The 140,886-nt window shown below is 45.4% G+C and overlaps 3 protein-coding genes across 11 annotated transcripts in view; 1 reads left to right on the forward strand and 2 right to left on the reverse strand.

The window, feature by feature from the left end:
- Window positions 1–8,793: 8,793 nt before the first annotated feature.
- Arhgef11 (Rho guanine nucleotide exchange factor 11) lies at window positions 8,794–105,330 on the forward strand. Of its 5 annotated transcripts, XM_090340698.1 has the most exons (41): window positions 8,794–10,396; window positions 56,791–56,882; window positions 59,997–60,095; window positions 63,782–63,831; window positions 64,973–65,030; window positions 65,859–66,037; window positions 67,260–67,331; window positions 70,971–71,090; window positions 73,124–73,169; window positions 73,760–73,836; window positions 74,936–75,073; window positions 76,781–76,855; window positions 77,079–77,180; window positions 78,433–78,531; window positions 80,828–80,870; window positions 81,936–82,032; window positions 82,173–82,295; window positions 85,729–85,752; window positions 87,075–87,219; window positions 87,520–87,619; window positions 88,322–88,351; window positions 90,689–90,815; window positions 93,381–93,560; window positions 93,646–93,693; window positions 93,891–94,078; window positions 94,316–94,462; window positions 94,736–94,815; window positions 94,973–95,098; window positions 95,515–95,632; window positions 96,322–96,500; window positions 97,039–97,114; window positions 97,445–97,612; window positions 98,327–98,417; window positions 99,024–99,149; window positions 99,391–99,452; window positions 100,414–100,620; window positions 101,101–101,463; window positions 102,588–102,683; window positions 103,372–103,619; window positions 103,812–104,001; window positions 104,547–105,330. In XM_090340698.1, the coding sequence occupies exons 1-41, from the start codon at window positions 10,365–10,367 to the stop codon at window positions 104,603–104,605; spliced, it is 4,680 nt and encodes a 1,559-aa protein (XP_090196824.1). In that variant the 5' UTR covers window positions 8,794–10,364; the 3' UTR covers window positions 104,606–105,330. The 5 variants fall into 5 exon arrangements, with proteins under 5 accessions (XP_090196824.1, XP_090196823.1, XP_090196820.1 ...); XM_090340697.1 differs by lacking the exons at window positions 8,794–10,396; window positions 56,791–56,882; window positions 59,997–60,095; ... (3 more) ...; window positions 67,260–67,331; window positions 70,971–71,090 and having other exon boundaries at window positions 73,134–73,169; window positions 73,775–73,836; XM_090340694.1 differs by lacking the exons at window positions 8,794–10,396; window positions 56,791–56,882; window positions 59,997–60,095; ... (4 more) ...; window positions 70,971–71,090; window positions 73,124–73,169 and having other exon boundaries at window positions 73,764–73,836; window positions 87,523–87,619.
- Window positions 105,331–108,103: 2,773 nt separating this feature from the next.
- On the reverse strand, window positions 108,104–118,969 carry Lrrc71 (leucine rich repeat containing 71). Of its 5 annotated transcripts, none has more exons than XM_090340700.1 (15): window positions 118,622–118,969; window positions 116,208–116,357; window positions 115,867–115,992; window positions 115,705–115,780; window positions 115,442–115,519; window positions 113,531–113,599; window positions 113,186–113,345; window positions 112,970–113,053; window positions 112,739–112,878; window positions 111,722–111,848; window positions 111,453–111,546; window positions 110,926–111,014; window positions 109,818–109,929; window positions 109,395–109,516; window positions 108,104–108,377 (listed from the first exon to the last, which is right to left on the reverse strand). In XM_090340700.1, exons 1-15 carry the CDS (start codon window positions 118,779–118,781, stop codon window positions 108,261–108,263), a joined length of 1,704 nt encoding a protein of 567 aa, XP_090196826.1. In that variant the 5' UTR covers window positions 118,782–118,969; the 3' UTR covers window positions 108,104–108,260. The 5 variants fall into 5 exon arrangements, with proteins under 5 accessions (XP_090196826.1, XP_090196828.1, XP_090196825.1 ...); XM_090340702.1 differs by having other exon boundaries at window positions 111,722–111,862; window positions 112,789–112,878; window positions 118,622–118,968; XM_090340699.1 differs by having other exon boundaries at window positions 109,818–109,932; window positions 118,622–118,967.
- Window positions 118,970–120,490: 1,521 nt separating this feature from the next.
- Window positions 120,491–140,886, reverse strand: part of Pear1 (platelet endothelial aggregation receptor 1) — a 20,729-nt gene continuing 333 nt past the window's right edge. Inside the window, exons 2-23 of the mRNA XM_090340705.1 lie at window positions 130,929–131,109; window positions 130,320–130,424; window positions 129,885–129,985; window positions 128,943–129,035; window positions 128,522–128,765; window positions 128,109–128,229; window positions 127,783–127,919; window positions 127,469–127,681; window positions 127,138–127,312; window positions 126,920–127,040; window positions 125,813–125,976; window positions 125,619–125,721; window positions 125,351–125,497; window positions 125,027–125,152; window positions 124,077–124,205; window positions 123,839–123,967; window positions 123,495–123,707; window positions 122,969–123,057; window positions 122,746–122,881; window positions 122,578–122,646; window positions 122,278–122,502; window positions 120,491–121,855 (exon numbers count right to left, since the gene is read on the reverse strand). Of these exons, the coding sequence (XP_090196831.1) occupies window positions 121,704–121,855; window positions 122,278–122,502; window positions 122,578–122,646; window positions 122,746–122,881; window positions 122,969–123,057; window positions 123,495–123,707; window positions 123,839–123,967; window positions 124,077–124,205; window positions 125,027–125,152; window positions 125,351–125,497; window positions 125,619–125,721; window positions 125,813–125,976; window positions 126,920–127,040; window positions 127,138–127,312; window positions 127,469–127,681; window positions 127,783–127,919; window positions 128,109–128,229; window positions 128,522–128,765; window positions 128,943–129,035; window positions 129,885–129,985; window positions 130,320–130,424; window positions 130,929–131,032 (3,096 nt within the window). The 5' untranslated portion in view covers window positions 131,033–131,109 and the 3' untranslated portion in view covers window positions 120,491–121,703. The remainder of the gene's footprint in view (window positions 121,856–122,277; window positions 122,503–122,577; window positions 122,647–122,745; window positions 122,882–122,968; window positions 123,058–123,494; window positions 123,708–123,838; window positions 123,968–124,076; window positions 124,206–125,026; window positions 125,153–125,350; window positions 125,498–125,618; window positions 125,722–125,812; window positions 125,977–126,919; window positions 127,041–127,137; window positions 127,313–127,468; window positions 127,682–127,782; window positions 127,920–128,108; window positions 128,230–128,521; window positions 128,766–128,942; window positions 129,036–129,884; window positions 129,986–130,319; window positions 130,425–130,928; window positions 131,110–140,886) is intronic.

The following is a 140,886-nucleotide window of genomic DNA, read 5'->3' on the forward strand; positions in this document are numbered from 1 at the left end:
TAATTTTACCTGTTTGGGCCTCTTCCCACCTGAAAATGAGTGTGACAACTAACTGTACATAGTTCTGAAGCTTATTGTGAGGATCAAATGGTTAATACTTGTTATTTGCCTGGAATAGTATTTTTTTTTTGCATTATACATGGGGTTTTTTTTTGTTTGTTTGTTTTTTTCTAGTTATGGGTTTTGAACTCTGAGCCTAGGCCCTGTCCCTGAGTTCTTCAGCTCAAAGCTAGCACTCTATCCCTTGAGCCACAGCACCACTTTCATTTTTTTTTCTAGTGGTTAATTGAAGATAAGAATCTCACAGACTTTAGTGCCCAGGCTGGCTTTGAACCACAATCCTCAGATCTCAGCCTCCTGAGTAGGTAGGATTATAGATGTGAGCCACTGCGTCCAGCGGCATTTTCTGATCCAAGTTCTGGGACTTGAGCTCAAGGCCTGAGCACTGTGCGTGGGCTTTCTCAAGGCTAGAGCTCTATCACCTGAGCCACAGCACCATTTCTGGCTTTTTTAAAAATGTTTGTGGTACCAAGGAATTGAACCCAGATCTTCATGCATGCTAGGCAGGTGGTACTCTACCACTAGGCCTAACTCCTGGGCCTATATCTGTTTTGACTATTAATACTTAGCATTAAAATTTTATTGTGACTCAATCAACAAATTAAATGAACATAATATTCTGAGTGGTAATAAAAGGGTATCTGTAACAGGCTTTTTTTTTCTTCTTTTTTGTAAGGGACTTTTTTTTTTGGTGGGTCTTGGGGCTTCAACATAGCCTAGGTGCTGTCCCTGAGCTCTTCAGCTCAAGGCCACCACCCTAGCCTTGAGGTTAATTGGAATTAAGAGTCTCAGGTTCTTTTGTGCCCAGGCTGGCTTTGAACCTTGATCCTCAGATCTCAGCCTCCTGAGTAGCTAGATTACAGGTGTGAGCCACTGTGCTCGACTTGTAATGGACTTTTAAAAAGAGATACTTGATATTAACTCAGAGCTTTGAGTTTGCTAGGCAGGTGATCTATCACTGGAACCAGGTTCCCTGGCTCTTGGCCACTGTTTTTTTTTTTTTTTTTTTTTTGCCAGTCCTGGGCTTGAGCCCAGGGCCTGAGCACTGTCCTTGGACTTTCTCAAGGCTAGAGCTCTACCACTTGAGCCTCAGTACCACTTCTGGCTTTTTTCTATGCATGTGGTACTGAGGAATTGAACCCGGGTTTTCATGCAAACTAGGCAAGCACTCTACCACTAGGCCAAACTCCCAGCCCCGCACTTTACTTTTTTAAGCCAGCTCTACTTCTCGTTTTCTGGTGGTTAATTGGAGACACAAGACTTGTGGATTTTCCTGCCCAGGCTGGCTTTGAACCATGATCGTTAGATAGATCTCAGCCTCCTGAATGGCTAGGATTACAGGTGTGAGCTACAAGCACCAGCCCTTTTTTTATTTTTCAAGTTGGGTTTTGAGTTTATGACTGTGCTCTGAGCCTCCCATTTATATTTCACTTATATTTACTTCCTGCCTATATAGCTGGGAATGATAGGTATATGTTGCCCTGCTCAGCTTTTCATTGCCCAAGGTAAGGCGGCAGCCTTGAGCTGAAGAGCTCAGGGACAGAGTCCAGGCTGAGTTCAAGTCTCATGACTCACAAAAATAAAAATAAAAATATAAAAATAAGTAAACAAATAAACCAAAGCCAGACATCATGGCTCATAACTACAATCTTAGCTACTCAGGAGGCTGGGATCTGAGGATTGCAGTTCAAAGCCAGCCCAGGCACTAAAGACTGTGAGATTCTTTTTTTTTTTTTTAATTTATTTTTTTTTATGACTGTGAGATTCTTATCTCCAATTAAGCATTAGAAAACCAGAAGTGAAGCCCCACGACCCACAAAAAATTTAAAAAATTAAAAATTGCAAGAAAGAAAAACCAAAAACAATAGGGCCAGGAGTTTGACCTAGTGGTCAAGTAGGAAAATGCATGCAAAAAGACCTGGGTTCAATTCTTTCGTACCACACACATAGTAAAAGCTGGAAGAAGTGCTGTGGGTCAAGTGGTAGAGCTCTAGCCTTGAGAAAGCCCAAGGACAGTGCTCAGGCCCTGAGTTCAAGCCCCAGGATTGGAAAAAAACTAAAAAAAACCAATAACATTTTCTCAGTCTTAGAGTACTTTAGCTAGGTACTGATGGCTCACACCTATAATCATAATTACATAGGAGTCTGAAATTAAAGTGAAAGAAAAGACTTGTAGCAAATAGTGGCATGTTCTTTCCAGTGGTGATTTTATTTTGCCAAGCTTTTTCCTTTACAGCCCCCCTGAAGGGCATTAATTGCAACTCAGTATCCAGTTGTTGTTCCTTTTTTTTTTTTTTTTTAATAAACACTCAATTTGCTCTGGGGATATTTGCCCAAAAATGAGAGGTTGTTTCTCTAGAATTTATACTGTGATCCCTTCAAAGTTCTACATCACTCCTCTCTTTTGTCTATTCAATTAAATATTAAGCTTCTACAATCCCAGCAAATAAAAGCTAACCATACTGCCTTTTCATGTTCTTCTCACAGGGATGAATTCTAACTTCAGTCTATCAACCAATAGGATTTGATGCAAATTATCTAAAATCTCTCTCTGCCATAGTTTCCTTAACTGTAAATGAAAATAAACAGGTAATAGGTGAGCACAGTGGCTTACAACTGTAATACTAGCTACTCAGGAGGCTGAGATTTGAGGATCGAGGTTTAAACCAGCCCAATGCAGGAAAATCCCTAAGGCTCTTTTCTCCCATTAACCACCAAGTGGTACTGTGGTTCAGGGGTAGCAGTATCCTTGAGCTGAAGAGCTCAGGGACAAGGTCCAGGCCCAGGGCTCAAGTCCCACAATGGAAAAAAAAAAAAAAAAGAAAGAAAGAAAGAAAAAAAAAAGGAAAGAAAAGAAACAGGTAATGCCCTATCACATGAGATAGAGAGAAAGAATTCATCTCTTAATAGAGTTGTGTAGGAAAGGCTCAAAAGAACCACTTGAATTCAAATGATCACTTCCCAACATTAATCCTGCTTTTCCTGCCCCACATTTTAAAGGTATTTTTTGTTTGTTTGTTTGGTCATGGGGCTTAAACTCTGGGCCTGGGTGCTGTCCCTGAGCTCTTCAGTTCAAGACTACCACCCTACCCCTTGAGCCACAGCACCACTTAAGGTTTTCTAGTGGTTAACTGAAGATAAGAGTCTCACTGACTTTAATGACTTTAGTGTCCAGGCTGGCTTTGAACCTCTATCCTCAGATCTCAGCCTCCTGAGTAAGATTACAAGCGTGAGCCACCATGCCTGGCTTGTTTGTTTTTGTTTTGTTTTGTTTTGCCAGTCCTGGGGCTTGAACTCAGGGCCTGGGCATTGTCCCTGAGCTTTTTGCGCAAGGCTGCCATTCTATCTCTTGAGACATAGCGCCATTTCCAGCATTTTTCTGTTTCTGTCTTATTGAAGAATTGAACCTAGGACTTCATGCATGCTTGGCAAGCACTCTACCACTAAGCCACATTCCCAGCCCCATACTTGATTTTATTAAATCCTCACAACTTAAAGATCTCAAGTCATGCCAATCCCTCATGGCTCACACCTGTAATCCTAGCTACTTAGAAGGCTGAGATCTGAGACTCAGAGTTCAAAGCCAGCCTGGGCACTAAAGTCTGTGAGACTCTTGTCTTCAATTAATCACTAGAAATTGGAAGTGATGTTGTGATTCAAAGTGGTAGACTGCTAGCCTTGAGCTGAAGAGCCCAGGGACAACACCCAGGCCCAGAGTTCAAGCCCTACCACCGACCAAAAAAAAAAAAATTAATGAAAGATGGCAAATCACAAAACTAGAAAGGGATTCAGTCCAGAACAGAATCAGTTCTTTGGATTCTTAATGCAATATTCTTTCTAATAATCAACAACTGCCTCCAGATTCTTACAAGCTAGTTTTGTTTTGGATACAATCTCTATTTTGGCTTTAAAACTAAGATTTGCAGTTCATTTAAATGGCCAAATAATGTCAATGATCTCTGTCCTTTAAAAGTCACTTTGTACTCCGCAAAGTGTAGTGTGTATGGAGATGCACTGTAAGCATACAGAAAATATTAAAAATGTACCTAGAAGAGTATTTAGCTATAGAAAAAGTAATTATGTAAACTTTCCTAATAATAGTGACCTAGTATATTCACTCAGTCACTGTGTCAGAAGTCATCTGTCACATGCAATAGTAAGGAGTTTCCAAGAACCAAAGGTAACATTATAATTGGCATTTATTTTCTTCAGTATTATGTTATCCACCGGACAAAAGCAAGACTGTTAATTGCCACAAAGTTTATCTTTTTTTTTCTTGGTTACAGGAAGAATGACCATGAAAATCTTTGCTGTGTAGCCTGGTAGTCTCCTGGGAAAGGCCTGAGATATTGAACAACAAAAAAGGATACACACTTTGTTTCACAGTGTTCTCTGAGAATGTCTTTTCAGAGTATTTACCTAGCTTTTATTTTCAAAACAAAATCAAAGCACCCCATAATCAGTCCCTTCAAGGTGAGGATAACAAGTCTATGAGAAAGTCATTGCTTTTGTAACAAAACTCATTTTGTACATGAACTACTAAAATATTTCCATTTTTTTGACTTTTTATGAAGAAAGCCAGTGGTTCACTTATAAAAACTTTTGTCTGCATACTTGACAAAATCCAGGAAACTGAACATTTAAACGTGCTTTTTAAGTCTAAATGGAGCTTCTTAGTAAGTTTAACACCTTTATTAAAACAAGTAACATCTTTCAATCATTCAAGAACTGATTGACTTCAGATACAAATTTACTAGTGAATTTGAATTCAGAGCTTTGTATCATTGGTGAATAGGATTGGAAAATGAGCATTGTGATTTACTGAGTGCAATTAAGGATATAATACTTTTTGGGGGGGAGGGGAGGCATTATGGGGCTTGAACTCTGTGCCTGGGCGCTGTCCCTGAGCACTTCAGCTCAAGGCAACTGCCCTATCCCTTGAGTCACAGCCCCACTTCCGGTTTTCTGGTGGTTAATTGGAGATAAGAGTTTTGGGGTCTTTAGTGCCCAGGATGGCTTTCAACCTTGATCTTCAGATCTCAGCCTCCTGAGTGGCTAGGATTACAGGTGTGAGCCACCACATGGGGCTAGATATAGTTTTTTGTAGTTAAGGCAGACTTTCACTAAAAAGAAAAGAAAGAAAGAGAGGGGGAGGGAGGGAAAAAGGAGATTTTGAAAGTATTTATTGATGGTATTGGAGTACTGAACCTTACCTCTAGCCCTTTCTTGGTGTCATTTTGAGACAGGGTCTTGGTTTCTACCAATGTACTCACCAGTACTGCCAACTGTTTTTTTGTTTGTTTGTTTTGTTTTTTTTTTTTTGCCAGTCCTGGGCTTGGGCTCAGGGCTTGAGCACTGTCCTTGGACTTTCTCAAGGCTAGCATTCTACCACTTGAGCCTCAGCACCACTTCCGGCTTTTTGCTATGTATGTGGGGTACCGAGGAATCGAACCTACGTCTTCGTGCATGCTAGGCAAGCACTCTACCACTAGGCCAAACTCCCGGCCCCTACTGCCAACTGTTTATTTAAGCCTTCTAGTCATAGTTAGAATAACAGGCTACTGAACTGGCTCCTGCTTGAGAAGAGTTCTCATGGGGGCTGGGAATGGGGCTCAGAGGCGGAGTGCTTGCCTAGCATGCCTGAGGCCCTGGTTCAAATACTCAGTACCACATAAACAGAAAAAGTTGGAAGTGGTGCTGTGGTTCCAGTGGTAGAGTGCTAGCCTTGAGCAAAAGAAACTCAGGGACAGTGCCCAGACCCTGAGTTCAGTCCCCAGGACTGGCAAGAAAAAAAAAAAAGTTCTCATGGACCTTTCTATTCAATCTGTATCATCAACCAGATTTCAGCCTCTCCGAGGTTGTCAGGATTATAGGTTTAGACCATCAGTAGTTGGTTTAAAAATATTTTTTTTTATTGTCGAGCCAAGAGTTTGGCCTAGTGGTAGAGTGCTTGCCTAGCATGCATGAAGACCCGGGTTCGATTCCTTGGTACCAAATACATAGAAAAAAGCCAGAAGTGGTGCTGAGGCTCAAGTGGTAGAGTTCTAGCCTTGAGAAAGTCCAAGGACAGTGCTCAGGCCCTGAGCTCAAGCCTAGGACTGGCAAAAAAAAAAAAAAAAAAAAAGTTAAAAATGTTTTTTTATTGTCCAGGTAATGTATAGAGGGGTTACAATTACATTCATCAGGTAGTGGGTGTATTACTTCTTGCACATTGATACTCCTCATGTTTTTGTCTCCATTTCCCTCCTCCCACCCCTCCTTAAAACTATTTTTAACCTTTTAAAATGTCTACATTAGGGGTGTAGGAGTATGGCTTAGTGATAGTGATGGCCTAGCATGCATGAAGTCCTGGGTTTGATTCCTCAGTACCACATATCCAGAAAAGGCCAGGAGTGGAGCTATGGCTCAAGTGGCAGAGTGCTACTCTTGAGAAAAAAAAGTGTCCAAGAAAAGTACCCAGGCCCTGAGGTAAAGTCCTAGGACTGGCAAGAAAAGAAAAAGAATTCTACACTAGGTAGAAATGTTTTATAGGGTATATAATGTTTTATAAAACATGTAGTAAAAATACATATACATAATTGCTTAAAAATATTACATAGAGGGCCAGGAGGGCTAGCTTAGCATGCATGAAGACCCGGGTTTGATTCCTTGGTACCACATACATAGAAAAAGCTGAAAATGGTGCTGTTGCTCACGTGGTAGAGCACTGGGACTTGAGAAAGCCTAAGGACAATGCTCAGGCCCTGTGCACTAGAAAAAAAATATATATTACATATACTAATGCCAGGCTCCAGTGGCTCACACCTATAATCCTAACTACTCAGGAGGCTGAGATCTGAGGATCACCATTCAAAGCCAACCTGAGCAAGAAAGTCTATGCGACTCTTTATCCCCAATTAATTACAAAAACAAACAAAACAAAAACAAAAAACAAACAAACAACAGCAACAAAACCCTGAAATTGAGCTATGGCTCAAGTGGTAGACTGCTAGTCTGGAGCAAAAAAGCTCAGGGACAACACCCAGGTTCTGAGTTCAAGTTCCCAGGACCAGCATACACACAAAAATACTTCATATACTAGGAAAACATTATTTAAAAATAATTGGTGACCAATAATCTAATACCACAGAAGTGCCAACATTTCGGTACATTCTCTGCATACAGGTGGTATAGGAAGGGAGGACAATTAAACCAGAAGCAATTTGGCCTGTAGTGATTCAGGTGTGGCACAGAATGTGTTTTGGGAGTTCTAACCTAGGGATTGGTGGAGAGGCAGCAGGTTAGTGTTAAGTTTTTGTCACTGTAATACATACCCCTGAGATAATCACCTTATGAAAGACCAAAGACTTGCTTTAGCTCAGTTTGGAAGGTTTTTTTTTTTTTTTTTCTTTTTTAGGTCTTGGGGCTTGAACTCTGGGCCTGGGTGCTGTCCCTGAGCTCTTCACTTCAAGGTTAGTGCTCCACCACGTTGAGCCACAGAGCTACTTCCAGTTTTAAGGTTTCTATACACGATTAACTGGCCCTGTTCCTCTGAGTCTGTAGCTAGGCAGCACATTACACTGAAAATGCATGGAAAAGCAAAACCACTCACTTTACTACTAGGGAGCAAAAGAGGAAAAGACTGGGGTTTTCAACTCTCAGGACATGGGCTCTAATAACTTAAAGATCCCTCACTAAAAACCCTTCTTTTCCGTCCCCCAGCCCCCTTTTATAGCTTTCACCACTTTCACCATTCCCAAACTAGACACCAAGCCACTAACACATTGGCCTTTGGTGAACATTTATGTATCTGAACAATAGCAAAGTCCTATTCGCCAAGCTGTACAGGATAGAATTTATGGAAAGCTCTGGGTTCTAGGAAGTCCTCAGTTGGTGCTTCACTTTTCTTTGCTAGGTACAAATGAGGGCGCTCAACGCTTGGGAATATGCACGAGTAAATTTGCACGCAGATACCTTTCCCCGAAAGCACAGGGGAAATGTGGAAGGCAGCATCTATACAATCTCACCGTGCCGGTCGTGCCTCCAGTTCAAAGGACAAAGTTCACTCTCCAGTGACCTTCGGAGGAGTTCCCTTCCGATCTTATTTTCCATCACAACCCTTGAGACCTGACTAAAGTCAGCTAGACACACTGCAATTCTAGGGGAGGAGGTTATCAAATAGAATCGCGGTGGAAAGCCTCGTCCATCCAATTAACCAATGGCTAACCGAGGACGCATCCTGGCGGGGAGCAGCCACAGATTCCAGGAAAAGACTAGGGAGGGCGAGCCACACGGCAGTCACCCCCGCCCCTCAGCACGGCGGGCGCCGAGGCAAGGTGGCTGGGAATCCGTAAGAAACAAAGGTGGGGTCCAGGGCTGAAATCGGGGAAAGGGCCCAAGGCTGCGGCGCGCAAGGCCGCGCGGGGTGGGGCGAGGGTCGCCCGCAGGCCGCGCCGGGACCAGCTAGGCCGCACGGAGGAGCAGGACGAGGCGATGACGGGGCCGCGGAGGGGACCAGGCGAGGGGCGGCGACGAGGGTCGCAAAAGGCTGAGCGAGAGGCGAGGCCTGAGTCGCGCCAGCCGGACCGAGGGGGAAGGGCGGGGCAGCAGGCTCCGCCCCTCGCCCCTCCCCCTCGTCCGGCCGCGGCGGCGTGAGGGGAAAGGCCGGCGGGCGGGGGCCGGCGCGGCGCGGCGCGGCGCGGCGGAGGGGGAGGAGCCTGCGGCCACGCCCCCTCCGGAGCGAGGGAAGGAGAAAGCCTCTCGGGGAAGGAGCAGGGCGCCGAGCGGGGCGGGAGAGGGCGCCGGCCGGGCCTGCGCCCGTGCAAGCGGCGAGCCAAGGAGGCGGTGGGGGAGAAGAGGCCCGGAAGGAGGCGAGCGGGGCCAGGACGCCGGGAGCTGGACGCCGCCGCCACCGCTTCTCCACCAGCGCCCGAACCCGAGTCCCGAGCGACTGCGGAGGCCGGAGTGCGGCGGGCGGTCGGGCGGACGAGCCGGGCCGGCAGCCCAGGCCCGGCCGGCGGTCCCGCGCCGGGCGCTGTGGGCTTCTGCCTGAGCTTGGGAAGGGGCGAGAGGGAGGAGGAGAGAGAGAGGCCGAGGCGTCCGGATTTTCTAGGAGCTGATGCGGAGGAAGAATCCAGCCGAACTCAAATCCACAATAATTGTCCAAAAGGGATAATAAGGCAGCAGCAGCAGCAGCAGCAGATTTTGTTTTTCTTTTCTTTTGAGAGAGAGAGAGAGGGAGAAAGAGAAAGCGGGGAACGGGGTGGGGAAGCGAAATCTCCGTTTCATGGAGGCGGAGGCGAGAGAAAATTTCGGAGCCTGGATGTGGAGCTGCAAAACAGCAGAAGTAACTCAGGAAATTGTCTTTCAGAAAAAGGCCGAAGGGAGGCTGGGTCTGAGGATCAGGCTGAGCTAGTGCAGGAACCTGCAAGTGTAAAGGGAAAAGAAAAAAGGAAGGAGTATTTTCAAGCGATTCTTTCTGGTTTGTGGGGCAGTGCTACCATTTTTTAAAAAAGGTAAAAAAAGCCTTTCAGGTGTTCTGTGATTTTTTTTTTTCTGGTTGTTGTTTGTATGTGATTGGCTCATCTCAGAATTTAAGAGTCTTTCATGTAAACGCTTCCTTTTCTATTTTTATTATTTTTTTTTAAGAGACCATGCACCGATTTTTATTCCCAGGATTGGGAATGGTTGCACTGGACTAGTAAGGAGTGTTGCAGTGTACATACTATTGTATGGTTTTATTTATTTTCTTCTTGTACAAATCATCTGGAAATTGTTTTTTTTTTTTTCCAAGTGTCATTTTGGACTTATTCTTTTCCCCCCTTTTCCTGCCCTCGAATAATCTTGCTGTTGTCATTTTAAACATTGGAGATCAGAATATTTTTTTTCCACCTTTTGGAGCTTGAGGCTTCTTGCCAACCGAAGGACAGCTGGGAAAACTGGATTAAAAGGATGATTTTTATCTGTGTTTTGCAGTTAAGACTGATATTTTGAAGGCACATCCTCTATGTGATTTTTTTTTTCTTAGTCCACAGTGTTAAACTTGAAGAGATTTGTGGTTGGGATTTTGGTTTTTAAGGTCATAGTTTTTCCTCCTTTTTTTTTTTAAGGGGGGAGGGGAAAGGGGCCAAGAAAGGAGACCATGTTAACTGGTAGAAGTAGAATGGAGTTGCAGTCACCAGGGTCCTGAGAGCTGGAAAAAAACAAACAATTCAATCTTCAAGTTGGGCGGCCCTCTCACCTTTCTTAAAAATTGCAACGAGATTTGCTCCTGATCAAGACATTGAAACTTCAAGATTCTGGAACCCTGGAGACACCGAGAAACCATGAGTGTAAGGTTACCTCAGAGTATAGACAGGTAAGAATTTGCTAAGAATTTGTTTTTTCAGCACTAACTAAAGGAAAGGCTGGAAGTTGATGGCTTGCATCCTGATATAAAGGGTGGGGGGAAAAGAATCTGTGTGTTGTGGAAATTGGTGGGGTAAAGCATTGATCTCTTGGGACTACTGTTGGCATGTAATGTTTATGTTCTGTCTGTGTGTGTCTCCTGCTGAAAACATACTTCCTGATTCAGAGTCTTTAAGCACTAGCAGTAAAGCCAGGAGAAGGGAAGGAGAGGACAGTGCTTCCAGTGGCTGTTGACTTTGTCTAGACTATAGTCTGCATTTGGGTTCCCAACTTGCCAGCCCTATGGATGGGCAGCCAAGGAGCAGGCCTGGTCATGCAAAACCCATGGATGGCTGGGAATAGGTGCTGGAGTTGTTGGGGGAAGGGCCCTGGAAGGGGCGGAGGCCTCCACCATGCTGCTTGTTGTGGAACAGTGATAGGGTGGATTCTATTTCTAGAACGGGGAAGATGTTCTTGACCCAAGTGATGAGACCATACAGGCCTGAATTTTTACCAATGATTGGGAGAGCCCCCAATACTTAGGTGCCACTGGAATATCCTCCCCTCTAAGCTTAGAGTTGAAGCAGAGACCTGTCAACTGACTGATGCTCTACTCCATCTTGCAAGTGATTGTTAATAAGTCTGACTTTGCAAAATAGACCTTCCCTCTTAGAGCTAGAAGGAGTTGTTTTAGGTCCTTAGGTTTGATGGGCAGAGACTCTGGGGATGGGAGTACCTGAGTAGATGACACCTCTTTCCCCTAAAAATCTGCCCAGCCTCCTCTGTCACTGGTAACATTATAAGGTGGTTTAACTTCTTTCCTTGAAAGGATGAGTACAACTTTGTAAGGTTTCTCCCTTTTCCCTTCCTCTGTTCTCGTCCCCTCTCTCCCCCCCCCCCCCACGACTCTTGAAGGAGGTGTGTTTTTTGAGTGCTCCACATTGACTGAATTGCTGAAAGGTTGGGGGGCTTAATAAGCAAATGAAGGGACCGAGCCTATGAACAAATAATTGATAAGGAAGACTATTTTCTTTCTTTCTTTTTTTTTTTTTTTTTTTTTTGCCAGTTCTGGGCCTGAACTCAGGGTCTGAGCACTGTCCTTCGGCTTTCCTCAAGGCTATTGTTCTACTCTGAGCTTTTTCTATGTATGTGATACCAAGGAATGGAACCCGGATCTTCGTGCCTGCTAGGCACCAGCCTGGGCCAAACTTGGTTCCCCCCTTTTTTTCTTTTCTTTCTTTCTTTTTTTTTTTTTTTGGTGCCAGCTCTGTGGCTTGAACTCAGGGACTATGTTTTTGCACAAGGCTAAAACTCTACTACTTGAGCCACCACTTTACTTCTGGGTTTTTTTTTTTTTCCGGTAGTTTACTGGAGATAAGATTCTTATGGACTTTCCAGAGGCTGGCTTCAAACCAGAATCCTTACATCTCAGCCTCCTGAATAGCTAGAATTACAAGCATGAGCCCTGTACCAAGCAGGAAGTAGTTGTCCATGTTGTCTCCATTAACCTGTGATTATCCATGCTAATAATTTCATTTTTACAGTGGAACTTGGCACCTAAAATGCATATCATTTATCTCCTAAACACTAATCTGTATTGCCACAGAGTTCCATTTATCCTATATGTTCAGCGGTCCTTAGATGAAGAACTTTATTGAGGAAAAGCAACTACCCACAAAGGATATATTGGCAGTACCAATTCCTTTCTGCTTCCTATTGGCCTCTCTGTATTTTGACCCTGGATGGTGGTAAGTGAGGCATGTCAGGGCAGAGATGAAATGCTGTATGCACCTATCCTTTCCTTTTCATCTTTTGGAGGTTAGGAATTAGTGCTCCTGACTTCTTAAGGTTTAGCAAACTGTTTTTGGGAATTGAGGTGTGTGAGAAGAAGAAAACCAAGATGTTGAAGAATACAAGGAGGAAAAAATAGTAAAGGTTTGGGGTTTGGGTATATTCAGGGCTGTTCGTCTGAGAGTTTGAACATCTTCACAGAGACTGTCAGGATGTATATAATATGTAAGGTTTTTCTAAGTGCTTTCACACAGTATGTCTTTTTTTCCCAGTCCTGGACTTGAACTCAGGCTTGATACTGTCCCTGAGCTGCTTTTGCTCAAGGCACTCTACCACTTGAGCCATAGCACCACTTCCTGCTTTTTCAGCTTTTGTGGTACTGAAGAATTGAACCCAGGGCTTCATGCCTGCAAGGCAAGCACTCTACCACTATAAAGTTAAAGTGCCATGTTCTCCTATAGGATATTACAGATTTGAGGGTGGGGACTTTGTCTTTCCCAGACTAATTCCCTCATAAGAGGGTCATTTCTGGAACTCAGGACCCCTTCTACCTATCTCTAACTAGCTGCATTGTTGGGCCTTTTTTTTTTTTTTTTTTTTTTACACATTCCAGGTCCTATACCATATGAATTTTAAATAATTTGCTGACTTATATCATAATGGAGGGATCAATTGGAAATGCTGCAGACATGAAGTTAAAGAATCCATTTTCTTGCAGTCTTATCAGTTTGCTGTAGTAGAGAGGCTTGCATAGATGCTATGAGTGTTTTAGAAAATAAAAGTATATAGTCCTTATTCACAAAGAACATGCAGTCTATCTGGGTAACTGGGAAACAAAACAATCGGCCTCGCCAGACATGATGGTACAGTCCTATAATCTCAAGTACTCAAGAGGCTAAGGCAGGAGGATCAAGAATTTGAAGCCAGTCTGAGCTACATAGGGAATTCCAGGTCAATTTGTGCTACATAAAAGACTCTCAAAAGCAAAACAAAACAACGGATGGAAATAAAGACTGTATTTGGTTGACCTGTTTTAAATCCTGTGTGCCAGCTTAGTGTTTTTTTGTGTGGTAAGTGCTCCAGAAATGTTTGACAAATGTTGGAATGAATGAACATATCAGGAACTGCAAATTCTTCCATTTTAGGTGGTTTCAGCATGCATATGTTAGTTTCAAACATAATCAAAATAGACCAATTAGAGAAGGTTCCCTAGGTGATGTGTATTTTCTAGAAGATAAGGGATGTGGTGGATGACCATATGTTTGAAAACAGATTGTGGCTTAAAGTAAAGATAGCTGTGGAAGTATCTTTGTGGCAATCTTTCATTTTTGGTCCATTGTGGGGCTTGAACTCTGGGTCTGTCCCTGAGCTCTTCAGCTCAAGGCTAGTGCTCTACCACTTTGAGCCATAGCGCCACTTCCTATTTTCTCAGTGGGCTAGTTATTCTTGTGTCCATAGAATGCAGGAAGTAACTCCCAGGTGATCTTCGTCTTTTAGTGTTCATCCCTTGTTACTGAAAATGAGATAGTATAGCTGTTTATGTCCCTTTCAGTTTTTGTCTACAGACAGGTTATTGCTTCTTTATATTCTCTTCAAGACTTCATAAAAATGTTTGCTATTGTGAGCCTGGATTATGATATTTAATATTTTATAGTAATGATAATGTTTTGCTAAGCCAGCTAACCATGGCAACAGCCTTTTTTGCACGAAGTTAGTTCACATGAGGACCAAATCAGAGAAGTATTGTATTTAAGCGTAGAATTCTTGGTTTGAGCCCTGGTTTTCCCCTTTACTATGTGATCTTGGGCAAGTCACATGGGTCTTCTGTCTTCCTCATATGTAAAACAATTGTATTTCATTCTGTAAAGTACTTTCCAGTTCATACTTGTGTGCTGTGTGCTATTTGAAGATTATGTTTATTGCATATCTCTAACAGGAATGTTGAAAGGAAGAAATCAAATGAAATAATATATTTCAAATTGTTTTCTAAACTCTAAAACTATATTAGCCTTAGACAGTCTTAGATGGTAAGCTCATGAAGTTGATTTGGCCTAATGCATTACTTACTAAGCTAAGTAGACCAAAACAAAACAAGGATTTTTTTTTTGCTAATCCTGAGGCTTGAACTCAGGACCTAGACACTGTCCCTTAGCTTTTACACTAAGGCTAGTGCTAGAGTATTTGAGCCACAACTCTACTTGCAGCTTTTTGTGATTGATTAGAGAAAAGAGTCACAGACTCAGAGTTCAAGCCCCATGACTGACAAAAGAAAAAAGAAAAGAATTATTTTTGCAGAAGAGCACGAGGTTACAAAGAAGGATTTTTTTTATTTTTTTAAATGGTGGTCATGGTTTTGTAATGATACTAGAAGACTGAGGAGAGTTTCTTCCAAGGTATTTTGATGAATGTGAGAGACTTTATCTATCTTAACTCACTTTAATCTTCATTAGTAGTGATAAAAAAAAAAAGGTATTTTGTTTGTGTCCTTTCCCACCTCTCTTATTTGCTTTCATTCCTTCTTTTTGTTTCTTTTCTAGTGCTAGAGATAGAACCTAGGGCCTCTTGAATACTAGACAAGTACTTCATGACTAAACTGCACCCTAACCTCAGAAAGGATTTATTCTGTTTATCTCTGGCCATTCCTTGTTGTAGAAGCATATGGCTTTCCTAATTCAATAAATCCAGAACCAGTCAGATGCAAGTGACTTCACATCTGTAGTCCTAGCTACATAGGAGACTGAGACCTGGAAGACTGAAGTTCAAAGCCAGTCCAGACAGACCCTGCCCCTGAGACTCCATCTCTAATTAACCAGCAAAAAGCTGAGCTGGAGGCATAGCTCAGGTTGGTGTAGCACCAGGCAAGCAAATGAGCAAATGGCTACTGAATTTAAGCTCCCAATACCAGCATATCAATCTAGATCCCTGTAAAGAATCTCCGGGGCTTGAACTCCAGGAGTTTCTGGTCTTTATGGAGCTCTGGGACCAAGAAATCCCCAGGCATTTATCTGAGCTTCTGCTTCATTGAGAAGGTTGGCCTTCTAGAACCATGATAAAGATCTACAGCTACAAATAATAAGCTCTGAGTCTTTTCCAAAATACAACATTTGTTTACATCTAGGGATATAAGATTAGAGATGGCACTGGATTTACAGAAGAAATATTTGGTGATTAATCACCATTATGAGCAATAGCAGGCTAAGCTTAATTTTAGATATTCAGAAGCAATACTGTAGAGCACTGTTTAATTAATATATTTGTTAAAGCTTTTTTATATAGTACTGCCAGACAGAGCCACTGTCCTTCCACTTAGGAGCAAAATAAAGCCAGCCCTGGGCAGAAAAGTCCTTGATTAACTGCCAAAAAGCCAGAAGTAGAGCCCAGAGCAAAAAAGCTGAGGGACAGCACTCAGGTCCTGAGTTTAAGTCCCAAGACAAGCACCAATAGCTCATAACTGTAGTCCTAGCAATTTAGGAGTTTGAGATTGAGAAGATCATGGTTGAGAGCCCATTCAGGTAGAAAAGTTCATGAAAGTTCATCTTAAGGAATTGCTAGACAAGTGGTGTTCATTCACCTGTGCTTGTGTGGGAAGCCTAACATAGGTGGTTCATACCTGAGCAGGAAGTGAGTCCCTATCTCAAAAACAGCAAGCAAAAATCATTGCTGAAAGTGGGTTTAGTGGTTAAGAGCACCTGCCTAACCAAATATACACATCTGAATTCTAATGTCAGTACTGCTGAGAAAAAAACATAAAATATTTTGTGAAGGTTCAAAGGAAATCAAATCCATAAGTCAGTATAAAGATAAGGAATGGGGCCAGAAGTTTGGCCTAGTGGTAGAGTGCTTGCCTAACATGCATGAAGACCTGGGTTCGAGTCCTTGGTACTAACAAACTTAGAAAATGCCAGAAGTGATGCTGTGGCTCAAGAAGTAGAGCACTAGCCTTGAGAAAGCCCAAGAACAGTGCTCCAGCCCTGAGTTCAAGCACTGGACTGGAAAAAAAAAAAGATACTGCAGTTCTAGAAGGTTGTAATCTCTGTGGAAGAGTTTGGTAACTGGAGTTTGGATAGGTTCTTGTAGAGATCCAGGATTCTGATACAGGTGAAAGCATTTGTTAACTGTGAAATTCTGTAAAGTATATGATGAATAATTCTAATCTATATGGACTGAATCTGCCTTTATAGTTTCATAGTGGCATTGCTGCTAAAGTCTATGTATTGGTTTATTGTTTTAAAATTTAATTGAAAGCTTTATCATGCAGTTTGGAAACTTCTCCTTGTGGACTCTATGTTCTTCCATCTTTTTCTTCATTACCATATTGGGAAAAGGCTCAGGCACAGTGGCATCTGCAAGTGGCATCTGCAAGTGGCATCTGAGGTCACTCCCTAACTCTGTTGGACAAATAGAACAAAAGAAGCTGCTGATCTGTTGTCCAAAAATAAATAAATAAATAAATAAAATTAAAATAAAGCCAGGTTTGATGTGTGAAAAGTGATTTTGAGTTTGAGGGAAGAAACCAGCATCCTACTTAGTAGATCTGGGTGTTAAGGCCATCTTTGCTTTTAACTAGGTCACTTACCTGCCTTGGACCTCAGTTTGCCAGTCATGGGGCTTAGACTACAGGGCTTGTACTGTTCTGTAGCATTTTTTGCTTAAGGCTAGCACTCTTCCATTAAGCCTTCCATTGGGCTTTTGGATGGTTAATTGGAGATTGAAAAGTCTCAGATTTGTCTGCCTGGACTGGATTTAAACTGGGATCCTTAGGTCTCAGCCTCCTGTATAGCTAGGATTATAAGCATGAGCCCAACCAATACCTAACTAGACTTTACTTTTTCTTAGTTGGAAAAAATGAGTGAATTAGGAAAGCCAGCCTCTAAGATTTGATTCCATCTATTACAATACTTTTTTTTTTTTTTGCCAGTCCTGGGGCTTGAACTCAGGGCCTAGGCACTGTTCCTGAGCAAGAAGTTCAAAACTAGTTCTCTGCCACTTGAGCCATAGCACCACTTCCGGCTTTTATCTGTATGTGGGTCTAAGGAATCTAACCCAGGGCTTTGTGTATGTTAGGCAAGAACTCTACCACCAGACCACACTCCCAGCCTACAATACTTTTTGAGTCTCTGAAAACAGAATGTCTTGTATCAAGAATCATTTCTGGATTTCTGGAAAACCAGTGGAAATGAAAGGAAATATCTGTTTGATGAAAATGGAAAGAAAAATGGCAGGGATGTGGAAATGTTAGGGAGGAACTGAGTCTGTGGCTCCTAATAGTATTGCAGTAGGATTTGGAAAGTACTTTTATGGTCTGAAAGAACACCCAGATTTGAAGACATTCAGATAGATTTGAGGGGAAAATTACAGGAATCCAATGGGATCTTAAGGAATCAACCTTACTCTTTCTTCTTGACTTCAGATAGATAGTAAAGACAGGTTAGAGTTTGTCCTATTTTCAGTGATCTCTGTGGGAGGTGATTCCATGAATTCAACAGTTGTAAAGCATTTTACTGTCATAATTCTGACTTTAGTGTGAGCCTTAAGGTCACTGGCATTCCTCCATCTTTATTGAGTTCATTAAGATTTTCTTCCTCATCTTAAACATTAGCCAGTTAATACAAGGTTGTATGATGAGAAAGGGGCTTTGCAAAGTTGCAGTGGAGTTATTTCATCATCTTTATTCAGCCCTTGCTTCTTTCTCTTTAGTATTTAAGAAACAGCTACTAGTAAGTGCTATGATGAGATGTATACTCGCTTGTCATGACCTACCCTCAAATCACAAAGCCTTCCAAGTGGTAACCTACAACAGTTAGAAGTCAGTTGATTGGATTGCAAATATTTATCAAATAGATCCATGCTCAGCTTGGTTCTAAGTGTTCTGTTAGATAACATAGAAGAATGTGGAGCTTAACATTCTTGTTGGGAATGTGGATGAAACAACACAAAACAGTATAAAAATTGTGCATAATTGCTAAATCTTTTAGTGTACCAAACGTATATTTAGATCTGGGAAGCTGAGAGGCAAAAAGATAGGATCATGAATTTGAGGCCGGCTTGAGCTACCTGGTGAGACCCTAACCAAAAAAATTAAATAAATAAAAGTGTATTGACGGCATAGAGGTCCATGCCTGTAATCCTAGCTACTCAGGAGGCTGAGATCTGAGGATCACGGTTCAAAGCTAGCCTGTGCACAAATGGACCTGAGACTCTTATCTCCAGAAAAACTGGAAGTGGGGCTTGGCTCCAGGGTATGGTGGTAGCCTTGAGCTGAAGAGCTCAGGGACAGCGGCCAGGTCAAGCTCAGGCCTCATGACCCACCAAAAAAAAAAAAAAAAAAGTGTATTTACAGATGACTGGAAAGTTGATGCTAGTGAGAATAGCCAAAGGAGGGATAGTTAAGATTATTTAGGTGGATGGGAAAGGACTAGAAAAACAACTAAACACAGTGTGGCTTGGAATGGTAAAATTGTTGGTGTTTGTAGAGTCAGAGAGGTGGTTGACATGGTGAGTGGGGGGAGAAAGGTATTCACACTTCATAAGGTAGGGAAAAGGGAACCAGTGCAAGTGTATGTATTTGTATGGTGATAGAAAATTCAGATAATGGTATGTAGATTGCAAGGAGCTTGAGGTAAGGAAGACCAGCTACAAGGTTTTGTCTTTTTTTTGTTTTTGTTTTTTAGCAGTCTTGGCAAAAGATGATTGGTTTCTGGATCACAGTGGTAATAGTAGGAACAGAGGACTTGGAAGATTCAGAAGACATTTTAGAACTGGGTGCTGGTGGCTCACACCTGTAATCCTACCTATTCTGGAGGCTGAGATCCTAAGGATTGTGGTTTGAGGAGTCCATTAGACTCTTATAGAAAACTGGAATTGGCACTGTGGCTCAAAGTGGTAGAATGTTAGCCTTAAGCAAGAAAAGCTCAGAGACAACACCAAGTTCTGAGTTCAAGCCCCATGGCTAGAAAAGAGGAGGAGGAGGAGGAGGAGGAGGAGGAGAAGGAAGACGACAATTTAGAAGAACAATCATCAGTGAGATATGTTAGAGCTAAATCAAATGTGATTCCCAAGTCTTGACACTAGCTGACTAGAATGACTAGAAAGGCAATGCTGGAGTCAGGAGTTTGGCCTAGTGGTAGAGTGCTTGCCTAGCACGCTCAAAGGCTGGGGTTTGATACCTCAGTACTACATACATAGAAAAAAGCCAGAAGTGGTGCTATGGCTCAAGTGGTAGAGCTCTAGCCTTGAGAAAATCTGAGGATAGTGCTCAGGCCCTAAGCCCAAGCCCAGGACTGGAGGGAAAAAAAAAAAAAAGAAAGAAAAAGAAAAAGGCAGTGCTATTGCCAAAGTAAGACTTCATCACTGGTACCCAGTAATTAACTGAATATAGCATATTGCTAAGACTCTGGATAGGCCACTTCTTTTCCTTTTTCTTTTCTTTTATTAGTTGGTCATCGGGCTTGAACTCACTGCCTGGGTGCTGCTCCTGAGCTACTTCATTCAAGACTGGCACTCTACTATTTTTTTTTTTTTTTTTGTGGATCAAGGGGCTTGAATTCTGGGCCTGGGCATGTTGGCACCTGAGCTCTTCAGCTCAAGGCTACTGCCCTACCCCTGAGCCTCAACCCAACTTCTCATTTTTCCAGTGATTAATTGGAGATAAGAGTCTCATGTTGTTATTGCTGGACTGGCTTTGAATGTGATCTTCATATCTCAGCCTCCTGAGTAGCTAGGATTATAGGCGTGAGTCACCAGGCTGGCTTGGCACTCTACTATTTTGAACCATAGTTCTACTTCTGGTTTTCTGGTGATTATTTGGAGATAAAGAGTCTCACAGAATTTCCTGCCCCAGCTGGCTTTGAACCGTAATCCTCAGATCTCAGCCTCCTGAGTAGCTAGGATTACAGGCGAGCACTACCAGCAACCAGTAGATTAGACCATTTCTATGGGATTGTGTAAGTTTTTCAGTGCACCCTTTTAAAGACAGGACAGGGGTGACACAGTTCATTCTAGGAGATCTCTTAGGAAATTTGAGGATATTAAGTTATATTTAATGGATGCATACCCCATTCCCAATTTTCATGTCATTCTTCAGGGATGTAAAAACTGTCCTAGTATAATAATACAGAGACTATTGTGTGAGCCCCTATTCAGTCACTAACTAGCTATGTGATCAAGATGATCTGTGTAAATGCATTTTGCAAATTCTATAGAGCCAAACATATGGTGAGTGTTGTTAAGGCATTTGGTTTGGCAGGAACCCCAGATTGGTCTGAACTTTCCTCAGTTGCCACTGGAAGACCAGTGCTTGGATTACCCACAGTCCCATGCTGATTCTCAAATGAAGACTGACTGAACAAACACAGGACAGTATAAAAATCTAGTGCCTGAGGCCGGGAGTTTGGCCTAGTGGTAGAGTGCTTGCCTAGCATGCACGATGACCGAGGTTCGATTCCTCAGTACCACATACATAGAAAAAAGCCGGAAGTGGTGTTGAGGCTCAAGTGGTAGAGCTCTAGCCTTGAGAAAGTCCAAGGACAGTGTTCAGACCCTGAGCTCCAAGCCCAGGACTGGCAAAAAAAAAATAAAATAAAAAATAAAAATCTAGTGCCTGGATCTCAACCCAGTGTCAATTCTACTTTGCTTAAAACACATGTCTTTCCCTTCTAAAATCCAGTCCCCTAGTCTATGATTCTTGAGTTCTTCCTTCAGTCCAGCCTACATGTCAATAATTGTGTATCTTATTACTGATTCCTACCACCCTGCTTTATAGATAGATTAACATTTTTTTTGTGCATTTGTATACCAGTCCTGGGGCTTGAACACAGAGTCTAGGCACTTTCCTTGAGAACACTAGCTAGCTAGCTTGCTTGCTCTCTGTCTCTGTCTCTCCCTCCACCTACCCTCCTCCCCCTTTTTCTTTTTCTTTTTTCTTTTGGTGGATTATGGGGCTTGAACTTGGCCTGGGCCCTGGTCCTGGGTGTTGTCCCTGTGCTCCTCAGCTCAAGGTTACCACCCTACCCTTGAGCCAAGCCCCACTTCTGGTTTTCTGGGGGTTAGTTGGAGATAAGAGTCTCAGGTTCTTTTGTGCCCAAGCTGGCTTTGAACCTTGATCCTCAGGTCTCAGCCTCCTGAGTACCTGGGATTACAGGTGTGAGCCACCACCCAGCCACAAGCTCTTTTTTTTTGGTGGTTAATTGGAGAAAGGAGTCTCATAGACTTTCGTGGTTGATCTGGCTTCGAACCTTGAGTCTCAGATCTTAGCCTCCTAAGTAGCTAGGATTACAGCCATGAGCTACCCGAGTGGCTTTATTAACCTGTTTTTTAATCCTCCTCATTCTTTCCACCTCTTTGTATCAGTATTCCTTTTTTCCCCCCATCTCAGCTCCATTAGTCTTACTTCCTTCCAGAAAAACTTTGTTTTTTTTTTTTTTCCTTTTGCCAGTCCTAGTCTTGAGCTCAGGGCCTGAGCACTGTCCTTGGACTTTCTCAAGGCTAGAGCTCTACCGCTTGAGCCTCAGCACCACTTCCGGCTTTTTTCTATGTACGTGGTACCGAGGAATCGAACCTGGGTCTTCGTGCATGCTAGGCAAGTACTCTACCACTAGGCCAAACTCCCAACCCTAATATATTTTTTTAACTGTATTTTTTTTTTTGTCTTTTCTTTTTTTTTTTTTGCCAGTCCTGGGCTTGAGCTCAGGGCCTGAGCCCTGTCCTTGGACTTTTCTCAAGGCTAGAGCCCTACCACTTGAGCCTCATCACCATTTCTGGCTTTTTTCTATGTATGTGGTACCGAGGAATCGAACCCGGGTCTTCGTGCATGCTAGGCAAGCACTTTAACCACTAGGCCAAACTCCTGGCCCCTTTTGTCTTTTCTTTTTTGGCACTGGGGATCGAACCCAGGACGTTGCACTTGCTAGGCAAGCGCTTTGCCACTGAGCTACATCCCCAGAAAAACTTTCTGATTAAGCTCTGCCCCCTTTCTCTCCCCCCCCCCCCATCTTGCCCCATTACTTAGCGCTCAAGGGTGGTATCTTCATTTTTCTGAGTTGTCTTCTGGTGCTCAGTTTAGATCTATTTATGAAAGATTTTTTTGGGGGGGGGAGGTGTGGGTTCAGGAACTTGAACTCAGAGCCTCAGAGTCTCATTTGCCTTTTTTGCCCAAGGATGACGCTCAGTTATACTTATGCTAATTAGAAATGAGAGTGTCACCAGGTGCCGTGGCTCATGCCTGTAATCCTAGCTTCTCAGGAGGCTAAGATATGAGGATTGTGGTTTAAAGCCAGCCCAGGCACTAAAGCCAGAGAGAGACTCTTATCTCCAATTTACCACTGGAAAACCAGAAGTGGCTCTGTTGCTCCAGAAGTAGGGCAGTAGCCTTGAGCTGAAGAGCTCTGGGACAGCGTCCAGGCCCAGAGTTCAAGCCCCACAAGTGACTGAAAAGAAAGAGTCTCAAGGACTTTCCTGCCTAGGTTAACTTCAAACTGTGAAGGTCTTTTCTTTTCTGCTTTTTTTTTTTTTTTGGCCAGTCCTGGGAATTGAACTCAGGGCCTTGGAACTGTCCTTGAGCTTTCTCAAGGCTAGAGGTCTACAACTTGAGCCACAGCACCACTTCTAGCTTTTTCTGTGTATGTGGTACTGGGGATTGAACCCAGGGTTTTGTGCATGTTAGGCTAGCACTCTATGAAAGGTGTTTTCTTTTCTTTTTGGTGGGTCATGAGTCTTGGCATTGTCCCTGAGCCCTTTCTTCAGCTCAAGACTACCACCCTACTCATGGGCCTGGGTTTTCTAGAGGTTAATTGGAGATAAGAATCTCAGGTCCTTTTGTGCCCTAACAGGCTTTGAACCCTGATCCCCAAATCTCAGCCCCCTGAGTAGCTAGGATTATAGGCATGAGCCATTGTGACCGGCTGAAAGGTGTTTTCTTTATTCAAGACATGTTGTTTCTGGACTTGAACTGCAGCGTTTGTGCGCGCACACGCGCTCTCCCCCTCTCCCTCTCCCTCTCCTTCTTCCTCTCCCCCTCTCCCTCTCCCCCTCTCCCCCTCTCCCCCTCCCCTCCCCTTTTCCCCCTCCCCTCCCCCTTTCCCTCTCCCTCCCCTTCTTCCTCTTCCTCCCCCTCTCCCTCCCCCTTTCCCTCTCTCTCTCCCCTCTCCCTCCCCCTTTCCCTCTCCCTCTCTCCCTCCCTCCCTCCCTCTCTCTCTCCCTCCCTCCCTCTCTCTCCCTCCCTCTCTCTCCCTCCCTCTCTCTCTCCCTCTCTTTCTCTCTCTCCCTCCCTCCCTCTCTCTCTTTCTCTCTCTCCCTCCCTCCCTCTCTCTCCCTATCTCTCTCCCTCTTTCTCTTTCTCCTCCCCTCCCCAGTAGTTCAGGTATTTGAACTCAGGGCCTCAGAACTCTTATCACTTGAGCTATGCTCCTAACCCTTGTAGTTAACTCCTAACAAAATTGCTGATTTCCTCCATGCCTAGCCAAAGGATTATCACTAAAACAGATCTAAACTCTCCTGCCAGGAACTGAGACCAGAAAATGCCTATTCTTACTGGGTGCTAGTCTTGGGTGCTTGGAATATCTTCCAGGGACAAAGAAGCCCTATTGGGGTTGATTGCAGCTCTTGAGAGTCCTAGGGATTTCCCATTGGCAGATTGGTTTCCGGCTGCCTTTTCCAGCAGAGGTCTGAGGGCACAGAGCCCACCCTGCTATTGTCTTGGCTGCCCTAAGCTGGATCCCATTAATTTTTCAGAGCAAGGCCCTTAGAAACTTTTCTCCAAGAGACTCCTACTGAAGAGAAAGGCCACTGTTGTTCTGGGGAGGTACTGGAGAGAGTACAGTGAATAGCTGTGTGAATGGGACCTTGTGTGAGACTAGAACTGTAGACCCTCATCTCAGAGCCCTGGGGACAGAGGGAAACACCACTGGGGTTTCAATGTTTTCCCTGTGTCTTTTCAGAATTAGGAGCATTCATGCTATTCTTCCAAATAAGAAGGTTGATGTAATAGATCTTCACATTCTGTGGTGCTAGATACTCAGGATCCAGCATAAATGCATTGCATGCCATCCACTCAAGTTGGTCATGATTTTGTTTAGGGAGACAGAAGAAATAAGCCAGAATTGTGTAACAACCAAAGTTACTCACATTTTGTAGCATCAATCTGAGCACATGGGAGGAACATAGTAAAAGGTTTTCCTCGAGAAAGAGAACTTCACTTGAGGTTATAAAATGAACCAGGCAGGAGAAAAGGAAAGTCCAGTCCAGGTAGATATAACAGCTTGCAGAGAGAGAAGCATGAAGGCAAGAAAGAGGATGGTGCTGTGGGAAATGAAGTAGCCACAATCTTACTGTGAGATCATAAAACAATTAAATGAAATTGGAGGGTCTGAAGGCAGTTCTCCATTAAGGGTTTTGGACTTGATCCTAAGGACAATGGAAGACCTCTGTGAGATTTTAAATCGGAGGTAACAGATCTGATACGCTTTTACAAAAACAAGATAACCTTGGCTACAGTATAAACATTGGATTAAAAGAATAAAGGAGTAAAGCTAAAGGAAGTTAGGGTAGATGAGGTGACTCGCCCTACTGTGGATTTACAGAGAAGGATATTGGAAATATTGTGGTTCAAGGCCAGTCCAGGCAAAAAATGGCCAAACTCCATCTCACTCGAGACTGGCACAGTGGGGGTACATCTTAGATAGGCAGGAGGCCCTAGGTGAGAGGATCATTACTTGAGGCCTGCTCCTGACAAAAACTAGAGACTGTGCATGGAAAATAAGGCAAAAAGGAGCTGAGCATTGATGGATTATGTCCACAATGCTAGTTCCTCAGGGGCCTGAGATTTAAGGATCTCAATTGAAAGCCAGCACAAGCAGGAAAGTCCAAGAGCCTTTTTTCTCCAGTGAACCACCAAAAAAGCTGGGAAGTGGAGCTGGGGCTTAAGTGGTAGGCTACTGGCCCTGAGCGTAGAAGCTCAGGCACAGTGCCCAGACCCTGAGTTCAATCCCCAAGACTGACATGGTGGTGGTGGTGGTGATGATGATAATGATAATAATAATGATAATGATATAAAAAGGCTGGAGGCGTGGCTCAAGTGGTAGAGTATCTGCCTAGCAAGCACAAAGCCCTGAGTTTAAACCCAAAACAAACAAAAAAAGTGTGAAGAGAATGAAAATGGATTGGGAGACCATTGTAACATGATATGGCTTCTACAGAAATATCCTTGGAGATAGAGAAAAATGAGAAATTAATGATTTAATAGGGTTTCTTTTTGTGGGGAGAGAAGGAATGAGGGAATATGAAGCAAGGATGAAGGATTTGGCTGCTGGGTAGAACTATTTATTGAAAAAGGATTAGAGACAAGAACATGATTGATAAAGGAGACTGGTCAGTGTCCCTTTTGGACATTCTGAAGTGCTTGTGAGAGACCTAAGCAACTAGATACAGGCCTGGAAGTCAGAACAATGATCTGGGATAGAGATTGCATTGTGGTTCATCAGTACTTGGACAGGCAAGGGGACTTGGTTCAAGTTGCAGAGCAATTGCCCACTATTTATTAAGTTTATATTAAATATTGGGCAGTGTTGTAGGTTTAAGGACTACACTGGGACTTACTCTTTTTTTTGTTGGATCAAGATAAGAAAAAAGTAATTATAAAGCATTAGTAGTAGTAGCAATAGTTATGATCTGGAACATAAAATCTGTATTCATAGCTGTTACAGAAAAGTAAAATGATAGAGACTAGGGGCAAAGTCGGTTTTTTGTTTGTTTTGTTTTCCTTCAATTATGGGACCTGAACTTAGGGCCTGAATACCGGCCAATGTTCTACCATGTTGAGCCACAGCACCACTTCCAGTGTTTTGTTTTGTTTTGTTTTTGCTGGTCCTGGGGCTTATACTCAGGGTCTGGGCACTGTCCTTGGGCTTTCTCAAGGCTAGCTAGTGCTCTACCACTTGAGCCCTAGCACCACTTCCAGCTTTTTCTGTGTATGTATCGAGGAATCGAACCCAGGCCTTCATGCATGCTAGGCAAGCACTCTACCACTAGGCCATGTTCTTGGCCCCCACTTCCAGTTTTTGAATGGTTAATTGAAGGTAAGAGTCTCATGGGGACTTTTTTTCTGCCCAGGCCAGCACTGAACTATGATCCTCAGGTCTGAGCCTCCTGAGTAGCTAGGGTTACAGGCATGCTTCACCAGCGCCCAGCTGCAGTCAGTTTTTAAGTAAGGGAAGTTACTGATGGGAAAAGGAGGGAGGCTTTAGGAGAGAGACACAAGTGCAGTGGTAACCTGGCTTCTCTGTATTCCTGTAGTGCGGTAAAGTATTTTTGGCATTATCTTTTTTTTTTTTAATATTGAGTGATTTATTTATTTATTTATTTTCATATATTTTTATTGTAATTAATAGATTTGCCGTTTAGAAGGTGCATTACTTCACATACATTGATACCCTTTCTCATGTCTTGGTCCCTATTTCCCTCCCCCCCCACCCTGCCATTATCTTATAGATATAGTCTGGGTAAAGATTTTTCAGTCCTGTTTTGTGGATAGAGAAGCTCAGGAATGTTGTTGTGGCTTCCCGAAGGTCTATAATGAAGTGATAGAATTTGGGATCTTAATTTTTTTTATTGTAATTAGTAAAAGGGTTACATGATATTTGCTAGATAGAAGGTGCATTAATTCACATACATTGATACCCTTTCACATGTCTTGGTACCCATTACCCTCCCCCTCACCCATTACCCTCCCCCCATCTTAATTTTTTTTATGCCTATCAAGCTGTAGCCTAATGCTATTTCTGTTTTCTTATACTCCAAGGTTAAAAAAAAAAAAAAGTAAATCTTATGGGGTGGGGGGGGGAATGTGCTAGGTAGTTAAGTTGCCAGAAATAGTAATAAAAGAGAACTCTAGGAAAAAACAGGTAAACCAGGAATCAAGTCTAGCCTCTCTTCCCAATAAAATCTTCATGTCTATGGCCTTCTTAAGACCTGAGGTTGCATTTGTCATCCAAGAATGTAACTCTCTTTTTGCCTCCTAGTTGGTTAATGACGGAGAGAGAGTGCATTCTGGGTAAGCTTCAATGAGGGTAGAAAAAATAAAATCTCAGCAACAACTCAGTGTTCCACCCCAGCAATATGGCATCTTTAAGCTGTTCAGGGACCTTATCTTTCTTTAAGCTGTTCAGGGACCTTATCTTGTTTTTGTTTTTGTTTTTTGCCAGTCTTGGGCCTTGAACCCAGGGCCTGAGCACTGTCCTTGGGCTTTCTCAAGCTCTGCCTCTAGAGCCACAGCACCATTTCTGGAATTGAACCTGAGTCTTCATGTAAGCTAGGCAAACACTCTACCACTAGGCCAAACTCTTGGACCAGGAGCGCCTTATCTTTATATACACTGTAGTACCTAGTGTTGTTCAGTGAGTCAGTTATACCCAGCTTTCATTTGTTGCTCTTCAATCACCCACAACATAGGGCTTTCTCTCCCCCCCCCCCCCCACACTATTGTGAGACTTGACATCTGGGCCTGAGCGTTGTTCCTGAGCTCTTCAGCTCAGGGCTTACCACCCCTACCCCTTGAGCCATAACATCACTTCCTGTTTTCTAGTGGTTAATTGGCAATAAGAGCCTCATGGTCTTTTTTGGCCAGGCTGGCTTTGAACTGTGAGCCTCAGATCTCAGCCTCCTGAATAGCTGGGGCGAGCCACTGTGCCTGGCTAACATAGGGCTTTGAGGGTCCTGTGAGCTTGGTTACTTTGGAAAAGTCCAGTCCCAATAAGAAATTTGTATGTGTTCCAGAAGAGTCTTGAAATAGTGTTTAATAGGTAGGGAGTACAGAATGAGCACAAGGATAGGAAGGTGCCTAGAGAAAAGAATCACCAAAGTGTTCATTTATTAAAGTTGTCTTTTCTTCTGTAGAAAAGTTGATGATCTGCCATTACCTCCAGATCAATACTTAAGTCATCAGGGACTCTTCATGGGAATCTGATTCATTTCTTTTCTTAGTGAGCAAAGCCTTGGTGGGTTCTATTAGGGTACTGTTGCAAGAACTAGGGTATATATCAGACAAACAGTAAAACCCACTCAGTATAATAATCAATGTAGTACTGGACATTATACATGTATACTTCATATTGTTGTATAGTATCCTGATCATATACTGTGAGGAAGAGCCTGGGAATGACGAGGAAGGCATCTCTCTCCAGGTAACTTAGCTTTCATTTTCTTATGCTTCCTAAGATACATTGTTTTGACAGTGCTTTCCAGCCTCTGGAATTATCCCCCTTCTGATACAATTTAGCTCTTCCATCTTCCCTCCACAGAATGAAGTCCCTTTCCTCTCTGGTAATAATTAACTGGGGAATCTGCTCATTTGTGTAGTAACCCAATCTGTCATCATCCATCTTATGGAGAGCTTTTTATATGAAAGCTACAAGATTAAGGAATAAATTGGCTAGGGTAGAAATATTACCACTGCCAGGAACTCTGTGTTTAAGGGAGATGTTTGGGGGAGGGCTGATGAGTGAAAGGTGAGAGAGATGGCAGCATGAATCTTACTGGAATCTGGGGTCCTTTAGCTGTAAGCTGAATTTATACACTCTCCTTTTAACACTGATCATCATCTTAAGCATTTGTGTCTGCCTTATATTATGGGGTCCTTGCTTTAGTACTTGCGTTGCAGAGGATATTGGATATTCTCTACCTTTAAAGTATCTAAGGCCAATTGGTAAGGAGAACTCAGAACCTACTAGCAACAGAATGTTTTACTGAAAGGGGCTTTCAGCCCACAAGTAGAGCTTTCTCTACCAGGTGGTTAGGTAGAAATGAGGAATCTTTCTGATTTTGCTTTCAAGTCTTACCTGACAATTAGTTGACTTTAACAAGAAATGTTTATTGATCCCAATTGATGATGCAAGAAGTGTACATAGTAGGTTTGGCATCTTCTCTCAGGGTTTGGAGGATTAATGAATTGGCCAGTTTAATTGCTACTTCATCATCTTTATGACATGACATTCCACAGCCATTTATTTATTTTATTTTTTTGTGGGTCATGAGGCTTGAACTCTGCCTGGGCCCTGTCCCTGAGCTCAAGGCTACCACCCTGCTCTTGAGCCAAGCCCCACTTCCTGTTTTCTAGAGGTTAATTGGAGATAAGAGTATCAGGTACTTTTATGCCCAGGCTGGCTTTGAACCTTGATCCTCAGATCTCAGCCTCCTGAGTAGCTAGGATTACAGGCATGAGCTGTGTTGGCCACAGCCATTTATTTTGAATCATAATAATCCCTTGTGTTTGTGCAGCATTTCAGTTTCAGAGTTGGAGTGTTTTCACATATTTTGTTTTTGTTTTTAGTAAATAGCTTTCTTGAGATTTAATTTACATGCTGCAAAGAGTTTGATCTGATAGAGTGCTTGCCTAGCATGCATGAAGCCCTGGGTTCAATTCCTGGTCCCACATACATAGAAAAAGCCAGAGGGGGTACTGTGGCTCAAATGGCGGAGTGCTAACCTTGAGCAAAATAAAGTCCAAGGACAGTGTCTAGGCCCTGAGTTCAAGCCTCAGAACTGGCAAAAAAAAAAAAAAAGTTGTAAAGTCATCATTCTTATCTAGTTTTCAAACATGTTAATCACCTTCAAAAATAATGTTGGGCCCTTAGAAATCACTTCCAATTTTCTCTTCACAACCCCAGGCAGCTCTTTATTTACTTTCTATTTTGGACGTGTAATGTAAATAGAATTGTGTGGCCTTTGTGTCTGGCTTCTTTAATGATATTTTGGAGATTCATTGTGTTATAGCATACCTCATTCTTCTCTATTGCCAATTAATATCCTGTTGTATAGCCAATGCACCTTTTGTTTACCCAGTAATTGGTTGATGTATTTTATGTTTGTTTTTTTAAATTTGGAGGCTGTTATAATACTTGGGAATACTTGTGTACACATTCTGTGCTTATTTCTGCTTTTATTTTTGTTTCTGTTAGGTATATAACTTAGAGGTATATAACTTAGACCTTCTGGTAGCTCTGTGTTGAGCATTTTGGGGAACTACCTAAAACGTTTTCCAAAGTAATCATATCAGTTTCTATTCCTATCAATAACCTAATTTCTCTACAGTTATTATGTCATTTAATTAGTCATCTGAATGGATATATACAGATATTTATTATTTGTTGTTACTGTGTGTGTGTGTGTGTGTGTGTTAATATTGGGACTTGACTCCAATAGCTTTTTGCTCAAGATTGTTGTTCTACCACTTGAGCCTTATCAACACTTCCAGTTTGTTTTTGTTTTTGTTTTTTTTGGCTGGTTCTTTTTGGGCTTGAAACCATATCCTCAAATCTCAGCTTCCTGAGTATCCAGAATAACAGGGGTGAGCATTAGATTTACATACTATGTGTGTGTGTGTTTGCGTTTGCGTTTGCATCTGCGTTTGCATACCATTCACATGTACGCACACCAATCCTGCGGCTTAAACTCAAAGGCCTGGGCTTTGTCCCTGAACTTTTTTGTTCAAGGCCAGCACTCCACCACTTGAGCCACAACTCCTCTTCTGGTTTTCTAGTGGTTAATTGGAAATAAGAGCCTCATAGACTTTACTGCCTGATCTGACTTTGAACTTCAATCTTAAAAATCTCAGCCTCTTATACCCAATGCTATGGACATGGTAATGAGAATATAATCATAACTATATAGATATAAAAACCTATGACTCTATAGACTTAATGTTTTATTTCATAAGTTAATGTTTCTATGACATACAAACCCTTAGCCTAATTTGGATTAAGTTCTAAAAACTAAGTCCCAGTGATTGTATATAGAGATTCTCTTGTTGAACACTTGTTTGTTAAACTTGTTATTTGAAATATGATGTAAAAATCAATGTTAATAAATTCTTTAATAAAAAAAATCTCAGTCTTTTGAGTAGCTAGAATTATAGGCATGGGCCACTCGTGCTGAGCTCTTTTGTTGGTTAATTGGAGGTAAGAGACTTAGGGACTTTCTTGCCAAGGCTGGCTTTGAACCTCAGTCCTCATATCTCAGCCTCCTGAGCTTTTTTGCCCAAAGCTTCTTTGGGCAAAGAGAGTGCTCTACCACTTGAGACACACGGTGCCATTTCTGGCTTTTTCTTTGCCTGTTAAAGAAAAGTCATGGATTTTCCTGTCAGGGTAGCTTACAGCTGTGATCCTCAGATCTCTGCATCCTTTGTAGCTAGGATTACAGGCATGAGTATGTTAAGTTTTAATTTTTAATATACATTGTTTTTAAGATATATGGTTTTTGTTTTGTTGCTGAACACAGCAACAAATTATTAAAACTTACCAGGTCTAAGAAAACATTGTCTAACTCAAAGTCAAAAGGTTTACTCCAGTGTTTTTCTAGAAGTTTTATGGCTTTACTTCACACAGTCTTATCTTTTTTGGAGTTGGTTTTTGTATGTAGTGTAAGTTGTTATTTCATACTTTTTGCATCTGGATACGTGACTCTTCTAGCACTGTTAGAAAGACAATTCAATGGAGAATGGTTGTCTTTCCATTCTCCATTGAATTGTCTTAACACTCTTGTTGAGAATCAACAATATGTTTTCATTGACTTATTTATCATCTAGCCATTACCACATAGTAGCTTTGTAGGTTTTGAAACTGGGGAATACAAATTCTTTACCTTTGTGTGTTTTATTTTCAAGATTGTCTTAGTTATTTACTTTTATTTCTGTTTCTAAAGAGTCAGTTCAGCTGTCTACTTTGCTCCTTTTGTCCGATGGAAATAATTCTGGCAAAGCATTAAATACAGTGAAAGTGGTAGAAAGTTTACTAAGAAAAGAACATGGTAGAAAAAGGGTATTTATTATGTGGCACTTCAGCTTCAGCCCTTTGAGGGATACAGACCTTAGGTTTAAATAGAGGAAGGGTTTGAACTTGGGGCCTGGATTGCTGAGTTCATTTTCCCAAGGCTACTTTTTCTGGTAGTTAGTTGGAGATAAGAGACTCACAGACTTTCTTTCTTCGGCTGGCTTCTGTATGTGGGATCCTCTTCTCAGCTTCCTCAGTGGCTAGGATTATAGGTGGGAGCCACCCACTCTGAGTCTTATCTTAGTTCTTGTTCTCTTGTGTCCTAGAGTTGTTATCACTGTCTTGAGGAGAACTACCTGGCTCCCTTGTGGGGGATCCTCTTGTCCCAAGGCACAGCCTTAAGCGGTAGACATAATTATCCTCTTTTGGAGGTAGTTTGTCCTTTAAGGCTCTTCTGTTTCTATGATAGTTTAAGATGTTATTAAGATATTATGATCAGTCCTGTCTTTTCTGGGACCCAATCTACTTGCAAAGTGATTTTTTTTTTCAGTCATGGGACTTGAACTCTGGGTCTGTACATGTCACTGAGCTTTTCAGCTGAAGGCTACTTCCCTACCTCTTGAGCCACAACACCACTTCTGGTTTTCTGGTGATTAATTGGAGATAAGTCTCATGTACTTTAATACCTGGGCTGGCTTTGAACCGAGATCTTCAGATCTCAGCCTCCTGAGTAGCTAGGATTACAGATGTGAGCCACCTTGCCCAGCTGCAAAGTGATTTTAAAGAGAACAACTTAGGGGCCGGGAGTTTGGCCTAGTGGTTAAAGTGCTTGCCTAGCATGCATGAAGACCGGGTTCGATTCCTCGGTACCCCATACATAGAAAAAAGCCGGAAGTGGTGCTGAGGCTCAAGTAGTAGAGCTCTAGCCTTGAGAAAGTCCAAGGACAGTGCTCAGGCCCTGAGCTCAAGCCCAGGACTGGCAAAAAAAAAAAAAAAAAAAAAAAAGAGAACAACTTAGAGCAAAGACAAAATGAGAGAGGCCAAATTTTTCTTCTGCTTTTAGTTAATTTGTGGCAGCAAAAACAGTTTAAGTACACATTACAAATACTAAAACTGAGCCTTCTTTAGAGTAAGAACAGTAGCCTTAGCCTTTGGGGTTTTATTGTTAAAATTGCCCCCAAGAAATTGCTGTCTGCTGGGCTGAGATCACCTGTGAGTAGAGAAGTTTTAATAACAATACAGTGTTTTCCCTTCAGAGAAAGTGATCTCATCTTCCATTTTAAGTTTTGTGTGTGTGTGTATGTATGTGTATGTGTATGTATCTGAGAGAGAGATCACTTGAGGCTGTAAGGTCCATGGAAGAAGTCCCTATGCAGAAGTCCCTATGCAGACCCCTCCCCTTCAGGCCCCTTGTGCAGAAACTTCCTCCTGCTTAAAAGCCTCCACCCATATCTGTGTTACCTAGGCAACTGGCACACCTGGAGGTCGGCACCCTCCCTTTTTTGAAGTGACATCCCAGACCACCCAAGTCACACCTCCTACCTCCTAACCCCATACTTAAACTTGGACCCCTGCCAGGGGTCACCCTTTTCTCTATGAACCTTTAGAACAGCATTCACCCATGTTCAACTGCTGTTCACATGGAACCCTTCTGCACATTCCTCGGCATTTATTAGAGAACAAACTGCTGCCCCTGGACCACATATTTACTTTTGGTGAAACCTTACAATGACTAGCTATTAATCAATTCCATGTGAATATTGGGATCAGCTTGCCAACTTCAAGGAAATGATAGGGATTGCATTGAATCTGTAGATCAGTTTTTAGAGTAATCCTCAGGAAGCTGAGATCTGAAGATCAAGGTTCAAAGCTAACCTGGTCAGACAAATCTGAGAGATTTTATTTCCAGTTAACCAGCAAAAAGCCAGAAATGAAGGTATGGCTTACGTAGAGTGCTCTAGCTATGAGTAAAAACACCAGAGTGAGAACATGAGCCCTGGATTTCAAGCCTCGGTACTGTTTTTAAAAACAAAAGGGGGGCTGGGAGTTTGGCCTATTGGGTAAAGTGCTTGCCTAGCATGCACGAAGACCCGGGTTCGATTCCTTAGTACCACATACATAGACAAAAGCCGGAAATGGTGCCGAGGCTCAAGTGGTAGAGTGCTAGCCTTGAGAAAATCCAAGGACAGGGCTCAGGCCCTGAGCTCAAGCCCAGGACTGGCAAAAAAAAAAAAAGGGGTGGGGGCTGGGAGTTTGGCCTGGTGGTAGTGTGCTTGCTTAGCATGCGCAAAGACCCCGGTTCGATTCCTTGGTACCACATACATAGAAAAAAACTGGAAATGGTGCCTTGAGAAAGTCCAAGGACAGTGCTCAGGCCCTGAGCTCAAGCCCAGGACTGGCAAAAAATAAATAAATAAATAAAAACAAAAGGGAAGAAAGGTAGTTTTAAAGCCAGTAATATTATAAGAAGGTACTTTTTCTTTTTCCTTTTCTTTTTTTTCCCCCTGCCACTTCTGGGGCTTGAACTCAGACCTAGGTACAGTCACTGAGTTTTTTTGGTTTGTTTTTATTATTTTGGTGGTCATGGGACTTGAACTCTAGGCCTGGGCGTTGGTTGTCTCTGAGCTCTTCAGCTTAATGCTACCACCCTACCCCTTGAGCCACAGTACCACTTCTGGTTTTCTGGTGGTTAATTGTAGATGGACTTGCTCAGGCTGGCTTTGAACCATGATCCTCAGATCTCAGCCTCCTGAGTAGCTAGGATTACAGGCATGAACCACTGCGCCCAGCTAAAATCTGTTTTCTTTTCTCTTTTCTTTTCTTCTCTTTCTTTTTTTTTCTTTTTCTTTTTTCTTTTAGAGGGGGGCGGGCTTGAACTCTGGGCCTGAGGCACTGTCCCTGCTGTCTCTTAGCTTTCGTGCTCACCTAGCACTCTACCATTTGAGCCACAGTTCCACCTATGTTTTGTTTTTTTTTACTTTCCTGCCTGTGCTTTCTAGAACCTTGATTCTCAGATCTTAGCTCTTGACTAGCTTTGATTATAGGTGTGAGCCGCCAGCACCTGGATAAAATAGGTATTTTTTGTTGATTGTTTACCATGTGTCAGACCTGAAATGGGTATTGGGAAATACTTGCTCCTACTGGTGGGTGGCTGTGTGTTTATGGCTCCTGGCCAAACATATTTACTACATTTTGTTGTTTCAGAACAAATATATTCTATTAAATGTATTCTATTCTAAGACCTCACCAGTCATGAATTCACTTTTCTTCGAACCTATTATGAAATGTCTCTTCTTCAGGTGAGAATTACCAGAGGGCAGGGACAAATAGTAAGGTAGTACCTGTCACATGAGCAGAATTTAGTATTTTTTGACTGAATAAATAAGAATTGAGTTCCCCTTATGAAACAGCCCTATTAAAAACATGATAAGGAGTATCAATGTGTGAGAAGTAATGTACCTACTACCTGGCAAATGTAACTGTAACTCCTCTATATATTATCCCAATAATAAAAAACCAAAAATAATAATAAAGAAATGGCCCTATTGAACCATGGCAGAAAGAGCCCATGGTTGATTTTCCATTCCCATGTTTACTCCTCTTGTACTGTAAGAGGCACTGACTTGTTTGTGCTCTTGCTCCAGGCATTAAAGCCCCCCAGGGCCAAATCAACCCACTTATGCTCTGTTTAGTACCTAGAACCTAGAATGCAAGCATAGCAATAGATCTTCAGGCTATAAAGATGAACAAGGCAATCCCTGCCCCTGGGAGCTCATAGAACTGCCTGTTTTCCAAAGTGGCATTCTGATTTTCTCCAAATCCAAACTTGAGGTCTAGGCATAGCAGATGGATAGAGGGACTGGCCCTGGCAGGCCTGCCTGACTTATATTTTTGTCTTGGCTATCTTAATGGATGTTAAATGGTATCTCACTGTCATTTTGATTTGCATTTTCTGATGATTAATGGTGTCTTTACAGATGCTTACAATTTGTATGTTTTGTTTTGAGAAATGTGTATTCAAGTCTTTGGCCATGTTTTAGTTGTGTTTGTGGGAATTCTTTTAGATCTGTGATTCATTTTGAGTTAATTTGGGGGCATGATGTGGTTATTCTTTTGCATGTAGATAACTTGCCCTGGCACCATTTATTGAAATGACTAATTTTTCTTTATCAAATTGTCAAAGCATCCTTGTCAAAATCAATTGATCATATATGTGAGAATATATTTTGGGATACTCTGATTTATCCCTATGTCTCCCCTTATGCCAGTACCATTGACTGTTACTTTTTTGTTTTGGTTGGGTTACCGCCCTACCTCATGAGCCACAGTGCCACTTCCAGTTTTCTAGTGGTTAATTGGAAATAAGAGGCTCAGTCTTTAGTGCCTGGGCTGGCTTTGAACTGCAATCCTCACATCCCAGCCTCCTTAGTAACTAGGATTACAGGTGAGAGCCCACTGTGTCCTGCTTTGTGTGTGTGTGTGTGTGAGTCCTGGGGCTTGAACTCTGGGCCAGAGCACTATCCTTGGGTTTTTTCCTCAAGGCTTGTGCTCTGTCACTTGAGCCATAGCACTACTTCCAGCTTTTCTATGTATGTGGTACCGAGGAATCACACCCAGGTCTTTGTGCATGCTAGGTAAGCTTTTGACCACTCGGCCAAACTCCTGGCCCTACTGTTGATTGTGTAACAGATTTTGAAATCAGGAATTATGAGTCCTCCTACTTTGTTCTCTATTTTCATATTTTAGGGTCAAATTGTTCATCTCTGCCATAAATAAATGAACAAAAATCTCTTGGACTCCTGATAGGGATTTAATTGAATATATAGACCCATTTGTAGAACAATGCCATTGTAACAATCTTAAGTCTTCTACCCTACAAACATGAGTCTCTTTCTGGTTGATTTATTTCAATGATACTTTGTAATTTTCAATGTACAGGTCTTAAGCTTATTTTTATAATTTATCCCCACTTTTCTTTTGTTCTCTTTTCTCTTGTTGTAGTAAGGTTTGAATTTGGAGCCTTGATATAGCTAAATAGGTGCTCCACCAAATCACACCTCCAACCTCCTACGTATTTTGTGTGTGTGTGTGTGTGTGTGTGTGTGTGTGTGTGTGTGTGTGTGTGTGTGTGCCAGTGCCAGTCCTGAGGCTTGAATTCCAGGCCTGGACACTGTCCCTGATCCTCTTTGTGTTCAAGACTAGTTCTCTATTTTTGAGCCACAATGCCACTTCAGCTTTTTCTGGGTAGTTTACTGGAGATAAATCCCAGGGACTTTTCTGCTCAAGCTGACTTTGAACCACAATCCTCAGATCTCAGCTTCCTTAGTAGCTAGGATTACAGGCATGAGCCACCAGTACCTGGCACCTCCTATGTATTTTATCCTTCCTTCCTTCCTTCCTTCCTTCCTTCCTTCCTTCCTTCCTTCCTTCCTTCCTTCCTTCCTTCCTTCCTTCCTTCCTTCCTTCCTTTTTCTCTTTCTGTCTGTCCCTCTTTCTTCCCTCACTCCCCCCCCCTTCACTCTTTCTTTTTTTCTTTTCTTTTTTTTGCCGGTCCTAGGGGTTGAACTCAGGGCCTGGGCACTGTCATTAAGCTTTCTCAAGGTTAGTGCTCTACCACTTGAGCCACAGTATCACTTCTGGTTTTTTGATTGTCAATTAAAGATAAATCTCAGGGGCTTTCCTGCCCAGATTGGCTTTGAACTTTGATCCTCAGATCTTACCCTTCTGAGTAGTACTGAGCGTGAGCCACCTGCACCCAGCTTTTATTTTATTCTTTTTTGTTGCTATTAAAACAAGACTTTTTTCTTATTATTATTTCTTCTCCTCCTCCTTCTCCTCCTCCTCCTCCTCCTCCTCCTCCTCCTCCTCCTCCTCCTTCTTCTTCTTCTTCTTCTTCTTCTTCTTCTTCTTCTTCTTCTTCTTCTTTTTTGGTAGTTCTGAGGATGGAACTTAGCTCATTTTACCTCCCTAGCCAAACTGCCACTGAACCAAGACTTTTTTCCCCAGTCCAGAACTGTTTTCTTATTTTTTTTCTTTTTTGGTCATGGGGCTTGAACTCTGGGCCTGGCGCTGTCCCTGAGCTCTTCAGCTCAAGGCTACTGCCCTATTTCTTAATTTCATTTTTATGGTATTCATTGCTAGTACATAAAAATATTTTTTATCTGACAATTTTGTATTCTGTTAATAGTATTTTAATCATTTAATATGAATTCCTTAAATCCTTCATGTCATTGGTAAAGTTGTAGTTCTTCCTTTTCAATTGGATATTTTTCCTTACTTGTTTTTTGTTGTTGTTTTATTTGTTTGTTTTTGCCAGTCCTGGGCTTGGACTCTGGGCCTAGTATTGTCCTTGGGTTCTTTTTTTTCTTCTCAAGGCTAGAGCTCTACCACTTGAGCCTTAGCGCCATTTCTGGCTTTTTTCTATGTATGTGTTATCAAGGAATCGAACCCTGGTCTTCATGCATGCATGCTAGGCAAGCACTCTTACCACTAGGGCAAACTCCTGGCCCCTTACTTAATTGTTTTGATGAGAGCATTCCCTTCACTCAGTTCAGTATTAATTAGAAATGACAAGAGTGAACATTCTAATCTTTTTGCTTATGTTAGAGGCAAGACAGTTGGTCTTTCCCCATTAAGTAAGTTAGATGTGGATTTTCCTTTGTTGAGGGAAGGATGTGATTTAACTTGATAGGTACTCAAAGCAATAAGTTCATGTTGAAAGAAGGCAAGTTCCAGTTGAAATTCAGTCAGTGCTTTGAATGTTAGGTAGGGCCTTACAGTTGAATGGCTGAGAGCTAGTCACAAGTCCTGAAAGTTTAATGTCTTCAGACTTTTAAGGCCAGGTTAGCTAGGCACTGGTTTCTCATGCCTATAATCCTAACTACTCAGAAGGATAACATTTGAAAATCATGGTTCAAAGCCAGCAAGCAGACAAAATTCAGGAGACTCATTTCCAGTTAACCAGCAAAAAGCCAGAAGTAGATGTGTGATCACTGAAGAGTAGAGTGCCAACCATGAGTGAGGCAAAAAGCCTAACCGAGAGTATGAGGCCCAGAGTTCAAGCAGCAGTACCATACCTGCAAAGTCAGATCAGCCTCAGCCTGAGACATGTTAGCCAGTCTGCAGTAGCTAGCTGATGTGCAAACACACACACACACACACACACACACAGGTTAGCCAATTAGCTAGCTTAGTTGTGTTCATCAATATGTATATATTGATAAAGAGTCCTATATTTAGATCAATTTTTTATTAAAGAATTTATTAATGTTGATTTTTACATCATATGTTAAATGACAAGTTTAACAAACAAGTGTTCAAGGCGGGAATCTCTATTTACAATCACTGGGACTTAGTATTTAGAACTTAATCAAAATTAGGCTAAGGGTTTGTATGTCATAGAAACATTAATTTATGAAATAAAACATTATGTCTATAGAGTCATAGGTTTTTGTCTATACAGTAGATCAAATTTTTATTTTTTTATTTTATTTTATTTTTTTAATTTTTTTGATTGTAATTAGTAAAAGGGTTACATGATATTTGCCAGATAGAAGGTGCATTAATTCACATACATTGATACCCTTTCACATGTCTTGGTACCCATTTCCCCCCCCCCACACACCCCACCCTCAAATTTTTATTTAGAACCTAAGAATAAAAGATAAGGCTGTTTATTCTAGGGATACCTTTTTTATTTTTATTTTTTGCTGGTACTGGGCTTAAATTCAGGGCTTGGGCACTGTCCTTAGCTTTTTTCACTGAGCCACCGCTCCACTTTTGCCTTTTTAGGGGTTCATTGGATATAAAAGTCTTGACAGGTAGGCAAGGTGGCTCTCGCCTGTAATCCTGATTACTCAGGAGGCTGAGATCTGAGGATCATGGTTCAAAGCCAGCCTGGACACTAAAGACTGTGAGACTGTTATCTCCAATTAATCACTAGAAAAGTGGGAGTGGTGCTGTGGTTGGGTGTGGTTCAAGGGGTAGGGCTGTAGCCTTAAGCTGAAGAGCTCAGGGACAACACCAGGGTCAAGGGGCAGGGCATGAGCTACTGTGCCCAGCTATTCTGGATAGCTTTTTTTTTTTTTTTGTGGTGGGACTTGAACTTTGGGCCTGGGTGCTGTCCCTGAGCTCTTCACTCAAGGTTAGTGTTCTGCCACTTGAGCCACAGCACTACTTCCAGTTTTCTAGTGGTTAACTGGAGATAAGAGTCTTGTAGACTTTAGTGCCCGGGCTGGCTTTGAACTGCATTCATCAGATCTCAGCCTCCTGAGTAGCTAGGATTACAGGCATGAGCCAACCAGCCTGGTAGATAACCTTTTTTTTCTTCCAGTTTCGTTAAAAGTACATTTTAATTGTTCCAAGGGGCTTCATCATGATACTTCACACATGCATATACCATGCTTTAATCAGATTGAGCCCTCAATTATTTTTTTTTCCTGGTATTGGGACTTGAACTGGGCCTGGGCGTTGTCCCTGAGCTATTCAGCCCAAGGCTACCACCCTACCCTTGAGTCAAGCCCCACTTCCCATTTTCTAGAGGTTAATTGGAAATAAGAGCCTCAGGTCCTTTAGTGCTGGGGCTGGCTTTGAACCTTGATCCTCAGATCTCTGCCGCCTGAGTAGCTAGGCTTACAGGAGTGAGCCACTGCACCCAGCTCAGACACAGATTTTAAAAAATTCTTATCATAAAGATGATGTACAGGAGGGTTACATTAGTTAAATAATAAGTATATTTCTTTTTGGACAGTGTTGCCCCTTTTCGCTCTTTCCTAATTTTTCCCTCCCATGTCCACCTACAAGTTGTATAGTTTATTTTTAACATAGTGTCTACTTATTACCAGTGCTTCATTTGTTCATCCTTTATCCTTCCATTTCTGTGCTCCCCCTTACCCTCCCAAAGACAGATAAAGGAATAAACAACACAAAGAAAAAGAAACAGAAATAACAAAACAAACCTTGTTTCCATTTCATGGACTGCATTTGGATAGATATTATTTTATATGATCAGAGGTACACAAGCATTGAGCTTTTGTTAGACAGTTTTTAAAAGATGTATAGGAATGTTAGTACTAAAATGCCCCTAGGATTAAATTTATTCTTAATCATCTATAGGTAATATACCTGGGAATTTGATCTTTCACTTCCTGTGGACTTCATCACCATCTCTATCTCTTGGGTGCAATTTATGGCTTAACAATAGCTGGGAGGAAAAGTCTTTCAAAGCAAAGCCTAGCCTTGTGATTTGTTTCTCTCCCCACCCTATTTAGGAATGAAACTGGGCTTAGGGGAGCAGATCCCTTCGGATCCCTCTTAAAGATGAGGCAATTGACTCCCAGAAGAAATAAAATTCTCTTAGAAATTGAATAGGAAGCTGGTTGCCAGTGGCTCATGTCTATAATCCTACTCAGGAAGCTAAGATCTGAGTGTTCAAAGCCAGCCTGGGCAGGAAAGTCCCCAAGAATCTCATTACCATACATAGAAAAAGCTGAAAGTGGCATTGTGGCTCAAGTGGTAGAGTACTAGCTTAAGCACAAAGAGGCTCAGGGATAGCACCCAGGCTCTTGGGTTCAAGCCCCATAACCAAGAACAAAATAAGAAATTGAATAGAAAGAGGTGATGCTCAACCCAGCATCTAGTAGAATCTGGATGTTCCAATATACAAACATGTCCAAGGCTTTGGTTTAGCCTTAAGACTGAGCCCTGGAATCTAATTATTACTCTGTCAGTCACTCCTAGGGGACCTGCAAGGCTAACCTAGTTGGCTTGGAAGGCAGCGGCGACCGCCTCCGCCGCCGCCGCCTCCTCCTCCTCCTCCTCCTCCTCCTCCTCCTCCTCCTCCTCCTCCTCCTCCTACTCCTCTTCCTCCTCCTCCTCGTGGTCGTCGTCTTCTTTTTTTGCCAGGCATGGGGCTTGAACTCAGGGCCTATGCTTTGTCCTTGGGCTTTCTCAAGGCTAACACTCTGCCACTTGAGCCACAGCACCACTTCCAGCTTTTTCTATGTATGTGGTACCAAGGAATTGAACCTGGGTCTTCATGCATGTTAGTTAAACACTCTATTGCTAGGCCAAACTCCCAGCCCTCAGCTTGGGCTTTTATAGAAATATTATAGACTGAGCTAAAACAAGACATTTATTTCTCAGGTTTTAGAAGCTGGAGATCTTAAGATGAGTGTGCAACACGGTTAAATTTTGACAAGGCTCTTTCCTTGACCTGCAGATGGTTGCCTTCTTACCGAGTGTTCACATTTCTAGCATCTCTAGCATCTCTTCTTCTAAGGGCACTAATTACATCATGTGGGTCCCCCTCTCGTGACCTCACCTAACTATAATTAATCTCTAGGAAGCCCCATCTTCAAACACTGTCATTTGAGGGTTAGGGCTTCCACATACTATGAAAGGCTTTGTTCTTCCCTTTCCTTGTTTGTGGAATGAAGATATTAAGATACTCTAGCTCTTAACATTTGCAGTTCTGTGCAAAGTAGATTTGCATTATTTCCTAGTTTGAGTAATGTAATTTTTTTCTTTTTTCTTGCTTTAGTTGGTCATAGAGATTGAACTAAATACAAGGGCATAGTCTTGAACTTTTTCACTCAAGGGTAGGACTCCACTCTGAGCCACAGCTTTACTTTTTTTTTTTTTTTTTTGTGGGTCATGGGGCTTGAACTCCCTGACCTGGTATTGGGACGCAGTCCCTGAGCTCTTCAGCTGAAGGCTATCACCCTACCTTTGAGCTAAGCCCCACTTCCCATTTTCTAGAGGTTAGTTGGAGTTAGAGTCTCAGGCCCTGTGTGGATTGCAATTTTAGTTGATCAAAGAAAATATCATTTCAAGTAGTATTTGAGTGAAGGAGGAGAAATTGTGTTAAATTCTGCTTGCCAGATTAGAAATGGTAAAAGGGAAAACACCTTAATCCAAAATCTTACATGCACTTAGTTCTTGCTCCTAGATGCTGACTACCCACTTCCTCCTGCAGTAACTCCCCTCCTCACCAGTCCATTATCCTGTGTTGTGCCAGACACTCTGCACTAATTAATGATTTCACAGCCCTTATATAAATCTTAACCTAAGAACTGTAATAAGAAGTTCCATTTAATACCCCTGGTGCCAGAGTCTGAGCGTCTGACTGGCTTAAGAGTTATATCAACTCCTAAGTTAGTATTCTTAAATTGTTTTGCAGCACCCTTCTCTGCCTTTTTTGATGTTTATTCTCTTTTGCCTAGTTCTTGTTTCATCACATCTTTCCATGTAGTCTTGTAACCAAATTGTTATTCTCATTCTCTTGCCATTAGTCATCTCTTTCTTTTGTAAATTCCATATTTCTCCCCTTCTTCACTGTGTGTTTTCAGCTCTCATCCTTAACTCATCCCTTCTCCCTATATTTTTCCTCCATTCTATGCTATTTTTATCTACATTGTAACATGTACAGAACAAGGGTAGCACAGGCAAGATCTCTGTTCATTTATCCATAGAATAAGTCATGTGTTGGCATCTCTGCTATTTTTCCTGATTCTTAGTTGCCTGTTGATACAAAACATCTAGGAAAGAAATTCTGACCCAAGTCAGGATTTAAAGGACTGCTAATCTTGGCCAACCTGGCCCCTGTAAGAGCCTTATCTTCATTCAGTCTATGGTACAGATCCCTTGGCATACATATATTGAATGGATAATGGGAGTCACATTACATATCAGTCAAATAATTAAAGGAGCTGCTAGGACATGATAAAACTTTTCATCAGTCACTGCAGCCATCTCCCTGCCTTTCTGAAGTAGGCTCTGTCCCAGAGTCCAGAACTTCAGAATCTCCTGACTTTGCCTATGGTTACCAAGAAAGCAAAGTGTTAAATCTGCATCCAGAGCATTCTTCTTTGTCAGGAAGTACAAAGACTGGAAAGGATTCAATTTTTTACCCTCAGAACCTGTTTTTCCTAATCCCTAAAGAGACAGAAAAAAAGATGCTTCTCATTTCTACCTGGTGATTATAGTGCTTTTGATAGAATGTTTCCTGGCTTCTTTCTTCCTTCAGCTTTCAGATCAGAAATTTCAAGCTTGAAATGACTCTTGCAATCATCTAATTGACTTTCTTGCTCCGTTTCTTAACTCATTGTGTATTCCATCTTGAATATCTCCAGTTTCTCTTTAGCTATGTGGTGCCAGAGCCATTTGTCATCTTGTTTGCCAAACAGCAGGTTAAATAAAGATTGTGTGTGTGTGTGTGTGTGTGTGTGTGTGTATGTGTGTGTGTGTGTGTGTGTGTATTTAAAATTGTGGAACTTGAATTCTGGGTGTGGTTCCTTAGCCTTTATGGTCAAGGTTAGTGCTCTACCACTTGAACCACAGCACCACTTCTGGCTTTTTGGTGGTTAACTGAAGATAAAGAGTTTCAGGAGCTTTCATGCCCAGATGGCTTTGAACCATAATCCTCAGATGTCAGCCTTCCAAGTAGCTAGGATTGCTGGTGGGAGCAACTTCCACATGATAAAAGTCCTATATTTTATGTGGCTGTTGTGTATGGTGTGAGTGTGTGTGTGTGTGTGTGTGTGTGTGTACATGTGTGTGTACAAGAACATACTTACTTCATCTAGCTAGCCAGCAGAGGAGGAGAGAATACAAAAGGTACTTCAAAAGTAGAATATGTAGTCTTTTACAGATGTAGTCTGTTCCTTTTAGGAGTTTATAGCCTGGTTAGATTATATTGATTTAATATGTTAAAAAAAAAGTGTCAAAACAAGTCTGTCTGCCTGCCTGCCTGCCTGCCTGCCTGCCTGCCTGTCTTCCTTCCTTCCTTCCTTCCTTCCTTCCTTCCTTCCTTCCTTCCTTCCTTCCTTCCTTCCTCCTCCCCCCTATCTCTTTCTCTCTTTCTTTCTTTCTTTCTTCATGGGGATTAAACTCTGGGCCTGGGCACTATCCCTGAGCCCTTCAGCTCAAGTCTTCTTCCTTACCCCTTGAGCCACAGTGCCACTTCCCCTTTTCTAGTGGTTAATTAGAGATTAGTCTCATGGACTTTAGTACCCAGGCTGGCTTTGGCTTTGGCTTTGAACCCTGATTCTTAGATCTCAGCCTCCTGAGTAGCTAGGATTACAGGAGTGAGCCACTGTGCCCAGCTTAAAACAAGTCTTTTTTATTTTATTTTTATTTATTTATTTTTTTGGTGGGTCATGGGGCTTGAACTCAGCCTGGGCAATGTCCCTGAGCCCTTCAGCTCAAGGCCTCTGCCCTACCCTTGAACCAAGCCCCACTTCTTGTTTTCTAGAGGTTAATTGGAGATAAGAGTCTCAGGTACTTTAGGGCCTGGGCTGGCTTTGAACCTTGATCCTCAGATCTCAGCCCCCCGAGTAGCTAGAATTACAGGTGTGAGCCACCGGCGCCTGGCAAACAAGTCTTTTTTAAACATACAAATAAATAGGACTTTTGAGATGAATTCTAGGCAACTTTATATTTTTGGTCATGCTAGATATAACTTGAAATCAAGGGTTTGAATAGGCATGTATTATCTGTTTTTCTACCTTGATTATGTTGTAAGAAACTAAGCAGTAGTGCAGAGTACATTTATGAGGACCAAGGTTTTGCTACTGTAGGGGAGAGGTCCGTCTGGAGAGGCTAAATTAAGGAAGGCTTTGTGTTGTTAATGTGTTCAAATAAAGATTTGATGAAATTGGGTCAGTATCAGCTTTGGAGCTTTTCTCTTGTTTTGTAAACCACAATTCAGGGCATGTAGGGAAGCTCTGGAATGGCTTTAAGAAACTATACTGAGAGCCTTCAGCTCTGGCTTCTGAACCATCACTGTTTAACAAAGATATCCAATTTCTATTTGGGATGCTACTCCATCTTTACCTTTTTTTTTCCCTCCCCAGTCCTGGGACTTAAACTCAGGGCCTGGGCACTGTCCCTGACCTTCTTTTACTCAAGACCACCAGAGCCACAACACCACTTCCAGCTTTTTCTGTGTACTAAGAAATCAAACCCAGGGCTTCGTGCATGCTAGGCAAGCATTCTACCACTGGGCCACACTACTGGCCCTTCATCCTTATCTTCTGACTATTCAAGGACATTAACATAATTAAGCTAGGATAGGTAGAAATAGTACACATCCTAGAATGCTGAAAGCAATAAGTAGCAGCTTTATCTTTTTTTTTGCCAGTCCTGGAGTTTGAACTCTGGGCCTGGGCACTGTTCCTGGGCTTTTATGCTCACGAATAGCACTCTGCTACTTGAGTCACAGTTCTACTTTTGGTATTTGTTGTTGTTGTTGTTGTTGTTAATTAGAGATAAAGAGTCTCAAGGACTTTCCTACCCAGGCTGTTTTCCAACCATGATCTTCAGATCTTTGCTTCTTGAGTGGATGGTATTATAGACATGAGCCACCATCTCCTGGCAGCACTCTCTTTTTCTCTCTCTTTCTCTCTCTCTCTGTTGGTGGGTCTTTTTTTTTTTTTCCTGGTTGTGGGACTTGAACTTTGGGCCTGGGCATGGTTTCTGAGCTCTTCAGCTCAAGGCTACCACCCTACCCCTTGAGCCACAAGCACCACTTCTGGTTTTCTGGAGATAAGAGTCTCACGGACTTTAGCGCCCAAGCTGCCTTTGAACCACCATCCTCAGATCTTAGTCTCCTGAGTAGCTAGGATTATAGGTGTGAACCACCACGTCCAGTCTGGTTGTGGGTTTTGAACTTGGGCCTAGGCACTGTCCCTGAGCTTTTCTGCTCAAGGCTAGTGCTCTAGCACTTTTGAGTTATAGCACTACCAGTTTTCTGGTAGTTAATTGGAGCTAATTGTCTCATGGACAATGAGCTCGCTTTGAACTGTGATCCTCAGATCTCAGCCTCCTGAGTAGCTAGGATTATAGGTGTGAGCTACCAGTGCCTGGCTAGCTTTCTCTTTTTTTAATGATTACTTGAGGCAATTGTCATGCTACACTGAAAAAGTCCACTTGACCCAAGAAATGAGCAGAAACATTGAAAGAAGAGCAAAAGTACTATGTGAAGTATCAGTGTTCTAAAGTTTGAAATAATAGAGACATCCATCTCATCAATAGAAGAGCAATATATTTGGAAATGAAGGCAAGGCCTAGTGTTCCTTCCTATGAGCCAAGTGAAGAGCCTGAGTTTGGGAAAGGCAGATTTCTTCCAGGACTCTCTTATAGATAAAATTTCTTTGTTCTTCTAAACGTAATTTTTTCTATATCCTAGTTTTATTCAAGATCATTTGCTTTCTAGTAAGATTGAGATTGCTGTTTTTTTATTATTCACAAGATCTTTTTATTTCACATTTGGGATTCACACCACAGAACTCCTTCCCATGTCATTTTTGGGCAGTGTAAGTAAGGGACAGCATAGAGAAGCAGCTGGACAAGAACTCCCCACTCACACTCTTCCCCGCCCCTGCAAGAACTTCTCTTTCTGTGAAAATATTTCAGTTCTTGCTGCCATTCAACATTGGTTGTATCCATGAGATAGCTTCTTTCCTCACCACACCCTTTTTCAGTTTCCTGGACATGAAGCTGTAAGACAGAAAGGATGGAAATTCCCATTGCATGTTGCTACTGTGCAGTAGTTGTGATGCGGTTTGTGTTGGGGGATGGGAACAGTAGAGAGATGGAGTCAGCCCTGGAGGGACAGGCTAAGAGACTGCTGAGCTGATGGTATGGGCCTAATTACTCCTCTGCCTTGAGCTTGCCTGTAATTGTGGTTTCTGGGAGCCAGCACGTCCTGGAAATCTGCTGGAACAGCAGAGATTTGGGGTTTCCGCCTGGGATGGAGTTGAATTTTCCATTTGGAGTAGCTTGCCCAGCTCTCGTTTTGGTAGGGGGCAGGGTAAATCTCGAAAGCTCAAAAGGGGCAATTAAGAGCCTTAGGACTAAAGGCTTTCTTTCCTTCGGAACTGAATGAGAGGTTGTATACTCTGAAATTCTAGACAATTTTGAAAAATTCAGAGAGGCAGAAATAGCAGGATTAGTTGAACTGTATGCTAAAAAGTTAGGAGATAGCTCCATCCCTACCCCTGGGCAAGGGACTTAGTCTCTTTCTCCATCAATCTGTCTTACAGGGATGTTTCTAAATAATAGGTAGGAAAATGTTAGACTAATTTAAGGGGAAAAACTTAAATGCACATCTCCTGGTGATACTAGTAAACATTCTGAGCATTTACTATGTGATAAACTTTAATAAATTCTACCGTTTATTCATTTCAGTGAAAAGTTACCTTTGCTTCATATGAAGTTGAAAGCAACTAAGCGTCAACATTAAAAATTTTTATGCCAAGACCAGGCACTAAAGTCCATGAGACTCTTATCTCCAGTTAACCACCAGAAAACTGGAAGTAGTGCTGTAGCTTAAAGGGTAGGGTGGTATCCTTGAGCTGAAGAGCTCAGGAACAATGCCCAGACCCAGAGTTGAAGTCTCATGACTGACCAAAAAAAAAAAAAATTACGCCAAAACCTGTTCATCTATTTGTCCAGCACATGTATAATTTACTGTGTACTGTGTTTTACCTTGTGCCAGGAAGCAATCAGAGCCATGAGGATTGGCTACTCATTGGATTTGGAGTCAGGGTATCTGAGTCAGTCTTAGTTATAGATCCCATCAACTTTTGGATCTCAGTCAGGCAAGTACTTTATAGTCTCTGAACCTAAGTTTCCTAATTCATTTATTTATTTATTTATTTTGCCAGTCCTGGGCTTGAGCTCAGGGCCTGAGCACTGTCCTTGGACTTTCTCAAGGCTAGAGCTCTACCACTTGAGCCTCAGCACCACTTCTGGCTTTTTTCTATGTATGTGGTACCGAGGAATCGAACCCGGGTCTTCACACATGCTAGGCAAGCACTTTAACCACTGGGCCAAACTCCTGGCCCCAACTAAGTTTCCTAATTCATAAAGTAGGTTTTTTCAGAGGCTCACACTATCCTCAGTCTATCACTTGTCTCCCAGCAGATACCCAGTAAATATTAGCAGAATCCGAATTGGTAGTAGAGGATATTTGCAGAAGACTGAGCCCAAGGCTTTGTGCTTGCCTTGTGCATACCACTGAGTATCTGTAGCTCTTTTATTTGTTTTTAGACAAATTTTTACTACGTAGCTCAGACTGGCCTCTGCAGGATTACAGGTATCTACCACTTTACCAGGCCAGAATCTAAATTAACACAGATAAATAAAATACCTGCCCTTTTTTGGGGGGAGGGGAGGCCTGGGCACTGTCCCTGAGCTCTTTAGCTCAAGGCTAGTAGTCTACTACTTTGAGCCATGGTGTCACTTCTAGTTTTCTGGTGGTGAATTGGAGATAAGAGTCTCACAAACTTTCGTCCCCAGGTTGGCTTTGGGCTGCGATCCTCAGATTTACCTCCCGAGTAGCTAGGATTACAGAGATGAGCCATCGGTGCCAGCTAATATTGCCTTCTGAATACTGAATCTGAGGTCTGAGGTTTCCAAACACTGAAGTCAGCTGAAGACAGATATGTCGTAAATAAAATGGATAGCGAAGGTTTTCTCTACCTCTGCAAGCGTTAGTGGAACTGCATCAGTTTACATACCACCGCCTCCATCTTATTGGATGCATGAAATCAAGCAAGTCACTCAGTCTTTCACATAGCCCAGTTTCCTCATCTATAAAATGGCAACATAAATAGCTATGGAGTTGTTAGAAGAGTTAGCTAGATAAAAATGGCTAAAATGTGTTGAGCTATTATTATCAGCCCCTGACCAGAGCATGTTCTTTTGCTTTAAATACCTCAGTTCTATAATCCCCAAAGTGGCTACTGTTATTGCCCCCATTTGTGAATGAGGAAGCTGAGGCAAGATGTTAAATATTCTGCCTGAGATTATATAATTAATAAATAGCTGGGATATTTGCACCTGGGAGGAGAACTCAGGAGCCTGTGCTCATAATCATACTGATTTATTCCTCTTTTTTTTTTTACATTAAAACTCTTCACTTTATTGCTTAGAACCTTTAAGATTATAACTATTGCATAGCCTTAAAAATAATAGAATTCAGTAATAAAAATAAATGAAGTATAATTTAGTGGGTTTTTGTTTTTTTGTTTTTTGTTTTTTTGGCCAGTTGTGGGGCTTGAGCACTGTCATTGGACTTTTCTCAAGGCTAGAGCGCTACCCTTGAGCCACAGCACCACTTCCACCTTTTTTTTTCTGTGTATGTGGTGCTGAGGAATTGGACCCGGATCTCTGTGCATGCTAGGCAAGCACTCTACCACTAGGCCAAACTCCTGGCCCTGATTTATTCCTCTTTAAAGACATTCTAGCTGGGCACTGTTGGCTCACATCTGTAATCCTATCTACTCAGGAGGCTGAGATCTGAGGATCACAGTTCAAAGCCATCGTGGGCAGGAAAGTCTATGAGATTCTTATCTCCAATTAACTTCTAGAAAACCAGCAGTGCTGCTGTGGCTCAAAATGGTAGGTTACTAGCCCTGAGTGAAAAAGTTCAGAGACAATGCCCAGGCCGAGTACAAGCCTCATAACTGCTCCCTCTCCTCCCAAAAAAGATATTCTAGCTCTTACCATTATTACCATCATTGATGATTTGTGAGTCAGTCTCCAATATTTATTAAATTTGTATTCAACACTGTGTAGTTATTGTGAGCTTTATCAACAAACTATGTGATATAATTTCTGTTTTTAAGGAGTTAAGTAGTTGGGAGACATGATCACTATGGATAAAATAATTTGAAAATAAGAGCTGAGTGGTTCAGTATGGACTCAAACACAGTAGGAATACATTTAGTTACTGAAAAGGTCATTGAGGAAGTTAAACAGGTTAGAAAAGTTTATTGGCAAAGGTAATAATTGAATTTAACTTAAAAAAAAAACTGGACTGAAAGGCAAAGTGAGCTATTTGGAGCCCTCAGGTTTGGGAGTAGTTCACCTTTCAAGGTTGGTCATCATTCAACAAACTTTCATTGAGTATACAGTCATGTACCTCATAACAATTCACTAATCCATGGACTACATACACAGTGTGGTTCCAAAGATTTTATCATCTAGTGATGTCATAACCAATTGTGTAAGTACTTTGTGTATATGTGTTTGAACAACATTGAAATTGCTCAGTAACACATTTCTCAAAATGTGTCTTTGTAGTAAGTGACACATGTATATTTGCTGTGTGTTTCATCTGTTGGAGACTTAAGATCTACATTGATTTGTTCAGTTGCCATTTATCTCTCTCCTAGTCAGTCCAGGTTTGTCTACTAGAGGTGAAGTTTCACTGATTGGCATTTTCCAAATTCAGGGTAGTTCCTTGTGAACATAATTAAAACTTCATTAGAAAGTGATTTGTGCGTCAGAAAATCAGTACTGTATATCCACATCGCTATATTACAGTGACCGTCCGGTTGATATATCTCTTATTCTATCCATTAGTTCCTAGCATACATACAATGCAACCATATTTTAGAACCAAGATTATACTTCAAACCCCTAGTACAGCTTATTTTTTGTTACCTGATAACAAAATAAAGTTAAATTACATACTATAGAACAAATGTTTGTCATTCTTTCTAACTTTCAGGGTGGTTATAAACACATCCTCTAGCACCAATAATTTTTGTTTTCTCAATACTCATTTCACTGTTCCTTTCAATATCAAAAATAGCATTCAGTAAGAAAGGCTATATGTAGAAACAGCAGCATTTGCCAGAAGTGGAAGAAACCACTTCTCTAAACCCCTTGCATTACTTCAAAATGCCCTAGATCTCCCCCAGCAGCTGGTTTCCTCTTTATGTGTATAATCTATATCTGCAGACTTGAAGTGCCTGCATAGGGCCAGTTGATCATTCTTTTGGTTTGTGGCCTGCCATGTCACACCTTCTATCAGGCAGGCACATGTCTGAATTTGTTGCTTGGTATTGTCAAGCTAGGCATATATTCTACTAACAGTGGCTTGTTCCTGTCAAATCTAAGGGATGGAGCAAGGATCAGAAAAGTAACAGATTCCTTGCTGATGAAAACTGATCTGGCTACTAAAGAGATTGTATACTTCAACCATATCAACAACCCCGTGTTGAATGCCAAAGAAACACAAAATAGAAGAGCTCTCCTTGAGGGTAGGCATTTGTATTAGAACACACAGAATGCATGAGTTCCCTTTAAAAGTAATGTAGAAGCAAGGGTATGTGATTTTAGCACAAGTCCTAGTCTTACCCTAGAATGTATAGATTAGGAGTGATAGCATTAGAGTTCATTGAGGATGGCTTTCTACAGGAGGGGATGTTATTGGCAATCTTTAGAATAATTTATAGGGAGACCTCTTACCTGCTGGGGAAGAACCTCTTCTACCACATTCTACTTCTGGCAGGACACCTTGAAGTCTCCAAGTGAAAATGGAGAGGGTAGCTTGGGGTAGCCTCCCTCCCCCCACATCACCATTGGTGGCTCATTCTGCAGTGACTTTGTTTATATCTACTTGCATTCAAGTAACTCAATAAAATAAAGACTACAGGCAAAATGAGGAATGCAGAGAAAAGCAGTCATTTTACTGTAATCTCATACCGATTCTGCAAGTTACTCATATGGTTTACCCTCAGCAGTTAAAATGACAAACTAATTTTCTAACTCTAACTCAGTACTTTTCTACCAGTTTTAGTGTGAATTTAGGAAAGGGGAAAAGGTAAATCTTAGCCAGATGGCCAGGCTTTTTAGAGTGAAATGATGACATCATGGATTGGTCATTACTCTGAGTTGTCTGTGTTACGGCCTATCCTTTATTCATGCTATAACAAAAAATTGAGTCGCACTAATTCCATTTATATTAGGCATAAAGCAATGTACATCTTAATTTGAGGAAATCTGGGCTTTGAAAGGTTAGTATTTAGGATATTTAGGATGTTATTCCCTCTAGAACAATATCCTTCAGGAAAATGTTTTCTTTTTAGTAAAATACTAGATGAAAACAGTATACCGTTAAAATAATTTTAGGATCATTTAGGATTTACTTCAGTGCAAAGTTTGTTCTCCCACCTTGTCCTTGTGAAAGCTGAGACTTAGAAAAGTCCAACAGCACAGCCAGCATCACACAGTGGTCATGATGTGGCAAAGACCCAGAGTTACCTGTACCGTTTAAACCCTTTTCCAGGACTGGGAACATGGTAGATTGTTCAGTGGCCCACACATAATCTCAGTACCATCACAAAAGAAAAGAAATCTCAGGCCATAGGTTGAGACCCCTTATATCCAACCCTCCTATGTTTTTGACGCTGGGATATTCATTCTTTATGGTTTTTTTTTGTTGTTTTGTTTGTTTTTTGGTGTCAGTCTTGGGGTTTGAAGTTTGGGCCTGGCCACTGTCTTTGAGCATTTGTGCTTAACACTAGTGTTCTGCCTCTTGAGTCACAGCTCCACTTTGGCTTTTTTGGTGCTTAAATTAGAAATAAGAGTTTCATAGGCTTTTTTGCTTGGGCTGGCTTTGAACTGTGATAATCACATTTCAACCTCTTAAGTAGTTAGGATTACAGGTATAAACAACCACTGCCCAGCAATGCTGGGTTTCCTAACTCCATCTATTTAACCTTATATAGATTTGGAGACTGTTGACTGAAGACTTGATGCGATCACATTCTTACAAGCATTGTCAGAGGGCCAGTCTGAACCCAACTGAGCCCCTTTAAATGTACTCTCACTGTCCCTCTCCTGAGGCTCCCGCTCTCTGCACTCAGTTCTTTCTATCATCACTCCAGTACCCTCTGCCTGTGTGCTGCTGTTCCCATAGGAAAAAAGCAGCTATGTTTTATTCTGTAAGGAGAATCTTTTCAGGTCAAATTTAGTTTTACCTGGTTACTTCCTGAATGCAAACAAAGATGACACACTGAAGAACATTGATGAGGAAGAAAAAATCATGCATGTTAGAATAAGAAAGGATAGCATGTAGAAATGAAAAAATGCCATGGAAGAAGAGAAGATGTTATTGTAAGCACATTTGAGGTCATATCCTGATTCTGCTCTTTAATATCTGTGTGACCTTAGGCAATTTATTTCACTTCCCTCAATCTCATTTCCCTCATCTGCGGAAGAAAATAGCAATGTTACCTCACCAGGTTGTTGTGAAGATTAAATGAATGCCTGTAACATTAAATGCTTATTATGTATAATTTTCTTTTTTTTTTTCAAAAGTATACAAAAAGGCAGAGTTGGTCAAGAACTCAGATGTCTAGACTACATTCCTACTCTTGCTGTCATGGCTTACTCCCTTCCCTCCTGATGGGGCAGCCTTGGCAATCCCCAAACACAGGACTTTGCCCACCTCCGCCATCCCTAATCAGATCTTGGATCTTCTTGGAACTTGCTTTGATTATATTTTCTACTTTCCCAGCTATTAAATGACAGCACTAATATCCACGTCTCCTGATCTCCGCATACTTTTTTCCCCCTTTCTTTCTGTAGTAAGATTTAAACTCAGCTTCACACTTGTTAGGCAAGTGCTCTACCACTTAAGTCATACTCCCAGCACGCCCACGTCTCACTTTTGCCTGGGATTAGCCTCTAAACAAGATCCTTCTGAGTACATGGGCTTATAGGCAGTGTGTACCACACCCAGCCTCTCCTTCCACATCTCATCTACACTTCTGTCTTGAAATACTAATTTTTTTGAAGGTTTGATGGAGGATGTGTTGATAAAAATAATATGAACTAAATGTGATAGTCAACAATGGATCTTTCTGGAGAGCTATAAACTGGGACATCTTTAGTAGATAACTCAAAAGTTATGCATTTTATATTGCAAAACAGATTCTTGTTTTTGCAGTTACTTACCAATTGTTTTAATCTTAGGTCCTTATTATAACTCTGTATGTGTGTGTTTGTGCACATGAGCATGTGTGCGTGCACACGGCACGTATGCTAGGACTTGAAATTAGAGTCTGGCTTCTGATAGATAGACATTCTCCCTCTTAAGCCATATTCCCAGCTCCATTCCTATCCCATTAATTGTTACGATAGATGGCTGGTAAGATTCACAAAATATAAATAATTTGCCCTTATCATCATAAGGATGCATCATAAGGATGCAAACTCATACTAACTCACGTGATGCTCCTTAATATTAAAATTAATTTCTAGGCACATACACATATAATTTCCAGTGCCTTGCCATTACACATGGTGATTCCATGAATAATCTATTTAAATAATTTTCTATGGCTAGAAATAGAATAGGAGGGTCAGGAGTTTGGCTTAGTGGTAGAAACACTAGCATGCATGAAGCCCTGGTTTCGATTCCTTCGTACCACATACACAGTAAAAGCTACAAGTGGTGCTGTGGCTCAAGTGGTAGAATGGTAGCCTTGAGCTGAAGAACTCAGGAACAGCAACTAGGCCCAGAGTTCAAGCCCCACTACTGGAAGAAAAGAAGGAGGAGGAGGAAGAAGAAATAGGATAGGAATTGCTTCCTGTTGAGAGACAACAGCCACAATTCAGGAACTGGCAACTTGTATAATTTTCTAAAAAGGAGAGCTACAGCAGTGATTTAAGGGCCCTCTCTCTCTCTCTCTCTCTCTCTCTCTCTCTCTCTCTCTCTCTCTCTCGGTGGATCTTTTTTGATTTTGATGATCTGTGATACATTGAAGTTTTGGGGTCTTAACTACTCTTTTTTTTTTTTTTTTTGGTGGGTCATGAAGGTTGAACTTCACCTGGGCACTTGTCCCTGAGCTCTTCAGCTCAAGGCTACCACCCTACCCTTGAGCAAAGCCCCACTTCCCCTTTTCTAAAGGTTAATTGGCGATAAGAGGCTCAGGCTGGCTTTGAACCTTGATCCTCAGATCTCAGCCTCCTGAGTTGCTAGGATTACAGACGTGAGCTACTGAGAGCCAGCTTTTGCTACTTTATAAGCAAGATAGCTCAGGCTAACTATGAGAGCTGGGCTGATTATAGGGTTAGTATATAGTACCACTAAATAGAGAAGATGCCTGTTCTCTCATGGTACTCAGAAGACTAATAAAATATTCAGAGGCTTGGGCTATTTAAAAGCAGCAGAAGAAAGAAAAAGTGTACAGGTCACTAGTTACACTATATGTTAGTATTAAATACCCAGTTGCTATCCTGGAGACTGCTATTTTTGAAAGGCAGAATTTTGAGGGACAAAAAATAAAACTGAAATGAAGAGTTTGAGGCGGGCACCAGTGGCTCACACTTATTATCTTAGCTTCTCAGGAGGCTGAGATCTGAAGGCTGAGATTTAAAGCTATCCTGGGCAGACAAATCCATTAATGCTCAAGTGGTAGCATGCAGCTATGAGAATAAAAGCTAAGCAGGCGCCCAAGACCCCAAGTTCAAGCCCCAGTACCAGCAGTCTACCATTCAGTCAATAAGTAAATGTTTCTGCTACAGCCATTATAGTGTTTTGCTGTGCTCATGGAAGCTTCTGTATGTCTGACCCACTGTGTCCTTCCTTCCCTCCTTTTGCATATCATCACCTAACACCAACTCACTTTGTAGTTGCTTGTTTTTTCCCTCACTTTATCTTGCATTCATTTTCTCTGCTGCTCCATTCTGTTCCATTAGCCCCATTGCAACCTGGTAAGACCCAGCAGATGTATGTGCATATCTCCTTGCAGTTGTGTCTTTGTCCTCAGATTCTGAGGACTATTTGCCTTCATACCCTGCTGAGTATTCAAGAAATCATACTTTCTTTGCCATGCTAGGATTCCATATAAGTGGTAGTGCCAGCAGCATAGACTTAGCTAAGTACTTACATAGTTCAGGCAGACTGCAAGGTGGGCGGGTCAGTGTCTCATTGTCCAAGACTCTGGACCCTTTTCAGTAGATCCTAATACTGATTCCTCCTTGCCCACCTCACTGATGTGCTTTTCTTACTCTACAGGTTAAGTAGCCTGTCTTCTCTGGGAGATTCTACATCTGAACGCAAGTCTCCTTCCCACCATCGCCAGCCCTCTGACATCTCTGAGACAACAGGTAAACTACCTTCTTGGGCATCAGCGTAAATATAGAGGTGTGCAATCAGATTCATTGTCCCAAAAGTAAAACACCTTAGCTTTACATTGAGCACATAATGTGTGTTAGACATTGTGTTATGAGTCCCATATCAACTGCCTCCTTACACCAAATTTGAAAGTGGGTTTTATTATCCTTATTTTACTGATGAAGAAGCTGAGGCACAGAAAAGTTAGGAAACTTGCCTACCTCCCAGCACTTGTTGACAGAGTCAAGACTTAGAAATAATCCTTTATTTATTTATTTTTTTTTTGTGGGTCATAGGGCTTGAACTCTGGCCTGGGTGTTGTCCCTGAGCTCTCCAGCTCAAGACTACCACCCTACCCCTGAGCCACAACTCTACTTCCAGTTTTCCAGTGATTAATTGGAGATAAGAGTCTCATGTTTTTTGTTCTTTAGTACCTGGGCTGGCTTTGAACCGCAGTCCTCAAATCTCAGCCTCCTGAGTAGCTGGGATCACAGGACTGAGCCACCATGCCCGGCTAGAGTCCATGCTTTGAGTCATTACAGTATACAGTTGCTTGTGTACAGTGGGTGACAAACGTCCACAGGGCTGGAAACAGTTGGTAGATAAAACCTTGGTTGTTTTTTTTCCTTAAATTTTATATATGAGCAAAAAAAAATTACACTGATTGGTTGGGAGTTTGGCCTAGTGATAGTGCTTGCCTAGTATGCAGGAAGACCTAGGTTTAATTCCTTGGTACCATATACACAGAATAGGCTGGAAGTGGTGCTATGCCTGAAGTGATAGAGCTCTAACCTTGAGGAAAAATAAAAAAACTGAAAAAAAATTATATTAGAATTCCATCTCAGCCAGAATAGCAGTCACCAATACAATAAAAAAACAACAAATGTTGACAAGATGCAGGAGCACAACATCTGGTCATAGGCTCACCCCTATAGTACTCGGGAAGCTGAATTCTGAGAACCAAAGCCAGTCAGTTCAAAGCCAGACTGGGCAGGAAAGTCCATGAGACTCCTATCTCCAGTTAACCATCAGAAAATCAGAAGTGGTGTTATGGCTCAAAGTGATGGAGTACTAGCCTTGCACTGAAGAGCTCAGGGACAGTGCCCAGGCCCAAAATTCAAGCCCCATGACCATCAAAAATAGGGGTGGGGGGGAGATGCAGGAGGAGAAAGGAATCTTTATATACTGTTGTGGAAATGTAAGTTAGTGCTGCCACTATGGAAATCACTATAGAGGTTTAAAAAGAAAAAAATTTTGACACTGCTATTATACCATTCCTAATTCAGCATATAGTAGAATCATATAACCATACTCGTATCTATAGTAAGCTATTCACAAAGCCAAACTATAGAATTAGCCTTAGGTATTCATAAACTGATGAGTGAATGAAGAAAATGTGGCATATAAGGCTGAGAGTTTGGCCTAGTGGTAGAGTGCTTGCCTAGCATGCACGAAGACCTGAGTTCAATTCCTTGGTACCACATACAAGAAAAAAGCCAGAAGTGGTGCTGAGGCTCAAGTCTTGAGAAAGTCCAAGGACAGTGCTCAGACCCTGCGTTCAAGCCCAGAACTGGCCAAAAAAAAAAAAAAAGTGGCACATAGAATATTAGTCCTGAAGAATTAAGTTAGGTAAGCCAGGCGCAGTGTGTCATGTCTGTACTCCTAGCTATTCAGGAGGCTAAGATCTCAGGATGGTTGTTTAGCAGTTCAGAGCCAGCCAGGGCACTAAAGTCCTTGAGACTCTTATCTCCAACTAACTGCCAGAAAATAGGAAGTGGCACTGTGACTCAAAGGGTAGAGCCATAGCCTTGAGCTGAAAAACTCAGGGACAACACCCAGGTCTAGAGTTCAAGTCCCACGACTGATAAAAAAAAAAAAAAGAATTTTTAGGAAAATTGATGGAACTGAAAATCATCGTGTTAAGTGAAAAAGTGATTTTGCTTATATACAGAATCTGGACCTTAAAACAAAATGTTGAGGGCTGGGAGTTTGGTCTACTGGTAAGAGTGCTAGCTTAGCATGCACAAAGACCCAGGTTCGATTCCTCGGTACGACATATATAGAAAAAAGCTGGAAATAGTGCCGTGGCTCAAGTGGTAGGGCTCTAGCCTTGAGAATGCGCAAGGACAGTGCTCAGGCCCGGAGTTTAAGGCCCAGGACTGACAAAACCAAACAAATAAACACCCAAAAACATTGATATGGGTGTTTAAAAACAGAGGGACTAGTTTGGGATAGGAACCAGTGGGAGGAGTAAAAGCAGATGGTGAAGTGGAAAGAGGTGAATATGATTGAAACATCTCCATACATGTATGGAAATAGAATAAAGGAAAGATGTTAAAACTGTTTAAAAAAAAAAGAAAGGGAAGGTAAGAAAGTAATAGAGGGCGTATTTGATTGGAGTATACATATATGCAGATATCATAGTAAAACTACTTTGTTTTGTTTGTTTTAACTTTTTTTTTTTGGTCTTTTCTTTTTTTGGTACTGGGGATTGAACCCAGGATGTTGCACTTGCTAAGCAAGAGCTTTGCCACTGAGCTATATCCCAGCCCTACTTTGTACAGTTTTTAAAAAGAAAGTTTACATATGAGTATTTATGTGGATGAAAGGGGCTGCTCCCATTTATCCTTCCCTAAATTTGGCAAGGGACCAACCCTGAGTTGCATGAGTTCCCCAGCTTTGCACAGTCAGCAAGCATTTGTGTCCCACCTGCTTCATCCATTGGGTGGTGTAATAATATAAAATGTCCATTTAGTCCAGTTGAGCTGTTTATCTGTAATATTAGTCTTCCCGAGGGTAACTAGATTTGGCCTTGTTCCTACCTCAATCAATATAAACCAGATAAACCGAGGGGAGTGATTTCAGCGACTCAGAAGGATCATTTCTCCTATGGAATACAAAGTAGATTGTAGGTTTGTAACAGTCACTGAGGTTATAGCAGGTGATTGAAATCATGCGATTGGAAAAGATGAGTCTGGGGAATTGGATTAGTCTGGGATGGCTTCTTGAGGAAGAAACACAATAGAACTTTCCTGGGTTGGCCATGGCTTGTATGTACTAACCTTCCAGTGAGGCTGCCGGCCCAATCCTCCTCTTCTTCTCACCAGGTCTTGTTCAGCGCTGTGTCATCATCCAAAAAGACCAGCATGGCTTTGGCTTCACAGTCAGTGGGGATCGCATTGTTCTGGTACAGTCTGTACGACCTGGTGAGTGCTACATTCCTCCTGTCTGCAGGTTCTTTGAAGGCACATTGATTGTTGAAACTGCTAGACCTGGAGAGTGTGTGCTTTGGGGAGCCCCAAAGAGCAGGAAGGAACTGCTCTAGGGCTAGTCCCCACAGATGTTTGGAGAAATTATGAAATGCTGAGCCATTTCATAGCTGCCTCCTCAGTTGGAAAGTGGACAATGCATTGAACATCCCTAGGTCATCAGGCAGATGCCTAATTGCCATCAAAGAGAATGCCTTGTACTAGGTTTATGTTGTCATGGAGGAATCATAGGCTCTCTTCTTTCCTACTTTCCCTTACATTACCTGACTAAGGGTTCAGGGTACACATGGTCACTTTCTTATAGGTTTACATTTGACCTAGGCACACGGGTCTAAATAGTCTTACAATATATTTGCAATCAGTTGATTCAAGGAATATATTACCGAAGTATATATTAAGTTTTTTGGACATTATGTCAGATGAAATATCTGGAAATTTATTTGGGTAGTTTGGAATTGGGGGCATAGTCATTTCCCTTCTTATCACATTAGATGATTTCAGGGATAGTCTGAAATACGAAAATGAAACACAGATCAGCAGAGTAGGAATTTGGTGAGAAAAGTGTCAAGAGTGGGAATGCACTTTCATGGATAAATCCATTATGTGATGGGCTATGTACAGCAGAGCTGTGAACAGTAGTCATATGCCAAGTTATACAATCATTGTTAGTGATCTCACAAAGATGACAATTGGGAGGGAAAACAGTTGCAGGAGAGTTTAAAGCAGATATTCCTAAAAGGGATGAGTTACAGTGTAGTAAATGAGATAAGGCCAGAGACATGCATCATCATAGGCTTGCCATGTAGAATATGGGAAAGGACAGGGCTCAGGCTGGCATTTTACTCTAGGAATAAGAGGAGAAAGGAAAATATACTTGAAGTATATTTTATGGGAAAAGACAGGATATGTTTATAGGAAAACTAAAGAGAATTTCAAATATATGACCAAACAAAAGGTATGGGTCATATAAGAATGCAAATAGTTATGACTTCCTATATTTGGATACTAATTTTTATCCGTGAGACATTTGTTTTTCATATCCTAGGGTAAAGCTTGAAATTATAGTTTTATTCTTTGCTTTCCTTGTTTTTCAGGATTCCTGGACTAGGATGAGACAGAGCTAGTGAGACTGCCAATAACTTGTACTTTGCCTCTGTGGTCTATTAGATACAGAAAGTCTGGGATCCCCTCCAATGAAGTGTGGATTCAGCTCCCCTTAACTTTTTCCCCTCTACTTAGGCTGAGTAGAGTTAGACCCAGAGAGAAATGAAAAGGGGAAAAAAAAAACAAAAAACAAAAAACTTGCAATAAAATGTAGGCTTTAGAGCTTTAGAGTTCTTATGCATGTGTTTGTGTTTGGGGAAGGAAAGTGGAAGAGACTTCATTTGATTGGCATTGAAATCACCCAAGTAATAAAGTAGTTCATACTCCCTCCTCCCCGCCCCCACCCTCCACCCCCAGTTGTGGGGCTTGTACTCTAGGCCTGGGTGCTGTCCCTGATCTCTTCAGCTCAAGGCCGCCGCCTTACCCTTGAGCCACAGCACCACTTCTGGTTTTCTAGTGGTTAATTGAGGATAAGAGTCTTACGGACTTTAGTGCCAGAGATGGCTTTTAACCTCCATCTCCAGATCTCAGCCTCCTGATTAGGTAGGATTACAGGCCTGAGCTACCCTGCTCGGCAGTTCATACTATTTTATCCACATACTAGATTACTCACAATTTTTCCAAGTATAGTCTGTGTTCTATGTGTATAATTACTGAGGCCATAGGATGATTGAAATCCTTGCTCCTGGGCCCAACCCCAAAGTATTGAATCATTTACTGCAAGAGGGCCAAGGATATACTTTTTAAAGTCACTTAAGCTATTGGAAGTACCTTGTATTTCATGTTATAGCAAGATAGCTCTACTCTGACTTATGTTTCTAAATGACTGTGTATTTCAAGCTATTTGCAAATACTCTTCCATAACTATCTTTTTTTAGATGACGAGAATCTTGAGTCCTATATTGAAAAGCCAAATTGGAATGTAGTTGTTGCTTCATTTTTTTCCTTAATATACTTGAAACAGCTAGATATGCTTTGCAGGAATTTTATTTTGATCAGATGAATGCAACTTACCAGATTTAATTGATCATCGTGGGGAAATTTTACAAAATATTTTTTATGCTTTTCACAAATCATTCCAGCTGTAGATTTTTCTTGTGCTTCCTGAATATAAATTAAGAATATAAGCCATTTAGAACTGCATAGTGGTCAAAACTACTGAAAAAAAATCAAGTACCTGAAAAGATTTAAAAAATATGATCTTTGAGCATCTCTTTATCATCAGAAACCCTGAATCTGGTCCATTCCTAAAGGAGAAACCTTACATAGTTTACAATTCTTTTTTAAAAGACAGGCTATCAATATTTTTAAAATCCAATTTTATTGTTATTATTAGGGTGTTGTACAGATGGGTTACTACTATCTTTAATGCTATGAAACTTTAGAATAGTTTATGAGCATCTTGAAGATTCAGTCTCTTCTCCTTTTCCTCCTTCTCTTCCTTCTTTTTCTTCTTGTCTTAGGACTTGAACTCAGATCCTGAATGCTGTTCCTGAGCTTATATGCTTAAGTCTAGCACTCTCCCACTCAGCAACTGCTACACTTCTAGCTTTTTGCAAACCAATTGCAGATAGAGCCTTATGGGCTTTCCTGCCCAGGCTGGCTTTGAACTACTAACCTCATCTTAGCCACCTGAGTAACTAGGATTACAAGCATGAGTTACCAGCACTTGGCCTCCAAATTCTTCTTAATTACTGCTTTACTAATTGTATATAATCCAGTAATCTTATTTTTCCCCACTGGATAATAAGTTACTATTATCAAAATTTGGAACATGGTTAGACCTATTCAAATAAAGCATAAATATTTTTCTCAGCCCTGCTTGCCTCCCATCTTGGCTGTTGCATATCTGGCCTCTGACCTAGATGGAAGGAATAGCAGCAGGTGTGACCTTATATAGTCTTTTCTAGCTTAAAAGCCATTACGTTTCTGGAGCCAGTGATGGGACATCTAGCATTAAAGCTGCTTTACACAGAGAAATAAGATAAAATTTCAAAGGAGGTCCAGGAGTTTGGTCCAGTGGTAGAGTGCTTGCCTAGCATTCATGAAGACCTGAGTTTGATTCCTTGGTACCACATACATAGAAAAAAGCCAAAAGTGGTGCTGAGGCTCAAGTGGTAGAGCTCTGGCTTTGAGAAAGACCAAGGACAGTACTCAGGCCCTGAGCTCAAGCCCAGGACTGCCAAAAAAAAAAAAAAAAAAACCAACAAGCTTAGGGCCAGGAGTTTGGCCTAGTGGTAGAGTGCTTGCCTAGCATGCATGAAGACCCATGTTTGATTCCTCGGTACCACATACATAGAAAAAATCTGGGAGTGGTTCTGTGGCTCAAGTGGTAGAGCTCTAGCCCTGAGAAAAGTCCAAGGACACATCTCAGGCTCTGAGTAAGCTCCCTGACTGGCAAAAAAAAAAAAAAATTTTTTTTTTTTTTGAAGGCGATGGTCTTCACAGGGATCCTAATGTAGCTTCAGTAGCCTTTGGGAGAGTTACAGGGTTCTACTGACCAGGTTTTCTTCTTATAGGAGGTGCAGCAATGAAAGCTGGAGTGAAAGAAGGAGACCGGATTATCAAAGTAAGTAATTCCAACACCACTTGACAAAAGAGGAGGCAGATATGCAGGAGCATTTCTGCCCTTGAGCTGTCCTGCAAACAGCTTTCATCAAATCAGCTCTTGGTACCAAGGCAGCATCATATGAGAAGATAAACTTAGGTCTTGTGTTTTAGAGGCTCATATTCAGAGTCCATTTGCTGTAGAATAGTTTTGGGGTTTTTTTTGTTGGTCATAAGGCTTGAACTCTGGGCCTGGGTGCTGTTCTGAGCTCTTCAGCTCAAGACTAGTGCTCTACCACTTGAGCCACAGAGCCACTTCCGGTTTTCTGGTAGTTAATTGGAGATAAGTTTCACAGTCTTTAGTGCCTTGGCTGGCTTTGAACCCCAGTCCTCAGATCTCAGCCTCATGAGTAACTAGGATTACAGGCGTGAGCCACCACACCCAGCTAGAATACATTTTATTTATCCCCGTTTTACAGATGCAAAAAATTAAGGCTGAGAGTGAGATTCTCAGCTTGATAGACTTTCATACAGTGCTGACCCAGGGTTTTTTTTCCTGTTTAAAACTACTAGGGTTTGGCCTGCCCATTCAGGTCTGTCTTTGTACTTAGAAGCACTAAGAAAATCCTATAGGCAGAGATTCCTAGTCCTCTATAAAGAAAAAAGCATACAGACCAATTGACAGACCGGTTGACATACATGTGTGTGAGATAAACAGTTGGGAAAGCATACACCAAAATAAAGAAAATGACAAAAGAAATGAACAATTGGGGCCAGGAGTTTGGCCTAGTGGTAGAATGCTTGCCTAGCCTTCATGAAGACTGGGTTTGATTCCTTAGTACTACATACATAGAAAAAGCTGGAAGTGGTGCTATGGCTGTAATAGAGCTGTGGCCTTGAGAAAGCCCAAGGACAGTGCTCAGGCCCTGAATTCAAGCCTCAGGACTGTCCAGAAAAGAAAAGAAAGGAACAGTTGATAACACAAGTCTTATCCCTGAAAACTCAGAGGGATAATGGTAGAGACAGAGCACATGGCACATATGAACAGGAAAAAACTCACAGTGTGAATTTGAGCAAACATGTGACCATGGGAAACGGCTGTCATAAGAGTGACATTGCCCCCTTCCAGCAACATTTCTCAATATTACTTGTCCCTCCAACAGGTCAACGGCACCATGGTGACCAACAGTTCACACCTGGAGGTGGTGAAGCTTATCAAATGTGAGTTTTAGAAGAGTGACAAAATAAGTGACAGGTGGACTGAGGGAAGACAAGAGTGGGTCTGCTGACCATGGAGACTTCAAGAGGAGATGCTACTAGTCTTTCACCAGATATCTTTACTTTTAACTTGTTCACCTTTGCCACTCCTATTTACTATTCTACTAATAACACGTCTCACTTAAATATTCCATTTCCTTTCATAGCCATTTCTCTTCAGTTGGTGTCTGTTTTATGGGGAGAGGAACAAAAATACTCATAGCCAAGGAGACCCCAAAGTTGGGTATGCACAGATAATCAGATATTGACAACAAATATTGAAGAAGGGATTAAAGGGTATAGGAAGCTGGGGAGGGATGTCTAGAATTTGAGTGCATGCCTTAAACCACACAGCCAATACTCTAGGATTTTCCATTGGCTGCTTTAATTTAGTGAGATGAAAAGAAGAAAATGGGTACAGTGGTGCACAGCTGTAATTCCAGAACTCAGGAGGCTGAGGCAGAAGGATCTCACATTCAAAGCCAGCCTGGGTTACATAAGAAGACACATACCCACCCCCTTAAAAATGGTCAGATGTGGCAAACCGTGAGGCATGTTCCCAGATACTCAGGGGTAGATATTGGTTGAAGTTCCTGCATGAAGGAACGGGGAAAGTGGAACTCCACTGGTGCTCTATAGGAATGGGGCCTTAAAAGTAAGGATACACTTCATCTATAGCACTGTTTGCTTAACGAGAGGAGAAGGAAGAGATGGGGTGTGCCTTTTTGGAGTTTAAATAGCTGCTCTTCAGAGCAGTGCTACTCAAAGCAATCTTCTCTTTGCTCTCTCCAGCTGGTGCCTATGTTGCACTGACTCTCCTCGGTTCTTCACCATCATCTGTTAGTGTCTCTGGGCTCCAGCAGGACCCATCCCTAGCAGGAGCACCTCGAACCACTCCTGTGATCCCACCACCACCACCTCCTCCACCCCTGCCACCTCCACAACGCATCACAGGACCCAAACCTCTGCAGGTAATGGTTTTCTTGGCTCCTTCTCTTCACTCTTGGGTCCCTTTGAAGAAGCTCCCCAATGGAGATTAAATTAAGTAAGGGTTGTGATAAGCAAAAACAAATCAGAAGACATGAACACCACCAAAGAGATGAACAGAAGTGAAGTCTGTACAGTAGGATGTTCCAAACCTTAATGCCCTCTTCTCCTGTAAATATCTGGGAAGATTTTTTTATTAGATAATATTCAGTGCATTCCCTAAATATGTAGAAGACCCTCTAGAGACCCTCTGAGTACATTCCTCATTGGAGAGTGTGCCTATTCCAGGCACGGACATAGGCATTCACTAGAGACTGTAGCCAGTTAATATTAGCATGGTGTGTTGTGAAGTCAAGGATAGGGCAATGGCTTCCTAGAGAAAGAGGAATACCAGGAGGAGTGGGATATGAAGCCCAGTCCATAGAGGAAAGGAGTCAGAAAAGAGTCAAAAGAGGACAAAAAAGAAGACAGGATACAGATGGATAAGATATAGGAAGTGGGATTTTCTGATTGGGAAGAAGACCAAGCCAGCAAGTGTATAAAGAAATTAGAGCCTATAATTCTAGCTACTCAGGAGGCAAAATCTGAGGATCAAGATTCAAAGCCAGCCTGGGCACAAAGAACCTGAGACTCTTATCTCCAATTAACCTCTAAAAAACAGGAAATGGAGGTCAGGAGTTTGGCCTGGTGGTAGGGTGCTTGGCTAGCACGCACGAAGACCTGGGTTCAATTCCTCAGTACCACATACGTAGAAAAAAAGCCAGAAGTGGTGCTGTTGCTCAAGTGGTAGAGCTCTAGCCTTGACAAAATACCCAAGGACAGTGCTCAGGCCCTGAGTCCATGCCCAGGACTGGCAAAAAAAAAAAAAAAGAAAAGAAAAGAAAACAGGAATTGGGGCTTGGCTCAAGGGTAGAGCAGTAGCCTTGAGCTGAAGAGCTCAGGGACAGCGCCCAGGGTGAATTCAATCCTCATGACCCACCAAAAAAAAAAAAAATAGAAATTTGATAAAGGTGATTACAACCAAAGTTTCTAGGAAGTTCAAGAGTAGAGGCAAAACAAGACTTTGTTTACTGTAGTTCAGCAAGGTATTGAATGCTATATAAAATGTACTTATGCCTCAGATTCTACTCAGATGTTTTCTTGTCCAGGAATCAGCAAACCCAGAGCAGTTAAGTCTCACTATTATTATATTTTTTCCATTTCCAGGATCCTGAAGTTCAAAAACATGCTACCCAGATCCTTAGGAATATGCTGAGGCAGGAGGAAAAAGAATTACAGGTGAGGTCACTGCTAGTGGTAGACAGGCTATTTTGTCTTAGTGAAATATTACCATAATAGAACAATTTATCACAATATAAAACTTAATTTACAGATTATCTCCAATCATAGCAAAACCTTAAAAGTAAAACTTGGGGCTAGGAAAATACTGATAGCCAGATAGTGACATAGACTAATCAGTACTAATACTACTGATAGGATAGACTATAAGTCAATAGTCTAGAATTAGGGTTTAGAAATTAATCCATGCATCTGTGGTCAATTGATTTTTGAATAAAAGATACCAAGACAATTCAGTGAGAATGAATAGTCTTTTCAACACATGGTGCTATGACAACTAGATATCTACATGTAAGGAATGAATTTGGACCCTTATTCCACTCATTTAGTAAAATTTAAAATAGATCAAAGACTTAAATGTAAGAGCTAAATTAATTATGCAGCTCTTAGAAGAAAAGAGGTATAAATTCTTTATCACCTAGCCAGCAGTGGCTCACAGCCACCTAGCTACTCAGGAGGCTGAAATCTAAGGATCAAGGTTCAAAGCCAGCCTGGGCACAAAAGGACCCGAGACTCTTATTTCCAATTAACCTCCAGAAAACGGGAAGTGGAGTTTGGCTCAAGAGTCTAGCCCCATTTCCCATTTTCTAGTGGTTAATTGAAAATAAGAGTCTTGGGTCCTTTTGTGCCCTGGCTGGCTTTGAACTTTGATCCTCAGATCTCAGCCTTCTGAGTAGCAAGTATTACAGGCATGAGCCATCGGGCAGCATCCCTGAGCTTTTTAAACTCAAGGGTAATGCACTTCCATTTGAGCCACAGTTGCATTTCTTGACCTTTTTTTTTTTCCTTGACAATTAATTGGAGTTAAGAATGTCACAGACTTTCTTGCCTATGTTGGCTTCAAACCATGATCCTGAGATTTCAGCCTCCTGTAGCTAGGATTATAGGCATGAGCTACTGGTGCCTGATTCCATTTTATATATATATATATATATATATATATATATATATATATATATATATATAATTTTTTTTTTTTAAATCTAAATGTCAGGAGTTTGGCCTAGTGGTAGAGTGCTTGCCCAGCATGCACGAAGACCCGGGTTTGGTTCCTCAGTATCACATACGTAGAAAAAACGCTGAAAGTGGTGCTAAGGCTCAAGTGGTAGAGCTCTAGTCTTGAGAAAGTTCAAGGACAGTGCTCAGGCCCTGAGCTCAAGCCCAGGGCTGGCAAAAATAAATAAATAAAATCTAAATGTCATAATAACTCAAAAGACAGAATAATCAGTTATCAGAAGGGTTCATGAGGCAATTCTTGAGTTGGATTTAGTCTGCTGTGACTAGAACATTGAAACTAGCAGTGAGAATAGTGGTTGGAAGTAATTTGGCTGGAGTTTGTTCTGAAAGCAGTGGGAAATAAAGAACTTTGTGTAATGAACTGACCACATTTTTAAATCAGTGTTTTTTGGAGAAATATGTTAAGGAAATCTAAAAGGATGTTGTATGTAAAAGATAAAGATTAAACAAGAACATGAGTCACAATAAAAATGAAGGGATTACAATAGAGATCTCTCAGAGATCAAATCAGAGAAACTTACCAACTGGCAATGAAAGGCCCTGTGGGTATCCGTTAGGTGATGATGCCATTGATACAGCAAGGTAATGGAGAGGAGTGGAGCTTAGGAGAAAGAAATGAAGGTCAGTTTTGGATCTGTTGACTTGGACAGACCATGAGATATTCAGGTAGACTATCCTCTGGGCATATGAATATGACAAGGTTGATAAGAAGAGATTCAGATATCTTCAGTCTACAGGTAATCGTTGACACTGAAGAACAGACTTGGAGCACATTGTACCAACCTCTGCTATTATAGCAGTTGCTATTACATTTATCTCTGAAAGAGTAGCTGTTAGGGGGCTGGGGAGTTTGGCTTAGTGGTAGAGTGCTTGCCTAGCATGCATGAAGACCCAGGTTCAATTCCTTGGTACCACATACACAGAAAAAAGTCAAAAGTGGTGCTGAGACTCAAGTGGTAGAGCTCTAGCCTTGAGAAAGTCCAAGGACAGTGCTGAGGCCCTGAGCTCAAGCCAAGGACTGGCAAAAAAATAAATAAATAAATAAAAATAGAGTAGCTGTTAGAAATAATGGGGAAGACACTTGGCTATGTATGCTAGTGAATGACTAGAAGGCAAAGAATGGGGTAGGGACTGTTTGGAAATGTTTGTTGACAAAGAAGAAAACGCAGTGCAGTGACTTGAAAAATAATTTTGAGTTTGTGGAAAGGGTTTTGTTTTCAGTCAGGGAACTTGAACATTTTTGTAGAGTAAAGGAAGAAGTTATTGGATACAAGGATTCTTTGAAGATCAGTGAAAGTGTCCAGGAAGTACCCAAAATACCTGGAGGGACTCACTTTGCTAATTATTTAGGCAGTTTCTCTTCTGAGAGAAGAGAGAGATAGCTACAGATGTTTCAAAGTAAGTGAAGTTGAAACAGTTCTTAACAGAGGATATTATCTGTTGGGTCTGAGGGCAGGATGGGAGCTTGATAGGTGTGAACAAGATAAAACATAACATATAAGGAATTTTTATAAGATTGTCAACAGGTACGGGGCTGGGAGTTTGGCCTAGTGGAAGAGTGCTTGCCTAGCATGCACGAAGACCCAGGTTCAATTCCTCAGTCCCACATATATAGAAAAAAGCCAGAAGTGGTGCTGTGGCTCAAGTGGTAGAGCTCTGGCCTTGAGAAAGCCCAAGGACAGTACTCAGGCCCTGAGCTCAAGCCCAGGACTGTCAAAAAAAGAAAAGAAAAAGATTGTCAACAGGTAGCAGGAAATCTCAGAGGAGCTTAGCTAAAGATAAGCTAAGAGCTTCTTCTTATTTACTTAACCACCAAGATTTATTGAATATTTTTGTGGTAAAGTATTAATAGCTGCCATATTTTCAAGTATGTAACTATATGCCCTATATTTGCTAAATATTTCACATAATTCTACTCAGATCTTATAACCATCCCATGGGGTACATACTGTCTTCTCCATTTTATTGATGAGGATGTACTCATGCTTGCCCAAGTCTATACAGTGAGTAAGTGGAGGTACCACAACTCAAAGCCTGTCCTCCTCCACCCTTGTGCTTTGCTCCACTCCATGCTGGAAGAAGCATGAAACAAGGGGTGGGGCAGTGCCTGCTCTCTGGAGACTTTCTGATGCTGGACAGGGAGACTGACTACTTTAGTCAGGCATCTTTCTACTCCTCCAGTTCTGTTGTTTGTTAGTTTCTTCTATAGCATGTTTTGAATACTGTTTAAACAGTTTAATATTTGACACTTCAGTAAAAGTTGAGGCAGACTTTATTTAGGATATTAGGACTTAGGTCAAGTCTTAAGATTAGAGTAGGGCAGGCTTTTGTGTGTCTTCTTTCTCCTACTGTCTCATGTGTTCTGTTTCTCATCACCCATCTTTTTCTGATCCTAAATGGTCTCGAAATACTGTGTATCTTCTAGCAGGCAGAGCTTCTCTCTACTCTTTGTTTCAGAATAACTACCTGTTTCCCTCCCTGATGAGTCATCCATTTTCTACTAACCACCTTCTGCCTTTCCCCCTCCTCCTTTTCCTCCTCATCCCCTCATCCCCTCCCTAGCGTATCTGTGAGGTGTATAGCCGGAACCCTGCCAGCCTGCTGGAAGAGCAGATCGAAGGTGCCCGGCGACGAGTCACTCAGTTACAGCTGAAGATCCAGCAGGAGACTGGTGGCTTAGTGGTGAGTGATGGTAGGCATAGCTCTAGGAAAGTCTAGTATGCAGTTGGACTGGGAACAGACAGAGGAGAAGGCAAGGACAGACAGAAGGCTTCATGAGTCATGGCAGGACCTCAGAGCTGAGCTAGTAAGTGTCAGTGTTTTACAGAGAAAGACATTAGTGGTTCTTTAACACCAAAGAGGTTCAGCGTTATCCTACCAGGAATACTGTGATGAAAAAGCCTGTTTCTTGCACTTCTAGAACTTCTGTTTGCAATGGAAGTTTTAGTTTCCTAGCTATCCTTTTCTTCTGGGTAGTTTCTTCATAGTTAATGTATTCCTACCTAATTTTTACTCATCTGGTAGCTTTTCCTACCATGTTCCCCTTTAAAAATAATGATTCTTCTCTGATGCCAGGAGTGTGGCCTAGTGATAGCATGCTCACCTAGCATCATGCACAAAGCCCTGGGTTCGGTTCCTTGGAACCACCGCCACAGAAAAAGCTGGAAGTGGCACTGTGGCTCAAGTGGCAGAGTGCTAGCTAGCATTGAGCAAAAAAAAAAAAAAAAAAATGCCCAAGGATAGTACCCAGGCCCTGAGTTCAAGCCTCAGGACTGACAAAAAGGTCTTCTCAAAGAAATACAAGTACTTTTAAAAATCACTTCTTGTAAAGTATCCCTAGTTAGTTGAAAGGGATGTACTATTAACAGCTAGCCACACTTTGTGGAAAATTCTAGGGAGGAGGTTTCTTTATGTGTTCTCTTCTGGGTCTACTATTGGCATCTTGTGTCTATCAAGCCTCGTTTCTTTGGAGAAATACGAAGTAACACCAGGCGCTGGTAGCTCATGCCTGTAATCCTAGCTACGCAAGAGGCTGAGATCTGAGGATCATGGTTTAGAGCCAGCCTGGGCACAAAAGTCTCTGAGACTCTCATCTCCAATTAACCAACAGAAAACCGGAAGTGGCGCTGTGGCTCAAGTAGTAGAGCACTAGCCTTGAGCTGAAGAACTCAGGGACAGCACCCAGACCCAAAGTTCAAGCCCCATGACCAACAAAAAAAAAAGAAGAAATATGAAGTAGCTTTGAAGAAAGAGTCTTTAGGAGAACAGTATTTGCCCAGACCAATAGAAATTATTTAAGGCATATCTACTTTCTTTTTTTAGAACATTCAAATAGAAAAATTAGGTGAATAAATTTAAAATGTTCATTTTCCAAAGGAGTTCTCATCTTACATGGTGGGCAAGGAGCTCACGTTGTGGAATTAGACCATCTAGATTCATCATTAGTTCCCACCAGCTTTAAGATTCTTGGGCAAGTTACTGAGCCTCACTTTCCTCATTTACAAAATGGAGATCACAGTAGAATACAGTTAGTAGGATACTGTCAGAGTGAACCACACCCTTAGCACTGGGGCCAGTGCATGTTTGCTGTTGTGCCACTGCCATTAATACCCATGTGTTCATAAGATAGTGGATCTGTGGAATGTGGAGATCTGGGCTCCTACATAGCTTTAGAGTTGACCTACTGTGTAGCTTTGGTAAATGAAGATCTAAGCTTCTGTTTCTTCACTTTTGAAAGTATTATTTGTCACTCAGTTGCTGAAAGATTAACCACAGTGTAAGAGAGTACTTTGTACATAATGAAGTACTATCATTGTTACTTCTTTGACAGTGTCTAGGGGCAGTCAGCCCCAAGCTGACACCTAGTCTCAATAAATTTTAGAGGTAAATCTTCTGCAGCTTCCCTCAATGACTGCTTGAGCTTTTAAAAAGTCCTTTTCTTTATCTACCCCAAGTAAGGCAATACTTGTTTTTAATTCCAGTGTAATAAATGGACATTTTTGCATTTTACCTATGGTTAAGTTCCCTTCTCACCATTAGGGGTCACCATTCCCTCAAACTGTACACTTGGAGCAGTATTTATTCTGATTCATTTTTGAGGCAATGAAACAGAAGTGACCACTAACTGTATGAAAATACGGCTCTGATCGGTGGAGGGAAAAAGGAGAGGAAGAAGCTCACAGAATTTGCCCTTCCTCTGGGCCTTTCTCTTTTAGGATATACTTCCACTCTATGGTGACAGCAGCCAGAGACCATCAGAAGGTGAGTCCCCATCACCTCTTTTTTCTCTGGCATATAGCTCTATTCCAGCTTTTTGTTTATTGTCATCTTCCATAGGACAGATTCTGGGAAAGAAAATACAAAGTATCTTAGGGAGACAGAATAATGGGCCAGTGGATGCAGTTGAAGTGATCAGCTAACTAACAACACTGGATATAAGGACCAGGAAGGTAGTGGATGACTATGGTCTAGACAGATTGTTATCTGCCTTATAGCACCTGGCACTTGGGTGCTCAACTTGTGAGAAGGGATAGTAACTAAAGGATAATGGGGATAGGTGAGTTTAGGATTAAGAATAATTGCGAGGTAGAGCTCTCGTCTTAACATCAAGAGGGTACATGTCCTGGGTATAGATGTGAGGTAGATGAAATGTAGGTGTAATAAGAGTGGTAGGTAGGTATGCTAGGAAGCTAGTGGTGGCAACATGAGAGAACTGACGAAAAACTGGAAGGAAAAAGAAAGGTGTCCCTTCATTTTCTTGCCCTTGTGCACAACCAACCAGAATAAAGTTCTTCTTTCCCTTAGACTAAAGTTTCCTCCTTTCTATCTCAATTCTTTTTTCCCCCCCTTAGGCCGTTTCTCTCTAGATTCCCAGGAGGCAGACAGTGGCTTGGACTCTGGGACGGAACGCTTTCCCTCTGTCAGTGAAGTAAGTACCATCAGGAGGGAGTCCCAACTGCCCCTTCTCCTCAACTCCCGAGACTCACTGGCCACGCCAAGGCCTCTAGCCCGTTTGCTGTTTCTGTTCCACGGATTTAGTAACTACATTGTAGGTTCCAAAAAAGAGGGTTCAAATTTATCTTACATACTAGATTGCAAAATCTGGCTTGTGTTTTTATCATTAGTCATCGACCTTTCAGACTAAAGGAGCAGAACATAAAAATAACATCTTCTTAAATGAATGAAACCAACCTCATCAAAAGTGGTAGTCTTTCTGCTGGTGGCTCACACCAGGAGACTAAGATCTGAAGATTGTGGTTTAAAGTCAGCCTGGACAAGGAAGTTTATGAGATTCTTCAAGTAGGCACCGGAAAAAAAAAGCCAGAAATGGAATTGTGGCTGAGGTGGTAGAGCACTAGCCCAAGCAAGGGAACCTCAGGAAGAGAGCTTAGGCCCTACACTGAAGCCTCAGGATGGGTACCCCCCAAAAAAATGAAAGAAGTGATTATGATATAGCATTTACTTAGCCAGATTATGTGAATATGTAGTTAAAAACATCTACATGTTTAGGCCGGAGGGTTGTCTCAAGTGGTAGAGCACCAAAAGTAAGACTGTAAGTTTAAATCCCAGTACCCCCAAAAAGAAAAGGGAAAAAAAGCTAATGTTTAGATAAGTTAGAATTTAATGTCCTGACTGCTCCTGTCAGGTGGGAAGAAAATGAGTAAGGTGGGATGGTAATGATAACCCTAAATCTATCACTCACATTATTTGTTGATGATGAAGTGTGTAGGCTATGGATTGAGACTTCTTGGTTTGAATCCAGGGAATACATTACGAATTCTTTAACAAGCCTCATAACTTTTCTAAGTCTTGTTCTTTGTATAAAAAGGGGGACAGATAATATCTACTTGAGTATTGTGAGGACTGAATAAGATACCTCTATATCTATCTCTCTCTCTATATATATATGTATATATATATAATCAAGAATATGGTAAAATGGAAACATGATTTTCATTACTAAGTAAACTGACCTCCATGAGTCTTGTGGACAAGTTTCCTTCTCATAGAATTCTCTGTTCTTCTAGTCATTGATGAATCGAAACTCAGTACTGTCAGACCCTGGACTAGACAGTCCTCGAACCTCCCCTGTGATCATGGCCAGGATTGCCCAGCACCACAGGCGGCAGGGCTCGGATGCTCCAGTCCCCCCAACCAGTGACCAGGTGAGCAGTTGGAATATTCCTTTCCCCTTTTCAGACCTATGATCTGGAGTTGCTAGTATACTGTGTTGCCAGTATATAGTCTTGATTAGTCTGTTCAAACTGTTTTGGCAACACAATTTGAGGTAGTCACTTTGAGAACAGCCACTAAGAGAGCATACAGTGGGCCAGGAGTTTGGCCTCGTGCTTACCCAGCATGCATGAAGACCCAGGTTCAATTCCTTGGTGCCATATACATAGAAAAAAGCTGGAAATGGTGCTATAGATCAAGGGTTAGAGTTCTAGCCTTGAGAAGCCCAAGGATAGTGCTCAGGCCCTGAGTTCAAGCTCTAGTACTGGCAAAAAAAAAAAAAGTAAAGAAAGAATCTACCTATGATACTGTGAATAGGAATGTAGAAGTCCAGTGAACTCAGTTCTATGTGAAGACTCAGTGGGTGTATCTGCAGGGAACATGGTGGCTTAGAAGCAGTCATCTGGTCTTTCTTTTAGTGGTTGATTATTTTTTTTTTTTTTTGGCGGTGGGGAGGCGGGTCATGGGGCTTGAACTCTGGGCCTGAGCACTGTCCTTGGGCTTTCTTAAGACTAGTGCTCAAAGCCAATCTGGACAGGCAAGTCCATGAAACTCTTATCTCCAATTAACTACAAAAAGTACAAATAAAAAAATAAAAAGAGCTGTAAATGGAGCTGTGGCTCAAGTGGTAGAACACTAGCCTTGAACAACAAAAAGCTCAGCGACAGCCCCCAGGCATTGTGTTCAAGCCCCAAGACCACAGCACCACTTCCAGTTTTCTAGGGGTTAATTGGAGATAAGAGTTTCTTGGTCTTTAGTGCCTGGGCTGGCTTTGAACCGTGATCCTCAGATTTCAGCCTCCTGAGTAGCTAGGATTACAGGCATGAGCCACCATGCCTGGCTTCCCTGAGGTTTTTTGCTGAAGGATGATGCTCTATCACTTGAGCCACAGGTCCACTTTCAGCTTTTTGGGTAGTTAATTGGAGTTAAAAGGCTCATGGACTTTCCTGCCCAGGCTGACTTCAGACCTTTATCCTGAGATCTCATACGATTATAGGCATGAGCCACTGCTCCTAGCTCAGCAGTGTGGGTTTTAATAGGTAATGGAGACCTGTGCTAGATTTATTTTTTTTATTTTTCTTTCTTTCTTTTTTTTTTTTTTTTTTTGCAAAGGTAATAATGCAAGGAGTATTTGAGCCTCATTTCATTCAGGGAGAAACAGATCCTCTCTTAGTCTGTCTGACAGTTATTAAGTCACTGGTACTTGCTATGCACACAGCTCTTAAACAGCACTGTATAGACATGTGACTTAGAAGGGTGTGTTTTTAGGGAGGAGGGCCGCTGTTTAGTCTATTTAAGAAAAAGCAGAGCCCTCCAACCCAACAGTCCAGAAGGAGCTATAGCCTCTTACTCATTTTGTTGCTGACATTCTTTCCCTAGATCTTTTGCAAACAGGAAGAGAGCATTTTTCTCTTACTTCCCATCTTCATATGTGATGTGACCAGGCTGTTCTAAGTCAGCCGTGCCCCACCCAGAAGCAATTGGCTCCCTGCAAGTGGAAATCCTTGCATCTGTGCTCTGAGATTTGGGGATGGCAGTGAAGTGCCAGTGTTTACCAGATCTGTGTGGCTTTCTTCCATTGAGAAGGTTGAATCTATGTACTCTAACTTCTCATCTCTGCAACTTGCCTCTCTCTCCAGGTGGTAGATCAAAGCTTAAAGCCTTTAATTATTGGCCCAGAGGAAGATTATGACCCCGGTTATTTCAACAACGAGGTAACAGTTTCCTGATTTTCTCCTTTCATCATCATTCTGTCATACAAGCTGCCCTTGACTAAAAGCAGTTTAACTCACACCAGCTGTGAGAAGTGTACTGGGGAAGGAACCTGACTGACAAAAGCCTGGAAGGTGGAGATTATGGGAGCAAAAGCTGAAACAGGCTATGCTGCTGTCTCCTGCCTCTTTGCCTTCTAGCCATTCTTATCCTTCTGCCTTCCAGAGTGACATCATCTTCCAGGATCTTGAAAAGCTGAAGTCACATCCAGCTCACCTGGCAGTTTTTCTACGTTACATCTTCTCTCAAGCAGACCCCAGTCCACTGGTAAGACAGAAGCATTGTCAGTCTTGTTGAGTGCTTGTTTGTGTTCTGACCTGTGTGCCTGAACTCTAGATATCCAAGCCTGCAAGTGAGGTATGAGTCGGGCACCTCAAGGACAGAGTTGAAAACAAAAGAAGATGAAATCAAGACAGGGGGGATTTTCCACTGTGTACAGCACAGCTGTCTTTGACGCTGTATGTCTTGTCATTAACCTAGGAAGTGCTGAGAAGAGGTAGAACAGAAAAATTCATTCTCAATCATTTTAAGAAGTCTTCTTGGAGAGAATGGGTCTTACAGTGTTTTTTGTTGTTTTTTTGTTTTTTGATTAGAGGGTTGAGAAAATAGCCTTTGCAAATACACAGTGTTTATAAGATGCCAAAGGGCTAAGGTGATGGCAAGAAGGAAGGTGAAGAGATGGAGCCTGCTGTGCCCAGGGATGATGGATGGCAGCAGCAGCCTTTCCATTTCTCTCATTCTGCTCAGCTGAGCTGCTTAGAAATGAAGCAGGTTGGGGCCAGGAGTGTGGCTTAGTGGTAGAATGCTTGCCTAGCATGCACAAAGCCGTGGGCTCAATTCCTTAGTACCACATACAAAGAAAAAATCAAGTGGTAGAGCACTTGCTCTACCATTCAGTGCCCAGGCCCTGAGTTCAAGCCCCAAGGACTGGCAAAAAAGAAAAGAAAAAAGAAATGAAGCGGGTTGGAAGAGAAAGTCAGTGTATTATGTAGAATAGGCCTCTTGTCCACGACATGGACTGCTGTTTTATCTTTATGGAGAAGATACAGTATTAAAGTAAAGGATGAGCATCCATTTGTTTGGCCGGGATTCATTGAATACCCATTTGTTAAGTCTCGTGTGATGGTGTTTCACAGACAGTTCAGGAAGAGATAGAGCCATATCACAACGAGAAATAAAACATGAACCTGCAGGGAACAATGTACAAGTGTAGGAGTGATTGGCCCTAAAGGTGTTCATGTGGGAAGGAGACAGGGATTATCACTTTACCTTAGGTTTCTGCAGCATCTGTCCTACACATTGTTGACATTTTGGACTAGAGAATTCTTTGTTGTGGTAGACTTGTTCATTTTAGGATGTGCAGGTGCATCAGTGGAGTCTACCCACTAGATACCAAAGTATCTACTCTTCTAGTAGTTGTAACGTCTAAAAAGATCTCCAGAAACTTACAGATATCTCCAAATAAGTAGTAACCCTGGTTGAGACACATTGTTCTGACTCAGTTTCTCCTTCTTCATAGCTTTTTTACTTATGTACAGAAGTTTATCAGCAGACAAATCCCAAAGACTCCCGAAGCCTGGGAAAAGATATCTGGAATATTTTCCTGGAGAAAAATGCGGTAAGGCAATTATGGCTTGGACTACAATGTCATTATACCCTTTGTATTATTCAAGAGATAGGAAAAGCAAGCAAGACATTCAGGCCAAACAGAGACAGGTTTTTAAAGAAACCTCTAGACTAAAGTGACATGAAAACCTCAGTGAGAGCTACTGAAAAGAGTTATTGGGAGAGGAGAAGATGAACAGGCCCTGTTAAGGAGGTTGGATACTAGCAAGAAAGAGTTGCACTAACCAGGATGAAAATGGTTAAAATAGATTGTTAGCATGTATGAAAATAAGACAGTGAGATCAAGATGCATTGTACTCGTAACCTGACTTAGGTAATTGTAACCTCTTTCCACAATTACTTAATAATAAAAGAAAAAGAAGATAGAACAGTGAAACATTTTACAATTGTATTAGGAAGAAAAGGAGGGAAAGAGAATAATAGAGAAGGAAAGATTGATTGAAATACATTATACACATATATGGAAATGTCACAACAGAATCCCCCCTTGGATAGCTAATGTATGCTAATAAAAAAGGGTGGGAACCTCTAGTCTGACAGACGAAGAATTCTAGAGTCTGCTCTTACCTCTCCTTTCAACAAAGTGATCTCACTGAGCGCAGTGGCTCACACCTATATTCTGTAGCTACTCAGGAGGCTGAGTTCTGAGGATCACAGTTCAAAGCCAGCCAGGGCACTAAAAAGTCCCTGAGACTCTTATCTCCAATTAATCCAGAAAACCGGAAGTGGCACGGTGACTCAAGGGTTAGGGCAGTAGCCTTGAGCTGAAGAGCTCAGGGAGAGCACCCAGGCCAAGTTCAAGTCCCATGACCAACTGAAAAAAAAAAAAAAAAAAAAAAGGTATCTTCTGGGCGTGGGCCGGGTGTGTTGGCCTGTGGTACAGTACTTGCCTGGCATGTGCAAAGCCCTATTCTTCACATACATGGGAAAAGCCAGAAATAGTGCTGTGGCTCAAGTGGTAGAGCACTAGCCTTGAGACAGCTCGAGGACAGTGCCCAAGCCCTGAGTTCAAGCCCCAGGACTGGCAACAAAAGATTCTCTCAATAGATAGGTAGGTAGGTAGGTAGATAGATAGATAAATAAATAGGTAGGTAGGTAGGTAGGTAGATAGATAGATAGATAGATAGATAGATAGATAGATAGATAGATAGATAGAGAGTTCCACATATAGAATATGCCTTTCTCTAGAATGTTTGGGAAAAAAAGATTGCACCAAATTCTAATTACTCTCCTCACCCTGTCTTGCCTTTCCTAACCCTATCTGCTTTCCCCCTATCTAGCAAATGAAAAATTTTCATAGTCTCAGGACCGAGGTTATAGAGGCAAAGAGAACCCGGGTTTCTGAAACTCAGCTTGACCAACTGTTTCTCCCCAAAGACAGGAATCCTGTGAGACGCCCCATGGTGATAGACAAATGAGCCTCATTTGTCTGGACATAGTTCCAGGGATATGTTTAGAGTCCTTCTGGCAAGAGATTTCTGCCCACAAAGGGCAGTTCTCATCTTAACTTTCTGATATGATCAGCTAAACTAAAATGATTTTTTTTTCTAGCAGTAAGCTACTAGGGCTAATGAAATTGAGAGAAACTGATTTTCCTCAATATTTATATATTTGCTCTGTTAAGTGGACTTGAGTAAGAAAATTAGAGTCATTGGTTGTTGTTCCATATCCAGGTAGTAAGAGATTCATATGGCAAAAGCCAGAACACCATGCAACTCAAGGACATATGGCTAATTTTCTCTCGGTATAAAGAGAGACATTTATCAAATACCTTACCTTACAAACTTTCTCCCTTACTGCCAAATTGTCACTAGTTTTCTTTTGGAACTTGTTCATTCTATGCCTTGAAGTTAGAGTGAAAAATCTTTTTGTGTACCCTCAAGATATAGTCCCAGGGCCAGGAGTTTTGCCCAGTGGAAGAGTGCTTGCCTAACATACACACAGACCCAGGTTCAATTTCTTGGTACCACAAACAGAAAAAGCTAGAAGTGCAATACTGTGGCTCAAGTGGTAGAGCTCTAACCTTGAGAAAGCCCAAGGATAGTGCCCTGAGCTCACGTTCAGGACTGGCCCCCCCAAAAATAAAGATATAGTCCCAATTTGCACTATAGCCTCAGATTCTGTTTCTCAAAACCATGGCCTAAAGTTCAGATAGTAGAGATGAAAGGAGGGAGGGAGGTAGATGTGGGCAAGAAAGGAGAGAAAATAGTGTTGCCAACCCTGTGCATCTGTGCATGCTCATTCCTCAAAAGCCACCTGACCACTTTTCCTGCTCTTTTGTATTGTAGCCTCTGAGAGTGAAGATCCCAGAGATGTTACAAGCTGAGATTGGTAAGTTGACTTGGCTAATATATCTCTTGCTGGGGCTATTCTTATACTGAGTTCTCAGGCTGCAGAAGGCATAAACCTGTCCCTGGGAAAAGATCCAGGGGTGGTTTCTCCAAAACATTTCACAGTAGCTTATGGATAGTCACAGACAGAACAGATCTTGCCAAGATGCTCACTCTGCCTCTGCCTTCTGCTTCTGCCTTTTCCTGGGCTAATTTCTGCCATCCTACCAAGTGACCTCTGTGTCTCAGTAAGTTCATCTGAACAAAGAAGAAATTAGACTTGATCAGGGATTCTCAGAAGAATTCCCTAGGGAACTCTTAGAATGCATACACCAAAGCCCTCTCATCCCACCTGCCATCAGAATCTCTAGTGTGTTTTTTGGTTTGGGGATTTATTTGGGTGGGTGGGAACATTTGTTTTGGGTTTAGTTTTGTTTTCTTAAGTTCTCTTAACATAGATTGGCCCAGAGTGAGGACCATGAACTGAAAGAGGACATTTCTCCAATTCCAGAAGAATTGAGAGGAGGCAATATAAAGAAGATAGCATTCTGAGACATGCCCAGGCAGCTTTTTAAAGGCTGGAAGTTGCAAACTGTATTTGTGAAAGGGCCATTTACAGCATGGATGACAAGAAGGATAGCTTCATGCAAAGACAGTCGAGTGAATGGAGCTTTTATTCAAAAACAAAATGAGCTGGCCCTTCACACAGGTTTAGCTTGGTCTGCATGGAATTAAATGCTGGGACAGAATGAGAGACATCTCTTGGTTTCGTGAAGGGCCTGCCTGTTTTACCCCTGTAAAAGTAGAAGGAGAATGAGCCTCTCACAGGTCTGCATGGTTGGTATGAGATGAGCTTCACAATTTCTTCTAATGGAGCATAAGACATTCAGAAAATGTATGACTTGAATGGAATCCAGGCCTCTACTTCTTTTAGACTAATGGGGCTAAAAGCCAGTCTGTCCTCCCAGCATCACAGGATGCTGAAATTCCTTGAGAGGCTCAGTAGAAGCAACCTCCTCCTCCCCAATACCTCATCCATTCTTCCTTCTCTGGGATCCTATTCCAGACTTTCGCCTGCGGAACAGTGAGGACGCTCGTGGTATTCTCTTTGAAGCTCAGGAGGCAGCCATGCCAGAGATTCAAGAGCAGATTCACGACTATAGGTTTGCCAAGCCCTCCTACCACCAATGCCATTCCTCTCTCTTGGCCTTTCTCATCATCTCTGTGATGTATGTTGTCTTGCTCTTTGTATTTGTTCTGTCCATTGTATATATTTGTCTCCTGCTTTGTGTTTCTGGTGTAGAACAAAGCGTACCCTGGGGCTAGGCAGCCTGTATGGTGAGAATGACCTGCTGGACCTGGATGGGGACCCTCTTCGAGAGCGTCAAATAGCTGAAAAGCAGCTGGCTGCCCTTGGAGATATCTTGTGAGTCTTTAGTACCATCCCCTGAACAGACCAAGCAAGTTAACAGATGTTATGAGTCTGTTTTCTACCCTCTTCTATTTCTTACCTGATTCTCCTTCCCTTCAAAGATGAGGCTAACCAAACCTTCCCACTACATTTCTCAGGCTAAGAGCTCCTGCTATACAAGAGTATCACAGGGGCTTCTGACAGTCATTGATTATGACAAGCGATGGATTTAGGACCTGGGTGTTCTTTCTGCTTTCCCTTTCTAGCCTTCTTCCTGTCCATTCTCTCTTCCTGCCTCTAATATCATGCCTGACTTTGAATGAGACCAGCACACCCTATCTAATAGATGGAGTTCTTTCAGAAAGTAGTCAGAAACAACCAGTTTTTTTCTTTGTTTGTTTGTTTGTTTTGTTTACTAAATACATCCAAAAAAACTCACATACCTTCTAGGTCACTTTAGGCACATCTGCTTTGCAATATTTTTCCAGTCCCATTTCCTTTCTTTTTTTTTTTTTTTTTTTTCCTGCCAGTCCTGGACTTGAGCTTGTCCTTGGACTTTCTCAAGGCTAGAACTCTACCACTTGAGCCTCAGCACCACTTCCGGCTTTTTTCTATATATGTGGTACCAAGGAATCGTGTATGCTAGGCAAGCACTCTAACACTAGGCCAAACTCCTGGCCTCCAGTCCCATTTCTGAAAGCTCTACAGGGTGCCTGTGATTTGAGGCCCAGGTCAGGCTTTATGGGAGCATCTCCAGGTCTAAATGCTATATTTTACCTCTATACTCCCTTTTGCTGAGTTGGTATTATGGCCTTGGTCAAGTTATTCTATCTTAAATCCTTTTCTACAAAATGATGGAAGCTAACCTATATGATCTTTGATACTCAACTAGTACTGACATTTTCAACTCAGACAATATCAAGGACATCTCCATTATATGCCAGATACTTTTACATGGATTTTTCTTTTGTGATGCTTTTGCTGTGTCACAAGTGGCTGTATATAAAAGGAATAACTAGATTGTATATTATGGCAGAAATAACAAACATTGGGGGAGGGGGAGGATAGAGGAAGATGTAGAGGGCCAAGAGTACCAAAGTAATGGGTGGTAGTTTTTTGTTTTGTTTTTGTTTTATGGGTTTTTGTTTTTTTGTTGTTTTTTTCCAGTCCTAGGGCTTGACCTCAGGGCCTGAGCCAAACTCCCAGCCAGGGGGTAGTTTTAAATAGAGCATCAGAGTGAGCCACCTGAGAAAAAGTAGTACTTGATGGCTGGGAGTTTGGCCTTGTGGTAGAATGCTTGCCTAGCATTCATGAAGACCCAGGTTCAGTTCCTCGGTACCACGTACATAGAAAAAAGCTGGAAGTGGTGCTGTCGCTCAAGTGGTAGAGCACTTGCCTTGAGAAAGCCCAAGGACTTGAGAAAGCTCAGGACTTGGTGGGGGAAGCACTTGAGCAGCTAAAGAGACTGATGGGGTTACCCTTGAAAACATCTGAGGGGAGAATATTCTAAGCAGAGAAAATAGTCAAGGCAAAGTGGGAATGTGCTTGATACCTAGGGAACATTGCAAGCAAAAGCAATGTGAAAAGTATGTGAAGGCGAGAGAAAAGGAGGGGTAATGTGAAGAGCTTGTGGGCTACAGTGAGGTCGTATATTAGTACTCCCTCAGTGAGAAGCCATTAGAACCTCATGAAACTAAACTGTCAGGAGGTAGGAGAGCAAGGAAAGCCAATTAGTGGCTCCACATAAATCCTCATAAAAGATTGATCAGGGAGCCAGGCACCAGTGACTCATGCCTAAAATGATAATTATTTGGAGGATCATAGTTTGAGGCCAAAGTGGGCAAAAAGCACAAGACTCACATCTCAACCAGTAGCTGGGTGCAGTGTTGTCTGCCTACCATTCTAACTATGCAGGAAGCTGAGATCAGGATGGCTATGGTTATCTGGGGCAGAAAAGTGTTCAGGTGATACATCTCAGCAGAAGATCCTGGATATGGTGGTATTGTAGAGAATCATAGTCCTGGGAGAGGTAGGGAAGATTCTCTCTGAAAAAATAACCCTCTCCTAAAAGTGCCTGAAAATGTGACTCAAGCAGTAGAATATCTCCTTAGCAGATGCAAATCTCTTAGGTTCAAATCCCAGTACTGCAAGGGACAAAAAACAACAACAACAACAACAACAACAACAACAAAACCCATGAAGATAGAGCATAGACAAGAGCCGTAGCCATGAAAATTATTTAAAAAAAAAATAGGGTCAAATCTAGGTAGATTTGGGTAGTAGAACCAGTGAGAGGACCTCTCAAAAATTGAGTGTGTAGGATGAGAGAGAAACATCAAGGGGATGGCTATATAGAGAGCAGTTTTGTTGTGGAGAATCAAGGGCTTAAATCTAAGGTCTCTTTAAAATATACTACAGATTTGAGGAGGCAGTTGTATGTGCAAATGTGGAATTTGATAAGAGATTTGGACTAAAGATGAGATCACACAAAGAAACATGTGTTTTGAACTCAACCGTCTGACCTTCATCCAGGCCTGAAACTTTCTGGGCCTCAAGTTTCCCAAAATAGTCAGATGGCATTAACTACCCCATCCACTCCAAAGATCCATGGGAACCAGAGCTTTCAGGAAAGACATATGCATCTCATGAGCTACCTGCTAGCTACCACAGCCATGTGCCCACATTGTTAATTGTATGGGCATGGCATGGAAAAGCTTCCCTGCCTAATTTAAAGCAGTGATTGTCTTGGTCTCACAAACTTGGGATATAAGTAATTTTGAGAATTTGATAGGTTAATGCTTGTTAATAGCTTTGAATAACTCCTGGCCCATTGTAACACACAGGCGTTATTACTGCTCTTACTTGACTCTTTTAAATAGGTTTCTTTGAATTAAATATCCGGGTATCATCCCTCCCTTTTTACCTTTTCTCTGCTCAATGTCTAGTTTAGTCCCAGGAATATAAGAAGGAACCTCTTCCCCCATGACAACTGCATAGTTGAAACAGCAAGCTATCAATATCATTCTGTATTAATTGAGTCCTTCAAGGGAATAAAAGTTCTCATCTCTGCTGGCTTCAAAACTGTGACCAAGAATATGACTTTTTTTTTTTTTTTGCCAGTCCTGGGCTTGGGCTCAGGGCCTGAGCACTGTCCTTGGACTTTCTCAAGGCCAGCACTCTACCTCTTGAGCCTCAGCACCACTTCCAGCTTTTTTCTATGTATGTGGTACCGAGGAATCAAACCTGGGTCTTCGTGCGTGCTAGACAAGCGCTCTACCACTAGGCCAAACTCCCTGCCCCAACTTTTTTTTTTTTTTTTTTTTATCACATTTCTGGCCCTTTGTTCCTCAGTCCTCTTCCCCTCTAAGAAGTGATTACTTCCTTGCTATCTTCCTTCCCAGCCATCAGTCTCTCTTGCAGTCTGAGTCATTCGTTCTTTCTTTTCCAGGTCCAAATATGAGGAAGACAGAAGGTTAGTGAATCTGCAGTGTGGCTCAGTTGCAATTTTCAAGCTTGAAAGAGTAAGACTAAGCTATTCTGCTTTCCATGTCTGCCATCCACAGGGGAGTCCTGGCATTTGCGGGATAATGATTTATGCAAGTCTTATTCCCAGATGACCATAACAATAACACATGCTCAGGAACCACTTCCTGGGAGTGTGAGTCTTTGTCTTTGTGACAGGCTGCCCTCACTCCTAGCATCCTCAGAGGCAGACTGGCCTGCCCTTCTGTCCAAATTAGTCCTGTGTTTCCTTCCCTGTTTTTCCCCCCCTCCCCGAAACAACTTCTAAAAGAAGCAGTAACAAAATTGGGTGCCAAAGGCTTGAGTCTATAATCCTAGCAGGAGGATCAGGGTTTGAAGCCAGACTGGGCAAGTAAGTCCAATTAATCACCAGAAATCTCCAATTACCTGTCAAAAAGCTGGAAGTGACACTGTGGTTCAAGGGATCGAGTGTTAACCTTGAACAATAATACTCAGGGACAGCACCCAGGCCCTGAGTTCAAGGCCCAGAACCAGCACCCAAAAAAGAAGAAGCAATGATGATGGCAATCCTCACGGGGAGCTGAGTGTAACATATCTCCTGTCTTAGCACATACTGGTATTTTTGTTTTGCTTTAGCCTACATTGTTTCTTACCGGCTTACGTTAAAATGAATTTGAATTATGAGTACTCTACATACAGCAGGAGAGAAAAGATGGGTTAAAGTCTGTTTTAAGAGGAGAGGAAAGCCAGAGCTAAAGCTTTATTGCATTGAATCCACAAAGTGGGTAATCTGTCTACTGAATTGTGGGCCAAATACATTTCTAAGCACAGAGCTCTGGACAGTTTCATTTGTGGCAATTGGAAGTTCCTTGACAGCACCTTTCTGTCTCCTGTTATCAGGAAGGGAAGGATAGCAAAGACAGTATGCCTTGGTAGAGGTTAGTTAGCGCTCTCTCTTCCCCAACTGAACCCCACGTGTACACCTATACATGTTAGCTGCAGATTTCATACAGTTTTCCTGGTCTACTCATGGCTTGACCAGCCAGAGAATTGTTCACATCTTAAGGAATTGGTGTTCCCATTTATCTGACCATCATTCTCTCATAGGGAAGATTCTACTTGATTTCTCTTGGGAGCTATGCCAGCCAGTGCACAGCTTCTGCCTGCTACCCATTTGCTTTTTCCAGACTCGTTTTTAAAAACTTAACCTATAACTACCCCTTCCCTACTCAGCTAAATGGCTGAGTGGACTGTGTTTGGAGCAAGGTTTTGGCCCTCTGTCTGGTTCACAGCACTCTTTCTTTCTTGCAGTACTCCCATGGGCTTCGCCCTAAATACTTACATGAACCATGCTGGGATCCGTCTTCGTGAGGCACGACCCTCCAGTACAGCTGAAAAAGCCCAATCTGCTCCTGACAAGGACAAGTGGCTGCCTTTCTTCCCTAAAGCTAAGAAGGTAAAGGTGTTCCTATAGATCATAGCTTCTTTTTGGCAATACTCTGTGCTGAGATAGACCAGTTAAGCCATTTTGCAGGTGTCTAGCTGTATTCCTCCACCTTTGGATATGGAGTCAGTTAGAATTCCCAGATGAGAGCCTTCCTTCATACCTGACCAGAGTTGAACATGCTCTTTAGAGAACAAATGTGAATCAACTTTCAAGTTGTTGTAGGACCAGTGTGGAGAGCAGGAGCAAAGTGATTAATAGCCACATACGATGAGTATTAAGACCTCCAAATTCTAGTACCTTTTTTCTCAGCAGAGCAGCAATTCCAAGAAAGAAAAGGATGCCTTGGAGGACAAGAAGAGAAACCCCATTCTCAAGTACATTGGAAAGCCCAAAAGTTCTTCTCAAAGCAGTGAGTATTTGGGGAGCAACAGTGTTGGCTATTCCTTGGGCAGAGAACTCAGCCTTTCACATACCACTATGCTGGAGGAGGGGCTTCCTATATTTCTGGGAGCCACAGGCCTGCACTCATAAGAGTGCAGCTTTCTCTCTATATTGCTGCTTTTTCCCCTTACTGAATACCTAGTGCAAGCTCTTAGAGATAAGGATGACTATTTTAGAGCCTATTTTAGAGTCTAAGTCTGAAAACTACTAAATATCCATGTAAAATATAATGCCCCCTTCACTCTCATCTATGGGATTTTTCTGTGCTCCCTGTGGTCTTGTGTTTGGGGAACAAAGATGAGTCCTTAATGAGGGATTTGAGTTCTATTAAGTAGAAAGGGTAATTGGGGGCAAGTTTTGGACCCAGAGGTTCCCCTGGTGCCATCAGCAACCTAAAATACAATTGGCCCTATCAGTGATCTCTTAACTAGCTGTGTGTCATGCATCTGGAAACCAGGGTTGGCTCTGCTAGTCCGCAGTGGTAATCTGTGAAGGGCACTGGTGTCCCTTTCTGAAGAAGGGAGGGGAGAAGAAAGGGACTCTTCTAGACCCGCTTTGATTTTTGCCACAACCTTTTCATTCCAGCTTGATACAGTTTTTCATTTTAATTCTTGAGACATTAATTTGACTTTTCATGGTTTACTTTTGTTTTTGTTTGTTTTTCTTTTAGCTTTTCATATTCCCTTGTCCCCTGTGGAAGGTAAAAGGACCATTTTCTTTGGATTTATCTTTGCATTAGCATCAAGTTTCCATCTCCCAAATCTTGTTCCTTTCCCATCTCATCTTGTTCTATCCTGTTCCTCTTTTTTTTTTCTCCTCATTCCTCTCATATATTCATCCTTGTTGTTAAAGCTGCTCTGTGACACAAACCCCTAGAGGACCCTGTCCTTGTGTGAGTTTCATGACCTTACTGCCTGTGCTAGGTTCCAAAGGACAGGGGTCCTCCTTGCCCGGGCAGGGGCTCCTGGTGGTTCTGGCAGAGACCAGCCTCCTAGCAGTTTCCCCACCATCTGAAGCCTTTTATCTTTAATTCTGTCACCTTTCCATGGTTGTGTCAGTAATCTTTCTCTACTAAAAAGTACCTGAGTACTTTTTTGCTGATCCCAGGGAATAGGATAAGAATGCCAAGTGTCCACCTCCTCTTTAATTCTGACCTTAGCATGATTTTGTTTGGGATTCTAAAGCCTCCAGGACATCAGATAAGTGTGAATTGCTATCTGCACACCCACCAATGCTACACAACCTCAGCATTGAGAATTTTTTTAACATTTAGGATTATCAGCTATCACCACAATATTTCTGATTGCTAGCAGCACAATTCACTTTTATTTAGGTCCACTATCATTCAGAAACTGGATAAGGGGAAGCAGAGACTACTAGTAAAAATTGGCTTTTTAAAAATTTCTTCTGAGCCAGGCACGGTGGCTCACACCTGTTATCCTAGCTACTCAGGAGGCTGAAATCTGAGGATCATGGTACAAAGCCAGCCCAGGTACTAAAAAGTCTGTGAGACTTGTATCTTCAATCAATCACCAGAAAACTGGGGGGCTGCTCAAAGGGTAGGGCAGTAGCCTTGAGCTGAAGAACTCAGGGACAACGCCCAGGCCCAGAGTTCAAGTCCCACAACCAACCAAAAAAAAAAAAAAAAAACAAAGATTTCTTCTGGGCTCAAGTGGTAGAAGGCCAGAGTTCAAACTCTAGTGCCATGAAATAAATGAATAATGAAATATTCTTTGTATATATTTCCCCTTGTTACTCTGAGTAACATAACAGATCTCGGGGTTACACCTATTTCTTGTCATAGCCAGACCTGGGCATTTTCCAGGTCACTAGTAGGAGAGAAGACAGTGGCTTCCACCTTGTGACTTTCACCTATGGGATGTTCCCAGGCCCTCACATCATCACCCAATCAGAATGGTTCAGGGCTGTAGCTGCATCATGACCCAGATGCATATTCAGTGTGAGATTATTTTATTCTAACTTCTAAATTGGATTGGTGGTGACAGCCTAAAACTTAAACCCCTACAATATTGCAGAAAAATATTACTGTAGCCACCTGGCTCGGGAGTAGGATTGAAGACAGAGAGCAACTTTGTTCACTCAGGCTTAGAAATTTCCCTGTGAAAGTCAAGTTTTGAAATTGGTAACATGTATATATGGATATGAGAATCTCTAAAGTCTGTTAGTCTGGTTATGATCAGGCTTCCACCCCTAGGATATTTATACTGCTTTCCCTGTCCCACTGGTTTTAAGCAAGCTTAGCTCCATTTGTAGTTCAAACCGTGCTATAATCTCACAAGTCTAAAGCTGAGCTTTTCCCTGAAGACAAACTCCTCAGCTTTTCTCTGGCTGCCAACTGTTATACTCTGGGTCTTAGTCCTCCTCCTAAGTGACAGTTCTGTGTATTTTTCCTCCCTCTTGGCCTTGATCCAAGGATGACTCCCTTTATTAGCTTAGAAAGGGGGCTAGGATTTCAATGCCAGAGTAACATTTCCTCCTAAGTGACTAGTGTCAGGTTTTTTAATGATGGAGCACACAGGAGGGATGGGTGAAGGTAGAAAGAACAAGATAGAGAAAAAAGAAAAACAGAAACAGTAAGCTCTAAAGTAGTATGTTTGAAAAATACCTGATATGAGTTGGCAATATGACCCATTCCTATATATTTTGGAGATCTTCCTGGCTATTGTTTTTGTTTTTTAGACTTGTCCTATGGCTTAGAAAAAGCCTAGTCAGGGTTTTCAACCAGAAGAATGTAAGAGCCAAAAGAAAGCTTCATAGACAATGTACTTTCATACCCTGTTACTCTGTATATAAGGAAAGAGTAGCTCCAGAAAAGCTGAGTGTCCACCCAAGGCCACCATGCTGCATAGTCATAGAAGAGCCAGGACTAGAGCCACGTCTCCTGCCTCTTGGTCCCATACTTTCCTCATTCATGCTTGCTCATTGCTCTGTCTTCTGGGCTAGAGGGGAGTGAGGGCCTTGAGAAGTCATCTCAGAACAGAAAGCATAGTATTCTTCATTTTCTTTTTGCCTGCAGTCAAGCCAGGCAATGTGAGGAACATCATTCAGCACTTTGAGAACAGCCAACAGTATGATGCCCCAGAACCAGGGACGCAACGACTCTCAACAGGAAGTTTTCCTGAGGATCTGCTGGAGAGTGACAGGTAGCAGTAGCTGAATGGGGCGTGCCAACTGCCCAAGAAATGTGACATGGGCAGGGTTTGGCACTAAAGTTTAATTACAGTGGCTTTACCCATCTCCACTAGACTATAAAGTCCTTCTATATGGTTTCTTCTCTCTGCTCCCAACTTTCCCACCTTGGATAGACCACCATATGTGGTGAAAGAACAAACAGAGGCCCTATAGAAACTGGGCATAAAATTTCATTTAGTAAATACTAAAAGTTACTTTGGCTGGGCACAGTGGCTCACACCCAGCTACTCAAGAGGCTGAGATCTGAGGATCCTGGTTCAAAGCCAGTCCAGGCACTAAAGACCATGAGACATCTCCATTTAACCACCAGAAAACCGGAAGTGGAGCTGTGGCTCAAGGAGTAGGGCCATAGCTATGAGCTGGAGAGCTCAGGGACAGCACCCAGGCGCAGAGTTCAAGTCTTACAACTGACCAAAAAAAGTTACTTTGAATTCACTGCCTTACTACTAAGTAGCTTCCATTCCAGGGTGGAGCTAAATTATATTATGCAGAGGACAATCAGAAAACAGTAAACAAGATAGAGTGCTGTAGAATGGAGGTAAAGGGAATTCCTGGAAAATAAAAGACCCAGACAGGCAAAAGTAAGGCTTTGCTACTTACAATGAAGAGAACAAAAGAGATTCTGCTGCTAGTACTTTAGAGATGAGCAATTCAATTGTGAACATGAATTGTTGTCTTTAGCAAGGAGATGTAAAATTGAATGATTTAAAATGGACTGTTCCATTTCAAAAAGAAAAAGTGTCTAGGCTTGATGGTTCATGCCTATAATCCTATACTTCAGAAGCTAAGGCCAGAGGATTGGTAAGTTAAGTGCAACCAACTAAAACTACATAGCACCTCAAAGAAGAAAGAGAAGAAAAAGAGAACTGAGACTTAGCATCTCGTATTCTGCATCTCTGTCAGGTTCTAACTAGAATCCTTGACTGATATTTATACTGTTCTAGGAATTATTTGCTTTTGACTGTGGCATAACAGCAATCAAATCATGTCTAAACTTCTACAGCTCATACTTCACAATGAAAATTGCCTATAGTCAGAAATATGCATTTAGATCCTACCTAGTCAGCCTCGAGGTATAGTTCTACAGTCTTATGTATAGGGAAATAACTGTACAGTCAAGTCTGAGAGCTTCTAAGATGGAGTGTAGGCAGGCACAGGCTAAGTCAGTGGGTAGCAATGTGGATATTTGTGCCATTTTGCATTTGAAATAACTATCAACTAAATCCAGTTATGTTTAAATGAAATGTTATTCCTTTCTGTTCATATTAAGCCTTTAGAAACTCAGTGCATGTTAAAAGATTTTGGCATAAATTTGGGAGCAGAAACATTGCAATTTGAAGACTATTTACAAATTTGCATTCTTGGCCATGCTAAGTGAATCTGTTGAAGATATTTTAAGCAGAAGCCTTATGATTTCATTATTGTGAATTCATTTTAAATCTTGGAAGAACAGTGTTAGCAAGACAGTTCTGATATTGTTATAGATGCTTAGCAGATATAAAAATGTTCCCATTCTTGAAGTCAGTCTCTTAAGAATTTTTGGCCAGCTAGACTTTATGCCTCACTTGTTGGTGAAAGCATTACTCATTTCTGGGCACTTGTAGAAAATGTTGCTTTGCAGCCTCATATCAAATGAGGTTTGTGGTGCTAATGTGACATATTGATGGCACTGGTAAAAATGTTTTTTGAGTTAGTCTGAGCTAGAATTGTTCTAACAAATTTCAGTAAGGGATCAGTCGGTAGTATGTTTTTAACCCTGCAGACAAACTGTCAGGCCCCAGGAGGTGAGCTCCATGTTGAATCCTCTGGTGAATGGAAATGAAGACAAGGCCTTTGGCTCCCTTGCTGTAGCAACCTGCTGTGCTATTAAGAGCTCTCCAGATATTTCCAGGCCTTCTTTAGTTCCAGCAGCAGAACAGGATGTAGATTAATAATAATATCAGCAAAAGGCCAGTCCAGCAGGGCCAGAGCAGTCGAGGGCAGCATCCAGGGTCATCTAAGGGTCAGAGATACCAACTGTCTCATTGCTGATGGGCTGTAGGACTCCACAGAGAGCAGCAATCAGTTGTCCTCACTTCTTTAAGCCCTGGAGATGCAGTGCACAGAGTCAGACTCCAACCTACTTGTAACCAAGGCCCTTGAAGTACTCCCCCAAGCAATGTGACTTGTCATTAAGAAGCTTCTAACCAGGCATTGGTGGCTCACACCTGTAATCCTAGCCGTTCAAGAGGCTGAGATCTGAGGCTCTTGGTTCAGAGCCAGCCCAGGCACAAAGGTCTGTGAGACTCTTATCTCTAACCACCAGGAAACTGGAAATGGTGCTATGGCTCAAGTGGTAGACTGGTAGCCTTGAGCTGAAGAGCTCAGTGACAACATCCAGGCCCAGAGTTCAAGCCCCACCACCGACAAAAAAAAAGTTTCTATGCTCAGGTCTTCTAGGTGGACTGTTAGCTGGGGTAACAAGTAAAAGCTGACAAGCACATAAGATCCCAAAGTCTCCTGTCACTCCCTGCCAGTTCACGCTCAGAGATTCGCCTGGGCCGCTCTGAGAGCCTCAAGGGCCGAGAAGAGATGAAACGGTCCCGGAAGGCAGAGAATGTGCCTCGCTCTCGAAGTGATGTTGATATGGATGCTGCTGCTGAAGCTACTCGCCTCCACCAGTCAGCCTCATCGTCTGCCTCCAGCCTCTCTACTAGGTGAGCAACCTCCAGTAGCTCCACCCATTGCTGTTGGGCCAGGGGTGGGATGCAGAATTGCTGAGAGTTAACATTCCCTCCACAGGTCTCTTGAGAACCCAACCCCTCCCTTCACCCCCAAAATGGGCCGCAGGTAAGTGGTAGACATAGTAATACTAGTGTTTGTTGTTTCTGTAGCCCATGTGTGCTCAGACACTGTCCTGCTCCAAGTGGCTGGCTGAGTGTAAATCTCATTATAAGTCCAGGACAAGTACATTGGGTAGGAGTGGGAAAGACCAAAGCAGAGTACTTCCTCCTCTGCAGTCAAGCTAAGCTGCCTGTTTTTCCCAGGAGCATTGAGTCCCCCAGCCTGGGGTTCTGTACAGATGTCCTCCTTCCCCACCTCCTGGAAGATGATCTGGGCCAGCTGTCTGACCTGGAACCAGAGCCTGATGCCCAAAATTGGCAGCACACAGTGGGCAAGGACGTGATGGCAGGGTTGACCCAGAGGGAGATTGATCGGCAGGAGGTCATCAATGGTGAGCATGTGCCTGCTTCCCCCATCTCCATTTCCACTTTGTGAGAACAGGTCCAGAACCCCTATGGCATGAGAAGAGGTAAATAGAGGTGGGCCCTGATCCATCTCAGTTTCAGCCTTGGAGTAAGAGAAACCAACCTCACATTCTCCCCGAAAATAGAATGGTATGGGGACCAAGTAGTGATTCTAGATACGTCCTGATCTGTTTTCTCCCTGTCTTAATCCATCCACTGCACAGAGCTGTTTGTGACCGAAGCTTCCCACCTGCGCACACTCCGGGTTTTGGACCTCATCTTCTACCAGCGAATGAAGAAAGAGAACCTAATGCCACGAGAGGAACTGGCCCGGCTCTTCCCTAACCTGCCTGAACTCATAGAGATTCACAGTAAGAAGCTTGTGCCCTTTAAACTCACTCTGATAGCTCTAGCTCATGTCCCAGTTTGCCACTTCCCCCCCTACCCCAGCTGGATCCCACTGTGTCAATATTTCCCACCAGTCCTCTGTTAAGAAAAACCCTCCAGCTCCCACTCCCAAACATAAAATGATTTCCAGGCTTCCTCTCTGGCATTTGTGTCAAAGATCTCTTTTCTCCCAGTCACAAAGTGTCTGGCAATACAGCTCAACCCAGGCATCTCTATTTCATTTCTCCTCACCCCAGATTCCTGGTGTGAAGCCATGAAGAAGCTCCGGGAGGAGGGTCCCATCATCAAAGACATCAGTGACCTCATGCTGGCTCGAGTATGGTTCCAAACTTTTACCAGTGGCAAGGAGGAGATTGGACAAGGCTGGGTTCCATTACTCAAGGCTAGGGAATTTGGCAGAGTCAAGGGTACTCCGGGATCCAGTTCCTGGCAGGGATTGTGATACCTGGACTGGTGTTATTCTGCCTCTTCAGTTTGATGGTCCTGCTCGAGAAGAACTCCAGCAAGTGGCTGCACAGTTCTGTTCCTACCAGTCAATAGCCCTAGAGCTGATCAAGACCAAGCAGCGCAAGGAGAGCCGGTTCCAGCTCTTCATGCAGGTATTTTGTGCTGTACCTCAATCTTCTCTTATCTCACCAACTTCACCAAGGATCTTCTGATCTCTCTTTCTTTTTTGATCCCCAGCTTCCTCTGTTGCTGAAGAGGATACCCAGTGGTGTCCTGGAACCTAGGGGCAGTCGCTAGAAGGCCTAACTTGTGTACCAGTACCAGTGTGCATTAGACTAATCTCAGTTTCCTTGTCTGTAAAATAGGAATACCTGCCCTTCTGTTTTGACCATCCCTGACTTGCTTGATTATCTTCTTCCCTAAACCTTCCTAAACACCGAAGGAAAAGCTGTCACCATTTCTGAGTTATTCATCTGGGATTAGGACCTCCTTGGCATTTTTATAGCTCTCTTGTCAGCTCCCAATCAACAGTTGGACTCTTCCTTTATCTATGCTTTCTGGTATATAGGAAGCCGAGAGCCACCCTCAGTGCCGGCGACTGCAGCTTAGAGACCTCATCATCTCTGAGATGCAGCGACTCACCAAGTATCCCCTGCTGCTGGAGAACATCATCAAGCACACCGAGGGTAGGACATGGAGAAGGGAAGGCCCGTTCCAGGGGTACCCAACCTCCTTTCAGATTCTCACTCTGGCATTCTTGCTCTATGATCAGAACAAATTACTAGACCCTATGTCCAAGGAAAATACAAGCAGGAAAAGTGGGCTACCACTGCTTTACATCAGGGCCTTTGTGCAAATCTAGAGAACATCCAGGTGAACCCATAGGCTGGTACTCAAAAGTACCTTGATTTCTCTGGTTGATAGTGGCTTCATACCAGGGGGAGTGCTAGATTTTAGCCTCGATTCATACCCATTGGACACCTCTCTATGCTACACCATATATAGTAACACTAGTGGAAAAGAAGACTGGCTAACTAAGCAGATCTAGCTGTAGGCTGTCACTATCCTGAGGTCATGAGTATCTTTTACTCCCTTGGATTTGAAAACTTCAGCCTGTTTCAAACAGACATAATTCTTGCAATTACCCACAGCAGAACTGACTATGAACTAGGCAGGCATTCTCAAAGCTGTGTCTGTACAATAATGTCTGTATAGAATGCTTAGCAGAAGTTAACCCTGCCGTGTGAGATCTTATCTACACCCCTGCTTGCTGTTTTGAGGCAAGCTAGTCACAGTGCATAGACAGATAAGATGTGACTCTGTGATGCACTTCTCAAGTAGAGCCCCTAGCCACTCCCTCTGACCTTTTTGGTAGGTGGTACATCTGAGCATGAGAAGCTGTGCCGGGCCCGGGACCAGTGCCGGGAGATTCTCAAATTTGTGAATGAAGCAGTAAAGCAGACAGAAAACCGACACCGATTAGAGACCTACCAGAAACGTCTGGATGCCACTGCTCTGGAAAGGGCCAGCAATCCCTTGGCAGCAGAATTCAAGGTAGAAGACAATAGCATGTGCATCCTTTCATGCATACTTTTAGGGCACCCTTAGGAGCAGAACTTTAATCAGGACCTGAAGAGTCTTAGAATCAAGGGATATGGAACACCTGTGACAGGGTGACATGGTGATCTGCCGGAGAAACCCCCTGTTCTTGTCACTATCCTTGATAGACAGAGTATACATTCCCACTAAGTACTAGAGATTGGAATTCGCCTCTACAGAATGGGATGAGAGGTCTTGAGGTGGGGTGGAGATCATTTCGAGGAAATAAAGCTGAAAGCAGCACGACCTCCTAGAAAAGTAGACAGTGTGCTGTAGAGGCTTGATGGACTCAAGCCAGAGGCCTTAGTATTTTCCCCAAAGTAGCAAAAGGCATGTGGTTTCATGGTCATTCTTTTATTTCTCTTTATCCACCCACAAGAACATAAGGGCAATAAGTATTTACTGCTCCCCACTGATTCCTGGCACCATAGGATAGTCTATATATAGTATGTCCTTGCATACTTACAAATGAATGATGGTGTCTCCTTAACAGAGCCTGGACCTTACAACCAGGAAGATGATCCATGAAGGACCTCTGACTTGGAGGATCAGCAAGGATAAGTCCTTGGGTATGTACCAGGGGCCTGGGAACAAGAGAGAATCTGTGGTGAGTGGACTTCTCCAGAGCCCTTCCCTCTTTGTCACGTAAGTGTAGAAGCTGTTGCTCTAAAGGGGTGGTGGAATATCTAGTAGGGGATCACTTACAATACAAATAGGATGGTAACACGGGGCTCCTTGGGCACAGCATGGGAAGGAAGGAACCAGAGAAAAGAGAAATTGGGATCATTAGACTCCCAAGGCCTCCTAGTCCCTGGACACAGATATTCAAGAACTTCTGTTCTCCTTGTACTGAGGAACGAATAAGCAGCAGAGCATGCCTGTAACTCTTCTCCCCACAGATCTCCATGTGCTGTTACTGGAGGACCTGCTAGTGCTACTGCAGAGACAGGACGAGCGGCTGCTGCTTAAGTGCCACAGTAAGACAGCTGTGGGCTCCTCAGACAGCAAGCAAACCTTCAGCCCTGTTCTGAAGCTGAATGCTGTGCTCATCCGCTCTGTGGCCACAGGTGCTTACAAGGAGACATTCTGACAGGCCTGGGGCTCTAGGGCCAGGATCACTCTTAACTTTCATGCAGCCATCTCATGTGGGGTCATTCTGGGGCCTTGGAGGATTTGTTCACCTAGGTTCCTTTCCTCCTATCCTGATGCAGGCTTAGCAGAAGATTGGGCAAGGTGAAGAATATGATAGGGATTAAGATGCAGATGGGCCACCTTGGAGCAGGAGTAGTCAGCTCTCTGAGGCACCAAGGGGTGTGATTAGACACCTGGTTTGGGCTGAGAACAGTTGGAACAGGATTGGGAAAACTGGGCAGAAAGACAACACAGGCCTTCTTGCTGCAACATGGTTTCAGATAATGCAGTACCTGCAACACAGAGGTCAGAGGAAGACAAGGAGAAGTGTACTTTCATGAGAAAGAGCTCAGGGCAGAACTTAGTAACCGCATTCGGCAGCTTCATCTCAGTCTATAATGTGTGGATGATATCTGCCCCACTCTTAAAAGAGTCTGAAGAAATGATGGTATGAAAGGTATAAATCCTATATACCATACACAGGTCAGCTCTCAGTTATTAGACTAGCAGGGCAGTGAGGTTAGCCATCGAATTGCCTCTCAAGTGATTCTGATAACTCATGTATCTCATGCTTTGAGCTTGTCCTGGCTTAGACTGTAGTCACAACTGCTACCTCAGTGCAAGCCCTCAGCCTTTCTTTTCTCACCCAGATAAACGGGCATTCTTCATCATCTGCACCTCTGAACTGGGCCCTCCCCAAATTTATGAACTGGTCGCATTGACATCATCAGACAAGAACACGTGAGAATTGATGGAGGGGTCCAGGGCGGTGTGTATGAGGACTGTGGGCAGTGAGGTTAGGGCTGGGCCCCAGAGTAGTCACTATACAGACAGCTGGGAAGGAAAGTGGAAGGGAGAATAGACCCAAAGGAGCCATAAGGGCTCCTGCAGCCACTGCAGCCCTGTATCCAGACCTTGAACAAGTATATTAAGTCTGTGTCTCTTACTAGGCCACCTACTCAACTCCTGTTCCCCAACAGCAACTGCTGAAGATGGCATAGCGCAATAGGAGAAGACAGGTTGAGTTAGATGTTTTCTCACTGATAGAAGATTTTTCCATCTCCAAAATGTGGCTACTGCTACCTCTTAGTTAGTTTGAGAGAGAAAACATAGAGTGCTTTAGCATAGGACTTAATAGGAGGGTTGGTGTCCAGCAATTGGCAGCTGTAAGTCATATAAGCCCAAGGGAGCAACAACAAGGCTTCTAAGGGAAGTGGCTGTCTGCCAGGCAAAGGGTCTCTAGGGACTTTGATGCCTTTGAGCAGAGGGATCTGCAGCCTTGTTGTTAGCCTTGTTTGCCTAGCCTTGTTTTTACCACCAGTCTTCTCTTTTCCTGCTGAGCAACAGATGGATGGAACTCTTAGAAGAAGCAGTGCGGAACGCTACCAGGCACCCTGGGACAACCCCAACACCCATTCACCCCTCACCTCCAGGCCCCCAGGAACCAGTCCAACAAAATATCTCTCCCAGCAGGTGTGTGCTTAGTCCTGCCATTCCCAAGCCATTCCCATGCCACACTGCATCTTTCCTGCTGCTTCCTTAGTCCTTCACTCCTAGAATGGAGAGCCTCAGTAGGAAACTGCCCCAAGCTCCAGCAGATAGAGAAACACATCCTTCTTTCTCTGAGTCCTGGGATTTCATGACCTCTTGGCTGGCAACGTCAGCTGTGCTACCAGATGAGCCGTTCTCACCCGTGGTTGGTTTCTCCCCTCAGGGTAGGACTAGATGACTCGGAAGTGTACCAGAGTGAGCAAGAACCCGAGGAGCCACCAGGAGGTAAGGGTCCTGTCTTGTGAGAGTCCAGCCTAGTCTGTGGCAGGCACAGGTCAGGTGAGGGTGTGGGGTGATCCAAAGGTGTGGAGTTTTGATAAAAATCAGTAGAGAAGAAACAGGGAAGGAGGAGTCTCGTGAAGGAAGAACAAACTGACACAGCTGACTTCACCAAACTCTGCCTTCCTGAGTGGCAGGGTTAGTGGGGGAGGAAGACAGAAGCGGTCTAGTTGACTCCAAGGGCCTTTCAGTGCTTCATCAAGATGTGTGCAGAGGGGCAGGGAGTGTGGCCTAGCAGTAGAGCTGACTAGCATGCACAAAGCCCTGGGATTGATTCTTCAGTACTACATACACAGAAAAAGCTTGAAGGGGTGCTGTGGCTCAAGTTGTAGAACACTAGCCATGAGAAAGCTCAAGGATAGTGCCCAGGCCCTGAGTTCAAGCCCCAGGACTGGGGGGTGGGAGGGAAGGAAGATGTGTGCAGGACACAGTGGGTCTAAGATGTTCATGTTGGGGTGGGATAGAGGGGAACAGTACTCAAACAGAATTGGGTGAGGGAAAAATCTTAGACTTCTTGGCTAGGTTACTGCACCATTTCCTTCTGCTTATAATGCTTTTTCTTCTAACTTCCACACTCCTTCCTGTCTTTTGTTATAGTGTCCTCTTTGCAATAACACCTGTAGAACTTACTACTTTCTAACAAATGGCATTAATTAATTATTATTTTTCTATGGCCCTTCATTAGAAGTTAAGGTCCCTAACTAAACAACTCAGAGCTCTTTGTTTTGTCTACTGATGTATGTATGCCAAGAACCTGAGACAGTAACTGACCACAGCAAGTGCTTGGTGAACTCTGTAGAGCTTCCCGTGGTGTCCCAGCCTCTCGAATTCCCAGCTAGACATGGACTCACCCTATACTTTACCCTCATTGTTACCCTGCCTGACATTCCCCTCTCACCCAAAATAGGCACTGGGCCCCAGCAGGGAATCCAAGGGAAGCCAGAGAAGCCTGAGCTGGAGGATAGTATAGAGAAAGAGGAGCTGAGAACCCTGTCTCATCCTTCCCCTTGCCGGGATGGGGAGAACAGGATCATCAGGACAAGGGATCCCATCCACCTGGCCCTCCCAGGCCCTTTGTTCATGGAAGGACTCGCTGATTCAGCCTTGGAAGATGGTAAGTGCTTCGATGCCCCTTTCATGAACCTCTGGTCCCGTAGGAATATGATCAGTGTGGATTTAACCTACTCAAAATTTGTTCTCCCTGAGTTGTTTTGTTTTGTGTTAGTCCTGATACTTGAACTCAAGGCCTAGACTCTGTCCCTGAGCTTTTTAAGCTTTGTGATAGCACTCTACCACTTGGTACAGCTCTACTTCTGGCTTTGATAGTTCATTGGAGACAAGGGTCTCACAGGCTTTCTTGCCTAGGCTGGCTTCAAACTGCAATTCCCTGATCTTAGCCTCCTGAGTACCTAAGATTACAGGTATGAGCCATCTGCTCCTGGATTTCCTGGTTTTTGCTAGATGGTACCTTAGCTGGTTAGCTAGAGTTTTCCAGACCAGCTCTGGCTGTAGTAAATTGACTTCACCAGATTATGGCATAAGGGAAGAGTTCAGTCCTGTTCTAGGAAAGCCATCAGTGTTTTTCCTCCTCCAGTGGAGAACCTGCGACACCTGATCTTCTGGAGCCTGCTTCCAGGTCATACCACAGGGACTCAGGCAGCTGGGGATCCAGAGGATGACCTGACACCTACTCCTTCTGTCATCAGCATCACCTCGCACCCCTGGGACCCGGGCTCCCCAGGGCAAGCTCCCACTGGGGGTGAGAGGCACAGTGTCCAAGTTCCAGAGCCAGAGAGAAGTCATCCAGGACAGGAGGACGAGACTTTCTGTTCTCTAGCTCATCTCCCCCCAAGGACTAGGAATTCTGGTATCTGGGAGTCTCCAGAGCTGGATAGGAGTTCAGCTGAACAGATTGCAAATGCAGAAGCAACAGGAAGTTACAAAGTTGTAAGAAAAGGTAACATGCATTCAACTATCTACAGGTGATTTAAAAAAAAAAAAAAACCCACCCTTTTTACTAAGCTGGGGGCAAGTCTTCCAGATGGGCCGTTCCTTCTGCCTCTCTATCCTAGGCACTGTGTGGGCAGAGTAGAGCCTGGGTCCTGGGAGGAGGCAGATTAATATCATGCATGATGTGGCTTTGGAGTCAGACAGGCAAGGCTCAGAGCCCTGTTTCAGTACTTAATGTGTATGTGGCCTTAAATGAAACTCTGATCATCTCTAAACTTTTGTGTGTAATATATGAAACATGGAAATGGTGCTGTGATTCATAGTGGCAGAGCACTAGCCTTGAGCAAAACAGCCCAGGGACAGTGCCCAGGCCCTGAGTTCAAGGCTACAACTGAAACACACACACTTAAAGGCACTGCCTGCTGCCCAGCCAACAAAAAATCAACTGTCAGTGATTTTCTGTTCTTCACCAACTTTACAGTCCTAAGGAAATGATGTGGCTCTTCCCTAGAAACCTCAAGCCTGTAAAGCTCAGGTGACCACAGCCTGTCCCTCCAGATTGCAGTGAAGGGGAACAGACAACAGATGGGAGTGGAAGGGCTTGGGACAAGTCTTGGGGCACACGGACAGGGAAGGACTGACTACACAAGGTAGAAGTTACCTCGGGTTAGGAAATACTGTCGTCAGCTTTGTGACAAGACTGGTTCGCAGAAAATCTAAGTCCAGCTTTGGTCAGAGCAGTGAGGCCAAGGGTAGAATGGACTGTAGAAGAGGGAGGAGTGAGGGGAAAGATGAAGTGAAGCCTGGGTTGCATGAGGCTGAGGCGGAGTCTAGGAGGGCCTTCTCATACTCCCCTCATGCCTGCATCACCCCCGTTCCATCTGCTAGGGGCTGCCTCTGCTGGCTTTCTGGGAACTGACCTGCTTCCTCCTCTCTTTCGGTGACTTGGTGGAATGTTCTCTGTAGCTCCCTGGGATGTGATCACATAGAATTTTGTGTTCACTTTATTCTTCCCTTTTTCTTGTTCTCTGCCACCCTCCTTTTTCTTTGTCCTTTCTGCTCTCTCTCTCTCCCCCTATCCTCTCCTTCCCTTTTCTTCTGGTCGCCTCTGTGGTGGTGGTGTCGGTGCAGCTGAGGTGGCAGGCAGCAAACTTGTCCCTGGACTACCAGAGAGGGGCCAGTCAGAGTCTGAGCCACCTGAAGTGGAAGGCGGAACACAGGCTACGGGTAATCAACTTCTCCTTGGAAACAAATCCAGGCTGAGGCTGGGCAGAAGGCCCGTAGGGAGCTGAGTCTGGTGCCCACGCACCCTGCATGCTCCAGCAACCATCTGGAATGGGAAGGGAGTCAACCTAGTCTGTAGGATCTGAACTTGTGTCAGGAGCTGTATAATAGGCCCCTTTTAAAACATAGACATGAGCCTATCCCACTTCTAGGATTAGGTGAAGAGGCCTGGCACCACTCTAATAGCACCGTGGATACAGGCTTACATGCCTCCTAGGTTCCTTAGTGTTTACCTGCACTGCTGCCAGTGCCACTGCCCTTCCTCCAGCTGTGTGACCTCCCTCTGATGGACTGGGGGTGCCAGAAGATGGGAACATGAGACAGCAGAGCATGAGCTGAAGCAGTGTGCTGCCTACTCCATTCCAAAAGGGTCTGAAGCATCTTCTTCCCCTCATGGGACAGGAGCTACTCCTTGTTTCCCCAAATGAGATACTCTGCCTGTCTTCCCTTTACTTCCACCACTGAACATTCCCCTGGTGTGCAGCCATCTAAAAACCAGCCCACATGCACCAAGTTGTTTCTAGAAGCTTCATCATCAGTGTATGGATCTGGAGAATATTGAGGGAGTGAGAGGGTAACATAGGTGTTTCTGGGTTTGTCTCCTAATCTCTGTCTCTTGCCATGGGAACAGGGAACTGCTTTTATGTCAGCATGCCAGCAGGACCCCTGGACTCAAGCACCGACCCTACAGGGGCACTCACAAGCCCCCCACAACCTAACAGCCTCCAAACCTGGCATACAGAGCCTCCACCTCAGCTACAAGATGACAACAGAGATCAGAGACACCCCAGCCACTCTCCCCCACACCTAGCCTTGAGAGACATGGGCATGATCTTCCGTACCATCGAGCAGCTCACCCTCAAACTCAGCAGGCTCAAGGTGAGAGGCACAGGGCTTGGGTCCTGAAAGGCTTATAGTCCACTCCATCTCCTAAAGATATGTGTCCTTACGGGAGCCGTGGACACGGCCTGCCTTCAACCCACCCAGCCATGCCTTTAAATCACCGCCCCATTCCCAGGGACCTTAGGAATAGGAGAACTCAAGAAATATTTCCCTGTATGACTCTTTCAGGACATGGAGCTGGCCCATAGAGAGCTGCTCAAGTCCCTTGGGGGAGAGTCATCTGGTGCTACCACACCTGTGGGCAGTTTCCACACAGAGGCAGCCAGATGGACAGATAGCTCCCTCTCACCTCCAGCCAAGGAAACCCTGGCACCTGACTCCCAAAACAGCCATGAACTGGGGACCTATCCTGAGGATGGTGAGTAACCCTAATTCCTGCTTTTGTGCCTCCATGGAGGAGAGTCCGGAATGTGTGAGGAAATGTCACCACTCAGAGTGAGCGGAGGTGGTTTGAGGGCATTTCCCCATAGGTGTAACCACTCATTCCTGAGCTTCAGAAGGGAATCTTTTTAGGGAAACGTTGCAGAACCTCCCCTGAAAGAAAGAACCAGTCTGACTCCTCTTTTTTTTTTTTCCTTATGCTTGAGGTAATAAACCAGGGAGATCCAGTCTTACTTTTTTGGCCTGTTTCTATTAAATAGTTCAGAAGCAGATTAGGTAGGTCAGGGACATGGCCATATCCTAACGCAGGAAGACAAAAGCACAAACCCATCAGATCAAGGGCTGGGGAGTCTGTGGGATCTAATGAAATAGAAGTTCACTAGCAGTCACACTCAGGCTTCACGAGAAATGTTGGTTTCTGAAGAAGTGCTTTGTCACAGATAGTGCTCTAATAAGTTTTTTAGGACATTCTAGACAAAACCCAGTACTGGCCAGCTTCTCACCCTCACCATCCTCCCACAGGCTGTGACAGCCCCCCGGAAGACTGCACCAGAGACAGAGCTGCATCACCAGGACCATAGCCATCCAAACCACATCCTTGTGTCTCCTCTCTGTCAGGGGCTGGCTTGAAGCAGGGCACAGCAGAGGAAGACCCCAGATCTCCTCCCTGTGGAAGAGGCAATTTGGGGAAACAGGGAGCCGAGGTTTGGGGGCAGACCTGCATGTTATTTGGTCTCAGATTGGAGTCAAATTCCAGTCTCTTCCCCTCCCTTTAACCCAACCTTCCAAGGCCTTGGCGCCCTAAGCATGCTGACCACATCTGAAAGGTCCTGCTCACACTGACAGTGCTCCCCTTGCCCCACACAGCAGGCGCAGGTGCTGTGTGCAGTACCCTCAGGTGTGCAGCTGATGGGAGGAGGCTTTGGTGTGTGTGCACTTTCTTCCTCCTGCTCCACAGGCCCCAGGCAGTGCTGGGTGCCACCCCTCTCTTTGACACTTTGGTTTCCTATAAATATGTATGTATTGTATGTGCATCTTTGCTATTGTAAATAACTTGACCTTTTTTGTTTCTGTCCCTTGAGTGTTTAAGGCAGTGACAGGGGGACTGGCAAAGAAAGAGGCTTTCAGGGTCAGGCCTGAATGCAGAGCCAGATCAGACTGTACCTGACCCCTGGCAGGAAGGTCTTGAAGCCTTCAGCCCCACCTAGCCCCAGAGCTCTCTCTGTGGCCTGGGACTCAGTGTGTGCACAAGGAGACAGGACTCATGGGGAACTTCTTGCCCCATCCTTGTCCACCTTTCCCCACCTACTCCACCTTTCCCTACCTACTCCTGTTGAAAACCAGTATAGGAGGTATGGAACTGAAAGCAGACCCCAGGAGGTACACAGGGAATTTGAGCGCTGGAATCCCCCTACTAACCTAAGACCTTCCCAGGGGCCCAGCCGCTCAGCCTCACTCCTCTCCCTATTGATGAATATACACACTGTGCTAGGTGTATATATACATATATATATAAATATATAATATATATAAAATATAGATATGGAAATGACTGTTTTGCTGTTAAGATAATGTATACTCTTATTTTCTTCCTTTCATGGTTAAGATTTTTTTTAATGAAAAGTTAAATATTCTTCATTTGTGGTTGTGTGTGTTCTTCTTGGGACTGCTGTGTTAGAAAACCTTATATGTGAGTGTGGTTAGATCCCAACGCTGGTGGCTCATGCCTGTAATCCTAACTACTCAGGGGCTAAGATCTGAGGATTATGGTTTAAAGCCAGTCAGGGCAGGCAAGTTTACGAGATTCTTTTTTTTTTTTTTTTTTTTGCCAGTCCTGGGCTTGAGCTCAGGGCCTGAGCACTGTCCTTGGACTTTCTCAAGGCTAGAGCTCTAGCTCCTGAGCCTCAGCACCACTTCTGGCTTTTTTTTAATGTATGTGGTACCAAGGAATCGAACCCGGGTCTCCATGTATGCTAGGCAAGCACTTTAACCACTAGGCCAAACTCCCAGCCCAGTTTACAAGATTCTTATCTCCAGTTATTCACCAGAAAACTGAAAGTAGAGCTGTGGTTCAAAATAGTAGGGTGGGGGCCGGGAGTTTGGCCTAGTGGTTAAAGTGCTTGCCTAGCATGCACGAAGACCCGGGTTCGATTCCTCGGTACCACATACATAGAAAAAAGCCGGAAATGGTGCTGAGGCTCAAGTGGTAGAGCTCTAGCCTTGAGAAAGTCCAAGGACAGTGCTCAGGCTCTGAGCTCAAGCCCAGGACTGGCAAAAACAAAACAAAACAAAATAGTAGGGTGCTGGGGCTGGGAGCACAGCCTAGTGGTAGAGTGCTCGCCTAGCATGCACGAAGTCCTGAATTCGATTCCTCAGTACCACATACACAAAAAAAGCCAAAAGTGGTGCTGTGACTCAAGTGGCAGAGTACTAGCCTTGAGCAAAAGTGTCCAAGGACGGTGCCCAGGCCCTGAGTTCAAGCCCCAGGATTGGAGGAAAAAAAAATCCCGGTGTGGTGGCTCATGCCTGTAATCCTAGCTAATCAGGAGTCTGAAATCTAAGAATCGCAGTTTAAAGCCAGCCTGGACACTAAAGAACTCTTATCTCCAATTAACTACTAGAAAACTGGAAGTAGAGCTGTGGCTCAAGGGGTAGGTCAGTAACCTTGAGCTGAAGAGCCCAGGGACAATGCCCAGGCCCAGGGGTAGTACAATAGCCTTGAGCTGAAGAGCTTAGGGACAGTGCCCAGGCCCAGAGTTTAAGCTAACCTTGAGCAAAAAAGCTCAGGGACTTCATAGGCCATGAGTTCAAGCCCCATGACCATTTTTTTTTAAAGGCTCGAGTCGGGCACAGTGGCTCACGCCTGTAATCCTAGCTACTCAGGAGGCTGAGATATGAGGATCAAGGTTCAAAGCCAGCCAGGGCACAAAAGGACCTGAGACTCTTATCTCCAATTAACTTCTAGAAAAAGGGAAGTGGGGCTTGGCTCAAGGATAGGGCAGTAGTAGCCTTGAGCTGAAGAGCTCAGGGACAGCGCCCAGGCCAAGTTCAAGCTCCATGACCCACCAAAAAAAAAAAAAGAAAAGAAAAAGGCTGGCTAGGACTGAATATAAGGAACCAGAGTAAGCACCCTTAGCCCTGGCACTAGACCCTCAGACTGAAGTGTTTTAACCATATACTTTTGCAGAGCTTCAGAATATACCATCTAAATGTGGATGAAACAAGCCACCATCCAAGCACCACAAAAGGACACAGAGCCAACTGAGAACAGCTCCTCACTGTCCTATCCTCCGCCCCCTTCTGCATATACAGTCACATCTCCCAGGACTTTTGAGAGGTCACTGGAGCTTTAGAGGATCTGGGCTTGAGGAAGCCGGGATGGCTGATCCTAAGTACCTTAGCGTGCTCTGTGTTGGAAAAGCAAGAGGCTGTAGCCAGTACAGACGCAGGTGAGGCAGGAAGACCAGTTGCCCTGAGTAGACAGAAGCCACTGAGGAGGGGCTGTGAACTAGTGTAGTGTTTGCAGAGTGGATAAAGGTTGGCACCCTTTCTGGAGGTCCCTCTGTGCACAGGTTAGAGGTGGGCTCTGCAGAGCCCAGTCCTGTGCTCTCTAGGAGGCAGTACCAAAGGGCAAAGACTACAGCAGCCTCTACGTTCTGGGTGTCCTTGATTTCAGATTAATTCCAGTTTAATGCTTGGCCTTTGCTATGCAGATGTTGAGACACTTAGCACCTAATCCAGGGGGGTTAAAACCATTTAAACACCTAGGTGAAGATGGGGGTGGAGGACTGGTCTCAGCTCCTCAGTCCTACTTATTCATACACTATCCCACAGCTGCACCCTTGGTGACTGATTCCAGCCCAGATTTTGCCCTCTGCACAGGACCAAAAGCTGACTTACACATCTTGGTGAAAGGCATACCCTTTGGGCACACTGTGGGGAGGAAAGCAGAAGAAAGGAAAAGTAGCCCTGAAGAATGCTGCCAGAAGGGCAGAGATGACCCCCAAGAGAGCCATAGGTGATTCAGACCACCACTCTCATGCCATGTCTAAACATGAACACTCAAGAGTCCACACAAATAGTGCTGAGACAGTTTTCAAAGAACAGTACAGCAGATTTTGTACTAGTATGAATCTCCAGGGGCCTGGCCTGAAGGTAGGGGGTTGTTGCAGTCAGCTCTACCAGAGACAGAGGTGCTTCTGTGGCCCAGAATGTCAGGGAGGACAGCAAAGGAAACTAGGTGGGGAAAGCAGTAGACTCCTCCTCTTTGAGTTTGGACTTGATGGGGTCCCTTGGCAGCATCAGCTCCTGGATCATGGTGTATGTGTGACACTGCGGGTGGAAGTAGTTTTTCTGAAAGAGAAAAAAACACCTTGTGGCAAAGTAGGTTAGGAATTGGTAGACTTGGGGAAAGGGCAATGATTGAGAACACCAATTCTGCAAAAAGACAACTGGAGGTTGGGCACTGGTGACTCATGCCTGTAATCTCAGGAGGCTGAGATCTGAGCCTGGGCACGAAAGTATGAGATTCTATCTCTAACCACCAAAACAACAGGAAGTGGTACTGTAGTTCATGTGGCAGAGCCCTACCCTTGAGCAAAACAACTCAGGGACAGTGCTCAGGCCCTGAGTTCGAGCCTAGGGGTTGGCTGTGTGATGAAGAATAAGAAATGCCAGGCACTAGGAGCTATTCAGAAAAGTCCATATTGGGCCGGGAGTTTGGCCTAGTGGTTAAAGTGCTTGTCTAGCATGCATGAAGACCCAGGTTCGATTCCTCGGCACCACATACATAGAAAAAAGCCAGAAGTGGTGCTGAGGCTCAAGTGGTAGAGCTCTAGCCTTGAGAAAGTCCAAGGACAGTGCTCAAGCCCTGAGCCCAAGCCCAGGACTGGCAAAAAAAAAAAAAAAAAGTCCATATCTCCAAATTCACCTGCAAAAGGGTGAGACAGATGTTAGACTCAGAGGTAGTGTGCCAGTGTGCCTGCCTAGCAAGTGCTAGTTCAAACCCAGAGACTGACCACACACATACACAAAGCAGAGGGATGGCGGGTGGGGTGACTATAGACAGTTTCTTAGAAATAGAAGACACATTCAGGAGTTTGGCCTAGTGGTAGAGTAAGCACAAAGTGGTAGCAAGCACAAAGACCTGGGTTCAATTCCTCGGTACCACATATATAGAAAAAGTAGAAATGATGCTGTGGCTCAAGTGGTAGAGGTCTAGCCTTGAGAAAGCCCAAGGACAGTCTCAGGCCCTGAGTTCAAGCCCCAGGACTGGTGGAAAAAAGAAATAAAAGACAGCCCCAGGACTAACAAAAGAAATAGAAGACAGCAGCTACCCACCAGAGTAGCACAAGAGAGAGAAGGACTTACCGCCAGAGACAGCCATAGCAACCCCACTGGGCCCTTGGATGAAGTCTTATGCTTGGAGAACTGCACCTGGTACCGAACTGCAGTGAGGAAGCCTTCCAGCCCCACCTCGGTGATACGGTTTCCTGATAGAAGCACAAAAGAGGTATCTTCAGGTACCACACTCAGCAGCCGGGCTCTTACAGGTCCCCTGCCCAAAAGTTACCAGCCCAGGCCTCTTTTCCCTGACACATCCTACATCTCACTCCCTCCAGTTTTCCCTTATCCTTATCTGACTTAACCCACCTTCCTGATCCTGTGCTTCCCCTAGCCCCATTCAAGAGGCCTCTGACAACATGATGCCCATCTGTGGAAGAACCAGGGGTGGACCCTCAGGGCAAGATGAGGCCAAAGCAACCCTGGAGCAGGGAAGATTGACAAACTTACGAAGGAGGTTGAGGTGCAAAAGGACCTTGTTCCCAGGCATGAAAACCTTCCCATCTCTGTGTTCCACAGGCTCCAGGAGAGGGTTGACCATCTCAGTAGCTTCAGCAACCAGCTGCTACAATAAGATAATTATTATAGCAGCAGATAGGGGAGCTTATCAGTAGACATTCAACATACATGCTTTGCCTGGTGGCTATAGTCCAGGCTCTCTCCTGGGTGCTGGGGATACAAAATAAGTCCATACCCTCAAGAAGCTGCTCCATGTATGGGAGCACAAGGAAGGTACCTATACCAGTCCAGGGGTGAGGGATGGCTTCCTGAAAGAGGTGGCCTGGGAGCTAAAGCATGTGGACATTTCCAGGTGAAGAAGAAAAAGTACTGCAGGCAAAGAACATGGAAGGTACACCAGCTCTGGAGGCATGAAACAGCATAGGAACAGGGTTTTTGTTTTGGTTTGTTTTTGTGGCCTTGAACTCTGGGCTTGGGCACTATCCCTGAGCTCTCTTTCTCGATGCTAATACTCTGGGCTTGGGCACTATCCCTGAGCTCTCTTTCTCAACACTAGCACTCTACCACTTGAGCCACAGCACCACCAACAGGTTTTTCTGAGTAATTTATTGTAGGTAAAAGTCACTAACTTTCCTGCCCAGGCTGGCTTAGAACCATGATCCTCAGATCTCAGCCTGAGTGTATGATTACAGGCGTGAGCCACAGGTGCCTGGCAGGTATAAGGTTTTTCTGAGTATTTCCTGACACAATAAGGGAGGGCTGGAATGAGATGACACTTGAAGGCAGAATGGAAAACAGTCCCAGTGAGAAATCGCAACTTTCCCAAGACAGGAAATGACTGAAGTGGGAATTAAAAGGCAATCTTACTTCTTCCATCTGACTTTCTACTGTCAAAACTTGTCTTGGGTACCAGGTATGACTTCTAAAAGAGAGAGAAAAGTGGGAAGCTAGGAAGTTAGTGACCCAGGAAGATGTACAGAGCTCAGGCCCTGAGTTCAAACCCCACAACTAGCAACTAGCAAAAAAAAAAGGCAGGCTGGAGGCTGTGTTCTGGGAGGGAGGTGCGCCTGGAAGGCCTGGAGTCCCTTCTGTAACTTACTTCCGACTCCAGAAAGATGCTGCGTTTCTCTTTACCCCCGGTCTTGATGTTTTTTCCCTTGGTCAGCTTCTGCTCAGGGATGGTCACCTCTGGGGCCAGAAGGGGAACCAGAATGTACAGCACAGACCTCAGCTGCCACTCAAGCTCCCCAGGGAGAAGGATGAGGCAGACAGACTTGCTGGACTCCAGGAGTTTAGGGTTTGGATATAATACAAACAGCTGCAAGAAACCCCCCCCCCCCCCACACACACACCCATAGGTAAGTGAATTCTTTCCTGAGGACAGGCCACAAGGATCTAGTTCCTGGGAAATGAGCTATGAGCTATGGAGGGCAGTTTTGAATCACAGTATCTAGATCAAGCAAGGCTTTCCACATCATCTAACCGTAAGAAAGAATAGGGCCAAGCGAGAGAGACTTGGATAAGCAAGACCAGCTCTTGGCTGAGGATGGCCTCCTGCATCCTGCTAAGCGCTGTACCTTCTTCCACATGGGGGAGGTACCCAGAACGGTATTCATGCACACGTACTCCCTTTGGCTGACTTGGTCATGTCTTCTTTCTTAGCAGCTCCTTGTGTGGGTGATGGTCCAGACCCAGACTTCTCATCCTTCTTGACCACTTCCTGTGGAGGACAAAAAAAGAGCTGAAAAGTCCTACCTCCCTGGAGGATGGGCGTGGGAAGGCTCTGAACTTGAGAGGAGCCTTCAAAGGCCATTTGACCTTCCTGCCCCCTGTACACCACAGAAGCTCTTCCCAATCCATCCATTGCCCAGGCACACTTATCTCTGCACACCTACCCCTGCCTTCTCCTTCTTCTTGCCCAAGCCCTTAGGCGTCTTCGCTGCCTGTGTCTTCTCTGACTTGTCTACCAGTGCAGCACTGCTGATACCCGTCATCTGAGACTTCTCGCGGGAATCCCCATGTCTAGAGGAGGAGGGCTGTGCTCACAAACAGGAGAGGGTGGAGGAAGCCATTAAAGCCCTTCTTTAGTGAGGAGACAGGGAGAAGCCTATGCCTGGGTAGCAGCTGGGCTGACAGCACCTGTCTAAATACACCTGTCTAAATACTATGGGTCTCCTGGGTGTGGAAGAGCTGTTGGCAAAAAATAGAGGTCTAAAGGAATGCCCTGTGGGGCTCAGACTCTCCTATCAAATGGAACTTCAGCTGGTTTCATTTTATTTATTGCAGTGCTGGGGATTGAAAACAGGGCCTGGCAAATGCCAAGCAAACCAGTGAGCTACAGAGACACAGGGGAGAGCATGCACACATGAGCACGCACACTAGTACTGGGGCTTGAATTCAGCTCTCAATAAGCTTTTTTGCTCACAGCTGGCACTCTACCACTTGAGCTATACCTCAAAGTCCAGATTTTGCTGCCTTTTTTTTTTTCGTGGTAACTGGAGGTAAGACTCTCTTGAGATTTGTCTATCTGGACTGGCATCAAATAGTGTTTCTCATATCTCAGCCTCCCAAGTAACTCAGAGTGTAGGCATGAGCCACTGGCACCTGGCTGAGCCCTTGGGTTTTGTTGTTGTTTGTTGTTTTTGAGACATCTCACCTTTTCACCCACACTGGCCTCCAACTTTTGAACCTTCTGTGTGCAGGGATGCCTGCCCAGCAGCTTTTACTGAGCTAACTAAATCCCAGGCGCTATTCTAGATGTATTACATATTCATTTAGAGCCTCTCTATGAAGAAAGTAACAGCTATCCCCCTTCACCATTAAAGAACTTGGGTCAGAAGTGAGGGTCGGACCGGATGGGCAGGGAGGAGATCGAAGGCCCGGTGAGGCCAGCATGCTGAAAAGCAGCAGACCTGAGAAGCAGGCTCTCTCTCAGCTGTCCTGGGATCAGGTTGCGGCTCACCGATCGTGACCGCTCCTGTGATCCTTTCTCCAGCAGGAGGCGCCGGCGCTCCACCACCTCCGTGTGCGTGAGCTCAAAGGGGCGCAGGACCTGGGGCGAGGCCGGCGTCCGACCGTCAGACGCCCGGGGGCTGGTGGGGACACACAGGCACTCCCCGGCCCCGTCTGGCCAGCACACCCACCTCGGCGAGCTTCAGGGCGCCCTTGTCCTGAATGCGGTTGTGTGCCAGGGACAGCCAGAGCAGTGAGCGATTCAGCCGTAGGCCCTGCGGTGCGAGGAGGAGGAAGAGGAGGAGAAGGAAGCGTGAACACGCAGAGGAGCCGCCCTGCGCCTTCCCTGGTCCCCGGCCCGGTCCCCCGCCCAGCGCCTCTCCCCCCACCCCGCACTGCGCACGCACGTCTGCGATGTAACTCGCGCCCTCGTCACCGATGTGGTTGAAGCCCAGGTTGAGCGACACCAGGGTCCGGTTGCAGCTGTGCAGCGTGGACAGCGCTTGGCCCAGGAGCTGCGCCCCGTAGTCGTCGATGTTGTTGTTTCGCAGAGACAAATGTGTGATCCTGGAGCAGTGGGAGAGGGGAGGTCACCACGGAAGAACTACTGGGCATGCATGGAAATCAGGGAGACCGGGGGACATGAAAGAGAGGGGAAAGAAGGGGGACCCCTGGAGAGATGCTAAAGGAAAGATGGGGCTACACATGGCTTGGAAGAGGGGACAGGCCCAGAGAAGGGCAAAGAGCCTCACGTGCTGTCCGAAGCCATGAGCTTGTGATAGGACTGCTCCGGAATTGGGTTCCCCTCCAGAGACACCTTCCTGAGGGTGGAAGGAAAACTGAGAACCAGGAGGTACCACTGAGGTCAGGGGAGGGAGGGTTCCCAAGAGGGAGTGTGGCAGGAAACAGAATAAAAAAATCCACAAGTGTGGCCAAAGCTGACCTGTCATGAGGCGATATCTAAAAGGGTCTTCAATGGTCCCCACCACCGAGACACCAAGGATTACAGCGTCCCTGTGCAATCCTTTCCCTTCTGTGTGGCTCCAGTCCAGTTACTCACTTCTTACAAACAGCATAGGGCAATGTGAGAAGATGTCATGTCCAAGGATATTTACAAAGACCATGGCTTTATTGAGCACCCATGGCTCACACCTATAATTCTAGCTATCCAGGAGGCTGAGATACAAGGATGGTGCCAGCCTGGCCAGGAATGCCTCTGAAATTCTTTATCTCCTATTAACTGGAAGTGTAACAGTGGCTCAATTGGTAGAGCACTAGCCTTATGTGAAAAAGCTGAGGAGCAGCACTCAGACTCTGAATTCAAGCAAAAAAAAAAAAAAAAAAAAAAAAAGCTCAAGGACCGTGCCCAAGCCCTGAGTTCAAACCCCAGAAGCACGCACACACAGGCATGGCTTTTGTCTTGGTGTTTCCTATCCCATCCGCTGTCCTGTCATGAAGACAGCCTAAGGAGAGGTCCAAACAAGTCACGTGAGTCTGGAAGCAGGTTCTCTGTCCTTTGACCTTAAGATGATCACTGTCCCTCCCAAAGAGCTTTACTGCAACCCCCAGACAGATCCTCTTTCCAAGTTACAACAAAAAGGGAACCAATTGGTTCAGAAATTTCTCAAACTAAATATTTTCTCCCACAATTTATACATTTTTACTTAGCCTTCTAGGAAATGTGAGACTGCCTTTACTTCACATAAACTTTTCATTTTAGCTTATTTTCATGCTGACTGATAAAATGTACTCTAACCTAACAAATTTATATCATTTTTCTATGAGCTAGGTGGTTTCTAGTTTCCAAAGTGCAATGAAATGTGTTGCATGGTGCAAGGAGCACTGGGTATTCTACACAAGAGTCATGGAATGTAACATCCAACAAGTCTTAGTGTGTAACACAGGGCTATTTTCTGCCAGATCAAAGGTGCTGAGGGAGCCTCAACAAGGAGCAGACAGCTGGGAGCTGGAAGATCCTAACTACTTAGGATGCTGAGATCTGAAGATCCAGTTTTGAAGCTAGCCTGGCCAGGACATCTGTGTGATTCTTATTTTTAACCCCCAAAAAGTTGAAAGCAGAGCTGTGGCTCAATTGGTAGAGCACTAGCCTTTTGTGAAAAAAGCTAAACACCAGCACTCAGGCTCTGAATTCAAGTCCAGTAATGCATAATAGAAGAAAGAAAAAACAGCTCCTTTGGGGTCCTTTAGACTCTACACTGTAACTGTGGCTCCCTCCCTCATACCTGGTTCCTGATTCCTGAGTCCTCCAAGGTTCAGCTCAGCACCACCTCCCCCAGGTCTTCCTGCCCCAAACCTACAAAGTGGGTAGCTCTCTTTGCCCCCATGCGTTCCTGTGTTCTCTCTCCCTCTTTGTCAATTTCCTGCAGCGATGATGTCTTACCAGCCCCCATATTGGACTGAGAAACAAAGGAGATGACCTCCAAGGAGACAGTAGTTGGTGGGTGGTGGGCTGGTAGAGAGGCTGAGCCATCATACTGGGTGTTGTGTGGCTTCGCGGAGTAGAAGTTACCTTGTCCAGTCAGTGCTGGCTGAACCCTGCTTCCACAAGGATGCCAGCCTGGTCCACAGGGGCTGGGACTCACCGTGCCCATACCCACCCAGCCAGGCTGCCCGGGCCTGAGGAGCCTCTTCCTTCTGCTGACCTGAGCGTGGATGAGCAGAGAGGCAGGATGGCGATGAAGGTGGCCAGGGTCTTATCTGTGAGCCCCACCTTCCACAAGCTGAATTTGGGGAAGCACAGCACAGCTGGAGGTCAGCTCCTGCTAGAAACCGCTTTCCACAGTTCTCCCGGCTATGCCCGGCTACCATCCTCCAACCCCTTCAGTGCCCCCTCTGCTCTCTCCCGAGTCACCAGGAGCCCACGCCTCCACACTGGCTTTCTGCCCGTCCCTCGGTGTTCTCTCACTAGATGGACTGTAGCTGGCTGAGAGCCGGCAGGCATTTGGAGAAGATGCCCAGCATCCGATCATCAACCTTCCAACCTGCCAAGAGAGACAAAGAAGGTGCCTCCGCCTCTCCTAGGGGCTGGGGCAGCCAGGAGCAGCCGGGCGGGCCTGCGGGCCCTCACCGCGAATGTAGATCTCCTTCACCAGCTTGTTGTCCTCCTGCTCCAGCTCTACCTGGATGGTGGGCCGGAAGAACACGTATTTGCTTTCCAAGCTGTTGATGCTGCAGGACGCGGACAGCCGCTCCTCTAGAAGGCAGGGGTGCAGTGGGAGAGGACAGAAGGAGCGCAGTTAGGCCCAAGACCCCCGCAGCCCACGGGTTTGGAGCACCGCTGTGCTTTTGGGGACATTCTGCCTCACACACTCCCACCCCGCACCCCGGTCATTCATCCCTGCCCACCCACCCACCGTGTACATGGGAGGCTAGGGGTGCCAGACATCCAGAGTCTCCCCTGTCACTCACCGGCGTTAGGCTTTTCTGACAAAGAAGCCGAGGCAACGAAGGCCTGGTGTGGACGGGGCCGGATGACAACTTTGGGGAACTCGATGTAGCCCGACCGCGTGCAGAGCTCGGCGAAGTCTGTCTCCAGGACCCCGCTGCACTGGTACTCCTCTGCGGGGCGCGCTGGCCCGTGAGCGCCTGGCCCGTGAGCGCGCCGACCCGTTCCCACGCCAGCCCCCCGGCTGCACGGCAAACCCGACGCTAGGCCGCCGGCCCGCTGGGGGCTCACGGCTGTCAGCCTAGCTACTCAGACGGCTGAGGTCTGAGGATCATGGCTCAACGCCAGCCCAGGCAGGAAAGTCAGCGAGGCTGCCATCTCCGACTAGCCACCAGAAGCCAGGAAGTGGTGCTGTGGCTCAAAGTGGTAGAATGCTAGCCTTGAGCCAAAAAGAGACATCGCTCAGGCCCTGAGTTCAAGCCTCCAGGCAGACCAAACAAACAAACAAAAAATACTGAACACACTTGAGAGAAAACAGTGGGGAAAGGGAGGGCAGGAGGGAAGGGAACCCCGCAGGGCCTTTCATGCTCTGGCTCCTCCCTGTGAGAACCTCTGTCTCCCACAGGATGTCCCCAGCCTGGCCTCTGTCTTAGTCCCCCTTCCTGTGCTACTCTAAAGAAGTTCAGCCCAGATGTAAGTGTTCTCCCACTTCCTCCCTTATGTATATACCAAGATCTAGCGCGGTGGCAGATGTATTTAACAAGCATTTAAACCTCCATGCAGGTGGTTCCCATCTGCCATCCTAGCTACTCAGGAGGCTGTGGTCTGAAGATCAAGGTTCAAAGCCAATCCTGGGCAGAAATGTCTGTGAGACTCTTATCTCCAATTAACTATCAAAATGCCAGGAGTAGAACTGTGGCTCAAGTAGTAGAATGCCAACCTGGAGCCTTGGAGAGACAGTATGCTCAGTATCACCACAAGCTGTTCTGGAGACTAGAAGGCTGGAGGCAAGTTAGTAGAGCATGGCATAGCAAGGAGCCTAAGGCCCTGAGTTCAAACCCCAGTACTACAACAAAAAATAAGAGCGTGCTCTTTCTCTCCTCTCCCACACTCCTTCCTCACTGACAGCCTCAACTCATAGCTTCTTGAGAAACAGAGGCCATCCCACCTATACACCTTTCCCTCTCAACCTCACATCTGAGCTCCCCACCTGCCACAGCACACGCACAATGGCACCTACTAAAGTCACAGTGACCTCCTCATTGTTCTACCTAGGTTTCCTGCATGGCTATCACTAGAATTCTCCCCTACCTCTCTTCCAAAGCCACTAGAGCTGCCCAGCCACAGCATTCTCCTCTGCAAACTGAGCCCTCAGCCCTCTCCTCTGTTTATACTCTTCCTCCCTAGTGGATCACCATCATGCCATTCCAGAACATTAGCAGCTCCCAAAGTCACTTCTCTCCCCTCTTCAGCACTTCAGCTGCCCTGCCAACAACAGTTCCAAAGCTTGAACTCCGAGCTTTCAGCTTTTTTTTTTTTTTTTTTTTTTTCCCTTATGGCTGTCTCTCTCATGCCTCAATTTCCAGCTCTTGGTTGGTTAATTGGAAACAAGAATCTCTTTGATTTGTCTACCCAGGCTGGCTCCAAACCTGGGGTTTCAGATCTCAGCCTTCTAAGTAGCTAAGGATTACAACATGGTTTGGGCACCTACCTGCCTTCTTTTTCTTTTCTTAAGGCAGGGTGAAGCCAGGTACTGTTGGCTCATGCCTATAATCCTAGCTACTCAGGAGGCTGAGGTCTGAGGACCACAGTTTGAAGCCAGCCCAGAAAGAAAAGCTGTTAGTGGCACTGTGGCTCAAGTGGTGGAGTACTAACCTGGAGCACAAAGAGGCTGAAGGACAGCACCAGACCCTGAGTTCAAGTCCCAGGACAGACAAAAACAAAGCAAAACAAAAAAAAAACAATTAAAAACCACAGGGTGATTCTATGCAGTCCAGATTGGCCCTGAATGTGAGATTCTCCTTTGTAGCCTTCTGAGTGTGGGGATTGCAGGCATGTATCAGCAGGCCCTAGAATGCACCACATTTTATTCTCTCTATTCTTCCTTCTTGATGATGCTTTTTCTTCAGCTACCATACTATCCCCACCCCAGTAAATATTTCGAGGAAGATGGCACCGGCAAAGGTGGGCAGCTGGAGCTTTTCCCCAAACTGTTCTAGCTCCATTCCAGGGGCAGCAATTTGGCAGAGGAGTCAAGTTTGGATCAAGAAGGTATCTCACACATTTCCCTTGATGCTTACCTAGTTCTGACTGGGGCTCTAACACTTGCAACAAAAGAGTCCTTACCTAAACGATGGGGGAGGGGGGCTTGCCTGGAGTTGGCGTTCCGCGGGCGCCGCCGCGGGATCCCTCAGCCCCGCCTCCAGCCCCCGCGTACCGGGATTTTTGGACTCCTCCTCGCCTACCGGCTGCAGGACCGTCCCTGGCTTCTCCTTGGCCGCACGCTCCCCCTTCTTGGTCGTCGATCCCGACGACTTCTGGGTCCCTGGACGTGGGGCCCTGGGTGAGGTCCCCACCGTGCTCGGCTCGTTGGACATGCTGATGTCTCTGGGACCTTCGCCGGGTCAGCAAGGCCTGGCAGGACCCTGAAGATGGCTGGATCAGGGGTGTCTCTCTTCCGTGTGGACCCAAGGGTCTGACCAGCCCGCCGCAGCCAAGCCTACGCGTCCCTCTCCTTCCTAGACAACCGCGTCGGGGTGGGCGGGCCCGCGACTGAGGCAACCGCAGCGCCGCGCTCGAGGTGGGCGGGCGGTGGCGCCGCAGGCTACGGGGCAGGTGGGTGGGGCCTGCCGGGCCAGAGGGGCGGGGCCTAGCGGGAGGGGCGGGGCCGGAGCTGGAGGGGCGGGACCAGAGTGATCGGAGAATGCAGATGCAGGTCAGCTCTGAAAAAACAGGCCTATCCCGGGACAGAGCGCCAGGCCCTGAGTTCAAGCTCCAGGACTGGGAAAGGAAGGGAAAGAGGAAGGAAGGAAGGAAGGAAGGAAGGAAGGAAGGAAGGAAGGAAGGAAGGAAGGAAGGAAGGAAGGAAGGAAATAAGGAAGGAAGGAAGGAAGGAAGGAAGAAGGAAGGAAGGAAAAAGGAAAGGAAAGAAAACCAGGTCTGGTTGTGTCTACACAGTGAGGGCCTAGGATGCCCTAGGACTTAAATGGACTATGATGGAAATAAGCAGTAATCCAATAACCCCTGGGAGGTGTGTGTGTGTGTGTGTGTGTGTGTGTGTGTGTGTCCACAGGAGCATGGGCTAAGAATACTGGTAGACAGTGGACACTAGAAAGGGAAAGTCCTGGTACCGCTGGTTCTCCAGAGTCAACCTGATGGAAAGGGCCAAGCTATGCTTCATGGATATAATGCTGGGTTTCCTTTTGGGGGAAGGCGTGGGTCAGTCATGGGGCTTGAACTCAGGGCCTAAGCGCTCTCCCTGAGCTCTTTTGCTCAAGGCAAGCACTCTAGCATTTTGAACCACAGCTCCACTTCTAGCTCTTAAGTACTAAATTAGAGATGAGTCTCTCAGGCTTTTCTGTCCAGGCTGGCATTGACCCATGATCCTCAGATCACAGCCTCTTAATTAGCTAGGATTATAGTCATGAGGCACCATCTATTTAACCTCATGTAGGTCTGGAGACTATCCACTGGTGAGTTGATGAGATCACATCCTTACAAACCTTGAGGTTTGTGTTCTAAACCCAACTAGGCTCCTTGGAGTGTACCCTCACCCTCTCCTGAGGCTTCCAGCCTCTACTCAGGTCTATCCATCACTATCCCAGGCCCCTCAGCCTGTGTGCTGGTCCCACAGGGGTGGAGGGGGAACCCCCTTGGGGAAGCCTCACACCCAGGGGGTCTGTTCACATTCAGAGCACACAATTGGCCCTTGTCTTGACATTGACCCCATGTCAATGAACATTGATTCACTCAACCACTCAGCCTTTTAGGGATCATTTATTGAATGCCTTCCATATACCAAGGGGAATCCATAGTGAGCACAATAAGCCAGGCACCTGTGGATCCTGCCTGTAATCCTATCTTCTGAGAAGGCTGAGATCCAAGGATCATGGTTCAAAGCCAGCCTGGGCAGGAAAGTCCAAGAGATTCTGATAACAAATCAATCACCCAAAAGCCAGAAGTAGAGCTGTGGCTTAGGTAAGTGGCAGAGCACTAATCTTAAGCAAAAAAAAAAAAAAAAAAAAAAAAAGCTCAGGGACAATGCCCAGGCCCTGAGTTCAAGCCCCATTACCACCAAAAACAAAACGTAATAATAAACAAGAGTTCTGCTTTCAGGTAGCTTACATTCTAGTAGGGAGGCAGATATTAATCCCATACCATGTCAGGAAATAACTAGATAATCTGACAATCACTGGGCCTTCTGCAGATACTTCAAAAAGGAACAGGGCTGCCAGTGATGCAAAGCAGGAGTGCAAGGTGAAGTGATGAGGGGCATGAGGAACAAGCAGGAGTCAGCGGGTGATAGGAAAGACAAACCCTACAGATGTGCAAGACCCTGGGATAGGAAGAGGAATAGCAGATAGGATAGAAACCAGTGGCTCACACCTGTAATCCTAGCCACTCAGGAGGCTGGGATCTGAGGATTCATAGTTGAAGCCAGCTTCTTACCTCCAATTAACCATCACAAAGCTGAAAGTGGGGCGGTGGCTCTAATGGTACAGCTAGAGCCTTGAGTGAAAAAGCTAAAGGAGAGTGCCTAGGCTTCGAGTTCAAGCACAAAAGAAAAGGTAAGAAGAGGAGGAGGGAGAGGAGGAGGAGGAGGAGATGACAGTAACTGAATGCCAGTGTGACTACAGCAGAGTGAAAAGAGACACAGTTTAAGGTGAAAATAGAAGTCCTGATGAACCAGGCAGCTGAGCATTTGAGAACATTGAAAGTTTTGACTGGCCCAAGAGCAGGGGTACATACATGAAGACTTGAGGGCAGGGAACAGCCCAATTCTCCTGTATTCTGAGCAGCAGCAGCAGCAGCAGCAACAAGAATTATCAAGGGAATACCAGGAGGCCAATGAGGGGACTTGCTGCTACAGCCCATTAAGTTACTTCCCTGTTAAAGGCAGTGAGCCTGAGGGCTTAGTAATCCTCTGAAAGCACATGTACACATACACACACACATGCAGAGCCCAGCCTGGGCATGCGCAATCAAGGTACCCAATATACATTTCAAAAATACCAGTCTCAAATCAGAGTTGTTCAACATGGCAGCTTATGCACATAGGACCCTGGGAGTCCCAGGGAACAATGGGTTCAGAAAGGGATCCAAGCACCCTGCAAACAGTGTCTTCCCCTGTGCAACCTGGGAGCGAGGCTCTCTTCTCTCCATTCACTTTCTTCATTAATATGTTCATGTTCGTGGCCTTTGGTCCACTCCCTGCTCCTGGCAGGGTACACAAGGCTCTATCCTCAGCCTTGGGCAGCAAGGGTCAAGTGGGCTGGCTTCTGCCATACCAGCCTGGCTTCTCAACGGTCCTGGAGCTGACGTGGAGGTGACGGAGGATGCCGTACAGGAGGCAAGTCGTAGTGTGCTGGGATATGGCTGTTCTTGGGTGAATCGTAGTGGCCAGGGGGGAGGCCTGGAGGAAGAGGGGGCTGGGAGCCCAGAGACTCTTGATCTGGAGACAGAGGGGGACAGGATGAGAGGGCACTGACTCACTCTTCAACCACCCACTGCTTCTCCCCATCAAGCCCCTTCTGTCTGGAGCTGGTGGGTTTCTGGCCACCTGGCTGTGTAGCTCTAAGTAGAAGCCTCGGCTCCTAGCAGCCGGAGAGAGGCCACCTCAGCTGGCCCACCTCACCCAAGGATTTGGGCGTTTCCACCTGATTTGTCTCTCACTTTTCTGGGCACCATCTCAACTCCTCAGCGCTAGATGTAGGCATACCACACTGAGGTATGAGGACACAGGTGATTTCCCTACATCTCACCTCAAAGGCCTTGTTCTTATGACCAAAGCATGTCACCTCTGTCCCTTTCCTTTTCCCACCTCCCTCATCCCAGTTCTCTCTGGCTTCTGCCCAGGGGAGACGGAGTGCTCACCGTGGGTCAGGGGGCTGGGCTGTTCATAGGTGCCACTGTCTCTCTGCTGCCGCCTCAGGCTGTCTGGGAACTGAAGAGGCTGTCTAGGTGGAGATGCTTTCATCTCCACATAGCTGCTCTCTCGGAGGCCACATGGCAGGCTGGGCAGGTCCCGGATGGTGGCATAGGGATTCTCACTGCTCAGAGAAGCCATGCTGGCCCCCAGCTCCTCTTTAGAAGCAGACCCTAAGGATTGAGGAAGAAAGTTAGGTTTAGTGGAGACACTGGCCTCTTTACCCAGCTCAGCCCCCCTGCCCATACCTTTATTACAGAATGGGCGGGGACCACCACTACGGCTGTAGCTGTAGCTGCGATCTGGGAGGCTGCCACCTGAGGAGGGAAAGACAACTCATAGACTTGGTCTACCCTGCACACACTGGGATGGAGCACAGCCACTTTCCTCCAAGGTCTCGGCCTTCAGGCACCTACCCCTGTCTAGAGGCCCAGGCGGGGGCTCCCGGCGGTGTTTCCAGTCAGCAGGCAGAGTGGCAAGGTTATCATGCCCATGGGCTCCGCTTGACCTCTCAGGTGCCTGGAGGCCGGCGAAGAGCTGGCTGCCTGGAACCTGAAGAAGACAAGGCCACAGGGAGAACACCCTCAAGGAAAGGGCTTTCCAGAGAACCAGATCCTCCCCTCCCCCCACTGCACTGACCTTGTTAGGGGGTGGGGGGTTGGGACAGCACTGGGACAGGGTGTGGTAGCTGGGGTTGGAGTAGTAGTGGCTGTAGCTTGGAGGAACATCTGTAAGACAGACATAAGCACAAGGCAGCTTAGAAACAGGCTGCCCTTAATCCTAGCTACTCAGGAGGCTAAGATCTGAGACTCATGGTTTGAAGCCAGCCTGGTCAGGGAAGTCTGTGAGACTCATCTCTGACTAACCAGCAAAGATCTAGAAGTAAAGCCATGGCTTACATAGTAGAATGCCAGCCTTGGGCAAAAGAGCTCAAGGATAGCACCCACCCTGAGTTCAAGCCCTAGCACTGGCACCACAAAAGGAAGAAGAGGGGAGGGGGAAGGGAGGGGAGGGAGAAAGAAATGGGCTACTTTGTCCTAGGGGATCGGTATTTCAGCTTTCCTGATCTTCTTTTTCCCTATTCCTCCCAGCCTCCCGCTGTCCCTGTAGTTGGTCAAGCCAAGCACCCCACTCATCCATGCCCCATGACTCCATGCCAGCTCACCTGGCATGACATATTCAGAGCCATCTAGCCGTCCAGTGCTGTAGGCTACTGCCAAGTGTTGATGTTCCTTGCCCTTTTGCCAGTGGCGGTAACCAACAAACAGTGCTATGAGGGCTACCACAAGGGACCCCAGCACCGCAATGCCAATCACTGCACCCAGAGAGTTATAGGCCACAGGAGAAGTAGGCATCATGGTGAAAGGCTCCGGGTTTCCTGTGTGAGATGGGGTAGGGGTTCAGGATGGCATTTTGGTTCTGTTGATGAGCTTGGGCATGTGCATAGCAGGAATAGCATGAAAGCACTGGGTCCTGAAGACTTTGGGGGTGAAGAGTCCAAGGACTCACCAATCCTGCAGGGTGCACCACTGTGTCCCGGGGGACATACACAAGCCCCCGTCTCTGGATGGCACTTCTCTCCAGGACCACACTGGCAAGACTGAGAACAGTTGGCACCAAACATCCCTGATGGACAGCCTGGGAAGAGATGCAAGGAGAAGAGCAGAGAACACGCAGCCCGGAAAGCTCTAGTTTCCTCTTGGGCCAGGGCCGAGGGCACAGGAATACAGTCCCCCTCTGTAGGTACCTTCTACGCAGTGGGGTCCTGTCCAGCCTGGAGTGCAGACACAGCTCCCATCCTGGGGGCGGCAGGTACCACCATGTTGACACTGGCAGAGCTGGGCACAGTTGGCTCCCCAGTGGCCCAAAGGGCATGCTACAAGAAACAAGGGGTCTGTTGGGCAGGGAAGGACTGTTTCCTCCTGGGTGAACTTCCAGATTCCTGAAGTTTTTAGTCAGCCTTGTCTCTGGTGGGACACTAAAGCTTTGAACAGTATGTCCATATCAATGACACCCAAATGCTTGTCTCTAGTCCTGAATCTCTCCACTCAGCTCCAGATCCATGCACCCATCGTCCCCTCAACCCCTGCACTTGGCTCTCCAAACACTATATCAAAATAACAAAGCCTTCAAAAGTATCTTGGATTGCTTAGCTCTTGCCTTGTTTTTTAAACACAAGAGACATAACATCTATCCTACTCAATGCATTTTTTTTTTTTGAGATCAAGTCTCAAGCTGGCAATCCTGCAAATCTTTGTAAAGCCAAACTTGGCAATCCTCTAACCTCAGGCTCCCAAGTGCTATAAGTATGAGTTACAGGCATGTGCCACCATGCCTGGCTCTTTGAGCTAATCTTTTCCATGGCCTTCATATATTTAAATGTAAATACATAATTTTGTGTAGTTACATTTAAATGAATAAAGAAAAGCTGAAAGTTAATCCAAAATGGAGCTTGGGGTATGCTCCCATTAAAAGGATGCTTTCCCAGGTTTCTCCTGCCAAAGGGCAGGGGATTCTTCCCCTCTTACTCTGTTCATTGCTGCCTCCTCAGCACCTAGAACCAGTACCCCATGTGCAGGTGATGTCCAGTATTTGTTTATATTGCCCACACAGAAGAGTCCAGACCCCTTATGCTAAGGAGCCATCCTTGCTTGGCCCAGGCTCTCAGCATGCTCTCGCACTCAAGCAACCACGCACGTTGGGAGCAGTCAGGGCCTATCCAGCCGGCCAGGCAGTAACAGGTCCCATTGGATGGATGGCAGGAGGAGTGGTTGTTGCATTTGCAGGGTATACAGCGTTTTCCATAGCGGCCAGGCTGGCAGGCTGGGGAAGAAAATGCATGTGACTGAGGCAGGGGCTCAATTGGCTGTTGGCCCCATTATCTCCATCCCTTTTTTCCACTACACTAAGTCCCCTGAAGATGAAAGTTAGCAGAGGCCAAGACAGGTACAGTGGGCTTCTGGTGTCTGACTCTTTGCCCTGTGGGGCAAGAGGAATGGGGAAAGAGGAAGGAAGCCTCACATCTCTGGCAGGATGGGCCTCGGAAGCCGGGTACACACACGCAGTTGCCGTTCTCAGGGACGCAAGTGCCCCCATTCTTGCAGGTACAGGTGTTGCTGCAGTTGGCTCCCCAGAATCCCACAGGGCAAGGCAAGTGGCAGCGGGCACCTGTGGGGAAGAGCATAGGATAAGCCTGGAGCTGGACCCCTCTGGTTTCCTTCTCTGGTTTCCCAGGGGCTCTTTCAGACCCAGCTCCCCACTCCACAGTAGGCCAGTTCATATTGCTCACCCATCCAGCCAGGCTGGCATTGGCAATGTCCATGAACAGGGTCACAGCTGTCAGCATGGTCACAGTCACAGTGATTGGCACAACCTTTGCCGAACTGTCCCTTCTTGGGGCCAGAAAGGAGAGTAAGGTGGAGCCGTCAGCTTGGGATGCCATGCCCTCCTCCTCCCCCAGACAAGCAGGCTGTGAGCACTCACCGGACAGGGTAGCTGGCAGAAGGCACCACGCCATCCAGGAGTGCAGGTACACACTCCAGTTTGGGGACTACAGACTCCTTCATTGGCACACTGGCAGCTGGCATTGCAACCGAAGCCCCAGGTTCCAGGTGGGCAGGGCACAGAGCAGTTACCACGCTGCCAGCCTAAAGGGAGAGCCTGTAAGTTGGCATGAGGACCCAGCTCCCCTCGTGAGTGAGTGCACACAGAATGCTGACTATGCCAGGCTCTCTGCTATGAGCTGGGGGTGAGAGCCGATGCTCACAGCACAACAGAGAGATTATGAGCTATTAGATGCTGAACAGAAGGCTGAAAGAGCTGGGTACCAGTGGCTCACGCCTATAATCCTAGCTACTCAGGAGGCTGAGATCTGAGAAACCCAGTTTAAAGCCAGCAAGATTCTTATCTCCAATTAACTAGCAGAAAATGGAACTGGTAAAGAACCAGCCTTGAATGAAAACACCAAATGAGAATGTCAGGCACTGAGTTCAAACACCAGTACTAACACACACACACACACACACACAAAGGCTAAATGGTTTTCAATGATATATCACCCAATGGGTCTCCATTATTTCTTCTGTAAAATGAAGGAGATTGGTTAAAAAAAAAATTACCGTGGCTAGATCAGGTAAACTTTAGTTACCCAGGTTATAGGTCAAACAATAGGGAAAGCTGAGGACTGGCAACTTGGTGTTTGTTACCTTTAATACAGCTAGGCAAACAAAACACATCTGTATCACAATTCACCATTAAGGTCACCAATTGCCACTTTTTGGTAGATTGGAGGCCTTGCTGGCACTACCATTGGGTTTCTACAGGCCTGGAGGCACGTGGTGGCCTATGCCTTTAAGGACAAGTATGATGTGTGTGTGTGTGTGTGTGTGTGTGTGTGTGCGCGCGCGTGTGTGTGAAGAAAAAGTGGATATTCCAGGAAGGAAATAGCCTGGATACTTTCCCACAGTCCAGCTGCAGCATAGTAAACTCTGCCTTCCCACACCCGGCCGCCTGTCCCAGGCGCCGGGCCGCCCCTCCCTCTCCCCGCGGCCCCGCCCCAGGCCGCCCCTCCCCACGACCTCGTTCCCTCACCTTCCTTGCAGACGCACGCGCCGTCCACGGGGGAGCAGGCGATGGCGTTTTCGCACGAGCAGCGGGCTGAGCAGTTGACCCCATACGTGTCGGGGGGACAGAGGCTAGCGCAGTGAGGACCCTGAAAGCGAGTGCCGCCGGGTGAGCGGGGCGCGGGGGAGGCCCAGCGCGGCCCCCGGGCCCGGCCCCGCTCCGTGCGCGCCGGGCGCGCGCCTCACCGTGTAGCCGGGCGGGCACCGGCAGAGGCCGCTGTCGGCCCGGCAGACGCCGCCGTGCAGGCACAGGCAGTGCTCCTGGCAGCCGGGCCCGTGCGTGTCCTGCGGGCAGCTCTCGTTGCAGTGGAGACCGGCCCAGCCCGGCCGGCACGAGCACTCGCCGTGCATCGGGTGGCAGCTGTGGGCGAGGCGGGGCGCGGCGGAGCCTGAGCCGGGGTGGGGGGGGGGCGGATCCCCGCGTCCCCCCTTCTGTGACACCCGTGCGCCCTCGGACGTACTCCGGTGTACTCGGTGTGCGCTCGAGGACTTCTCCCCGCGAGTGCCCGCCGCCCACCTGAGGCTGTGCTCCGGGTCGCAGGTGCAGGACGTCTGGCAGTTGAGGCCGTAGAGACCGTCCGGGCAGAGGCGCTCGGCGCAGCGGTCTCCGGTGAAGCCATGTTCGCACAGACACGCGCCATTGGCAGGGAAGCAGCGGGCGCCCAGGGCACAGTCGCAGATCCCCGCACAGTCTTGCCCGAAGCGGCCCACCGGGCACTCCTCGCGGCACCTGGCGCCATGGGCGATGAGCCGGGTTGTCCCGTTTTCCTTCAGGTCCTACCCCCGGCCTCCGCTTCTCCCCTACCTCCTCCCGGCCTCCGAACAGCTCACCTATCCCCGGTGTAGCCTGGGGCGCAGTGGCACTGCCCAGAGAATCTGTCGCAGAGGCCACCGTTGTGGCAGTGACATTCCTGGGTACAGTTGGATCCATAAAAGCCCTCTGGGCAGGGCAAGGAACAGATGGTGCCCTGTGGGAGTGAGAGGTCGAGAAAGCCCCCGACTAGCCCCCTTCCCATGGCATGGCCACTGGACTCTGTGACACCCAGTTCAACCCGAAGCCCACCTCGTTTGGACACTCTCCCCTGAGTCCTGCTCAAAGCATCCCCAGAATTCTCCCTAGATGCCCATCCTGTACCCCCAGGCTCCATTCTTTATACCTTCCAGCCTGGAGGACAGATGCAGGGGTCTTGAGGGTTCAGGGAGAAGCCTCCATTTTGACAACTGGAGGTGCTGGGGCAAAAGAAGCCAACAGTGCCTGACAGACAGGTCACATCACAGCTGCAGGAAGGAGGTGGGATCAGGGTGTGAAAGGCAGCACCTCCTGGTCCCTCTCTTTCCTCCATGGACTGGCCACCCCACGCCGTTTCCTCCATTCACACATGCACACTATGCTTCTCCGGACTCCCTTCCTCACTTCTGCCCAGGCCATCATCTCTGGGACCCTGATCTTATCTCTGGAAGCCATCCCCTTGTTTGGGACCCTGTCTGAGTTCCTCCCCCACCCCCCTGTATCTGTGAGGCCCATGGTCTGCTACTTGGCTAGTGTGTTGTCCTTCCTCCCATCATTCACCTGGGCCCCGTGCTTCCTGGGGGGCAGAAGCAGGCTCCAGTCTGGGGATCACAGGGCGCCCCATGACACTGACAGCTGAATTGGCAGCCGGGACCATAATACCCAGGGGAGCAAGGCTGAAGGCAGTTTGGAGGCTGCAGGCCAGAAGGGCAAGAGCACACTCCACTCTTGGGGTCACAGGAGCTTCTGTTGCCACAGAGGCAGGGCTTGTCACACTTCAGCCCCCACATTCCTGGGGCACACTCTTTGGGATGAGAACAGAAGGGGATCACCAGAGGTCCAGTCACTCTCTAACCCCCTTAGGCTGAGTCTGTCTTATACCCCCACATATCCAGCCCCTTTACCACACCTCTAGATTCTGGGTAATTGCTCCCGGGTCTTGTACTTTGGTAGGGAGGCATCTGAGTCTGCATCCACTCACCACTGGAGCAGTCGTTTCCCCGCCAGCCTGGCGCACATTGGCATTCGTTGGGTGCCACACAGCGGCCATGGACACACTCCTGGGCACAGAGTGCTGGGACCAAGAGGGTGAGTGAGAAGATGCTGCCAGCTCTGCCCCTCCCACCTTTTCTCTCTGAAGCTTCAATCATGAGGCTGAGGGACCCACAGCTCTCCAGAGGTCAATTCTGAGGTGACAAACTACTTAGATCTAGGCAGGTGGAGTCAAAACCTGACACGATCCCAGAGTTCTGAGTAGTCCCTTTGTGTGAAACGTTTCATGTAGCTTGTTGGAAAAATGGGAATTATTCAGTTGGAGCTACAGATGCTGTCAGAGAGAGGGTGAGGGCTGAGGTGGGACTGGGCCAAGCTAGGAAGGAAAGTAATGGGTCAGGCTGGTAATGGGTCAGAACTGAAGGCAGAGATGGGTAGGAATGCAGAAGGAGCAGCAGAAACTAGACAGTGACAAATCATAGTCAGACAGCAATAGAGAAACAGAAGCAGAAGAGAGAGAAAGAGACCCGGACACCAACCCCCAGACACAGGGACAAAGATGCAGAGAGAAACACAGAGAGAACCCAGAGAAACAAGATGAGAACTCTGGGACAGAGAGATGTAGACAGTTTCTGCTCAGGGACCTGGAGAGATGGCCATGGAGATATGACTTTGGGGTATGCAATGCTGACCAGTTCCTGGGAACCCCAGCTCCTTGGCTATGTCCACTTGCCCCTCCCCCACAACTCTGTATCTTGCCAGAGTAGCAAAGCAAGGCAAAGCCAGCCTCCATTTCTTCCCCATCTGCTGGCCCCTGTGGCCTGCTGCTCTGGCTGCTGGACAAGGAGCAAAGGGAGTGTCCCACCCTTCAGGGCAGAGAAGAGTTCAGAAGTGTGGCCTAAGCTCCCCCCACCCCAAAAGCAGCACTCACGGACACAGATCCCGCTACTCTCGTAGAAGCCCTGGCAGCACTGCAGGCGAGGGCGGTAGTCCATCTTCACCACCTGACGGTACACAGTCCGGTAGATAACCCTGGGGAGCCCAAGAGCTGCCCTCAGTACTCCTGGCTGCACAGAGCAGCACTGCAGGAGACCAGTATCCAACACCCTGGGCTGGGAGGGCTTAGAGTATTTATTTCCTCCTTATCCCCACCAAGCACATGCACACATGCATGCAGCTCAGCACACACACACACATACAGCACATATGTACACTGTAGATGTACACTACACATTCATATGCATCTCATTGCATGCATGCATACACATACACACACATTTGTGAGGGCCTTGAGGCCAGGTATTTCCTGCGGATTCTAAAGGTTCTAAGAAGAGCAGAGGGAAAGGGGGCCAGGGCAGGCACTCACGTGGGCTGGGGGCAGGCCTGAGGGTCCTCCCAGGGCCTTTCACAGGACTCTGGGGGGAGCAGGCTGAAGGGACGGGAGTAGGACTCCTTGGTGGTGGTGGTGAAGCTGCAAGATGGGAACAAGGTCAAGGTGGGAAACCAACACCCCCAAATCTGGACTTGCTCCCCTAACTTTAGGATAAAGGCCTTGTTTTGCCCCACCTCTCAAGCCTAGAGGTCCTCCCAGAATTGGGATGTACCAGGGACATGGCCCCACAGAGCTCTTTTCTCACCCTATGGACCAAAGCCTTCCATTTTCTCCTGCTCCCTTCCTGGGAAGATGGAGCTAAGGGATAACCTTCAACTCCTGAGGAGCTGAACATCCCATTCCAGCCCTGCACTCCTACTTCCCCTTAGCCAGCCCCTGTGCCTGCTCCCCAACGAAGGACTCCCATCCTGGGCTCTGTCCTATAGCTGATCTCCCACAAGGATTCAGAGACAGGGATGGGGAAAGAACCAAGTCAGAGGAGGAAAGCGATGGAGGGGAAATGGGGAGGAATGAGAGGCAGCCCATTCAGGGCTGGCAGAAATAGCAATAGGAAGGTGGCATATTAAGGAAGGGTTTTCTCACCTTTCCCAGAAGGTACAGGCATTGGGATCATTGGAGTCGAGTGTTCTGGCCAGCCTCAGGCCTAGGACCAGGAGGAGAAGGAGGAGACACAGAGGTGGCCACATTTCAGAGGCCTGCAACAGGGCCAGGTGCAGAGCAGTGGTGTTGTATGCAGAGCCAGAAGAACAGTGTCTACGGCGACCTGAGCAGCAGACATGCAGAAAAGCCCAGACTGCTGACCTCTGCGGTCATCCAGCCCCATGCTGCCTGGCCTCCAGCGTCCCCAGATCTTCCTCGGGGTGGAAGGTTCATAGTTTACTTGGACACCCTAGCTCTGGTTCTTCCTGGAGTACTCATCTTTCAAGTAGCTGATTGCCCTGTCCTCTCTTCTGATCCCCAAGCATCACTTGCCCATACACCAACGTTCTAGTGCCTATTTCCTGTCACCTCCAGAGACAAGAACTGCAAGACCTTTACTTCCCCAGTCCCTAGCCCTGAGTACACCCAAGATACTTTGTTTTTATTTTGGTCAGTGGTGGGGCTTGAACTTGGCCTGGGCGCCATACCTGAGTTGTTTGTTTTTTCTGGTGGTTAATTGGAGATAAGAGTCTCACAGACTTTCCTGAGCTGGCTGGCTTTGAACCACAATCCTCAGATCCCAGCCTCCTAAGTAGCTAGGATTATAGGCATGAGCCACCAGCACCCAACTCCAAGACATTTTGATACTGCAACCAATGTGGGTGGGAAGTGATTTGGCCTCAGAAAGATTTTTCCAGCAAGGTGGCTCCTCTAGTCAAAATTGCTCTAAGGAAATAGTGTCACAGGATTCCTGCTATATGAGGTGGGAATGGGGCTGGTTTCAGGCCACCTGACTGCCACTGGTGGGCTTCAGCCAGTTCACTGTGGGCTCAGGAGAGGCAATTGTGTGTAGTACCTTTCCCAACTTTCATGGGCCCTAATGTCATAGGAGGAGCTTGAAAGGGAATTAACACCATAGAAATCAGTAAACACTACACACACACATCATGGCCACATGCTCACCAGTTGTGAAACATTTTCCATCACACCATTATGTCCAACTTTAGGTGTCATCACTCACACGGGGGTCCCATCCCAGCCAGGAAGCAGGCGAGAGCCCTGCCTTCCCCTGAAAGCTGGCAGCCATCAAGGGAGTAGTTCTGTTCCTCTCCACACCCCTAGCCTCTCTCAGTCGGTGGGAAGAGGGTCAGGACCCAGGAGGAACTATCTTCTCCTGGGCTCTGGGAGAGGCTGGGTGCTGGAGTCCATTCCCCCACGCCCTGCACTTTCTGATCTACACTTCATATACTTAAACTTCACACAGGCTCCCTGCTCTAGCCTCCCTGAGGCACCCACATCTGCTTGTAATTTTTCCTGGAGAAGAGGGAAAGGTCGTGGTTGTTGGCCCCTTACCCCTCTGAGTATCTCTGGAATGCTTGCAGCCAGCCCCACCCCATGCCCCCCACCCACACACTGGTCCAGCTTCTCCCTCATTTCCGCTCAAAGAAGTCCCCTCATTCCCAGCAGGTCTTAGTCTGAGCTAGGCTGCTCAGGGCAGTGCTCCCCTCCCCCGCAGTATACACGCACCTTTAACCCTTCTGCAGGCAAATCTCATCTACAAAAGGCTCCTCTGCACTCTAGTTCAAACTTCTACCCACTCTGTCCAGTCATGCAGGGCCACCTGCACCCCTCCCCACCTCTAGGGGTCCATCTCCACCTCTAGGCTTTTCATCCTCCACTCAACCCCCAAGGACCTCACCAGGTGGGACCAAGGTGAGCCAGGGGCTGGCAAGGGCCTAAAGGGCCAGAGGGCATCCTGGTGGGGTGCCACTGCTTAGGACCTGGAGTCTGGAAATAGGAAACAGCCTGGTTGGAATGGGGGTGCAGAGAGCAGGGAGCCCCACCATCCCTCACTAGCCCTGAAGGCAGTAGTTGGGACCCAGAGGAGTCCCCAAAGTCAGAGGCCATCTTCTGGTCTTTTGGCTACTGAGCTAGCCTTGTGCCTACTCCTGGAGGTTCGTGTGACCAGAGAACCCTTCAGAGGGTGCACAGGGCTCACACCTGTAATCCTAGCTGCTCAGGAGGCTGAGATTTGAGGATCACAGTTCAGACCCGGCCCATGCAGGAAAGTCTGTAAGACTTCTTTTTCCTATTGTATTTTTTTTGGTCAGGGTAATGTATAGAGGGGTTACAGTTACATTCATCAGGTAAGGAGTATATTACTTCTTGAACATTGATACCCCTTATCTAGTTTTTGTCCCCCTTTCCCTCCCCCCCAACCCCGTGTGCGAGACTCTTATCTCCAATTAACCACCAGAAAACCAGAAGTGGCTCTATGGCTCAAAGTGGTAGAGCAGTAGTCTTGAGCTAAAGAGCTTAAGGACAGCGACCAGGCCAAGAGTTAAAACCCCACAACTGACATAAAACCAACAAAGGTGTCCTTCAGATGTGCCTCAGTGTCCTAAATCTACTTCCCACACAGCTCCACTGCCAGAATCAGTCCCTTCTCTCCATGTCCTCACACTGTCTTGCTCTCTGCCTGCCTCCGGAGCTTGCTCTATCTAACCTTCTGCTCACTGCTCCCCCAGGTATGCCTGAGAGCCAGGTCTTTGGGCAGGACCTCCAGTCACCAATATAATCTCTACCCCTTCATGCTCCCAGCGCTTACCCTGACAGGCAGCCCCGGTGCTCAAATTTAAACTCAGTCTGTCTGAAGCCAAGGCTATCAGCCCTATCCCTGTGGAAGCCTCCTCCCTAAGCCACACAGGAGCCTCCTCTCTACACTAGCCACTGTGGGCATGGAAGAGTGGACAAAGGCTACAGCAGGAAGGACTTGAGTTGAGGTACAGGTAGGACAGGCTGCAGGACTCAGGCCTGTACCAGTCTCCAGGCCCTACGATCACCTCTTGCCCCTCACCTGGGAACTCTGGGATGGACTGTGGAGGAGGAAGGAGGTGGCAGCCTGGGGTGGGGGGAGGTGACTCTGGCTGGCTGGCTGGCTGGCTGGGGACTAGGTTCCAATTTTTCTCCAGCTACCTCAAGGTAGGGCAGCAATATGGAGAAGGCACCAGCTGCTCAATCCAGAGGGCTGGAAGCAAAAGTTGGGCCAGGGAAGACCAGTGAGTCCACAGTGGGGAGAAGAGATGTGAGGAAGTCCTGGAAGGAAGAAGAGTTTGGCCTGGCCATCCCTAGCTAGATCCGAGGCACATAGCCCCAGCCTGGACTCCCAAGCTTGTTCTTTGAGTCTTTGTCCCAAAGAGACACTAGAGACCCTGTCCCATGCTCCCCTAACAATCCTCCAGTCCTAGAAGCATGGGCCCTTGTGACAATAGTTCAAGGGTTTTAGTCCATCCATTATCTGCCTTCCTGCCTGGCCCTGGGGACCCAAGGTACGCTCACCTTAGGGCTCCCAACCTCTCCAGTTCAGGTCTACTTCTTGGCATACAAAGTCCCCATCTCCTCAATCCCTATCTTCCACAAAGCCTCTGGTTGGAGAATCCCAAATAACCTTCCACAAGAATAAAAACATGGGCCAGGCACTCATAGCTCATGCCTGCAATCCTAGTTACTCAGGAAACTGAAATCTGAGGATCACGGTTTGAAGCCCACCTGGGTGGGAAAGTCTATGACACTCTTCTTCTTTTCTTTTCTTTTCTTTTTCCAGTCCTAGGGACTGAACTCAGGGCCTGAGCATTGTCCTTGGGCTTTTTTCCCCCCTCAGGGCTAGTGCTCTACCACTTGAACCACACCGGCTTTTCTATGTATGTGGTACCAAGGAATCAAACCCGGGTCTCCATGCATGCTAAGGAAGCATTCTAACCACTAGGCCAAACTCCTGGCCCCAAGTCTGTGATACTCTTATCTCCAATAAATGACTCTGAGTTTTCAGAAGTGCCACTGTGGCTCAAGTGGTAGAGCACTGGCCTTGAGCACAAAGAGGTTTAAGGACAGTGCCCAGGCCTTGAGTTCAAGCCCCAAGACCAGCAAAAAGGAAGGAAGGAAGGGAGGAAGGAAGGAAGGAAGGAAGGAAGGAAGGAAGGAAGGAAGGAAGGGAGGAAGGGAGGAAGGAAGGAAGGAAGGAAGGAAGGAAGGAAGGAAGGAAGGAAGGAAGGAAGGTGGATCTGTATCTGTGGTTCAATGTGTTGAATAAAAAGAGCACTGGTCTCTTTTAAAGCTCCCATCCAGCCCCTGCAGTAGTACTAAGAGGCCACTTCACAGATAAGGAAACCGGAGGTGCAGCAAGCCAGCACACATAGGAAACCTTCCCAAGGCCACACAACCAGTAGTGTCAGAAGAGGATCCAAACTCAGACAGCTGCCAAGAAGCCTCCCAAAGATTCCAGTCTTTCCTGAGCCCAGAAGGAAAGCCCAGGGGCTTCGCGTCGCTTTTTTAACAGCAGCCTGAGTTATGGGAGTGAGGAACTGTCAAGGGGCTGGCCAGAAGGGGAGGGGATGGTGGGCTGCCTGATTAGAGGCGTGGGAATTGCAAAGTGTGCATAAGACTGAGCTGAGACTCTCTCCACCTCCACATGCAAATCAGCTGGGTCCTTGGCCAGCCCTGGTGCTCTGCTTCCCTCCCTTCCCGCCTGCCTGGGCCCAACATTCCTGCCTCTTCTCTTCCCAGCCCACACAGAGCCCAACCCAGATCCTGGCCCTGCTCTTCCCCAAACCTCTCTACTGTCAATACATCTCAGCCCCTGGGAGGAGAAAATGAGTCCGGGGCCTCTAATAGCTGGCAGAATCTTGGTCCATGAGAGAGGGCCTGTCTCCATAGAAAGCAGCAGCATGGGGGCTGATGGGAGTGAAACTGGAGGGACTTTAAGGACAATTCCTGAGCTCTCCAGCCTCCATCCATAGAATGGGAAGGATGCCTGTGATCCTCCATCGCGGCTATTGTGAAGGTTCAATGCTGTGCTATAGATCATATGCTTTGCGCCATCCCCACTAACTGTCCTCAGAATAACACCCCGCCCCCTCTTATCCAGCACCCTGCAGGGCCCCTTCCCTTCCCGCGGGCATCATCATGGCTTCTCAATATTAATTCCAGGAAAAACTGTGGGATTTTTATTTTTCTAAAGAACCCCCAGGATGATCCGGGAATGGGGCCGAAAATGCTGACAGAGAGAAAGGAAGTAGGGATGGGAGGGGCCAGGCTCCCCCCTCCCCCGCCCAGAACCTGATCTCCCCAGAATGATGGGCGGCCAGCCAGGTACATCTTCAAGCCAGAGGCAGTTGACAAGGCACGATGCCTAGATTCTGCTTCCCCAACTCTTCCCCCAGCCCCAACTCCAGCTCTTGTTCTCCTCCTTCCTTCTCCTTTCCTCTCTCCCTTCCCCTTTTCATCTTGTAGCCCAAGGTGCTGTCTCTAACACTGTGACCTCAGTTCCATTGCTTAAACCTTCTGAGCTTTCATCTCCACATCTATAATATGGAAGCCCCCTCAGATTTTCCAGGATTCGTTGAGGTTCCTTAAATAAGCACTCTGGATCAGAACCTCGAGCTAAAGTTTGCTCTCTGTTTCTGTCTCTCTCTCTCTCTCCCCTTTTTCATTTTTTTCTTTCAACAGGATCTTGCTAAGTCACCCAGACTGGCTTCAAACTGAAACCTTTCTGCCTCAGCACCGAATAGCTAGGATCGCAGGGACATGCCACACCAGCTGGCAATGTGGCCTTGTTCTTTATCATAAAGTCTGCTGGCCGCCTGCTTTTCCTTCCTTCATCAGTTTTTTGGGTCCTCCCTTTCTCTCTTTCCTTCATCTTCTTTATAAGTGGAGGAGAGCTTCTGCTGCCATGGGCGCTTGGGAAGTATGTTCACCGCACAAGGCCATTCCCCTTCGAAAGAGGAGAGGAAAGCTGGGCGCTGGTGGCTCACACCTGTAATCCTAGCTATTCAGGAGGCTGAGATGTGAGGATCACGGTTCAAAGTCAGCCTGGGCAGGAAAGTCTATGCAACTCTCATCGCCAAAGAACTACCAGAAAACCAGAAATGGAGCTGTGGGTCAATGTGGTAGAGCAAAAAGAGCTCAAGGCAACACCCAAGCCCCAATTTCAAGCCCCACAACCGAAAAAATAGGAATAGAAGCTGAACTTCAGCCAGGGACCACTCGCCAAACTGTACTTTTTAGCTTGGTGCTGTCTTTTCCTGTCCATTCTCTGTGCCCTTTCCTAACCTATCTTTGCCATGAAAGACAAAATTCACTTAATCCTTCCCATTGGGCAGTGAGGTCTCAGTCTAAAGACCCTTCCCCTCCCTCCCCATACAGAGACCTCCCCCAGGAGCCAAGGCTACCCTGCTCCATACCATAGGGCACACACATGTCCATTCTGGCACATGCACACAGACAGCCCCTCCTACATCCACAGCAGCTAGGCCCTCGGCACGCCAAGCATGTCAGCCGGATAGAGGGACAGGAAGCCTGAGCGTGCAGCAGAGGCTAGGCGGGAAGGGGCAGGGGTGAGGAGCTGGCCTTGTGCACTGTGTGGTTCAGGAAACAGAAGTGAGAGGGTCTGCCATTGGCCCTGTTTACTCATCAGGAAATAGGGACGCTGCAGGGATTCTGACTCACCCAACAGCTACTGTGTGCCCACTGGAGGTGGGCACCAGTGCCAGTCCCAGCCCTTGCCATAGACCATCTGTATGGGCTGTTTTGGCACTAGAGTCCCCTCCAAAGACCAAGCAGTGGATAAGGCTACACAGACTAGGAAATACACCTCCCTCCCCACGCTGTGGCTGGCCCTGCCCCCAGCCACCACCATCTCCACCTTCAGAAAGTACCATTCTGCACTGGCTGCTCTCCCCCACCACACACATCCTCAACAGCCTCCTACCACAGGAAAGGGCAGTCAGAGACCAGCTCCACTGCATGACCTACGCCGGTGTCCCAACACAGGACAGCCAGCTGTCTACATGCCTCTCAACCAGACGGCAACCTTGGCTCAGACTCCTTGGATAACAACCTTCAAGGAAGTCTCTTCCAAGAAAGCTCAGTGCTCAAGCCTCCCCACCTCCCACTGTGCTGCAGGCTCTGAGGTTTCCAGGGACCCCTTGGCCCAAAGGATATCTGAGTATTCTCCCCTATCTCTGCCTGAGGCTGATTCCATTTGAACATGGAGCAATCTCCAGAGACCTGACCCCACCAAAGGCTCAGTGGCCTGCCTCTGGGGACCAAGTAGAACTAAACCCATACACTCCAGGCTATGAACTGAACACACACGCACACACGCACACACACACACACACACACACACACACACACACACACACACACACACCCCTGTGATGGCTGCCTCCAAGAGATTGGGGCTCATCTAGTCTCACTGCTCTATTGCTCTATTCATGGGCTTAGGCTTCTTCCCAACATCCTTTCTATGAACCAGGGTTGTGGTTTTGTTTGCGTTTATTTTGTAGTGCTAGCACTATACCACTGAGCTACATCCCAGCCCAGCCATGACACTTTTTCAGGGTATGTGCCACTGTGCAAGTCTCCCAGGGGTGGGGTGTGGGACCCTTCTTAATCTTCCTGTCCCTAGCAGCCACAGCAGGGCGCCCGTGGTGGCCAAGCAGTCAGTAAGCCTTTGTGTGGTAGGGACGATGGGACACAATTTGAACTAAGGTCAGTAAGCCTGCACCTTCTCAGGAGGGAAGGGGATGCAGCTGTGGCTTTCCCTCAGCTCAGACAGCAGAACACACCCTCCATGCAGGACCCTCCAAACGGTGCTGTGTGTCACTGGAGAGAAGGTGGGAGGTGGCATTCAGAAAGAATTCCCAGCTAAGTACTGGTGGCTCACGCCTATAACCCTAGCTACTCAGGAGGCTTAGATCTTAGGATCACAGTTCAAAGCCAGCCGGGGAGAAAAGTCCCTGTGACACTCTTATCTCCAATTAACCACACAAAACTCAGAAGTAGCACTGTTGCTCAAAGTAATAGAGCTTTAGCCTTGAGCAAAAGAGCTCAGGGACAGTGCCCAAGCCCTGAGTTCAAGCACCAGTAACAGAGAAGGAGAAGGAAGAGGAGGAGGAGGAGGAGGAGGAGGAGGAGGAGGAGGAGGAGGAGGAGGAGGAGGAGGAGAAGGAGGAGGCGGAGGAGGAGAAGGAGGGAGAGGAGGAGAAATCATCATCATCATCATCATCATCTTTGACAGGCAGCTCCAGAGCTGACCTCATGCAGGAATTCCTCTGGGCCTTCTAATTCCTAAGGGCTGAGTATTCTGAGGACTGAGTCACCTGGTAGGCAGGAGGTGTGGTACAAGGCTGAGTCCTTTTCCTGTGACCAGGGGCAACACCCCTTCACCATCCACTCCCCTCTCCTTTCCAGAAAAAGGGCATAGGGCCCCAGCTGGGGCTTCATGGGGGTTTGGGTGGGAGCAGAAGCCCAGGGGCCCCCACAGCCTGTGGGTGGTCCACAGGCAGGTGTGTACCATTGATTCCCACCTTGTTAAGTGTGTAAATGTGCACTGTGGGCCAGTGGCTTTCTCAGCAATGCTATACAGCAGGTGCCTTCCATTTTACACTTAATCCAGAAAGGTGAAGTCATTTGTCCTGGGTCACAAAACCCACCTGTGCAGAGCAAATGCACACTCCTTCACACATGCTGCCCCTGGGGCCACCCACCTTCCAGTGGCTTCTGGACTTTTCTGTTCTGTTTGTTCTTTTTCTAGGCCTCTGCTTGGGCTTTGTAAGTTAACCTTTCTTGTCCTGTGTTGTTTCACTGTGTGCCTCTGTCAATGTCAGCTTCTGTCCTCAGGCTTCAGTATTTATGTTCTGTCTGTAACCTTTCTCTCCTTCTCTAGGCCTTCTCCTCCCCTTCCTGTTGCTTCTTGCAGCTTAGATGCCAGGGGTCACCACTCTGTCTGAGCTAGGCTGCATCTAGGGGAGGATGAGTCTAGAAGTGCTCCTTCTCCAGAGGCTGCTAGGAGGAGTTGCTAGGAGGTGGATGGAGGGGAGGGGCTGGAGGGCATCTGGCCACCAGTGGCCTGTCTCTCTCTTCAGTTCTCCTTGCTGGTGGATGGGGCTGCGTGGGGAGAGAGTTTCCTCCTCTGGGAACGTCTGATAGGGAATGTGGGGTTAGAATGGGGCAGAGGAGCAAATGGCAACCCTGCTGCTTCATCTCCCATTGGAGAAAAAGGAGAGGGCCGCCCAGCCCCCATTCTGCCGAGGGCAGCCCCCAAGGCAGGAAATGTGGCACAGTCTTTTTAGAAGGTCTCAGAAGTGGGAGAGCAAAGTAAGGGAAAGACACCAGAGGGCCTGGAGGGCCGCCAAACCCTGGCTCACACGCACATAACCATCATACCGTGTCGTGGGATGGGGTTCAGAGAACACACGCTCGCACAGGCCCCAACATAGGCCAGAGTTGAAAGTTGACCCCTTGTTCAATCCTGCCTGGAACTCGGGCCTGGCTGAGCCTGGGAACCTCAGACCAGGACAAGCTGTTCCTGTCCCCTGGGACCAGGGTCACAGCCCAGCCGGGGAGAGGCCACTCCTAAAAGGCCAGATCAGGGGGATCTCATAACTGGAAGCTGGAAAGGGAGGGGAGGGGAGGCCTAGACTCAGGCCTCTGGGCCCACATCACTCCTTCACCTTGTCCACCTTGTCCACACACCTGCCTGGCTGCCAGCATGGCCTTGGTCCCCCTATCAGGGAGATTTCCCAGGTGGCAGATGTGTGGGACAAGGTTCACTGCTTCGTCTTCCTTCATGGCAAAAGACCCTGTCCCTTCCCTGCACCCGGTTCCCAGAAGCAGCAGGAGGGACCAGCACTGAGCTCACTGCTCCAAGAGCAGACAAGCTTTTGTTCATCGCGGCCTCACAGCCACCCTGTGAGGTAAGCACTACCTCATAGGGTGTTATCTTCCTTGGGAAAGGAGAAACTGAGACACAGAGGTTAAGCCTCTTGACGAAGGCTGGCCTTAGGTCCAACGTCCTCTTCCTCTGCACTTCGCTGGCCCAGAAGAAAGGACCTGGTAC

The sequence above is a fragment of the Megascapheus bottae genome, chromosome 10 (assembly GCF_031878675.1).
Source record: "Megascapheus bottae isolate mThoBot1 chromosome 10, mThoBot2.hap1, whole genome shotgun sequence".
In the NCBI taxonomy this organism is placed as follows: Eukaryota; Metazoa; Chordata; class Mammalia; order Rodentia; family Geomyidae; genus Megascapheus; species Megascapheus bottae.

Bases quoted from the DNA above. Each gene is read 5' to 3' on its own strand.
- Arhgef11 (XM_090340698.1), top strand. From the start codon at position 10,365: ATGAGTGTAAGGTTACCTCAGAGTATAGACAG. The intron at 80,871-81,935 runs GTAAGTTGACTT...ATCCTATTCCAG, and splicing joins GATGTTACAAGCTGAGATTG to ACTTTCGCCTGCGGAACAGT. The intron at 95,099-95,514 runs GTATTTTGTGCT...TCTGGTATATAG, and splicing joins GGTTCCAGCTCTTCATGCAG to GAAGCCGAGAGCCACCCTCA.
- Lrrc71 (XM_090340699.1), bottom strand. From the start codon at position 118,781: ATGTCCAACGAGCCGAGCACGGTGGGGACCTCACCCAGGGCCCCACGT. The intron at 115,993-116,207 runs GTGAGTGACAGG...CCTGCCTTCTAG, and splicing joins GTCAGAAAAGCCTAACGCCG to AGGAGCGGCTGTCCGCGTCC. The intron at 109,517-109,817 runs GTAAGTTTGTCA...TGCTTCTATCAG, and splicing joins TTTGCACCTCAACCTCCTTC to GAAACCGTATCACCGAGGTG.